Source organism: Pelophylax lessonae (genome assembly GCF_965119305.1).
Source record: "Pelophylax lessonae genome assembly, chromosome: 10".
In the NCBI taxonomy this organism is placed as follows: Eukaryota; Metazoa; Chordata; class Amphibia; order Anura; family Ranidae; genus Pelophylax; species Pelophylax lessonae.
Genome location: NC_138777.1, coordinates 80,386,799 through 80,530,977, shown reverse-complemented (window position 1 = coordinate 80,530,977; position 144,179 = coordinate 80,386,799). Strand labels below are relative to the sequence as shown.

Genomic DNA, 144,179 nt, shown 5'->3' with positions numbered 1-144,179 from the left:
AGAAGAGAATAGTACAGGGATGCCAGAAGAGAACAGTACAAGGGGCCAGGAGGGAACTGTATAGTACAGGGGGGTCAGGAGAGAATAGTACAGGGAGGCCACGAGGGAACAGTACAGGGGGATAAGAGAGAATGGTATAGTTCAGGGGGGCCAGAAGAGAACAGTACAGGAGATCAGGAGAAAATAATACAAGGGGGTCGGGAGGGAACAGTACAGGGGGGGACAGGAGGGAACAGTACATAGGGGCCAGGAGAGAACAGTGCTGTGGGGCCAGAATAGAGCAGTACATGGGGTGGGGGCAGGGGACAATAGAACAGGGAGGCAAGGAGGGAACAGTACAGGGGGCCAATAGGGAACAGAATAGGGGGGCCTGGAGAGAACAGTATAGGGGGGCCAGGAGAGAACAGTGCAGGGGGGCCAGGAAAGAATAGTACAGGGAAGCAAGGGGGAAACAGTACAGCGGGTCCAGAACAAAACTGTCTAGTACAGGGGGGCCAGGAGTTAACTGTATAGTACAGGGGGGCCAGAAGAGAACATTACAGGAGGGTCAGGAGGGAACAGTACATGGGGGGCCATGAGAAACAAGTACGGGGGATGGGGCAGGAGGGAACAGTACAGGGGGGCAGGAGAGAACAGAACAGGGGGGCCAGGAGAGAATAGTACAGGGAGGCAATGAGGGAACAGTACTGGGGGGATGCTATGAGGGAACTGTATAGTACAGGGGGTAACTATGTAACAGGGAGGCCAGGAGGGAACAGTACAGGGGGGTCAGGAGGGAACAGTAAAGGGGGGTTAAGATAAAATTGTATAGTACAGGGGGGGCAGGAGATAACAGTACAGGGGACCAGGAGAGAAATGTACAGGGAGGCCAGGAGGAACTGGTATACTAGTAGAGGGAACTGTATAGTACAGGGGGGCCAGGAGAGAAAAGTACAGGGAGGCAAGGAGGGAACACTACGGGGGGTCAAGAGGGAACTGTACATGGGGGCCAGGAGGGAACAGTATGGGGGATCAGGAGAGAACAGTACAGGGGGGCTAAGAGAGAATAGTACAGGGTGGCCAGGCGGGAACAGTAAAGGGGGGTTAGGAGGGAACTGTATAATACAGGGGGGCCAGGAGAGAATAGTACAGGGAGGCCAGGAGGGAACAGCACAGGGGGGCAGAAGAGAACAGTGCAGGGGGGCCAGGAGAGAACAGTACAGGGGTGTCAGGAGAGAACAGTACAGGGGGTCCAAGAGGGAAAAGTACAGGGGGGCAGGAGAGAACAGTAAAGGAGGGCCAGGAGAAAATAGTACATGAGGCCAGAAGGGAACAGTACAGAGGGGCCAGGAGGGAACTGTATAGTACAGGGGGCCCAGGAGGGAACTGTATAGTACAAGGGGGAGGGGGCAGGAGGCAACTTTATAGTACAGGGGGGGCAGCAGAAAAAGGTACAGGGTGGCCTGGAGAGAACAGTACAAGGGGGCCAGGAGAGAAAAGTACAGAGAGGCCGGGAGGGAACAGTACAGTGGGCCAGGAGGGAACAGTACAGGGGGGCTAAGAGAGAACTGTATAGCACAGGGGGGCCAGGAGAGAACAGTACAGGGGCCAGGAGAGAAAAGTACAGGGAGGCCAGGAGGGACCAGTACAGGGGACCAGGAGAAAACTGTATAGTAGAGGGGGACCAGGAGAGAATAGTACAGGGAGGCTAGGCGGGAACAGTACAGGGGGGTAAGGATCGAACAGTACAGGGGGGCCAAGAGAGAATAGTACAGGGAGGCCAGGAGGGAACAGTACAGGGGGCCAGGAGGGAACTGTATAGTACTGGGGGGGGGGGGCAGATGGAAACTGTATATTACAGGGGGGGCAGGAGGTAACTGTATAGTAGAAGGGGGCCATGAGGGAACAGCAGGAGAGAGAACAGTACAGGAAGCCCGGGAGAGAAATTAATAGACCTTATACATTTCTCCCCTGGGCCAACTGTACAGTTTCCTCCTGGCTTCCCTGTACTATACCTTTCTCTCCTGGCTGCGCTATACTAATATCAGATATCTGTATCAGATAGGGGCTCGGGAGAGAAAGGTATAGTACAGGGAGCCCAGGAGAGAAAAGTATAGAGGGCCATGAGGGAACTATATGGTATAGGGGGCCAGGAGGAAGCTGGAGGGTACAATGCTGGGATCTGTAGTGGTTTACGTTTACCTCATGCAGAGTAGCTCAGGGAAGCTACTCGCCCGCCCTCCTCTTCGGCCCCTCCCGAGGGTTCTTACACACACAGGCTACTGGGATGGACGGGCTAGGTGCAGGACAGTGATGTCAGTTTTCCTCTGAGCTCTGCAGATCTTTGGGGATGTGATCTGGCATTCATATATATATATATATATATATATATATATATATATATATTTATATATATATATATCATAGAACTCAAATCCTAAAAATCCACACCAGGCTCCTATCTAAGCATGCAGCCTGTATGGCAAGAAAGCCAGGAGGGGGGGAAGAGTAGAGAACCACAAGTTCTCTTCGTCCTTTATGATCTGAGCCTTCCATCCTTGTACAACTTATATATATCAAACCAAAGTGTCATGGAAGGAAACATGATACACTAAAGCTCGTGGCACAAACATTTATAATAAAATCAATGCTAAAAACATAAAAACACACTCACATGTTAATGTTCTATGACCAAGCACTGGGATATGGTAGTAACAAGTTTTGAAAACCCAAGGTCCGTCCCGCTGTCTGGAGTATGCCGTCCAGTTCTGGGTACCGGTCTTCAGAAAGGATGTGCTGGAACTGGAGAGAGTCCAGAGAAGGGCAACGAAAAAAATTAGGGGAATGGAGGACATCAGCGATGAGGAAAGACTACAAGCACTGAACTTATTCTCTTTGGAGAAGAGACGCTTGAGAGGGGATATGATATCAATGTACAAATACTGTACTGGTGATGACCCTAGCATAAGGAACAAACTTTTCAGAGAAAAGCAATACAATAAGACACGTGGCCACTCACTAAAACTACAAGAAAAATGGTTTAACCTTAAACCAGGGCTTTTTCTATGAATCTAGGAGCCAGCTAAAAAAGTTAGGAGCCATTTTTTTTTGTAGCATGTTGTCAGTGCCCCAGGGAAGGGCAAGTAATTTGTGCCCCCTAACTCTTACAGCAAAGCGGCCAGTCAATGACTCCAATGTAATGGCTTACGTCAAGGTTATAGGCTGGTCAGAAAGAATGACATTAAAAACCTGTTATAGGGGAAACTCCTTTTTATGCAAATGCATCGTGACTGCGGCATGTAAAATACCCTCATCTGCTGCCTATTGTAGCTTAAGGGTGGCTGATGTCTCTACTGCACATCTAAATAAAGCCTTTGTGACGCTTTAACCACTTTAATACAGGGCACTTCCCTCCCTTCCTGCCCAGGCCAATTTTCCCCTTTTAGCGCTGTTGCAATTTGAATGACAATTGCGCGGTCATGTAACACTGTACCTACTCCAAATTTATGTCATTTTCCCCCCACAAATAGAGCTTTCTTTTGGTGGTAGAAAGATAGGGGTGACCAGCGCTATGGAGTAAAGACCTTAAACAATAATGAAGGTGTAAGCTGCCAACAACCGAACCCACAAGGGGTTAAAGTGTGAAATAATATAAAAGGAGGTTGTAACGGCGCTACCTTAAAGTGAATAAGTGCTTATTATCTGTGCCCACTTAGAAGTGCCAATAAAAATTGTGTCATAAAATCGTTAGTTTAAAATTAAAGTGCACTAGTGATTTGTGGTGTGACCAAGTTAGCTGATTATTAACCTGGGCCCATAAGGTGCGACTCTGTAAAGTGCAGGTGCTGTGCTGCATATACTCAATGAGTGTGAAACAATGGGTTCCCAATGTGCGTTTATTTGATGATGATGATCGTTAATAATTTCAGCAAATTAAGTTAGAATTCATAAAAAGACCAGTGATAAAATTAAATGAAAACAGTGAACATAAATATATCCGTGCTGTGTGTGGCGTTTTTATTGCCACTTTTGTGAAAAATACCAAGATATGTGACAGAAAGAAATAGATAAAAAATGGGGTTGCAATTCTTTTGTACATCCACTAGATGTCGCCCCTAAGCATACGACCTGTGTATAAGGAAAATGGTCGGTTTCTTCCGGGGTCCTCCAGCGAGCCAAACTTGGCTTTTAGTACCTCAAGATGGAAGAGAAAGACCCCATGATGCAAGGTATATCTGTAGCGTGGAAAAGAGAGCAGAAAGACTCACGTTTGAGGCTGCCTAGGATCAGTGGTGACGGCCGGGAAGCTTCCGCGTTCCACGGCCCTGGCTCCTAAACCGGAAGTGACGTAAGGATGGGCGGAGTCGTAACGTCATTACGTCACTTCCGGTTTAGGAGCCAGGGCCGTGGAACGCGGAAGCTTCCCGGCCGTCACCACTGATCCTAGGCACCCGGGGGGTGCCCAGAGCTGTGTTATCCTGCCGACGTCAAATGACGTTCGGTCAGGATAACACAACCACATTCCCGCCGTCATTTTGTTATAGGGCGGGCGGGAAGTGGTTAAATAAAATACAAAAAAGGATGAAAGAAGTATCCCAGTGCACTATTCAAACACCGGCTCAGCGTGTCACAGCATGCACACAGGAATACACAGCCCAGGCAGCCCCCGTGCTCCATCCTCCACCAGAAACCAGAAAAGGCCACACAGACTGCCGGGTCCCCCTCCTCCTCACGCTCCACCAAGGTCTGACCTCCCCCTGCCGTTGGCTCTGGGGAGAGGAAGGCCAGCTTGACGGCGACGCGACACGGGCAGCAGAAGAGAGCTCGCCCAGAGAGCAGCCATTCATCCTTGGACCTTGCTCGGGCAGAGGAGAGGAGGCCGGCCTCCTCCCCTCCCATGTCACTCACAGCCAGACATCAGATTACTGCACGCCTTCAGGGAAAACACGGAGACCAGGCGGAGGGGGGAGCGAAGGATCAGCTGCCTGGCACTCTGAGCTGAGTGTCCGGGCAGTCAGTCAGGAGTTGCAGAGAGTGGGCAGGCAGCAAGTCAGGCGCCAGGATGCGGTTTCTGGTCGCCATGGTGACCTGGCGCCTGGGGTTTCAAAAAACTATTAGATGAGCACCTTAAAGACCACAACATAAAAGGTTATACAATGTACGGTTAATAGCAAACACACACACACACATTATGGGTTGAACTTGATGGACTGATGTCTTTTTCTACCTCACTAACTATGTAACTATGTAGCTGTTGCAGGTTTATGTGAAGAATGGCCTCCGTGAGTGATGACATCACGAGGGTTAAACTGCTGGGTCATTAGTTAGAATGACTCCATCAGGATCAGTAGATTCCTTGTGACATCCCATGTAACATATTTGCCAGCATTAACCCTTAATTGTATTGCACAAATAATGCTATTCAGTGCTTTTAAAGAATATGTAACCCCAACATTTCATATTCCTGAAATGTGCCTGCTGTACCATGTACTGGTATGAAAAAGTTGCCTGTTCTCTTTGTATTGCTTCCCTTATGTGAAATCCCTGGTGTTCCTGCCAGTCCCTCTGTTTCCTATTAAAAACTGACCACACTAAGCAGGAGAGCACAGCACGGCCAGTCCTCTCACTGTCCTGGGAACTCAGCCTGCTCTCCTCCAATGATCATACCTATCAGCTGAAAACAGAAGCAATGTGATCACTTATAAAAAGGGGGAAAAAATGTTTTATAATGTTTTATCTATACACAAATGTTTTGCCTTTCATTTCTTTTTTAAACTGAATGGGCTGTTTTACAAGGAGAACATTTACAATCACTTTAAGTTAAACTCTGTGCTTAATTAAAATTGATACAATCAAAATCTTCAAAACTCAACAGTGGAGAGCCACACTTAAAATTATCTTAATACAGGATAGTAATTTAAAAGTAAATTTCTCTTACGTCCTCCGACAGTCGCCGCCACTTCATATTCATCACTAATGGGGTTATTGACCTTTGCTCTGCAGGAGTAGCTAGGCAACAAAATAGTTAATATCAAAGCTTTTAGCATATCCCACCCCTAGGGGGTGGTCCCCTCAGTCAATACCTCCCTGCTTCCTGCATTCCGAACTCAGTTTCTAATGCCTAGCTTAGGAGTAGGCTGGCTGTTCCTGTGCTGGGGCTCTCAGTCTCAGCTTCTTTTCTCTTTTTTGATTTTATTTGGAGTTTTTTTCTCTTTCCTTTACTTAGCTGTTTTTCAGCATTAGTTAGCTTCTTCTGATGAAGATGATCGTGCGGAGCTGGGTCTCGGACTGGCCACCCTGGATCCCAGGGCTCAGGGCCAGGGGCTTCCCAGCCTGCCATCGAGCGTTCAGCACAGGTTACCCTGGCACATTGAACGACCCATCCCTGTTCGCTGCAGGGATGCTATCGGTGAGGTGGCTACCTCACTGGACGCCATTGCGGTTTCGCACCGCAGTTCCACTGCGTCACGGCTGCGACACTCCCTGTCCTCAGTACAGCGGTTTGGTCACTGGAGCAGGCTCCCCACGGCATCCGGACTGGTAAGTGTATCTCTATGTGGGGACCTGTCTATTGGCATACCTGCCAACTGTCCCGTTTTTCCCGGGACAATCCCGGCAAATAGGAGCCTGTCCCGGGCATTTTACAGTGTCCCTGTTAATCAGGGACAATGTAAATCACAAAAAAAAAAATTATTATTTTTTTTTTAATTTTGTGCCACACAGTGTCGCTCTCACCCCAGCTAGAAGTTGTAGTTCTGGCAGCAGGTTGTCTCTCTCTCTGTGCCCGCTCACTCTTCCCGCCTGTCGCAAATTTAACGTGTCACCGAAGGCAGGGTGTCAGCATGGTGCACTTTCCAAAATCCGCCAGCAGGGGGAGACAGAGCACCTTCCGACAAGCTGGAGGCCTCATACTCCATTAATTACTACTATCAATAATGTTTTTTTTATAGATATAATTTATACACCTGTTAATTGATACATATATATAGTTTTCTAGCTCTAGATAAATGTGTGTACATATCTGTGTATGTGTATGCATATATATATATATATATATATAGCTCAAAAAAATGAAAACAGACCTCAATCCTCAATGGGAAAAATCTCATGCTGGATATCTATACTGGTATGGACTTGGTATGTGTTAGGATGGTATGGACTGGGTAATGTGTTAGGATCTATACTGGTATGGACTGGGGAATTTGTTAGGATCTATACTGGTATGGACTGGGTAATGTGTTAGGAAGGAAAGGATGCTACATTGTTTTATGTAAATGAAAATTATCACCCTACAGAGGGCTGAATTCAAAGACAGGTGAATAAAGTGTGAAATGTGCTCAGGTGTGACCATAGAAAAAATGGAATATGTAAATCTAAATAAAGTATTAGGTGTAAATAAGTACGATAAAACCTAATTATACCAGATAGTATAATCATACTTATTTACACCTTGCACTTTATTTATATTTCCATATTACATTTTTTCTATGGTCACACCTGAGCACATTTCACACTTTAGAATTGCAGGGAATTGTGATGAGAAGTAGTGCAGCTGAATGAGAGAATTATTCCAACTCTGCTACTTTGGCCTTAAGTTTTCAATTCCCTTTTCAATTTCCTGTAATTCTCTCTTTATGAAGTAGACCCTATAATCTGATAAGTAGGCGGAGATTAATTATGCAGAGTGGGCGGAGCTTCGGGGAAGTGGGTGTGGTAATTGATAGCTGTGCTGCAAAGTGTCCCTGGAAATTTTTTTCAAATGTTGGCAACTATGTATTGGGTGTCAGTCTGGGACTGTGTGACCCTGCATGTCTGTGTGGCTGCTGAGCTCCCTGTCAGTTCCTGTGTGGAATTACTGCCTGTGTGTGGGCTGCGAGGGGGGGCTCTCCTGCTCTGCTGAGTGCATACATGAAGCAGCCTGGGTTTGGACATGCTGTGCGGCGATCGCTGTGGCGACCCGCCATTTTTTTGCGGCAGAATTGTGGTGGCCGGTCCTGTGTGGTAAGGCGCTGCGTTTTTGGCGCCAAACGCCGCCATTTTGGCAGCGATCGATCAGGCCACATGTCGGCGCCATTTTCTATTTGCCTATGAACTCCTCAGCCGAGCGGCCATGTTTGTGTAGCCTTACATAGGCTTTACAGGGGCGGTCAGTCATGCATCACTTCCTTTTGCTCTGGGACAGCGATCGGTGGCAGCAGCCTGTGTGATCTCTCCAGGTTTTTACCTTTCCATTTTCCTGTATTCCTTGCCCAGTGTTCTTATCCCTGTGGGGGTCGGTGTATTCAATGGCTGCGGTGGGCTACGCTCGCCGCGATCTTAAAGGGGCAGTACTCCTTTTTTCCTAATACTACTGGGGCATGGATTCTCAGGATTGCAAGTTTCCTCCCGCCTTGGTGGGGGGCCAAGGGGCTGCTGCTTCCCCCGAGGGGGCTGATCTGGCTACTATTGTGGCAAATTTGGCTGCTCTGGTGCAGATGCTGGTGGCTGATCGATCCACAAAACGGCCCAGGGTGTCTATTTCCTCTGATTCAGAGGGCGATGGGGCTGCTATGGCTGGAGTGCCCTTCTCAGGGTCTCACTCATCTCTAGACCTTGTGGGGTCTGAGGGGGAGGCTGAGGTAGAAGGGGTTAATAATTCTCCCCCTGGCTCGTCTGAAGAGCTTGCACTCATGGATGAGTTGGTTGCTTCTATCAAGCAAACGCTGCATTTGCAGGATGAACCATGTCCTCCTGCTTTGATGTCCTCTTATGGGACGCAAAGGAAACGCAAAACATTGCAGGTTTTTCCTTGCTCTACGGAATTTCAGCGCGTGGTGGATGAGCAATGGCGCAATTTAAAAAAGCCTTTTGCTGTGCCGAGTAGGTTCAAGCTGCGTTATCCATTTACACCCGCCACTGATGAGCGTTGGTGTGTGCCACCTCAGGTGGATCATGCAGTGGCGATTTTGAATAAATCAACTGTGATCCCTGCTGAGGATACCCCGGTGTTCCGGGACCCGACGGACAGGAGATTGGAGTCTCTGGCCCGTCGTTCTTATACGGTTGCTGGCTCTATGCTGAAGCCTATTTTTGCTTCCATTATGGCAGCCCAGGCTATTGCGGATTGGACGCAGGTGCTCAGGCGCACCCTGACTCTGCCCCACCGACAACTTTGGCTATGGTGGATCAGATTCATCAGGGTGTCATGTATTTGTGTGATGTGGACTTAGATTTGGTCCCTTTGGCTGTGCGTCTTTCAAGTGTGGCGGTATTGAACCGTCGCCTGATATGGCTGAAATGTTGGTCGGTTGACCAATCTTCTCGCAAGACTTTAGCTAACTTGCCCTACGCGGGATCTCGCCTTTTTGGCAAATCTTTGGATACTCTGATAAAAGGTATTTCTCGGGGTAAGAGCACTCTCTTGCCCCATACTCACAAGAATAAGTTTGTTCGCGGTAAGAAGAATACCTCGTTTAGACCCTCTCAGGGGTCCTTTCGTGCCTTTCGGTCGCACTATAAGGGCAAGCCCTTCAAGGGCCAAGGCTCCCAGAAGAAGCCGTGGACGGGTAAGCAGAAGTCCGGCCAGTCCGGGTCCACTGCCCATAGCAATACGGCCTGAAGGGACGCCCTCACCCAGTTCTGGGGTGGGGGGACGTTTGCTCGGTTTTCTTCAACCCTGGCTGGACCGCATTCGGGACAGGTGGGTTCAGGAAATCGTTCGATCTGGTTACAAGATCGAGTTTCTCTCTCGGCCGGCGGGCAGATTTTTCCCCTCCAACCTTCAGCTGACTCCGGAGCGCTTGCGGGATCTGCACCTGGCGATGCGGGACCTGCGGGCCCAGGGAGTGGTGGTTCCGGTGCCTCATAGGGACAGATTTCGGGGGTTCTATTCCAATCTGTTCACTGTGCCCAGAAAGGAGGGCAAGGTACGTCCGATTCTGGACTTGAAAGCTTTGAACCACTTTGTGCGGGTTCGCAAATTTCGCATGGAATCCCTGCGCTCGGTGGTGGCTGCCCTGGTTTTGGGGGAATTCATGGCCTCCATCGATTTGAAGGATGCGTACCTTCACATTCCAATTTTCGAGGGTCACCAGAGGTACCTTCGATTCGCCATTGCGGAGGATCACTACCAATTTGTGGCGTTACCCTTCGGTCTCGCTTCGGCTCCGCGGGTTTTCACCAAGGTGCTTGCGCCGGTCCTGGCTTTATTGAGAGCCCAGGGCGTCTGTCTTGGGGTATCTGGACGATATCTTGATTCGGTCTGCGACCAGTCAGGGCCTGGTGAACGACCTGTCCATCACGATGCAGACTCTGCAGGAGTTCGGTTGGACGATAAATTTCCTTAAGTCAACGTTGTGTCCGTCCGTTCGGCTTCCCTACCTGGGAATGGTACTGGACTCTGTTCAAGCGAAGGTCTTCCTGCCGGAAGACAAGCTCCGGACACTTCAGAACGAAGTCAGGTCCCTCAGGGACAATCAGTGCTCGTCCCTCCGGACGTGTATGAGGTGTCTGGGATTGATGGTCTCGGCCTTCGAGGCGATTCCCTTCGCCCAGTTTCACACACGGGATCTTCAGGCGGAGGTCCTGGCCAAGTGGGACGGGCGTCCGCAATGTCTGGATCTGCGGATTTCGTTGAGCCGCCTCACCCGAAGGGGTCTTTTGTGGTGGCTCCAGTCCCCGGCGGTTTCGGGGGGCAAGTCTTTTCATCCATTGTCGTGGATGGTGATCACCACGGATGCCAGCCTGTCGGGCTGGGGTGGTGTCCTGGGCGTTCTGTCCGCCCAGGGAACTTGGTCGGGGGAGGAATCCTCCCTTCCGATCAACATTCTGGAATTGCGAGCATTTCATCTCTGCCTTCTGCGTTGGACGGACAGGCTTCAAGGCTGTCCGGTTCGGGTGCAGACGGACAATGCCACAGCGGTGGCCTACATCAACCACCAGGGGGGCACCAGGAGTGCCCACGCGGCTCGGGAAGTGGCCGACATTCTGTCTTGGGCCGAGACGCATGTCCCGGCGATAACGGCAGTTCACATACCGGGGGTGGAGAACTGGCAGGCGGACTATCTGAGTCGCCAGACCCTGGACCAGGGGGAATGGTCCCTTCACCCGGATGTCTTCCAGATGTTGTGCGCGAAGTGGGGGTCCCCAGATGTGGACCTGTTCGCGTCTCGTCTAAACAACAAGGTGAAAAGGTTTGTAGCAAGGACGCGCGATCCTCGGGCAGACGCCTCAGACGCGTTAGTGACGTCCTGGAGTCAGTATCGTCTGATGTATGCCTTTCCACCGATTGAGCTGCTGTCCAGGTTCCTTCGCAGGTTGGCCTCGGAACCGCGCACGGTGATTCTGGTGGCACCGGACTGGCCTCGCCGGTCTTGGTACACAGACCTCGTGAATCTGGCGGTCGACGCTCCGTGGCGTCTGCCTCTTCGAGAAGATCTCCTGTCTCAAGGACCGATCTTCCATCCTGCTTTACAGTCGCTGGCTTTAACGGCCTGGCTGTTGAGAGCCAGGTCCTGAAGGATAGGGGTCTCTCCCCTGAGGTCATTCCCACTTTGATCAAGGCTAGAAAAGCCTCTTCGGGGAAGATTTGCTACCGTACTTGGAAGGCGTATTTTGCCTGGTGTGAGTCCAGGGGGTATTCCCCTCGCTCATACTCGGTGTCGAGAGTGTTGGCTTTCCTCCAAACTGGAGTGGACCAGCGTTTGGCGTTGGCCACGATTAAGGGTCAGATCTCTGCGCTGGCCGTTCTTTTTCAACGCCCTGTGGCGTCTAATTCTTTGGTTAGCACCTTTGTTCAAGGGGTGCGCCATTTGGCTCCTCCTCGGAGGAATCCTTTACCTCCATGGGATTTGAACCTTGTTCTGTCCGTGTTGCAACATGCTCCCTTTGAGAAGATCAGGGAGATCTTATTGCCTCTCTTGTCTAAGAAGGTTGCCTTTTTGGTGGCGATCACTTCGGCTCGCAAGGTATCGGAGTTGGCGGCTTTGTCCTGCAGCTCTCCCTACTTGGTGATTCACCTGAATACGGTGGTTTTGCGACCTAACCCTTCTTTTCTTCCGAAGAGGATCTCGGAATTTCACCTCAATGAGGACATTGTCTTGCCTTCACTTTGCGCTAAGCCTAAGCATCCAAGGGAGGTGGCTTTGCATTCCTTGGATGTTGTTCGGGCGATCAGGGTTTACCTGTCATCGACAAAATCCTTTCGCAAGTCGGATTCTCTTTTTGTTCTTCCAGAGGGTCCTCGGAAGGGCATGGCAGCATCGGCTGCGACCATCGCCAAATGGATCAGACAGACCATTGTGCAAGCCTATGCTTTGAAGGGGAAGGTTCCCCCTTTCCCTGTGAAGGCGCGCTCTACCAGGTCTCTGAGTACGTCTTGGGACTATAGTCATCAGGCTTCTGTGTGTAAGGCGGTGACTTGGTCGTCAGTTCACACCTTCTCAAAATTCTACAAGGTGGATGTTCAGGCATCGGCGGATGCTTCCTTTGGCCGCAAAGTTCTTAGTGCGGCAGTGCCTTAGGGCCCCTTGTTTTGGGTCCTTGGCTGTTGGGATGTCTTTGTCCCTAGGTTTCTTGTTTTCCTGGGTTGTTGCTCCTGTTGAGCATGTTTTTTTCGTGTTGCCCAGTTGGTTCTCTTACTTTGGTAAGGTTCCTTTCTCTGATGTGGGTACTGCGTTGCTTTAGGCGCGGCTGCTTTTTTTCCCACCCCTCATGTCTACACTGCTATGGGACGTCCCCATTAGTGATGAATATGAAGTGGCGGCGACTGTCGGAGGACGTAAGAGAAAACTGAATTTTTGTAAGATCTTACCTGTAAAATTCCTTTCTCTGAGTCCTCCGACAGTCGCCGCCCCCGCCCCTCTTTTGGGGTTTGTTTATGTACTCTACTGCTATGCTACTGAAACTGAGTTGGGAATGCAGGAAGCAGGGAGGTATTGACTGAGGGGACCACCCCCTAGGGGTGGGATATGCTAAAAGCTTTGATATTAACTATTTTGTTGCCTAGCTACTCCTGCGGAGCAAAGGTCAATAACCCCAATAGTGATGAATATGAAGTGGTGGTGACTGTCGGAGGACTCAGAGAAAGGAATTTTACAGGTAAGATCTTACAAAAATTCCGTTATATTGCACTTTTTTTCAAGCAATACATCTCCCACACATTAAAAAAAAAAAAAAAATTCTATTCTAAAGATTATTTTATGCTCAGGAGGATTAATCACATTGGAGTCCAATTTCAAAGGTGGAGCCCTTCTGTATGTAGCACTACTCCCATGGGAGCTGCTGGTTACGGGTTCCCCTTGGTTACCATTAGCAACAGCATAACAATTAGGCATTTCCAAGTGATTATGGCTCAGTCAGGAAACAGTCCAGTAGCTTTGGTTTTTATGTTTTATTTAGAACTTGGATGGGAGAAGGGAATGAGTGGGATACTCCAACTTTATACACTATGCACAATAGGCTGGGATGACTTGGAAATGCTGAGTAAAGCTGAGTAACTGCTTCAGTCTGTCACAAGCTGTGACACAGGACAGAATGAACTTTCTGAGGTAAACTGTATCCTGAGGTAAACTGTACTGTAATGCAGAACAACTTCAGGGCCCTTCCTGGCACCCCCTTTATTCCTACTCTTCAGGGTCAACTACACGGCACCCCCTTTCACTGATACACTCCCTGTGTGAGCTAGCTCCCTGATCCCCTGACTTCTCTGGAGTGGTCCTTTCTCCTAGGCAGACCCTTAGGCAGATCTCCTGGTACTCATGATACTGTTTTTCCCAAGATCCTCTGCAGCTCAGCTCCACTCCCGGTTCAATAGGCCAACTGCCTGAACCACCTTCCTCATACCTGCAGGAGGAGAGACCAGCCATCTGCCTCCTCCTGGGACACTGCTTCATGCCAAAGATGCCCTGCCACATGCTCTCCCAGTATTTATGGGCAATCCCAGGATGCATTGCAACAATGCACTCCCACTGGGACTGCCATAAAACAGGATGTGTCACTGGCTAGGTTTCCTCCACTTTCCAATAAGCTCCCTCATTGGACACAGTGGGGATTCTCCCTCAGACCCAGTGAATCACACCTAGAAACACATGACAGGCACAACTAACAGGTCAGGCTCTCCTGATAAGCAAAAAGAGCCACTTAATGCATTTTCCTAGCACCTACCTAGAAGGGTGTTACATCCACCCCCCACCAAATATGAGCCACGTCCCATTGGCTCTGGGGCAGCCACCCCCTACAAAAAATCCTATCAAAAACTTAGGAGTATCCCACAAACTTGGAAAAGTTGGAAAAGGGAACAGAACAAATAATTTAAGTGCAAAAATATATATATGCATCTGCTGTACAAATATATAAGTTGAGTGCATTTTAAGAAAATGCACCCCCCGCCAAACAAACTCTGTTTGGTGAGTATTCAAAAGAGGAAAAAAAAAAAAATATATATATATATATATATATATATATACATCCTGACCGACTACCTCTTAACTGGTGTAACCTGCAAAAGAAGAACAAGGCGTTAGGTACTTTACACATTTACAAATATTCTGAATGAGAAGACCCTTCCCACAGGGGCAACCTTCTCATCCTTATCCCTGGCTGCTCTGCACATCCAGTCTTGACACAACACTCGCCTCAATTCCTGTAGGTGAGTTTGTGCCCTACCACTGGCTACGTAATGCAGATTCCATGGAGAAAGTGCACGCAGCTCCTTACTGCAGTCTATCAGCACACTTCTCCGTCTGGAACAGGATGGGCCACTGGAGCCTGAGAAACCCACAGACCTGCCAAATCAGGGATAGCTTCTTCGGGGGTCTCTGGCACCAGAGCACCCCCCACCAAACTTTCAGGATGCACCGCCCACTTTCTCTGACGGTCACCCGCAAAGTTTAGCTGAAACTTGTGACAAATTTTGTAATCCAAGATCCCGGCCCGATGGCCCAAAGGATCTGAAAAAAAGAAAGTCCCTTATATATATTATTTTTGTATCCAAGACCTTGGCCCGGTGGCCCAAGGGGTATGCAGAACAGCAATGGTGGGTTAGTCCCCTTTCCTGGAGAGGGACGACCCTTCAGTCCAAGTCGTCTTGGCATAACTTTGCAGCCCCCGCCCACTTCTGTAGGGATAGAAGGGGAACAGGGGTGATGAAAAGGGGTACACGCCCCAACAACAGCGACTTAAACTGGTTTTGGTGTAAGTTCTGGATAGGCTAGCCAGTCATTTCTTTCCCTTTTTTTTTTTCTTTTAAGTCTCATTTCAGATTTAATAATCTGGATGAGGGATTCTAACAAGGTTCCCTTGATGGTCCAGAATACGGACTGACCAAGCCTGGTCTGATCCATCTGGGCGGCGGACCTCCACTCGGTCCAAATAGATAGACCGCCCAAAATTCCACTGGGTTTTCACTGATTTGAATTTTTCCCAGAGGTCTGCTCTGGTGGAGTTCCGGTGAGGCTTAGGGATAAACAGAAAGTCCCAGATGGCTTCATCACACCAAGACTCTCTTCTTGCCTCTATTTCTAACATAATCTCCCATGGAGCATAGGGGTAATCGTACCCGTATTCCATAGCAACCTTCCTCTGCAGCCACCGCTGCATCCTTGAAAATGTGGGAAGGTGGGAAGGGTCTTCCTGTTCCCTCTCCCAGCTGGAGAAAATGGGGTCTCTTCACGCCTGATGAGAGAGCTGTAGGTCTCGTTTTGATCCCGAGCCCGGGCATAGTTCGTGGGTGGGGTTAGATCTGGGGCCCTACTAGCATAGGCCTCACAGAACCCCAGACTCTGGGCCAGCTCCCCTCTAACCACAGAGTCCCTTGTTTCCTCATCAGGTGCCTTCACTGTTTCAGGACATGGCGGACTGCTTCTAGCCTCAGATCCCCAGTCCCACTCAGTCTCATCCTCCGATTTCCAATTGTTAATCCCTTCCTCAATGGATCCAAATCGGTTTTCTGTGTGGAGTGGAAGGTGGAGAGGTTGTCTGTCCCTAAAGTCAGGAGAGAGGAGCAGGTGATGTGGGTAAGTGTGCTATATACAGCCACCCTACCTAGCATGGGCCTGATTCTTCTGATCAATAATCAATACTATGACGTCATTTCTCCTAGGAAAGTATTATGAAAACTATTGGAAGAGATTATAAGAGGAGCAGGAAATCGGAATTACAGAGGATAAGTAAGGTCAGTGATTATATTTATTTGGGAGTTTATGTAATCATCAGTGGGATTCATTGGGTGAAATGGGTGTTTATACTTATAGACGCACTCGTAAGCTGCTTTTGGTGGGCTCTGGTAAGCTGAGTTTGGTAGGCACTGGTAATCTGCATTTGGTGGGCTCTGGTAGGCTGCATTTGGTGGGGACTGGTAAGATGCATTTGGTGGGCACTGGTAAGCTGCATTTGGTGGACATTGGTAAGCTGCATTTGTTGGGCACTGGTAGGCTGCATTTGGTGGGCACTGGTAAGCTGCATTTGGTGGACACTGGTAAGCTGCATTTGGTGGGCTCTGGTAGGCTGCATTTGGTGGGGACTGGTAAGATGCATTTGGTGGGCACTGGTAAGCTGCATTTGGTGGACATTGGTAAGCTGCATTTGTTGGGCACTGGTAGGCTGCATTTGGTGGGCACTGGTAAGCTGCATTTGGTGGACACTGGTAAGCTGCATTTGGTGGGCACTGGTAGGCTTGCACTTGGTGGGCACTGGTAGGCTGCACTTGGTGGGCACTGGTAGGCTGCATTTGGTGGGCACTGGTAGGCTGCATTTGGTGGGCTCTGGTAAGCTGCATTGGTGGGCTCTGGTAGGCTGCATTTGGTTGGCACTGGTAAGCTGCATTTGGTGGGCACTAGTAGGCTGCATTTAGTGGGCACTAGTAGGCTGCATTTGGTGGGCACTGGTAAGCTGCATTTGGTGGGCACTGGTAGGCTGCATTTGGTGGGCACTGGTAATCTGCGTTTGGTGGGCTCTGGTAAGCTGCATTTGGTGGGCACTGGTAGGCTGCATTTGGTGGGCTCTGGTAAGCTGCATTTGGTGGGCACTGGTAGGCTGCATTTGGTGGGCACTGGTAGGCTGCATTTGGTGGGCAATGGTAGGCTGCATTTGGTTGGCACTGGTAAGCTGCATTTGGTGGGCTCTGGTAGGCTGCATTTGGTGGGCACTGATAAGGCTGCATTTGGTGGGCACTGGTAATCTGCATTTGGTGGGCACTGGTAATCTGCATTTGGTGGGCTCTGGTAGACTGCATTTGGTGGGCACTGATGAGGCTGCATTTGATGGGCACTGATGAGGCTGCATTTGGTGGGCACTGATGAGGCTGCATTAATTCATTGATCTCTTGTATCATATCCGCAGTCTCTGACCATCTCTTGTATCAAGTCTGCAGTCTCTTACCATCTCCTGTCTGGGGGCTCTGTCTAACAGACTCTCTAACAGATGCCCTCTCTGTGTCCATTAGAGAGACCCCCCTCCAGTTCCCATTAGAGTACTCTGCTTCTCTTACTGTAATTTTTTTTATTGTTAAGAGATCGTGGGAGGGTCCCGGGGTAAGGAAGACTTCTTAGGGGAGCATCTCTGTGTTTGAGCCATTGCCATAGAAACATGTGTAAAGGGGAGGAGTAAGTAAGATAACCACGCCCATGTGGGGGCGCCAGAAAAATTTCTGCACCCAGGCGCCTGTGACCCTAGGATCGGCCCTGCCCCCTATAGGATACAGAGTGCACTCTGATACATATATATATATATATATATATATATATATATATATATATATATATACTGTATATATATATATATACTGTATATATAATCTAGCTTCAGTTTATTAGAGTCACTGAGATAAGTTAGAAATAATTTGAGGTTACATTTCTTCACTGTAAAGCAAGGAATTGTGGTCACTCTCGCATTGTATCCGAAAAGTACTGTATTGACAGATTATCAATACATTAATTTCCGAGTATAAAATAATATATATATATATATATATATATATATATATGTTGGGATTGTTCTTTTAGATCCTGAGTGCTGAATCTCATCCAGTCCTAGGTTGAGGATTCAGGATCTCTTTTATCATTGATCTCCTTGTATTGAATGTTTTATTGAAACTGTCTGTGCATTTTGCTAAACTCAAGGTAAAGATAAGTAAATCTGCTTCTTTACCACAATCTGGTAGTGTCCATTATTCAGAATGTCAGAACCGTTAGTGTCATGTGAGTTGGACAGCATTCAGGGCAACAGAAGTGAGGAGGAATGGATTTGTGTATACTTAGCCACTCCCCAGGGGGCAGGGCTACATATAAAATATATGAGTTTAACTTTTTGAATTGAATTACTGAAAAAGCCACTGGTGCTGATATATAGGAAGAAAGAGGTCTTCTTCCTTTATTCGCACCAGCTTCTCTCCAAGATTCTTCACCTTTGAGCTGGAGAATCTGGGAAGGAGATATTTCAGTATAATGACCAGTGAGATCTTCAAATCTTACTTTCATAAACTGGCCGTTTGTGACAGACCGGTCATGTACTGTGATGATAAGCGGAGAACATGTTCTCTGCATTTCATCTCAGCTACAAAAACCGGTATACACCAGAGATCACGACTTTTCTTTGTTACATAAAGGACACCTTTAGCGTTGAGAAGAATGGTCATTGTCTTCTTAAAATCCCCTCAAACTCTATACAAGGCTGGGTTCACATATATGCAAATTGGATGCATTTTTAACTGCTTCCAATTCGCATAAGATGTGAATATGAACGGCTTTCAATGCAGCCAGTTCACACATGTGCAGGGCAGCTGCGGTGCATTTTCAAAAACGGTCTTGTGTGTTTTTGGGTCTGGTTCAGGTGCAATTTCAGGTAACAATTTGCATCTGAATCACACCTGAACTTGTGAAAAGGAACTGAAACCGCACTGAAACCGCAGTCGCATATGTGTGAACTCAGCCTAATTGATAATAAATTTGTAATAAATGCTAATTCATATTTATTATTACCAATACCAGCTCCATTCTGGCTTATTTTAAACTCCTATCAATGTTTGCTACCTTTGCCCAAACTGTTTCTAAAAGATACCTCCGTTAACCTTTTTTTTAGAAACCATTGTTTAAGAACGTCTGTTTGTGAGTAAAAATCAGCTATATGGTCAAAGTTCCTCCTAATTCTCTAACCATTTGTCTTTAGGAAAATTAATTATCCATTTCTCATGATGGCAGCTAGACACTGGTATAAATCTATTTATTTCAGTCTCTTTTAAATAAATCCATGCTGCAAGTTTGCCCAGAACCTTTATATACCATTACATCTAAATAAATAAAACATTTTTTATTACATGTACCAGAGAAACCAATCTAATACACACACAAAAAAAGTCTTTTAAAGTCCCCAGGGGACCCAGTACACACACAACACTTGTACCTATTTAGATTTGAACCCTCCAACCTCAAATGCAGTCTGAAAAACTCTACACGCAGAATTTTTCTTGCAGATCCAAGTGTTCACCTCCCAGGTGTAGTGTATAAAAACACACTTGCTTGGAAATGCCCAATTGCTTAAGGCCTCTTTCACAAATGCGGACCGTTCAGATCCGCCTGTCAGTTTTTCAGGCGGATCTGAACGGATGCCCCATGCATCTCTATGGGGCAGCGGATGTCCGCTGACATCCGATCCTGTCCGTCAAATCTGGACGGATGGAAACCCTATTTTACATCCGTCTGGCGGATCGGATCGGATGGGATCAGATGAGAATGGACAGGCGGTCAGTTCTCATCCGATTCCCCCATAGAGGACAGCGGGGACCTGACAGCTCTCTCTCCGCACACAGAGCGGAGACAGAGCTGCCATCCGCCTGCTCAGCGGGGGATCAGCAGATCGATCCCCAGCTATGAAAAACGGAGTCCGCCGATGGAGCAGACAGTGTGAAAGGCACCTAATGCACACTGCTAATGCAGACTCAGCCTGGACCCCACCACCTGCTTTATAGGGCAGAGACTGCAGAAACTGTCAGCTTGTGTTGAGAATTATTTCTGATGAAGAAGAGTGCTGTCATTCACAAAAACACAAGTCGACAGCAACGACAGTCAGGTACTATACCTAAAATAAACCAGAAATACAGCCTGGTAAAAAAAATAGCACCGCATCCCAAATAGAAAGGCAAATACACAACACAGAGAAACAAAGAGTGACTGTTGAGGTGCCATGCACAACTTTAGAACATGTACACACAACCTCTTTTTAAGTTAAAATTCCAAATATTTTATTTTACACAAATTGTTTAGAATCAATCAATCCATAAAAACAATATCAGGAGATATCATGTCTCCCATTGGAAGACATGGTTGCATGGAAGCATAACAAAAATCCACAATGTGTAAAGTTTTTTGCCCTTGAACAAATACACACTGACATGGGGGGGTTGAATGAGACTGTGTAATACTACAAAAGGAGGCTAGATGGATCCATACGTTGAACACCACACAATCACCAGGCCTCAATAATGCTATTAGTAACAAGCATTTGTTGTAATTTATCTTTTCTGTTTCATTAACATGTATATATATATTTTTTTTTCCTTTCTTCTCTTGATGAGCATTCCAATATAGTATCCAATTATATATTTAGGATATGTAAACAACAAGCTGCTTTTGTACCCTTAAAAACAATAGTTAATAAAAATTCAATAGAGCCATCCTCAAATCACTAGTCTCTGCTAACAAAGCCATACATTCATATATGAATATACAGTTAAAGCTATTATATATTATTGATAAATACAGTAGACTTGTTATCTAGGACATAGGCAGTTGTAAGTAATACAGAGAAGTAGCCTCAGGTCCCGATGCATTTTGCAGCTTAAAGCTTCATCAGGAGACCCTAATACACTAGGGCTAGCTACACAAAGTTCGATTTGAACTGTTAATGGTGATGAGGAAAAGGGCAGACTTGGGTACATCCACTTGGGTACGAGAAGCCTGCCGGATTATTTTATGATTATGGCTAGAGGCTGCTAAATCCATTAGTGATAATCATTGTCTTCTCATAGTGGGAATGGCTTTTTGTGACTGTGTTTGTGGTTGCAGGAAAGAAATTTTCACCGTGTATGGCCTAGGTATAGACAAATATTAACCACTTGCCGACCAGTCACGTTGACTGTACTGCGGCAAAGTGGTTAGTTATCATCCAGCGACGTAGACCTACGTTGCTGGACTCCTCCCCTTGTGGGCGGCGTGCGCGCGCCGCCGGAGGCTCGCTCCCGCTTTATTCAGTCACAGCAGGAGTCGGGCCAGGGGAGGAGCTCTTCCCCGATCGTCGGGGAATCGAGTGTGGAGATCCGCCCGCTTGTGTAAACAAATCGGGCGGATCTCCTCTATGACAGACAGGGTCAGATTGCAGGGTTCAGCATAGCTGAACCTGCGATCTGTCCCTGTGTCGCTCAGTCAAATCCCCCCACACACGTTAGTAAGCACCAGGCATACATTAACCCCTTCCCTGCCAGTGTCATTTTTACAGTAACAGTGCATATGTATAGCACTGATTACTGTAGTAATGTCACTGGTACCCCCAAAAGTGTCAAAAATGTCAGTCCAATGTCCGATCTGTTCGCCGCAATGTCGCAGTCCCACAAAAAAAATCGCAGATTGCCGCCATTACTCATTAAAAAAAAAAACACCAAAAATGACAGAAACCTTTCCCTTAGTTAGTAAACGCAATAACTTTTGCGCAAACGAATCAAAATACGCTTTTTGCGATTTTTTTTACCAAAAATATGTAGCAGAAAACAAATTGGCCTAAAATGATAAAAAAATTTGATTTTTACATTTTTTGGGGGGGGAATTTCATATAAAAAAATGTGAAAAATATTGTTATTTTTTCAAAATTGTCGCTCTTTTTTTGTTTATAGCGCAAAAAGTAAAAATCGCACAGGTGATCAAATACCACCAAAAGAAAGCTCTGTTTGTGTGAAAAAAAGGACATAAATTTCGTTTGGGTACGGTGTAGCATGACCGCGCAATTGTCAGTTAAATTCGCACAGTGCCGAATCGCAAAAAGTGGCCTGGACGTAAGACAGCAAAATCCTCCGGTGGTAAAGTGGTTAATATACAATAACATAATAACACAAGCTGACTGCAGCAAAAGGCAGGTACTATACCTGTTTGAGACTGACTAGTGCAGTAGCCTACGTGTGCTGTCATTGGTTTGTGTTTTTGTGAATAGAGTGCTCTTCTACAGCCACAATCAATCACAACAACACAAGCTCATGGTTTTCACTCTCTTTGCCCTGTACATTGAGTGGTGAATCATAACTGAGTTTAGATTAGCAGTGTGCACTAAGCAATCAAGCATTTCTAAGCAAGAGTGTTTCCATGCACTACACTGGGAGATGAACACTTGGATGTGCAAGGACAAGGCTGTTTCAGGAGATTTTCAGAATGTACCTGAGGATGAAGGGAAGGACTCAGTGCTGGCTGTATCTCCCCCATAGGAACAGGGGAAGCTACAGTCAGCACTGAGGAACATAAAATAATTAAGTGTTCTTGCATGGCAAGACCACTTCATGTTATCTCACATATATATTCTTATTATTATAGCCAAATTTACCACCCTAACTCCTCCCACAGTTTTTACACCACATAGACAGTAATATACCAATGCGTGCGGATTGTTCCCGATTGGTGTGCTATTACTTTGTGGAACGTTTCGCCGAATGGTTCACAAAATATCGGCGTTTTTTGGCGAAATTGTCCCATAGGAATGAATGGTGGAATGTTCAAAACTAGAGTGGGAGCTGACAAAAGCTAGAGTGGGAGCTGAAAAAATCACTCCCATATTTTCATCCCACCTACACAAATCTTATATCAATACGTTCAGCTATCCCTGCTGGCACTAAAAATGTCCACGGCTAAGCCATAGTCCCGATAGTTTTCACAATTTTTTAACTGCTGCCACTCCCACACACACACACCACACACACACACACCCCACCACACCACACACACACACCACACCACACCACACACACACACACACACACACACCACACCACACCACACACACCACACCACACACACACACACACCACCACACCACACCACACACACACACACCCCACCACACCACACACCACACACACACACACACACCACCACACCACACCACACCACACACACACACACCACACCACACGCATGCACACATACACACCACACCACTCCCACCACACACCACACACACACACCACACCACACACACCACACCACACCACACACACACACACACCACACACACACCACACACACACACACACACACACCACACCACACACCACACACACACACACCACAACCCCACACACACACACCACAACCCCACACACACACACACCACATACACCACACCACCCTCCCCCCCAACACACACACACACACCACACCACACCACCACACCCCACACACTACACCCCACACACACACCCCACACCCCCACATACACACGGCAAGAACACTTCACACAATTTCACCAGAAATTGTACATTTTCTAGTTGTATTTATAATCCACAGCACACATTTTAACATGGACAACTGCTTTATTCACCAGGGTCCCTGAGGAATTTATTTTTTTATATCCTTCGCCGATACTTCTTTAGGAGTCTGCTTTTTGCTGGTGGATTTGTTTTTTAAGTAACAGTCATTTTAAGACATATAAGTACCCTATATTAAAGTAGGTCAGTATAGCAGATGCCTTGTTAAAAACTGCAAGTCAAAAGCATGGTAACAAACTGTTTTATTCATGGTATTAATTTGATTACTGTCCCTCTGTTGACATAATCTTAACAAACATCACTTCACTGGGAGGAACATGAAAACATTTCGATTGTTTCTCATTCAAAGTGATATCATCATCCTCCATCAAGGATGTATGTATATGTTTAGAATCTGGATTAGAGAAAAGAATAGGAAACAGAGATAAGAGAAGTTAATTCTGTAATCATGTACTTATTGTTGAAGCTTAGAGATTGCAGCAGGAAAAAAAAAACTGCTATATTAGTAACTCAAGCCACATTCAATCCACATTAGGGATGAGCTGAACACACCTGGGATTGGTTTACAGAGGTTCACAGAGGTTTCACTGACCATAATAGACCTTGTGACGCTGAATCCGAAACTCACTGAGGTCAATGAGAGCTGCACCTGTCAAATCAACTTTCCTAATGTTTAAGACCATAAGAGAAGGGATTGACAAAAAGTACAAATTCCAAAGAAAATAAATGTATATATATATATATATATATATATATATATAGTATCTCACAAAAGTGAGTACACCCCTCTCATTTCTGTAAGTATTTTATTCTATCTTTTCATGTGACAACACTGAAGAAATGACACTTTGCTACAATGTAAAGTAGTGAATGTACAGCTTGTATAACAGTGTAAATTTGCTGTCCCCTCAAAATAACTCAACCCACAGCCATTAATGTCTAAACCACTGGCAACAAGCTGTACACTCACTACTTTACATTTTAGCAAAGTGTCATTTCTTTAGTATTGTCACATGAAAATATATATTAAAATATTTACAAAAATGTGAGGGGTGTACTGACATATATATATATATATATATATATATATATATATATATATATATATACACACTGTATATACAGTATCTCACAAAAGTGAGTACACCCCTCACATTTTTGTAAATATTTTATATTATATTTATATCTTTTCATGTGAGAAAACTGAAGAAATGACACACAACCATTAATGTCTAAACCCGCTAGCAACAAAAGTGAGTACACCCCTAAGTGAAAATGTCCATATTGGCCCAATTAGCTATTTTCCATCCCCACTGTCATGTGACTCATTAGTGTTACAAGGTCTCAGGTGTGTCTGGGGAGCAGGTGTGTTAAATTTGGTGTTATCGCTCTTACTCTTTCATACTGGTCACTGGAAGTTCAATATGGCACCTCATGGCAAAGAACTCTGAGGATCTAAAAAAAAAAAAAGAATGGTTGCTCTACATATAAATGCCCTAGGCTATAGGAAGATTGCTAAGACCCTGAAACTGAGCTGCAGCACAGTGACCAAGACCATACAGCGGTGTAACTGTATATATATATATATATACAGTTAAAGTATATATATATATATATATATATATATATATATATATATATATATATGTGTGTGTTTTCTCAGGGAGTTGTGAATTTAATAATTCTTTAAAAATACACTGTTCTTTTAACCCTTTAACTGCCAACTCCATATGCCATACGGACCTACAGCTGGCCACGTCCATATGCTGTACTGTCCTGGCATTTCTCCTCCTGCTATAAGCTCATTATCACTTCAGTGACTATGAACTTATAGCAGAACTGTTAAGAAGGATGTAAATGTCCAAAAAGATCCCCCTTCCTGCTGCTCCAAAACAACAAATACGCTACAACCGTGTTCTATGCATGTGGCTGTGAGGCTTTTGTGGCGCTTCCCCATTGACTTAAATGCGTAGTGTTTGGTGGGTTTGCCACTCACCGATGACAGTCAGCCATTGTCATGTAGTAATAAGCATTAGTAAAATAGCAGCAGTAGTAATACAGGTATTATACATGATGTTCTGCTCCTGCCAAAAAGTTTGAGCATTCAAACCTTAAAAATTAATTCCAAGCATGGCATATGTTTACATTTACTTTATACCATAACTGTATATCATATACTGTATGACGCCATGGCCCTCCTCCCCATCTCGTCCAATCAGAGAATGGTTTGCATTCATTCAGAAAATGCAAAGCCTTCTCTGATTCCTGTGCTGAGTGGGCGACCTCCTGTGTTCACAATTCATTAGGCTTGGCCATTGAGCACAGGACCTGGAAGCAAGTGGAGATCACTAGAGGAGCAGTAACTACTTCAGTGATTTCCAGCTTAACAGGGGCATCAGTCAGGTATGGTATATACATAGTTACATTGGTCCAAGCTGGATCAAATATACCATGCCTGGAATTTTTCTTTAGCTCATCCCTGTTATCAGTGTTGGGGTAGTTACTCAAAAAATGTAACTAGTTACTAATTACTTCTGTAAATTGTAACGAGATTACTTTACTAGTTACTGCATTTGAAAAGTAACTTCACTATTACTTTACTTTCCTCTTTCTTAATTGACCGTGTAGAAGAAGATACATGACACTCTTTCTGCATAGAGTTTATTGTATAAACACAGGCTTTAGGAAACATGAGAACAAAACCTGAAAAAACAGAATAAAACATAAAGTGCAACAAAAAGTCATAAACTTCATCCCGCTCTATTCTTCGAAATGTTGATTGTTTCACACGGCTTGGGTAACGCAGGAAAGCACGTTCCAACAGCCTAGTAAAGTAGTGTAGTTACCTCCTATAGCCTAGTAAAGTAGTGTAGTTACCAATATTAGTATTGTAACTAGTTACGTTAATTCGTTACCAAAAAAAGTAATGTAGTTACTGTAATCCGTTACTTTGTAACTCGTTACCCCCAACACTGCCTGTTATGCATACTGTATAGCATAAATGATTACAGAATAAATACACACTTTCCCACACACACATCTAAGAAGTGATGATTTATCTCAATTAACCAGTTATAAATGGGGGGTTTCACATGGGGGTGGACTCTGTCAAGCTGATCTGTCTGTTCAACGGGGGATCTGTCCGCTGATCCCCGCTGAGCAGGTGGATGACATGTCCATGTCTGCTCCGCTAATGCAGAAGTGGACACGGCCACAGCTCGCTGTACTTTATGGGGCAGTCGGATGGAAACGTACTGCCTGTCCGTTTCTATCTGACTGTCATCTGATCCAATAGATGGCTAAGGAACAGATCCCCATCCATCTGTTTTTGCCGGACCGGATTGGATCTGATTCAGGTGGGTGTCGGACACGTCAGCTTACATTCAACTCCCCATAGAGAACAATGTATGGTATGATCGGGTCCGCCTAAAAAACAGGCAGGCAGACTCTATTGGTCCGCTTGTGTGAAAGAAGCCTTAGAGAGTGGAAAGCTTCCATCATTTTCCTGAAGTTGATAATCTTTCTCTTGCAATGGACCTGTGTTTCAGACAGAAAACAGAAAGAGGATTACAAAAATTTGGCTGGAGGAAAGAAGATTTTTTTTTTTTTAAGAGAAATTCAAGAATACAAAAAAATAAACAATCATATTCCAACTGCAGCTGTCCCACGCCACCTCAACACCAAGAACTAAGCGATTTAAAAACGATTTAAAGATCGCTAAGTTCTCAGTATTAAGTCTGCAGTGAGCCCATGACTGTCAGTTATTGGCTCTCTGCTCTGCCCCTCCAGTGCCCACAGGAGCGCCAAGCTGTGCAGGGTGCCGGAGCCGCTGGCTCAGTCTTCCAGCTGTGTGACATCAGCCGACAGCGGGATTCGCATCCTCTTTCAGCTGAAAACAGGTCACAAGAGTTCAGAACAAAGTGCACCCCTGTGATCCACAGGAGAGGTTAGGCCAAAATAGCTTTAGGCATACTTCCCCTTTAATGGCAAACTACGAGACTTTGTTCACACTAGAAACGCAGAACTTTTGAACCCCTACAATTCATTGGCTTTTTTATGCTATAAGAGATTTAAATTTGTAAGTGGACGATATACGTTCTGCTTTTTGTGCTTTCATCCTTGCACAGCCAACTTTTTATTGCTATCTGTGTCCCTCACTTGTGGTCTTAGGCTATTGCTACTATGGCAGTGACTAAGGGGAAATCTCGTTGACAGAGCCCAAGATAGCAGTAAAAGCAGTAAGGCCCCTTTCACACTATTGCAACGCAATTTTGCTGCGATTTCGCGGCGCGATTTTTGCCGCGATTTTGAAAGCATGGGCAAGGCTATATGCCTCAAAATGCATTAAAATCGTGGCAAAGTAGTGCAGGAACTACTTTGAAGTCGGTGCGACTTCAAAACGCACTGATATGAAAGAGGCTCATTGAAAATAATGGAAAACGACTTGTCATGCGATTTTGCGGTCCAAAATCGCGGGACAAGTCGCACTAGTGTGAATGGGGCCTAACAGGGGTTACTTTCCCACCCTATCCAAAACTAAAAAAGTTTTGCCTGGACAAGCATGTTACAGGAGTTTTTATATTTGCGTTTTTGCTTTATATATGATCATTTTTTTTTTACAAATAAACATTTACCACAGGGTACACCCATGACACTGATGTCACAGAGCACAGCAGTAGTTGATTTAATTCAGACTCCCTGTTTCTTACTGAACCCACCAACAAAGTTGTACACGGGCCTTATATGTCGGATTGAGCTCTGTATGCAATCAGACTTTTTCAAATACAGTGTCTGTAGAAACGTAAACTAGAAAAGAAAGCTCAACCATCTGGATGAAAATACAAAATATTCATATGCTTAACCATTTGCTAACTGCCGCACGACTATTTACGTCGGCAGTCAGCCCCTCACAGGCAGAGTGACGTAGACCTACGTCGCTAGCCTGTGAGGGTCTAGGGAGCGCGCGCGCGCCCCCGGAGGCGTGCTCCCACTCCTGCGCGGTCACAGACCCCCCCGCGCGTGTGACCGGCGGACCCAATGTCTGCCGGTCACTCAGCGATCGTCGGTGCCGAGGGAGAAAGTCAGGCGGCTGATGTAAACAAGCTGCCTGTCATTCTCCCCTGTGTAGAAACAGTGATCATACGGTTCTACTATGTAGGACCGTTGATCACTGTTCCTACACTTCAAGCCACAGCCAATCACAGTTAGAATCATGCCCCTAGGGACACACACCACCCCTCCCTCTCAAAAAAAGTTAACCCCTTCACTGCCAGTGTCATTTTACAGTAACAGTGCATATGTATAGCACTGATTACTGTAGAAATGTCACTGGTAACCCCAAAAGTGTCAAAAATGTCAGTCAAGGGTCCGACCTGTCCGTCCGCAGTACCGCAAAAAAAATCGCAGTTCGCCGCCATTACGCGTAAAAAAAAAAACAACAAAAATGACAAAAATCTTTCCCTTTGTTAGTAAACGCGATAACTTTTTTGCGCAAACCAATCTAAATACGTTTTTTGTGATTTTTTTTTTACCAAACATAGGTAGCATAATACAAATTGGCCAAAAATGTTAAACAATTTTGATTTTTACATATTTTTTTGGGGGAATTTCATATAAAAGAATGTGAAAATATTGCTATTTTTGCAAAATTGACGCTCTTTTTTGTTTATAGCACATGATCAAAAAATCGCACAGGTGATCAAATACCACCAAAAGAAAGCTCTGTTTGTGGGAAAAAAGGATGTCAAATTAGTTTAGGTACAGCTTCGCACGACCGCACAATTGTCCGTTAAAGTCACGCAGTGCCGAATCGCAAAGTAGGCCCTGGTCAGGAAGAGGGTAAAATCTTCCGGGGCTTAAGTGGTTAATGAATTTAATGAATTCAAAAATATGAAGTGGTGCTAAATCCTAATAGTGCAATCGTGAATAATCATATTGTAAATAACGTGGCATGAAAAAAAAAAAAAAACATGCAGTGAAAAAATTATGAGCAAATATATCTTTGACAAAAATCAATAATATGAAAGTGATATAATGAAATAAGTGCAAAATCCAGTGTTAGGTGGACATAAAAAGTCCTTGAAATGAAAAAGTCCTTTTCAATATAAACTACCTCAATACTGGGCACTTAAACCCCCTTCCTTCCCAGACCAATTTTCAACTTTTAGCGCTGTTGCATTTTGAATGACAATTGCGCGGTCATGCGACGCTGTACCTAAACCAAATTTGTGTCATTTTTTTCCCCACAAATAGAGCTTTCTTTTGGTGGTATTTGAACACCGCCAGGTTTTTTCTTTTTTGGTGCACAAATAAAAAAAGCCCGAAAAGTTTGAAAAAAAAAAAAGTTTTTTTGTTTAGGTTATAAAATTTTGTAAATGGATACGTTTTTTCCTGCACTGATGAGCACTGATGACGCCGCACTGACAGGCACTGATGAGGAGACACTGATGGGGTGGCACTGATGGGGTGGCACTGATATGCAGCACTGATGGGCACTGATAGGTAGCACTGATATGCAGCACTGATGGGCACTGATATGTGGCACTGATAGATAGCACTGATACGCAGCGCTGATGGGCACTGATAGGCAGCGCTGATGGGCACTGATAGGCAGCACTGATGGGGACTGATCAGCGGCACTGATGGGCACTGATAGGCGGCACTGATGGGCACTGATAGGTGGCACTGATGGGCGGGACTGATCGGCACTGATGAGGGGCACTGATGGGCACTGATAGGCAGCACTGGTGGGCAATAATGGGCACTGGTGGGCGGCACTGATAGATGGCAATAACGGGCACTGGTGGGCAGCACTGATAGATGGCATTGGTGGGCAGCACTGATAGGGGGGCACCACTGGCAGGCTCTCTGAGCCCTGTTTGCCATCCCTGGTGGCCATGGTGGGCATCCCTGGTGGTCATGGGTGGGCATCCCTGGTGGCTCTAGTGGCACCCCCTCCCCCCAGGGCTGCACTGGTAATCAATCATCTGATTACCAGCACAGACCCCCCCTGTGATCAGTGAGTAATCAGAAATACTCACTGATCACCCCGGCTGCAGAATCAATCCTCTGATCTTCTCCTCACTGACAGGATCTGTCAGGAGGAGAAGAGATCGAAGCCGTTACAACGGCTGTATTGACATTATATGACGGCTGTGATTGGACACAGCCGTCATGTGATCAGGAGGGCCAATCACAGGGCCCTCCTGCCGAGTCTTGTCGCTCTGTGTCCTAGGGACACAGGCACATCGAGATTGCGCCGCTGCGCGCGCCCGCGGCGGCGCGATCTCTCTCCTTCTGAAGGACGTTCCGGAACGTCCATTCAGAAGGACGAGACTCCCACCCGGCCGTATATCTACAATGGCCCGGTGGGAGGTGGTTAAACAAGAGTGTCTGTAAAGTGCAAAAAAGTGTATAAGTAACATTGATTAATGAAATCCACCACCGCTTCTTACCAGATAGCATAGATCATAAATTATAATGGTCATAAAAGCACAAAATAACCCGACATCTGAGATAGGTGGTGGCTGCTCAGCAGCAGCTCCATTTACAGCTGGTATCATAGTTGGTTAAGTAGCTGCTTACCTTTTCGTTCTTTTTGCTTGACCTAGCGTGAATTTTTTCCTGTTTTAAATAAAATAATATGCATACCAAAGAAAATCCCAAATTTTGGGCTGTCCAAATAATAGTAATAGAGGGGAAATCTTCCAATGGGGACAGTAGTTCTGGTAACCTGGGGGTTCTCAAGAAATGTCCTTATTTGCAGAGATTTTCTCTCACTTCCTGTTTGACTATTTGGCTATGGAATAGGAAGTGGGGAAAAACCTCCAAAATGGGACACAAATAGCGAAAGAAAATCTGACAGGGGTTATAACTCCCTGCTCTATCCAAAATGAAAATAAAAATGTTGTCCATACACAAATGCGCACTGTTTGCGGATGACCATTTACTTTTTGCTACCAATCCTTTAGTTTCCATCCCCAGCAAAGCTTCGGGCCTGGTGGTTAATATGACAATCCTGGGCGATGAACATCTCTATTGATCCAGCCCAACTCGCCATTTTACAATCCAACTTCTCCTTCAACTGGAACTCTGTCTCCATACCGTACCTAGGCACCAATTTAACACCCTCCATAGGCTCACTCTACTCTGCAAACTACCCCCCACTCATTAAAAAACTAAAAGCTGACCTCTCCAATTGGGGTTCCCACTCACTCTCTTGGTTGGGTAGAATCCATTCCATTAAAATTACGCTACTCCCCCGAATCCTTTATATGTTCCGCTTCCTTCCCATCCCTGTCAAGACTGCACATTTAGTAGAACTTCAGGCTGCCATCATCAAATTTATCTGGGGCCCCAAGAGACATAGATTTGCTAAAACAACGTTGTATCATTCACGGCACAACGGGGGTCTGGCTCTACCGAATCTCCGCTGGTACTATCAAGCCGCCCAACTAGCCCAATTTTCCACCATTTATAGACGGGGCTCTAAACCTGACTGGGTCCACATTGAAAGGCAAGCTACCCCCCACCACACATGATTATCTGGCCTGGTGCTCCCCCAAATCCAGACCTCCGATTCTTTCTCCTACCCTGTCGCATTCCTTTTCTCTCCATGATTCCCTGTCTAAAAATGCAAAGTTAGTATCTGCTTTGAAACCTTTAACACATCTTTTTCATAATCCAGCATTCCCTCCTGGACAGAATAGTAGAGCCTTTGGTTGGTGGCTAAGCCCTTGTCTTTCCCACATTGTGTTAGCTCCCTCAAAATGCCCTTGACAGCGAGGTATCGTCATTCACAAATTTCGCATTACCTACACTCCATCTGGCACAATAAACCTGAACCCCCTCAAATTATGCCCTATGAGCGATGGTGTTTGGAGGCCAGAGACCCCGGGGGTGGTATCTCTATTATATATGGCGCTCTCTCTGACAGTACTGACAAACCCAAGTATGCGTTGGATTGGGATAGGGACCTGGAGATGGAGTTGGATTTGGACAAATGGTGCTCCCACTTTCACCATTCCTTCAAAGGTATATTGAATGTCTCCTTGATTGAAGCAAATGTTAAACTGTTTACACAATGCTATCTAGTCCCCTCCCGTCTAGCCTGTATGTACCCGAACGCTTTCCCTCTGTGCTTCAGGAACTGCGAGCTGACTGGTGACCTTCTCCACATATGGTGGTCTTGCCCCAGGGTCCGTTCCTTCTGGACTAATATATTTTGCATTGCCCGGAAGGTCATCGACCATCCCATAACCCAATCTCCCCAGATTGCTCTGCTCAATGTCACGGTCCCTGGTATCTCTAAACACTCACAGAAACTTCTCCACTTTATCTTGTTAGGCGCTAAGCTCACTATAGCTAGGACTTGGAAGAAGCCAAAGGTCTCCGTTAGGGAAACCAAACTGAAAATTTCATGGATAATGTCCCAAGAAAAAATTTCCAGCATCCTTGCCGATACAGTAGCGCAGTTTGAGCTGATCTGGAAACCTTGGGCTAAGTATGTACAGATCACTATTTAAAAGCTTGAACCTGACTGACTTGAACGCTCCCCATTCTTGCTCTCATACTGTCCTATCTCCCTCATGGTCTTTACCCCAACCTAATAAATTGGGGTCATTATTCCCTGTTGACGCTTGCTTCATTTCCTTCCTAAACTCTATCCTTCCCCATTATTACTCCTCTCTCCCCCTATTCTCTGCTTTCACTGCAGGTACCTGTGGGGCTTCTCCTCTGGGAGCCTGGTCTAGGTCCGGATGTTTCGCCACCCTAAGGGGGCACGGTGTCTGGTCCTGGCTGCCATTAGGGTGAAGTCCTGGTCAGGCTAATCAGCTCTTATTCTTTCGCCCTCATTTTTCCTCTCTTGGAAGATGGAAGTTTATCACTCCAGGTTATCCTTCCCTATCCCCATTCTGCAGCGAGGGTTATGACATCACCTTTTTATGTGAATTTTCTAGCTATCAATTCATGGACTCGCTGATGCCATTTGGCATAATGTTTTCTTATTGCGCTTGTTATTTACCAACTATACCATTGCACTTAGAGGCCCCGTTCACACAGGGGCGATCCGACTTCGGGGGGCGACCTCCGAGGTCGCGGTGCGAGCAGCGCGCCGCGACCTCGGAGCGGCCGCTACGGACTTCATAACATTGAAGTCTATGGCGGTCGCCTCCGGGTCGCCCCAAAGAAGCTCCGGACCCTTTTTCTAAGTCGGAGCGACTTCTGTCGCTCCTATTAGAACGGGTCCACAGCTTCCCTATGGAAGGCGACCTACGGCGACCTGTGAGGCGACCAGGTCGCCTCACAGGTCGCCTTAGTGTGAACGGGGACTTACTGTTTTACTTTGTTTGTTTGTTATTGAAAAACTTTAATTAAAACCATTGAAAGTTAAAAATGTTGTCCATAGTTCTTTAACCACTTGCCGACCAGCCACCGCAAGTTGGCAGGTTCCCTCAAATCGCCGTACCTGTAGGGCGGTTTGCGGAAGCGATCCTGGGCACGTCCACTCACCAGCGGGGAAGCCGATCAATGGGGCCGGTGGCCGCAATTGCCGCCGGGCACCCGTGATCACTCCCTGTGAAGAGAGAACGGCGGTCTTCTGTTGTAAACACAGCAGGCCGTTGTTCTCTCAGCTATCAACACAGAGCTCCTGTGTTCCTTGTATTTAGGAACACAGGTCTCTGTGTTGATTTTACAAGCCCACCGCCCCCCCCCCCACAGTTGGATAACACCCCCTAGACTCATATGTAGCCCTTTGATCGCCCCTGGGTTAACCCCTTCCCTGCCAGTGTCATTAGTTGAGTAACAGTGCATATTTTTAGTACTGATTACTGGTCCCCCCCAAAAGTGTCAAAAATGTCTGTTAGGGGTGCGATCTGTCCGCCACATTGTTGCAGTCCCGCTAAAATTCACTGATCGCTGCCATTCTAGTAAAAAAAAAGAAATAAATAAAAAGACAAATCTTTCCCCTAATTTGTAGACGCGATAACTTTTGCGCAAACCAATCAAAATATGCTTATTGGGATTTTTTTACAAAAAATATGTCATAGAATACAAATTGGCCTAAAATTGATTTTATATAGCAGAAAGTGAATATTTTTTTTTTTTTCAGAATTGTCGCTATTTTTCTGTTTATAGCGCAAAAAATAAAAATCGCACAGGTGATCACATACCACCAAAAGAAAGCTCTATTTGTGGGAAAAAAAGGACATCGATTTTATTTGGGTACAGCGTCGCACGATCGCGCAATTGTGCATTAAAGTAACGCAGTGTCGAATGGCAAAAAATGGCCTGGTCATTAAGGGGGAAAATTTTCCGGTCCAGAAGTGGTTAAGATATCTGCTCTTTAATTAATTTTATTGTGAAAGGGTCATCCCCTACTTTTAGACTACATTTACACCCTTGCATATTTAATGCAGTGCAGTTTCAGGGCAGTGATGTGAATGTAACATAAGGAAAGGGACTGTCCTTTATCTTCTGCTGGTTGAAATATGGACTTAAACCAACCATAGATGGTTTGATTCCAGGCTGGTTCAGCAGGGACTAGGCATGATTTGAACCAGCCTGTTGGATCTTATATTCAATTTTTGCTTCCCTTGCCCCCCTGCCAGGACAACACAAGAGGGATTTCCTTATGAACACTGACTGTGTTGATGAGGAGATCGACTGATTTTCTTTCCTGCAACCACGGGTAAAACGCTCCATCTATGGCCAGCTTTACTTGGTAGCAAAAGCTACCACACACAAACCTCCAACTTGACGTGGTAACTAATCCATAAACTTGGCTCACAAGTCAGTAGTCCTCAAAGAAGCCTTGTCATCACATAAAAAGTTAAATAAGCAATGCTGAAGCCATGCAGTAGACAGACTTTTACAGTATCTATTCATGTCATTTTGCTGTAGAGATTTCTTAAGTGAGGATATCTTATCCAATTCTCTGCAGGATATCCCAGTTAAGTAAGAATAATCTTCCCCTTCCCTGGCTTTACACTAATTACTGCACAATTATCCGTTAGTTATAAACTCACTTGAGTACATTTTGCAGGGGACAGTGAATCACAAATTCAACACACGACCTTTATGTTTTAGTTAAATAGGCTGAAAAAAGAATTCCCATTCAGTTAAATCTTAAAGTGATTGTAAAGTTATATATATATATATATATATATATATATATATATATATATATTTTAAATAACAAACTTGTCATACTTACTTTGTGCAGTGATTTGGGGCTCCCGCTAGTGGTCCCTTCTCCTCCTTTCCCAGTGCCCCCATAGCAAGCTGCTTACTATGGGGTCACTCGTTTAGGCTTGATTCTGAGCTGGGCTGTGTGCATCTATTGACACACACAGCGCCACTCAGCCCCGCCCCTGGACCCTCATCACAGGATTTGATTGACAGCAGCAGGAGCCAATGGTTCCCTCTGCTGCCTCCATATCATGTGAGAAGAGATCAGCATTGGGATCGGGCTCAGGTAAGTACTGAGGATGGGGGGGGGGGGGAGGGTGCTGACTATTAAAGCTTCTTTACCATAATGCAGGGAATGCATTAGGGTAAAAAACCTTCAGCCTATACAACCACTTTAGGATTACCATGTCATAAGAAAAATAAAATGGAGCCACCCTTTCCAGCAGGTGGTATGTGAAATCTTCTCTCTCTTTAAATGTAAAAAAATGCAGCTGCTGACACTTGGAGGTGCATTGGATAGTATGATCACAGTGGTTCCTTCCACTAGCTATTAATTCTCATAACATCTCATGTTATAACATGTTCTGTTGTTACAAAGTGGCTGGCAAGAGGAAACATAGCGCTCCGCAGGGGTCTCACTATCCCACATACCGCAAGAGAGTGAAGATCAAAGTAACATTAAAGGTTCCTTTTTTTCCCTTTCAAATAACATATTGTACTTAGCTGTAGTGTTGAGCGAACACGGACTGTATTATTCGTGTTCGTACCGAATAATTGGATTTTTTGTACCCGAACACGGACACGGACACTTTACTGTATGTTCGGGTAAAAATCCGTGTTCGGTCGTTTTATTTCCGGGTTTTGCATGCTTTGGCGCTCTTTTCATGGCGGGCTTTCAACAGCCAATCAACAATCGTTTAACTGGTGTGCCTTAAGCCATCCCAGCCATGCCTGCAAATGTCTCAGTAGCTGTGATTGGCCGTCTGAAGCATGTGACCAAGTCTTTATAAGTTCGAGGCAGCCGCAGCGGCGTCATTATGCTGCTTAGATTCAGGGACAGAGCACACATCAACGTGCTGGCTGCTGATTAGGGAAAGATAGGCAGGAAAAAACCATTTGTGTCCGGATAGAATTGAGGGACAGGTCGGAGTGTTTAGGCAGGGCGAGTTGTAGGCATTTTAGGGATAGAGTCTGCTGAATTATATAGGGTCAGTGTCTTCTACAAACTACAATCGATATTGCTGTGTGGGGGGTGGGGTCTGCACTCAATCCTGATCTACGATCTCTTCTCAATCCTGTTAGGGACAGAGTCTGCTGAATTTTAGGGAAACTGTGTTCTACAAACTACAATCGATATTGCTGTGTGGTGTGGGATTGGAGATAGGCAGGTGTCAGTGATCCACATCCATTTTTCTGTGTGTGAGCTGCAGTGAACACAATCTTTTTGGGCTGCAGTGAACACAATCTTTTTGGGCTGCAGTGAACACAATCTTTTTGGGCTGCAGTGAACACAATCTTTTTGGGCTGCAGTGAACACAATCTTTTTGGGTTGCAGTGAACACAATCTTTTTGGGGTGCAGTGAACAAAATCTTTTTGGGGTGCAGTGAACAACATCCTTTTTGGGGTGCAGTGAACAACATCCTTTTTGGGGTGCAGTGAACACAATCTTTTTGGGGTGCAGTGAACAAAATCCTTTGTGGGGTGCAGTGAACACAATCTTTTTGGGGTGCAGTGAACACAATCTTTTTGGGGTGGAGTGAACAACATCCTTTTTGGGGTGCAGTGAACAAAATCCTTTTTGGGGTGCAGTGAACAAAATCATTTTTGGGGTGCAGTGAACACAATCTTTTTGGGGTGCAGTGAACACAATCTTTGTGGGGTGCAGTGAACACAATCTTTTTGGGGTGGAGTGAACAACATCCTTTTTGGGGTGCAGTGAACAACATCCTTTTTGGGGTGCAGTGAACACAATCTTTTTGGGGTGCAGTGAACACAATCTTTGTGGGGTACAGTGAACAGAATCTTTGTGGGGTGCAGTGAACACAATCTTTGGGGGGTACAGTGAACACAATCTTTGTGAGGTGCAGTGAACACAATCTTTTTGGGGTGCAGTGAACACAATCTTTGTGGGGTACAGTGAACAGAATCTTTGTGGGGTGCAGTGAACACAATCTTTGGGGGGTACAGTGAACACAATCTTTGTGAGGTGCAGTGAACACAATCTTTGTGGGGTGCAGTGAACACAATCATTGTGGGGTGCAGTGAACTCAATCTTTGTGGGGTACAGTGAACACAATCTCATACTGAAGGTTTGAGGGTGCTGCCTGTTCCATACTCCCCCTACTCCTAGCCTTTTAGGGGTACAAACAATAGTAATTGGGGCCTAGTGTGGTTGTGTACGTGTGATATACATACACTTTTTTGGGATCATATTTTCTATTCCGCTATTTAATCAAAAACCTTTGGGGATCAGTTAAATTGGGGGATAGTCTGTGTTGGTACGTGTGAGAGAAATCCACCTTTCCAAGTTGTTGGGGTTCATCTCATACTTCTGAAGGTTTGAGGGTGCTGCCTGTTCCATACTCCCCCTACTCCTAGCCTTTTAGGGGTACAAACAATAGTAATTGGGGCCTAGTGTGGTTGTGTACGTGTGATATACATACACTTTTTTGGGATCATATTTTCTATTCCGCTATTTAATCAAAAACCTTTGGGGATCAGTTAAATTGGGGGATAGTCTGTGTTGGTACGTGTGAGAGAGATCCACCTTTCCAAGTTGTTGGGGTTCATCTCATACTTCTGAAGGTTTGAGGGTGCTGCCTGTTCCATACTCCCCCTACTCCTAGCCTTTTAGGGGTACAAACAATAGTAATTGGGGCCTAGTGTGGTTGTGTACGTGTGATATACATACACTTTTTTGGGATCATATTTTCTATTCCGCTATTTAATCAAAAACCTTTGGGGATCAGTTAAATTGGGGGATAGTCTGTGTTGGTACGTGTGAGAGAGATCCACCTTTCCAAGTTGTTGGGGTTCATCTCATACTTCTGAAGGTTTGAGGGTGCTGCCTGTTCCATACTCCCCCTACTCCTAGCCTTTTAGGGGTACAAACAATAGTAATTGGGGCCTAGTGTGGTTGTGTACGTGTGATATACATACACTTTTTTGGGATCATATTTTCTATTCCGCTATTTAATCAAAAACCTTTGGGGATCAGTTAAATTGGGGGATAGTCTGTGTTGGTACGTGTGAGAGAGATCCACCTTTCCAAGTTGTTGGGGTTCATCTCATACTTCTGAAGGTTTGAGGGTGCTGCCTGTTCCATACTCCCCCTACTCCTAGCCTTTTAGGGGTACAAACAATAGTAATTGGGGCCTAGTGTGGTTGTGTACGTGTGATATACATACACTTTTTTGGGATCATATTTTCTATTCCGCTATTTAATCAAAAACCTTTGGGGATCAGTTAAATTGGGGGATAGTCTGTGTTGGTACGTGTGAGAGAGATCCACCTTTCCAAGTTGTTGAGGTTCATCTCATACTTCTGAAGGTTTGAGGGTGCTGCCTGTTCCATACTCCCCCTACTCCTAGCCTTTTAGGGGTACAAACAATAGTAATTGGGGCCTAGTGTGGTTGTGTACGTGTGATATACATACACTTTTTTGGGATCATATTTTCTATTCCGCTATTTAATCAAAAACCTTTGGGGATCAGTTAAATTGGGGGATAGTCTGTGTTGGTACGTGTGAGAGAGATCCACCTTTCCAAGTTGTTGGGGTTCATCTCATACTTCTGAAGGTTTGAGGGTGCTGCCTGTTCCATACTCCCCCTACTCCTAGCCTTTTAGGGGTACAAACAATAGTAATTGGGGCCTAGTGTGGTTGTGTACGTGTGATATACATACACTTTTTTGGGATCATATTTTCTATTCCGCTATTTAATCAAAAACCTTTGGGGATCAGTTAAATTGGGGGATAGTCTGTGTTGGTACGTGTGAGAGAGATCCACCTTTCCAAGTTGTTGAGGTTCATCTCATACTTCTGAAGGTTTGAGGGTGCTGCCTGTTCCATACTCCCCCTACTCCTAGCCTTTTAGGGGTACAAACAATAGTAATTGGGGCCTAGTGTGGTTGTGTACGTGTGATATACATACACTTTTTTGGGATCATATTTTCTATTCCGCTATTTAATCAAAAACCTTTGGGGATCAGTTAAATTGGGGGATAGTCTGTGTTGGTACGTGTGAGAGAGATCCACCTTTCCAAGTTGTTGGGGTTCATCTCATACTTCTGAAGGTTTGAGGGTGCTGCCTGTTCCATACTCCCCCTACTCCTAGCCTTTTAGGGGTACAAACAATAGTAATTGGGGCCTAGTGTGGTTGTGTACGTGTGATATACATACACTTTTTTGGGATCATATTTTCTATTCCGCTATTTAATCAAAAACCTTTGGGGATCAGTTAAATTGGGGGATAGTCTGTGTTGGTACGTGTGAGAGAGATCCACCTTTCCAAGTTGTTGGGGTTCATCTCATACTTCTGAAGGTTTGTGGGTGCTGCCTGTTCCATACTCCCCCTACTCCTAGCCTTTTAGGGGTACAAACAATAGTAATTGGGGCCTAGTGTGGTTGTGTACGTGTGATATACATACACTTTTTTGGGATCATATTTTCTATTCCGCTATTTAATCAAAAACCTTTGGGGATCAGTTAAATTGGGGGATAGTCTGTGTTGGTACGTGTGAGAGAGATCCACCTTTCCAAGTTGTTGGGGTTCATCTCATACTTCTGAAGGTTTGAGGGTGCTGCCTGTTCCATACTCCCCCTACTCCTAGCCTTTTAGGGGTACAAACAATAGTAATTGGGGCCTAGTGTGGTTGTGTACGTGTGATATACATACACTTTTTTGGGATCATATTTTCTATTCCGCTATTTAATCAAAAACCTTTGGGGATCAGTTAAATTGGGGGATAGTCTGTGTTGGTACGTGTGAGAGAGATCCACCTTTCCAAGTTGTTGGGGTTCATCTCATACTTCTGAAGGTTTGAGGGTGCTGCCTGTTCCATACTCCCCCTACTCCTAGCCTTTTAGGGGTACAAACAATAGTAATTGGGGCCTAGTGTGGTTGTGTACGTGTGATATACATACACTTTTTTGGGATCATATTTTCTATTCCGCTATTTAATCAAAAACCTTTGGGGATCAGTTAAATTGGGGGATAGTCTGTGTTGGTACGTGTGAGAGAGATCCACCTTTCCAAGTTGTTGGGGTTCATCTCATACTTCTGAAGGTTTGAGGGTGCTGCCTGTTCCATACTCCCCCTACTCCTAGCCTTTTAGGGGTACAAACAATAGTAATTGGGGCCTAGTGTGGTTGTGTACGTGTGATATACATACACTTTTTTGGGATCATATTTTCTATTCCGCTATTTAATCAAAAACCTTTGGGGATCAGTTAAATTGGGGGATAGTCTGTGTTGGTACGTGTGAGAGAGATCCACCTTTCCAAGTTGTTGGGGTTCATCTCATACTTCTGAAGGTTTGAGGGTGCTGCCTGTTCCATACTCCCCCTACTCCTAGCCTTTTAGGGGTACAAACAATAGTAATTGGGGCCTAGTGTGGTTGTGTACGTGTGATATACATACACTTTTTTGGGATCATATTTTCTATTCCGCTATTTAATCAAAAACCTTTGGGGATCAGTTAAATTGGGGGATAGTCTGTGTTGGTACGTGTGAGAGAGATCCACCTTTCCAAGTTGTTGGGGTTCATCTCATACTTCTGAAGGTTTGAGGGTGCTGCCTGTTCCATACTCCCCCTACTCCTAGCCTTTTAGGGGTACAAACAATAGTAATTGGGGCCTAGTGTGGTTGTGTACGTGTGATATACATACACTTTTTTGGGATCATATTTTCTATTCCGCTATTTAATCAAAAACCTTTGGGGATCAGTTAAATTGGGGGATAGTCTGTGTTGGTACGTGTGAGAGAGATCCACCTTTCCAAGTTGTTGGGGTTCATCTCATACTTCTGAAGGTTTGAGGGTGCTGCCTGTTCCATACTCCCCCTACTCCTAGCCTTTTAGGGGTACAAACAATAGTAATTGGGGCCTAGTGTGGTTGTGTACGTGTGATATACATACACTTTTTTGGGATCATATTTTCTATTCCGCTATTTAATCAAAAACCTTTGGGGATCAGTTAAATTGGGGGATAGTCTGTGTTGGTACGTGTGAGAGAGATCCACCTTTCCAAGTTGTTGGGGTTCATCTCATACTTCTGAAGGTTTGAGGGTGCTGCCTGTTCCATACTCCCCCTACTCCTAGCCTTTTAGGGGTACAAACAATAGTAATTGGGGCCTAGTGTGGTTGTGTACGTGTGATATACATACACTTTTTTGGGATCATATTTTCTATTCCGCTATTTAATCAAAAACCTTTGGGGATCAGTTAAATTGGGGGATAGTCTGTGTTGGTACGTGTGAGAGAGATCCACCTTTCCAAGTTGTTGGGGTTCATCTCATACTTCTGAAGGTTTGAGGGTGCTGCCTGTTCCATACTCCCCCTACTCCTAGCCTTTTAGGGGTACAAACAATAGTAATTGGGGCCTAGTGTGGTTGTGTACGTGTGATATACATACACTTTTTTGGGATCATATTTTCTATTCCGCTATTTAATCAAAAACCTTTGGGGATCAGTTAAATTGGGGGATAGTCTGTGTTGGTACGTGTGAGAGAGATCCACCTTTCCAAGTTGTTGAGGTTCATCTCATACTTCTGAAGGTTTGAGGGTGCTGCCTGTTCCATACTCCCCCTACTCCTAGCCTTTTAGGGGTACAAACAATAGTAATTGGGGCCTAGTGTGGTTGTGTACGTGTGATATACATACACTTTTTTGGGATCATATTTTCTATTCCGCTATTTAATCAAAAACCTTTGGGGATCAGTTAAATTGGGGGATAGTCTGTGTTGGTACGTGTGAGAGAGATCCACCTTTCCAAGTTGTTGGGGTTCATCTCATACTTCTGAAGGTTTGAGGGTGCTGCCTGTTCCATACTCCCCCTACTCCTAGCCTTTTAGGGGTACAAACAATAGTAATTGGGGCCTAGTGTGGTTGTGTACGTGTGATATACATACACTTTTTTGGGATCATATTTTCTATTCCGCTATTTAATCAAAAACCTTTGGGGATCAGTTAAATTGGGGGATAGTCTGTGTTGGTACGTGTGAGAGAGATCCACCTTTCCAAGTTGTTGGGGTTCATCTCATACTTCTGAAGGTTTGAGGGTGCTGCCTGTTCCATACTCCCCCTACTCCTAGCCTTTTAGGGGTACAAACAATAGTAATTGGGGCCTAGTGTGGTTGTGTACGTGTGATATACATACACTTTTTTGGGATCATATTTTCTATTCCGCTATTTAATCAAAAACCTTTGGGGATCAGTTAAATTGGGGGATAGTCTGTGTTGGTACGTGTGAGAGAGATCCACCTTTCCAAGTTGTTGGGGTTCATCTCATACTTCTGAAGGTTTGAGGGTGCTGCCTGTTCCATACTCCCCCTACTCCTAGCCTTTTAGGGGTACAAACAATAGTAATTGGGGCCTAGTGTGGTTGTGTACGTGTGATATACATACACTTTTTTGGGATCATATTTTCTATTCCGCTATTTAATCAAAAACCTTTGGGGATCAGTTAAATTGGGGGATAGTCTGTGTTGGTACGTGTGAGAGAGATCCACCTTTCCAAGTTGTTGGGGTTCATCTCATACTTCTGAAGGTTTGAGGGTGCTGCCTGTTCCATACTCCCCCTACTCCTAGCCTTTTAGGGGTACAAACAATAGTAATTGGGGCCTAGTGTGGTTGTGTACGTGTGATATACATACACTTTTTTGGGATCATATTTTCTATTCCGCTATTTAATCAAAAACCTTTGGGGATCAGTTAAATTGGGGGATAGTCTGTGTTGGTACGTGTGAGAGAGATCCACCTTTCCAAGTTGTTGAGGTTCATCTCATACTTCTGAAGGTTTGAGGGTGCTGCCTGTTCCATACTCCCCCTACTCCTAGCCTTTTAGGGGTACAAACAATAGTAATTGGGGCCTAGTGTGGTTGTGTACGTGTGATATACATACACTTTTTTGGGATCATATTTTCTATTCCGCTATTTAATCAAAAACCTTTGGGGATCAGTTAAATTGGGGGATAGTCTGTGTTGGTACGTGTGAGAGAGATCCACCTTTCCAAGTTGTTGGGGTTCATCTCATACTTCTGAAGGTTTGAGGGTGCTGCCTGTTCCATACTCCCCCTACTCCTAGCCTTTTAGGGGTACAAACAATAGTAATTGGGGCCTAGTGTGGTTGTGTACGTGTGATATACATACACTTTTTTGGGATCATATTTTCTATTCCGCTATTTAATCAAAAACCTTTGGGGATCAGTTAAATTGGGGGATAGTCTGTGTTGGTACGTGTGAGAGAGATCCACCTTTCCAAGTTGTTGGGGTTCATCTCATACTTCTGAAGGTTTGAGGGTGCTGCCTGTTCCATACTCCCCCTACTCCTAGCCTTTTAGGGGTACAAACAATAGTAATTGGGGCCTAGTGTGGTTGTGTACGTGTGATATACATACACTTTTTTGGGATCATATTTTCTATTCCGCTATTTAATCAAAAACCTTTGGGGATCAGTTAAATTGGGGGATAGTCTGTGTTGGTACGTGTGAGAGAGATCCACCTTTCCAAGTTGTTGGGGTTCATCTCATACTTCTGAAGGTTTGAGGGTGCTGCCTGTTCCATACTCCCCCTACTCCTAGCCTTTTAGGGGTACAAACAATAGTAATTGGGGCCTAGTGTGGTTGTGTACGTGTGATATACATACACTTTTTTGGGATCATATTTTCTATTCCGCTATTTAATCAAAAACCTTTGGGGATCAGTTAAATTGGGGGATAGTCTGTGTTGGTACGTGTGAGAGAGATCCACCTTTCCAAGTTGTTGGGGTTCATCTCATACTTCTGAAGGTTTGAGGGTGCTGCCTGTTCCATACTCCCCCTACTCCTCATCTAGCCTTTTAGGGGTACAAACAATAGTAATTGGGGCCTAGTGTGGTTGTGTACGTGTGATATACATACACTTTTTTTGGATCATATTTTCTATTCCGCTATTCAATAAAAACCTTTCTAGGGCAAGATCTTAAATTACAGAAATATGAGGAGACCGTCAAATAAGGGCCGTGGCCTGGGTCGTGGTGCTGCTGGTAGAGCTCCTGTTGCAAGGAGAGGACATGGTCGATCTGTGCCAGCTACACGCACAAGTGAAACACCTTCCTCAAGTGTGAGTAGGCGACAGAACCTGCATCAGTATTTGGTAGGGCATCAAACGCCCCTAGAAGTGATGAGGCCAGAACAAGTTGAGGCGATAGTAGATTGGTTTGCTGCTGACAGTGCCTCCAGTTCCTTCACATTGTCTCCCACCCAGTCTACTGCAGAAAGGTCAGAGTTGGCACCTGCAGCCAATGTCCAACCGTCTTTCACCTCACCCCCTTGCAAATCAGGCCAGCAGTCTGAGCCCCAAGCCATACAGCAGTCTCTTATTCTTTTTGAGGACTCTGTCAGCAGGGTTTCCCAGGGCCATCCACCTAGCCCTGCCCCAGAAGTGGAAGAGATTGAGTGCAGCGATGCCCAACCACTTATTTCTCAAGATGAGTACATGCAAGGATCATCGCAGCACGTCTCCGATGATGACGAAACGCAGGTGCCAACTGCTGCGGCGTTCAGCATTGTGGAGACCGACAAGGAGGGCAGGGGTGAAGACTGGGTGGAAGATGATGTGGAGGACGATGAGGTCCTCGACCCCACATGGAATGAACGTCATGCAGGTGAACTGAGTAGTTTGGAGGAAGAGGCGGTGGTCGCACAGAGCCACCAGCACAGCAGAAGAGGGAGCAGGGTGCAGAAGCGGAGCGGCCGTGCCCTAGACACTACGCCCGCTACTGCCCAACGCAGCAAGGGAACGAGCGCACCAAAGTCAGCTCAAAGGAGTTCTCTAGCGTGGAAGTTCTTTAGAAAATGTGCTGATGACAGGACACGAGTGGTTTGCACCCTGTGCAATCAGAGCTTGAAGCGAGGCATGAACCTTCTCAACCTGAGCACAACCTGCATGATCAGGCATCTAAGTGCAAAGCACGAGCTGCAGTGGAGTACACACCTTCAAAACCAAGAAACGTCTCTGGCTCATCCTGCTTCCTCTTCTGCTGCAGTCTCGGCCGCTCCAGCCACATCTGTAGTGATACCGGCACCTGCCACCCCGCAAACAGACGATCTGTCAGCAACACCACCACCTGGGTCACCAACAACCATCTCCACAATGTCCCGTGGAAGCGTTCAGCTTTCCATCTCCCAAACACTTGAGAGGAAGAGGAAGTACCCCCCTACCCACCCGCGATCCCTGGCCCTGAATGCCAGCATTTCAAAATTATTGGCCTTTGAAATGCTGTCATTCCGTCTGGTGGAGACGCACAGTTTTAAAAACCTTATGTCGGTGGCTGTCCCACAGTACGTCGTGCCCAGCCGCCACTACTTTTCCAGGCAAGCCATCCCTTCCCTGCACAACCAAGTGGGGGAAAAAATCAGGTGTGCACTGCGCAACGCCATCTGTGCCAAGGTCCACCTAACTACGGATACGTGGACCAGTAAGCACGGTCAGGGGCGTTATATCTCCCTAACGGCACACTGGGTAAATGCAGTGGCGGATGGGCCTGAGGCGGATAGCAATTTGGCGCATGTCCTTCCACCACCGAGGATTGCAGGGCGCTTCAGTTTGCCTCCTGTTCCTAACTCCTCCTACTCCGCTTCCTCATCCTCTACCGCCTCCTCATCCGGACAGCGTAACACCTTCACCACCAACTTCAGCACGGCCAGGGGTAAACGACAGCAGGCAGTTTTACAACTTGCCTGTTTGGGGGACAAACCACACACCGCGCAGGAGTTGTGGAGGAGCATGGAACAGCAGACAAATGAGTGGTTGCTGCCAGCGAGCCTCAAGCCCGGCCTGGTGGTGTGCGATAACGGGCGAAATCTCATAGCAGCTCTGGGCCTAGCCGGTTTGACGCACATCCCTTGCCTGGCGCATGTGCTGAATTTGGTGGTGCAGAGGTTCCTTAAAAACTACCCCGATATGTCAGAGCTGCTGCAGAAAGTGCGGGCCGTTTGTGCGCACTTTCGGCGTTCTCACCCTGCTGCTGCTCGCCTGGCAGCGCTGCAGCGTAACTTCGGCCTTCCCGCTCACCGCCTCATATGTGACGTGCCCACAAGGTGGAACTCCACCTTGCACATGCTGGAAAGACTGTGCGAGCAGCAGCAGGCCATAGTGGAGTTTCAGCTGCAGCACGCACGCGTGAGTCGCTCTGCGGAACAGCACCACTTCACCACCAACAACTGGGCCTCCATGCGAGACCTGTGTGCCTTGTTGCGCTGTTTTGAGTACTCCACCAACATGGCCAGTGGCAATGACGCCGTTCTCAGCTTAACTATCCCACTTCTATGCCTCCTTGAAAAAACAATTCGGGCGATGATGGAAGAGGATGTGGCACAGGATGAGGAGGAGGAGGAGGATGAAGAGGTAACATTTCCAAGGCTTTCAGGGCAGTCATTCGCAAGGGGCTCCGAGGGTGGGTTCCTGCACACGCAAACGCCAGGGACGCAATTGTCCAGCAGGGGCACAGTTCTGGAGGATGAGGAGGAGGAGGAGCTGGAGGAGGAGATGGAACCATGTTCACAGCAGGGTGGCACCCAGGCCAGCTCATGGCCATCACTGGTGCGTGGCTGGGGGGATACAGAGGACACGGACCATACACCTCCCACAGAGGACAGCCTTTCGTTGCCTCTGGGCAGCCTGGCACACATGAGCGATTACATGCTGCAGTGTCTCCACAACGACCGCCGAGTTGCCCACATTCTAACTTGTGCTGATTACTGGGTGGCCACGCTGCTGGATCCCCGTTACAAGGACAACGTACCGTCCTTAATTCACTCACTGGAGCGCGATCGCAAGATGCGCGAGTACAAGCGCACGCTGGTAGACATGCTGCTGGCATTCCCATCTGACAGCGGGGCCACAGTGGAAGCACAAGGCAGAGGAGGAGGAGGAGGAGGTCGCCAACGCAACCAGGGCACCGCCAGCACCTCAGAAGGCAGGGTTAGCATGGCCGAAATGTGGAAAAGCTTTGTCAGCACGCCACAACAAACAGCAGCACCAGCAGCTCAGATGGAACGTCTTAGCAGGAGGCAGCATTTTACCAACATGGTGGAGCAGTATGTGTGCACACGCCTACATGTAGTGAATGACGGGTCTGCCCCCTTCAACTTCTGGGTCTCCAAATTGGGCACATGGCCTGAGCTTGCCCTTTACGCCTTGGAGGTGCTGGCGTGCCCTGCAGCCAGTGTATTATCTGAACGGGTATTTAGCACGGCTGGGGGCGTTATAACAGACAAGCGCAGCCGCCTGTCCAGAGACAATGTGGACAAGCTCACGTTCATTAAAATGAACCAGGCATGGATCCCACGGGACTTTTCCGTACCTTATGCAGAATAGCAATGGATACCGACCTTACCCACCCATTGTTCCATTTTTGCTCTTTCTCACTCTTTTGGGGTGTACCCTCATTTAAAATTTGTGAAAAGAAGCAGTGTTGGCTACCTCGTCCTCCTCCTCAGGGCCAGATTAATGTAGGGGCTATTGGAGCTGCAGCTCCAGGCCCCTACCTTTTATATAGGCCCCGGGTTGGCCATATTCACTGTTACCGCTCTTCTGTCACTTGTAAACACAGAAGTCTGGCTTCTATGCTCGCTTCCCCAGGCAGCACCCTCAGAACCTCCCCACACAGCGTGAAGGCCGGACAAGGAGGGACAGTTGGCGATGCATGGATGTGTTTATGGGCTTCAGAGACAGCATCCCATGTTGAATTAGGCATGCATGGCTGCACCCTTCCTCCTCTGGGTGCATGGCAAGGCACGGCCCTAAGGCCCTTCAAAATCCTCAGCACCAAGCCCATGATGCTGTTAATCCGGCCCTGGTCCTCCTCCACCGCCGCTTCCACCTACACCGCCCATAGGTGTGCGCAGCCTATTGCATTAAGGTGTGCACCCCAAAGTTGAAATACACATGCATGTGTTTGCCAGCAGGGAGAGTAATGTATCGGGGCCATGTACCTGTAGGCAAGGAGAAATAGAGCAGAGCAGGTCCCAGGGAGATCTTTCCCATCTCCTCACTGGCAATGCTATGTGCCCTAGGTGATTAGGGTGTGCCCAGGCACACCCAGCACACCCTGTGCGCACGCCTATGTCACCGCCACATCCACCACCACCTCAACCTCCCTCCTACTCCATATGGGCCTCGTCCTTCAGAGATGAAGAAGAACATTGTTTTATTTTTCTGTTTTTTTTTGTTGTTTTAAGTTATTTCCCTATCCACATTTGTTTGCAGAGCACTTGCCATGCTCTTAATTACGTTTTGCTGCCATTTGCAGCACTCTAGCCCTTTCCTTTGGTGTTTTAGAGCCATTTTAGTGCCTTAAAGTTCGGGTCCCCATTGACTTCAATGGGGTTCGGTGTCCGGGAAAAGTTCGGTAAAAGTCCGGGACACGGACCCGGACTTTTTTTTAAAGTTCGGCCGAACCCGTCGAACACGGACATCTAGGTGTCCGCTCAACCCTACTTAGCTGCTCTGTGCAATGGTTTTGCACAGAGCAGTCCCGATCCTCTTCTTCTAGGAATCTGCTCTTTATGGGGGGGGGGGGAACCGTGCGGGCTCACTTCTGAGCTGCCTTGTCTGCATCTTTTAACACAGACAGGGCAGCTTGACCCTGCCCCCACTCCTTCATCACAGAATTTGATTGACAGCAGCGGGAGCCAATGGCTGCCATTGCTATCAATCTGTGCAGTGAGGAGGGACAGAGCCAGGATCGCTGCTACTCTCATGCAGAGCGCTAGATTGGGATCGGGCTAAGGTAAGTATAAGGGGGTTCACATGCAGCACAGAAGGTTTTTTACCTTAATGCTTAGGCTTGACAACCGCTTTAAACACATGACCCACAGGAAAGATCAGTATAATGTTTCCTTTTACACATGGGCTCATTTAATGTATTTATTTGTTTTTCAACTGTAGGATAACTTTAAAAACTCCATTCTCACAAAGAATTGGATTCAGAGATAGGGAGAACCATGCGGTAGGCTGACCTACGGATCTAAGGTCTAGTTTCCACCTGAGGGATTCAACCTCTTGGCTCCGGCCATAAGCAAATATGCAGCCTCTCGACGCCTGGTCCTTAGCACCGAGGGGCCACATATTTGCATGAACTGCTGTGTATACACCTGTTCTGGGAGCATGCACCCTGCGTGCTCCCAGCACGGTTACTGTCCCCTAACCGAAAGCTCCTGATCGAGTTTTTGGATCACGTGACCGCTGCGACAGTCAATCATGGTGGTCACATGATCCTAAGCCGCGCTCCACCTCCCGGCATCATAATCCTATCAAAGCGACGGGAATAGCCAATGCTAAGAGGTTTAAGTGCATTTCCACCCCAGTGAAGATTCTCATTATATTCACTGGTGCTGTGCTGTGAGAGTCACTTGTGTCACTTGAAGCTTGTTGCTCAAAACTCAAAAAAGAACATGAGCTTCTTTAAGACAGAGCCACGCATTTTGGTCCCTATAAAGCTGAATGGGAGATCCTGAATATAGAATGAAGGCCTCTTGAACTACCCTTTAGGGAAAGAGAGCCTTAAATGCTGGACGCATGGCATCACTGTGGGCTTGAACCTAACACAGGGAGGTTTTATGGCTCCATTAGGATTGGCTACAAAGACCTGAGGTGACTGGATGAAACCTGAACATAAAAGGCTACACTGGGGGATGTCCGACTGAACTGAGAAGATTCAGCTGTCACAAGAGTTACCCACCTTTCTGCCCGTTCTGATGTTTTTTTCACAGCTTTATTGGTGACCTTGTCAGCAATTGATGTATTTTTTTTTTGGGCTATGACCTCAAGTTAAGTTATGGGGTCAGTCTAATGCCTGTCTGGCACTGATGGTAAGGACAGGCCTCTTAGACTATGTGAGTTTATGTTTTATGGGTGCTTACAGTATGACTGGCATTGTTGTTTGGTACACTCAGAAAGTTGTTACATTTGGAAAGTTCAATAAAGCCCTGACCTTGCCTTATTTAAAAGTTAGTCAGCTTCCGTGTTTTTTTTGGGGGGCAAGGTATTGGTTTATTAGTTGTTCATAAATAAGCCTTTGCTTCTCAGCAGTTGTGCACGTTTCCTCGTGAAATTTCTTGCCTCTCCTTATCCTAGTAACTAGCAAAAACAAGAGCACTCAGGCCTAAAAAACACGTGTAAAAAGGCACATAGAAAAAAAAAAAAATATCCAAAATGCTTAAAGAGTAACTCCACTTTTGTTGAGAAAAAAGCATTCCCCTCTGGGTGATCTATATACATTGCAGGGAGTTTAACAAACTTAGTTGTAGATTCCTACCTTTTGTTATTCTGAAGAAATAGCTGTTTGTTTGTCTGTGTCCATGTGCGATGTGAATCTCTCAGCTGCTGCACTTGAAGGGCTCTAATGAGGACACTTGTAGGGTCTGCATACCTTTAGATGGGATTTCCCTTTGAGAATATCTCACCAAAAATGACAAATTGTAACCACTTGCCGACCGCTCACATTGAGCGTACTGCGGCAAAGTGGCTCGTTATCGTCCAGCGACGTAGACCTACATCGCTGGACTCCTCCCCTTGTGGGCGGCACGCGCACGCCGCCAGAGGCTCGCTCCCGCTGTATTCATACACAGCGGGAGTCGGGCCAGGGGAGGAGAGGCGGTGATCACCGTCGCTCTTCCCCGATCGTCGGGGATCGAGTGAGGAAATCCGCCCGCTTTGTTTACACACTGTCCGCCACAATGTCGCAGTCCCGCAAAAAAAATCGCAGATCTTCGCCAGATCGCCACCATTACTAGTTAAAAAAAAACAATAAAAATTACATAAATTTCCCGTAGTTATTAGCTTCAATAACTTTTGCGCAAACCAATCAAAATATGCTTATTGTGATTTTTTTACCAAACATATGTAGCAGAAAACAAATTGGCCTAAAATGTTACAAAATGTTGATTTTTACATTTTTTGGGGGGAATTTCATATAAAAAAATTTGAAAAATATTGTTATTTTTTCAAAATTGTCGCTCTTTTTTTGTTTATAGCGCAAAAAGTAAAAATTGCACAGGTGATCAAATACCACCAAAAGAAAGCTCTATTTGTGGGGGAAAAAAGGACATACATTTAATTTGGGTACAGCGTCGCACGACTGCGCAATTGTCGTTAAATTAACGCAGTGCCGAATCGCAAAATATGGCCTGGTCAGGAATGGGGTAAAATCATCCGGTCTTAAAGCGGTTAAAAATACGCTCATTGAGAATTTTTTTTGTCAAAGACATGTAGCTAAATACATTTTGGCCTAAATATATGACAAAAATTTAATATATTGGATATTATTTAACTGTCAAAGTAGAAAAATATTGTTATTTTTTCAGAATTGTCACTCTTTTTTTATTAATATTGCAAAAAATGAAAAGCGCAGAGCTGATCAAATACCACCAAAAGAAAGCTCTGTTTGTGGGGAAAAAAGGACGTAAATTTAGTTTGGGTATGGCGTTGCATGACCGCGCAATTTTCAGTTAAAGTTGCACAGTGCCAAGTTGCAAAAAGTGGCCTGGACGTAAAGTAGGAAAATCCTCAGGTGGTAAAGTGGTTAATAACATAACATTCAATTACAATATAACTTGTGTAGCAATTATTTATTTGCTATTTTTTTCCCACTAAAGCGGAGTAACCCTTTATCCCAAGTGTGAACCTAGCAGTTCAGTACTGCATAATTTATTACTATTGTGATATAAAAAGATATAAACTAAAGTGCCTTTGACAGTGTAAGAGAGTATATTTTTTTGTCCTTTCCTGAGCACCTGTTTCTTGTGTCAGCTCTCATATCTCATTGCTCACCCTAAAAATTCCCCCCTCAAAAAAGTCATATCAAAGGACATCAAACACACAACTCTGTCTAAAAGCATAGACTTTTTGGATGGAGTCAATAGATTTAAATGGCACTGAAGGAAGTGTGTACTACCCCAATAAACAAAATTAAAAAAAAAAAAGTTTATATGCAATAATAGTAGTCCATGACTTTCGTATCAGAAAGTGGCAGCAGCCCCAAAGTGTAAAGCAAACACTGTCAATCTGGAAGGAAGACAAGGGGGTGCCAAGTAAGTGTAGTATTAAATCACAAGCTTATTAACCTCTTCTCGATGGCAGTACACATACTGTATATGCGTCCTCTCGGCAGGTGGGCCTTAATGCCGAAAGGCCCCATATTTGCATACCAAAATGCACCCTGCGCAATCCCGACACAGTTACCAGCTAATGGAAAGCTCCTGATCTTTACTTGCGATCATAAGCTTTCCAATCATGTGACCGCTGTGACAGCCAATCACTGCAGTCACGTGATCAGATACCCCACCCCCGCCTCCCAGCATCAGAAACCTCTTTGGGAGGAGGCGCTGGCGTTGAGGGGTTTAAAAGCCAATGGGCAACTCACATGTGCAAGAGAAAGGCAGGCATGTTTGAATGTATGGATGGGGAATCAGCTTATTTTTTATTTTATTGATTGAAAAACAAATGAATCATGTATGGCTTCCCTTAGGAAAGTCAAAAAATCCTTTCTAATTAATAACTGTGTAATGATGAATATACATAACAGATAGTAGAGCCCTACAAGCCTGATCTTTGCCTAAAAAAACATAAATTATCCAGCACATTGCTTCATAAAATAAGGCTGTATGTGACGCCCCCTTTATTAACTATTCATTTCTGCTGTAAAGATTCATAATTGTGAAGTTTCCTTGGGGTTCTCCCCACCCTGCTGCTCTTTCTGCTGCACTTTTCACTGGAAGATGTACTCAGTGTATTCAGTCCACTCTCTGCATCTCTCATCACAATAAGAACTGCAAATTGAAACCATAGGCCTATTGCACACTGTACTGATGCATAGCTCCCAACTGTCCATGAATTCAAGGGACTTTCCATGATCTGGAACAAAGTCCCTCTTTCCCTCCTTCCTCCTCATTTGCCCCTCATTTTGGTCTGATCTATAATAGTTTATATAAAATGCACTACTTACCTATCAAAAAGTGTTTCCCAGTGCCAGGGCTGGCCCAAGACATTGTGCTGCCTGGGTCCAAGAATAAAATGCTGCCTTTCCTACCCCAGGGTAGTATTAAATTGACAAGCTATGGCAGTATAGGGGCAGGCTAGGGTAGTATATAGACAGGCTAGGGTAGTATATAGACAGGCTAGGGTAGTATATGGACAGACTAGGGTAGTATATAGACAGACTAGGGTAGTATATAGACAGGCTAGGGTAGCATATGGACTGGACTGGAAAAATGTCACAGAACTAACTTATATTACCTCTCTGGTGCTCTCTCTCCCATTGCTCCCACAGTCTTCAGTGCCTAGCCTCACGCATGCACCAAAGCAGAAGAAGGCAGGCCGGGATCAAGGCTGGCTGCACCCCCTCCTCCAGTTCCACCCAATAAATATGCAACCCTCACAAGCTGCACCCGAACATCAGCTGCTTGCGGAGGCAGTGGGGAAGGGATCTTTCATTGCTCTCTGTTTCCTGTGGGTATTCCCCCCCCCCCCCCAGCAGAACACAGACCCAAGCTCTTTATGTGTGCTCGGGTGTTTAACAGCCAGTGTTAGGCTGTGTGCCAGCACCCTTGCCCCTGGATACTATGAGTATGCATGTTGATGGCAGCAGAGCGGCCTTTTTACAGGGCGGCGGAGCGGCCCTGGGGCAGTTGTTACCCTGCCCCCCAGCCCATTCCACCCCTGGATGACACACAAAACTGCTGCAAAAAAAGTCTTGGGAGTCAATTTGTCACCCCTTTCAAAGTATCACCTGGTTCCAATGGACCCATGGTGGGGCTGGGTCTGACCAGTGTAAAACCTTTCATTCTATTTCCAAATTGCTGCATTTGTAAAATCCAAAAGCCAATATAAAGGAATACTCGTTGTAAAAAAAGCACTTGTGGGTTTAAACAATCATTTTTTTTGTACAATTCTACTTAAAGGGGCATGGCAGGGGGTGTGTCCTATGCTTATATATTTTTATTAATAGGTGTCCCTCATCCCCATCTCAAACATTTGGGAGGTATGATTGATGATGTATGACCATCAGACATTCCTGGCAGACAAAATGCAAGAATGGGCTATAAATCCATTGCACATATTTGCCAGTATTTCAGAGTATGCACACACAAGCAGGAAGTGTAGCATTTGTGCGTATTTTAATATGCGTATGCGAAATAATTTAGAGATTTTGAAAAGCACCAGTCATGAGCAATGGTGTACTCTAAGCCAAATACAATATGTACAGAAGTTATTGTTGAGATAATCTAAATGGATGGGGAAAAAGACTGAATAAAATATATTCATCCTGTACAATATGTTCTTCTTTTGTATCGCTTGGGTTGTATGCATATGATGCACATATGGCAGCCATGTTTTTTTTTTTTTTTGTTATGTGCTTAAAGCTTATCTATGGTCAAAATGTAAAATCATCTATTCATTTCCACATAAAATGTCAAATAATTTAGTAAATTTACTCTGTGAAGAATCTCACACATTAACTTTCTTGAGTTCCATAGCACCTATTCACTATGTCCTGTGAGTGGGTACTGCTGTCACAGAATTTACAGAGCCTCCCTTCTGAACTACAGAGTTGCTGATAGGAGGAGCATCTGGAGGTGGAGTCAGTACAGGAATCACTGCTTGCAGGCAGCAAGGTACCATGGGATATGTAGTCTGTAGAAATAAAAAATAAACAGCAGAGGGAAATCTGCAAAGCTTGCATGGAATCTAGAAAGTAGTGGAAAGAGACAGCCAGTAGACAGGCAGAACTGATAAGGTGAAAGAAGATTCTTCAAGCAAGTGTATATTTAGATTGTGAAAAAGGTAAGGGTGGGCAAAGTCAACACTTGTCAAGTGCTTGTCACAGCTGCAATTGCTTACAATACCCCCCCCCCCCCCCCCACAGCACTGGAAGATCAGAGCTGCAGGAGTATATAGGGGTAGAGTAATTAAGATTTCAAGCTAACATAGCAACCACCACATAGCAAAAAAACATTTCTAAACTTCAGCTTTAAAACCAGCCCCACTCAGCTTTCTAGCCATTTGTTCTGCAAAGTAATTCCTTCTAAAATAGTGCAACAAAGTCATGTTCGCATGCTCGCAGAACAGCCACAAACTTTGGTACCCAAAGCTATCCATGGGCATGCTTTAAAAGCTCTTACAGGTCATCAGTTTAGAGTTAACCATAAATAATAACCCTAGAATAATTGTAGCAGAATCAATGTTTTTGTATATAGGCGCCCCTGATGTGGGTGTTTCCATATACATGTGGGTGTACATATGAATTCCAAATTTTTGGGGGATGTTGGAGCTTGCCTGTACCTTTAACCTATTACACTTTTTTTTACTTAACATTGTTGCTATCACATAGGGGGCCAATAGCTCCCTTTGTGATAGCATATTTATAATGATACATTCTCTTTAATGAGACATCAGGGGCCCATTAGACCCCTGTGTCTGCCCTGTACTTCCCTCCCTGAAGCTAATGGTGCACAGATCGTTGTCATTTAGCTTCTTCTCCAGCCACAGCAGCAGGGAAATTCACAGCCAAAACTGGAATTGACGTGATACATGTCACTTCTAAGTTTTTACAAGTTAAAGAAGATCAGCATACAATGCGATTAGAGGAGAAGCGTTTTAACCTCAGGCAACGTGGGGGGTTCTTTACTGTTAGGGCTACAAGATTGTGGAATTCTCTACCACAAGAGGTGGTTTCTGCGGGTAGTATGGTGGCTTTCAAAAGACTCTTAGACTTACATCTCAAGGATCAGAACATTCAGGGGTATGTGAGATGATTACAGCCACACACACCTACACAGGTTGAACTAGATGGACTATTGTCTTTATTCAACCTCACCTACTATGTAACTATGTAACTATGTAGCATTTGGGCATGGTTTGTAAGTTGCCTGGGGAGCCACACATGCTGCCAACAGCTGCCAATACATATAAATGGCTGTACATGACCATACTCAGCTGAATACTGATTGCTATTGCATTGGCATTTACCCACGCATGCTCATACAGTACTTCTCCCAAAACATGAAAGTGTCACATCCAGGGAAAAGCGCAATATCCACATGTGCGGGTAAATGCCAGTGCAGAAGTAATCTGCATTCAGCCAAACATGAGAGCATATAGCCCTTCACTTATATTGGCGAGTGTACGCTGTATTTGCAGCTCCTGGGCACCTGAAACCCCTAGAGATTTTATGCCTGAGCATACAGGATCCAGTAAGCATTCATATGCATGAGGCCTTAATAATCTTGCTTTTGCTCCTTCTGTTCTAATAAGGTGCACTAAAGAATACATTTCAATATTTCACCTTGGCATATCAAAACAATTGTAATTTGCCAAACACTATGAATGCTTATTGCTCAGTTCAAAATTAAACATACCATATGTGCAAAGGAAAGCAGCAGGTCAAAAAGACATGCATTTTGTGCTTTTAAAGAAAAAAACTGAATATGTAGAGGTATTTATCATTGAAAATCTTTTTGGAGCAAAAGAGTATCAAATTGTGTACGCGTGCTTGTCGTGCCCACAGCAAGCTCCATAATACCCTCATGGCAGAATACACTATGGCAAATTTTATTTATTATAGGGGATTCCCGTGCAACCTGCATTAACCTGCATGTAAGTTTGCATTTGGTGTATGATTCTTCTATGATAAATACCTGCTCTGACGTTACAGGTGAACTAATTTGTTCAGTCTGAAAAATCCTATAATGGATAAGAAGTAGGAAAAGAAAAGATACACCAAAGGATCAGTGTAATCCCAACTAATAGCTGTTCAGATCTATCATGAAATTGAAGACTTGAAGTCTAGTTTTTGTGTAATTAACTGGATCAAAATTAAGACTCTATTGGTATCTCCCACTGAGAGGGTCAACAGGGCTGTCCTATATAAACAGCAAGGGTAGACAAGAGGGAACCAGAACATTTGTGTCCCCTGTCACTGAGCATCATGGGGACTATGGGTCCAGTTATTTGGATCCTTTCTACTTTGGCTTTCACTCATTCCTTAGGTACACCACCACAAGGTAAGAATTTTCACAAGCTGTTCATCTTTTGGATCCAAAGGACCAAGTCTAGGATGAAACTTCTTGCTGTACATTATGACATACTTGTTGCAAAAATTTGAAATTCATTTTTTGAATATATGTATAGTGTTATTTTTTGTTATTTTTTTTCGGATGATCTCTTATAACTTTGAAGACAGCTGCCAGAGTTATTAAAGTGACACCATCACTTTTATCCATTCAGGGCTGTGACTGTCTCCCCTAGCTTCCTATTCCCCAGCTAGGAATACTCACTGATTGTTACTCCTTTACCGCCCCTCAATTCTGCCAGCCCCCCCCCCCCCCCCCCAACTATTGCTTGAACAGAGCAGGTTTTCCTGGTATGGGGAAACCTCTCCCTTGTGACAGTCAATGGGCCTGTTCAGCCAACACTGTCATTTCCACCATCCAAAACCAGGGCTCACCTAAGGTGTGCAGGGAGTGTAGACTGGTGATTTCATATATATATATATATATATATATATATATATATATACAACAGAAAAACAGAGAAATAATAAATCTCCAGGGGATTCCTCCATTCTAAAAGAAAAGAAAATGAATAACCCAAAAAAAATGACCGTAGGTATATTAATATGTAAACGGAGCGTCTGCTCTCAGCTTTGAACACGTTTCCCTGAGGCCACTGTTCCAGTCTATGTTTTTACTGAATGGGTTGTTGTATTGTGATTATTCTCAGGTTTTTTCATCTCCTTCCTTACTGTAACAGCCGTGGTTCCTCCCTCCCTCCTCCCCCCCCTCTCTCCCCCTCCCCCCCCCTTTTTTTTCTCTCTTCTTCCTCTCCTACTCGCTTTTTCCTCACTCTTTCTTGTTTCCAACTTGCCCTTATTTCTATCTTTCTCTTTTGCTTTCTCTCCATACTATGTTTATTGTGCCGCCAATATTTATGGTTCATTTGTATTGCCTCACTGACCGGGGACTATGCTTGCGCCCGTGTGGACTTGCGGCAGATATCGTCTCTTGTCTTTTGAGGTTATGTTCTATGACTCACGGCTTCTATCACAGTTTTCTTTATACTAATACTGGTCCCGTATTTGTTTGGTTTGGTTTACTTCAGTTTCTTTGCATATTTTGGACCTTGTTCTTGTTTTTGTCATACGTATATTGTTACTACCTTATTTTTCAATAAACATTTATTAAACAAAATATTAATATGTAAACAATCCTAAATTGTAATACCCTTCTTCGAGAGGTCCCGCTGCCACAGAAAAAGGAGGGTCCCCCTGATATTATCAGGGTTCACCTTCCACTGAAACACTACAATTTTGGATTTCTAGAGTATGGCAAAAGAAAAGAGTGGGGAGGGGCTAGTAGAGGATGGGTTATCAGTGGATCGTTCCTAGCAGCAGCATTCGACAGCCCTTGAGGGTAAGGAGCAGGCGGCCTCCTACTGGGGGTACAGTAAACTCCAACAAGGACTCTAAACTGGCAGTTTTCAGTTGGCAAGGTCGGCAATGTAACTGTAGAAGAAAGTGTAATCTGTCCAGTAGAACCAAGTTTTACAAAAACTTTTCCTCTTTGTGATTTGCAGAGGCAAGGGTGTCTTCAATTGTGTCAATTTCCCCAATTTTGTGTAGCCAAACCCTTAATGGGAGAGTGATAGGCTGCTGGTGATTATATTATGCTTGGGGATGTGGGGGGTATTGGGGATGTGGGGGGTACACTGTCACTTTGATATGAAAAGGCAAATGGACAATGTCTCTTTAAAGAGAAACTATACAATGCATATTCTAAGGTATTATTGTAATATACCAGAAGGGTTCCTTAACATGTCGTTACATCTTAAATTGCCTGACATGCCATGTTTTTAGAACATACGAATTTCAATCAGAAATGGCCCTGGCTAGGATTCAAACCTGATCACTAAGCCTCTGTACTGCCCAGAAAGATAACACTCCACCTTGCGGTCCTCTGTGTCCAAAGACATAAAAAGAGAATTTTGACATATCATTTAGGTATGCAGAGTCATTTAGGTAGTCAGAACTGCTATACCTAGTTCCTTTGACTCCAACAAGGTTAGAAGGTATACGCAAACAGTCACCTTGCAGCTCCTAAAGTTAGTACAAAGATCCTACTGTACGGCTGGACTGGAGCCACTGCGAGTAGGTGCTGTACATTTGACCAGAAACATCCCAACATTGTGGGCACGTTGCGCAGGGTTTCAAACGGATATTATAGAAAGTACAGCTAACCCGTCCTCTTATGGCACATCTCTTTAATTCTACTACTGGGCTCAGCAGTCCCCACTACAGCTGATTTTGGTGGAAGGGCTGTAGCTTCCTCACTGTCTTATAACATAGGATTTGCTTAATATGTCCAACCTGGTAGCAATTTTTGGCCTACCACATATATGCTGCCACGCTGGCACCAGGAAAGTGAAAAATTGTATGCACACTTTGTAATTTTTCTTTCCTGCTGCCAATCCATGGCAGCATACTGAACCCACCCAGTTCATTACAATCATTTTGCAGGGATTGAGCTGTTGTATGGGTGTCTAAACTTTATATCTTTGTACTAGTCCTGTGGGTAGCAGCAGGTGGTGCTACTACCACATGTATGCTGCCATAGATTGGCATCAGGAAGGGAAAATTACAGGTAAGTACTATTCAGTTTATGGGTTAAGGTGGACTAAAAATATTGTATCACATTGTAAATGCATGTCCTATTGTGCTTTAAAGTCCATAGGTAGCATTATAAATCTATTGTTTTTAGTTCAGACCTTAATCATGCACTTGTCATTAGAGAGAAGTGCTATGCAGTGCTACTAAGCAAGAAGCACAATCTGCTGATGTAATGATTAAATATAAAATGATTGATTCATAATAAGGACTCCTGCCCCCATGTAAATCTGCATGCTATCCTGAGAAACAATTTTATTTAAACCCCAATGGATGACTTTATTTGTCATTGCAACAGAAATCTATTTTTTGGGGAAACTAATGGCACATACACTAATCAATGCCTCTTCCTAATCATAAGTATTCAACATAAATATACTGTATACTCTTTTACATTAAAGAATACTTCTACATAGACATTACCAGTTGGCTTATTACAGTTAAACGCCATTCTAGCTTGCAATTAGACAAATCAAAGAGTAATAAGATTGTAAAAGTTGTGTATCACAATGGAAATGATAGTTGCCCTGTATTATTTAATTAGGTCTGAGCAGTGTACTTTTTAACTGGAGCTGGTCTTTTTTCTAATTCACTTTTGGAGAGATTTCTCTTTAGTTTCTTTTCTGTCTGACATCCCTTACCTGAATTGGGTAGAAATCTCATTGGGGACAAACTACATATATCTCTTCACTCCTATTCATACCAATTGATACTCTTTCTAACAGTGATGAATACGGCACACAACAACCTTGTCTGCAGCACCTGGGGAAGTTTTCACTATAAGACCTTCGATGGAGCTATCTATCAGTTTCCAGGAACATGCAACTATATATTTGCCTCAAACTGTAAAGACGCATATGAAGACTTCAACATCCAGATACGACATTCGTCAAGCTCAGATAGGACAGTGGTGTCCCAGGTGGTGATAAAGATTGCGGGCATTGTCATTGAGATGAAAAAAGGTGTGATCGAAGTGGGAAGGAAAAGGTAAGTCTGGTTGGGAATACGTAGGTTATTGTTAAATTCAATCCAGGCTTATACAAGTTACTATAAAACCACTTTTCTTGCAGGGTCACTCTTCCATACAGCCAGTTTGGAGTACAGATTGAGTACAACAGTGCATATGTGCAAGTTTCTTCCAAGCTGGGAGTAGTGCTTTTATGGAATGAAGCTGATTCTCTTACGGTAAAAGGCTTTACTCATCTCATCTACAATTATTCTCAAAAGTTTGTGTTAGTGACGCTGAATCCTTTACCAAAGTAGCTCTCTTGTATCTTAACGGACAAAGTTTTCATCATGTTATATTAAGCAGCCCGTTTAAAATAAATGAACTGTCACCTGAACAGCTGGAAAAATAGGTCCTGCACCATCTTTTATTAAGTGCAACGCGCAGAGCATATATATCTGGGTGTTCCTTAATGGTATGCAGATACCTTGCAGTGCACTGTAGGTGTCCCTTTGAATTAACTTTGCATTGCTATGTATATCTACCATGTGTTGCAGTAACACTCATTTTATTGTAGGCCATGATGCCAGCTCTGGTGTGAAGAACCCTACATTTCCTCTATCCACCATTACAATAGCTTAAGATTTGACTTGCAAGGTCCAGTATTATGCTTTTCTTTAGAAGTAACATTTAGGCCTTATGCACACATCTGTAAAGGAACCGTACAACAGGCCACATACTTATTTTTCCACACAAACAGCTGCTGCGTACAGCCAATCATGAGATGAATTACAAGATGTGGTTGTGTGCATTTACAGTATTCTCTAGGGGTTGTTTAAAGCACCTCATGCTCTTGGACCTATGCTCTGACCACACACTATCTGTATTCAGAGCAAACGTTAGTGTGTGGGTGCTTAATGCAACCCCGGTGCATAACCGCATACAGCCGAATCTTCTAATTCAACTCGATGGGTGGCTCTACACAGCAGCAGTGGGTCCCATGAAAGTGATTACACAACTCTGCACACTGTACAGCCCATGTACACAGTGTGCATGAAGCCTGCTACAACTCTGACTATCATTAAGAGAAACCCAATTCTGAAAGCTGTGTTCAAAATAAAACAGGCATAGGGCAAAGGCCTAGTCACCGGTATTGCCTGCAGTCTCCCTGCAGCTGATCTTTCTCTATTACAGACTTACATAATATTCTGAGACTAGCAGTGAGAGGCAGCAGATCCTTAACCTCACACTGGAGATATACAGATATGAGGTTGTAGGCACAGAAGTGCCTAGGCACAGTCACATACCAGAAAGTGCACTGCTATTTTTCTGGAGGAATTCCAAACAAAAGGTACATTGTTTAGGGCATTGCTAAGGCACAGTTAACATTTGCAGATGTTCAATATATCTGAGTACATTCACAGCTGTGAATGTGCCTTACACCGATTACATGCGAGAATGCCAGTGGGGGTTCCAGGTCATTATTGTGGGAGGCAGCCCCATTGAAAGCAATGAGAGGCTTCAATTAATTGTGCCCGCTCACACTGTGTCCAGAGATGATCACTTACCAGGGTTCTCGCATGCAATCTATGCTGGGTGTATTCACAGGTGTGAACATAGCAAATCTTCACTTTTTGAGTTTAGGCCCTCTTTAATGTAATAGCATGATTAGTATTTGACTTGACTAAATAACATGTTGCCATTGCTTCTTTCATGCTGCCATTGCTTCTTTCATGCTGCCATTGCTTCTTTTGACAATGTTTTTGCTTATGGCAGGCAGTGTCACAGAGACTTTTTATTCCATTTATCTTACACTTATGTTAACTTGATTTACAGGTGACTGTCCCATCAAAATACATGAACAGCACATGTGGATTGTGTGGAAACATGAATGGGCTGACTCAGGATGAGTTTGTGGATAAAAGTATGTTCTATTTTATACTTACCAATCCTATATTATAACATATTCTTTCTTAGGCTGGCCATACATTATACAATGTACTTGTTCAATTTCCTTTAGATTTACAGTTAACTATGTAGTGAAAGGGGCCTGCATGATTGCATACAAAATGAAGGTGTTTAGGATTGACCTCATATTGTATAGTTTGGGTAAGGGTCCGTCCACACGGGCTTTCCGCCTGGCGAACTCTGTTTTGCTCAGCGGGGATCGATCCGCCAATCCCCGCTGAGCAGGCGGATAACAGGTTTGTCTCAGCTTACATTGCAGAGACAGATCTGCCAGATCCCTGCTCTCCTCTATGGGAGATCGGATGAAAATGGACTGCCTGCTCATTCTCATTCGATCCTATCCGATCCTCCAGACGGATAGAAAATAGGGTTACCATCTGTCTGGATTTCACGGACAGGATCAGATTGGATAGCAGTGGGTGTCAGCTGTTCCATAGGAGTGCATGAAGCATCCGATCAGGTCTGCCTGAAAAACTGACAGCCCGTGTGAAAGGGGCCTAAATCTAAAAGGAAATTGTACATTAAAATTGTATAACTTATGGCCAGCCTTAGTACTTTTGTTATTTACAGAAACTCACTTTCTTTCACTGAATACACTTTTTCAACAAAGCTATTTTAATTTAAATTAATTTTATAATATAGCTATCAGCACATATTGTAGAACAGGTCGCATAAGTGTGGAAGTGAATAATTATCCAATCACTGTATACTAAAGTTATATTATACTGAAGATGCTTCTCTGGGCCACATTGAGTGTAGAGAAATTTTCTGCCCCCGATTCGACTTCCTTCCTCACCAGCAAAAAAAAAAAATTGTCAGGGGGCAGTGGGCCGCATTGCCTGCGTTTCCGGGCCGCAGGTTGGACATGCCTGCTGTAGAAGATACTACTACTCCTGTGATCTCCAATAGCTTTCAGGTCCTATTTCAAACGAAGGCCCTACTGCATTCTGAATACAAAACACAGGAGGTTTCCCGCTTGGCACCAGTGCCATTCAGACAATGTTTTGCAGTCCTTCAATGAATGCAAAGAATTTTCTGATTGGATAAGGCGGAAGGTCACATCGTCTTTTTATAAGATATGCTGTACACACTATGTTGGTGAAATTATGTGTGTTTATACAGATATCCAGCTGACACCTGTGCAGTTTGGAAACCTGCAAAAGATGGATGGACCTACGGAGCTATGTGAAGACGTTCTACCATCTGCCCCTAAAAATTGTGGCAATCTGGTAAGATTTTAGAAAAACCTTTAAAAAGACAAAGAGGGGAATTTACTAAAATTCAAGCAGACAGTATCAAGAGCAGCTGAGTAATTCCAACCAATCAGCTTCTAGCATTATTTTCGAAGCTTAACTGAACAAGCTGAAGAAGCTGATTTCTGATCCAGCTGGTCACTGTGCAAAGCTACTCAAGATTCTGTCTGCTCCAGTTTTTAATTCATTTTCCCCTCCTATGTGTTTTATTGCCTTTCATATAATAATGACTTGTAGATTCTGCTGGTATTTGTGTAAAAGGCTTACAGCTGATTCTTGCACTCAAAAGGAAGATGTTGCTCTGTGAATTTTGCCCAGAGATTAGTAAATGTGGTGAGATTTAATTCCCAAATAATTTTCAATCATCTGCAAGGAAAAAAAAAAAAAAGAAAAAGCATTTTTTGTGCATATGATTGGACAATGGAAGTCTATGGAGTTTCACCTAATTTACAAAGTTAGGGGAAAACTTCCCTTGCAAAGGTAAAATAATTTTTTAGTTATAGCGTACACTTTAATTTTATAATAATCAGCATTCTACTAGCAATATAAATATGAGTTAATGTGACAATCCAATATTGGCTTTCTTGAAAAAAAATCTCCTTTCATGTTGTAAGTGTTGCCTGTCCTGCTGGCCATCTTTTTCCACAGCTTCCTGGATTCCCTGCGTGCTTTGCAACTTCTCTTCTGCTATTTACTTTCCATTCTTAAGAACTTCATATCCCATGGTACCTTGCTGCCTGCAAGCTGTGATTCCTGTGCTGACTCCATCTCTTAAAACTCTTTTCTGTAGTTCAGAAGGCAGGCTCTGTGAAATATGTGATCAAATTTAAAACAGCGCTAGCATAAAAAAACATTCATAAAGTGAGATAAAATATTGTGAAAAATTCCACAAATAGCATATAAATATATAAATATCAAGTCCTTTTATAAAAGTGATCAAATTCCAAAAAGTGCTCCAGTGCTGATAAAAACTATATAAGGTGCTCCAGGTGACAGGTAACCCCTCTCGGCTCCCCACTCACCGCAACAGCAGAAAGATATAGCTTGAAAATTCAATTGAAATATTGCACCAAGCCTTCTTCTATGGAATGCCACAAGATGACTCTGTGAAATGTGTGACACAGCAGTACCTACTCACAGGCATAGTGAATACGTGTCACAGAATTAAAAATAAATAAATGTGCAGGGATCTTCAGGTAGGTTTACAATCTATAGGATTGTTCAGATTAGTGATCGACCGATTATCCGCAAAGCCGATATATCAAGGGCCGATATGGGCTTTCCCCGATATATCGGAATCCGCTTTTTATTTACCGATATTGCCGATATTTCAGGGAAAGTGCTTGTACCGGGTGATGCCTGCAGCTAGAGGCATCACCCCGGTCCCGGTGTCCATAGCCGACGGTCGACTGTCTTGTAATGACAACCGATGCGGCTGAAAAGCCGCTCGGCTGCCATTCCAAGGAGCGGGAGGGGACATCCCCCCCCTCACGACGCCTTCCGCGGCTTGCCCGGGTCTCCCATTCCACCGGGAGACCCGTGAATCCTACCTTCACCGCCGCAGTCTGACCCGGGTCTCCATTTCTTTGAATTTGGCACCACGCGTACCCGGAAGTAATATCATGACATAACATCACTTCCGGGTACTGGTGGCACCGAATTAAAAAAACTTACAGCATTCAAAACAGCCAAACTTGGCGTTTTGAATGCTTAAGTGCAGAGGAGGGTTTGGGGTCTTTTAGACCCCCAGATCCCTCCACCACAGTACCTGTAGACATTTAAAAAAAAAAAAAAATAATGTCCGAAAATATCGGCAGATATCGGCCGATACCGATACTCGATGACCAAAATATCGGTAATGGTATCGGCAGTAAAAAAACTATATCGATCGATCACTAGTTCAGATTATTAGGAGTAGGCTAGAAATAATTGAAATAGAATGTGGAAATGAATATAAGATTTTACATTTTAACCATAGATATACTTTAACAGCCTATTTGCTTTGGTAAATTAATCCCATTGTCCTTATCAAAAGTAAATCCCAGTTTGGACAATGCATTGGGATACGGGCCACACTATTTTCTTGTCATCAAAAGTATCCCCAAAGACATTCAATCAAAATAATGATAAATGAATACACTTACACATGTTTTGGTGAAAATTATTTGGCAAAAGCACTTTATTTTGGTTTGTAAATAAACAAGCATAAATGAAATGTAAACCTTAAGCCCCCGTTCACATAGGGGCGACGCTACTTCGCACCGCGACCTCCGAGGTCGCGGTGCGAGCCGCGCGCCGCGACCTCGGAGCGGCCGCCACGGACTTCATAACATTGAAGTCTATGGCGGTCGCCTCCTGGTCGCCCCAAAGAAGCTCCGGACCCTTTTTCTAAGTCGGAGCGACTTGTGTCGCTCCTATTAGAACGGGTCCGCAGCTTCCCTATGGGAGGCGACCTACGGCGACCTGTGAGGCGACCAGGTCGCCTCACAGGTCGCCTTAGTGTGAAGGGGGGCTAAAACTTCACTAAATAACAGTAAGTGCTTAGTCATTAAAAACTTAAGCACAATCACATTCTCTACAATAATAAAGCCCCCCCCCCCACCCCTCCAGATCTGAAAGTGACATACCACAGTGCTCACGACAGAAGGGTGGGGGGTAACCTCTTTTTCTGACTGACCGACAAGCACCTGTAAAATGGGCTCAGCCCTTTATATAATGAGCCCCACGCCTTTCAGAAATTTCCACCACACCTGATTGGACACCTTTTCCAGGTATGGTGAGAGTTTAAAGGGGCAGTACAGCAAATATTAGTGTATTATGTAACTAGTTAAATAAACACAAAAGTAGCTAGAATAATCAGACGGCCGTGTGCCCGTGCAAATGTGATGAGATACTGGTCCCACTTTAAGCAATCTACTCATAACTAGTCATAATATACACCAGTATTTCCTATTCTGCTCTTTATGACAACTGAAACTTTTTTCCCAGTTTGCAACAGGTAAAATCATTAGCATGGCTCCAATGAAATGTAATTTCAAATTGTGAAAACCATATACTGTGTAAGGATAGCCAATACTGTCACAAAAAAAAATGACAGTAATATCCAAAGGCTTAGAGACTGAACGGAGAAAAAGCATCTTTATTTCATGTTGGCAGTCACACATCATTAGTGATTACTATTAGCGTAACTACTTTTTGTCATGACCTTTTACAAAGCATACGGTGCACTACAATGTTAATGTTTATGATCTCCTCCATACAGAAAGAGACCTGTGTCCGGATGATTTCCAATGCAGCCTTCGATGACTGTGACCTGCGTGTGCCTCAGGATCTGTACATCGAGGCCTGTGTGTTGGACCTCTGTAGCTGTCAGAATTCATCTAAAGCCTCATGCTTCTGTGATACCCTGTCTGAGTATTCCCGGCAGTGCACCCATGCTGGTGGGAAGCCAGGAAATTGGAGAAACGGCACCATGTGTGGTAATTACGTTTTTTCTTGGTCTTTTTGATGCTCAATGTCCTTTTCTAAGGTAGTTTTCCACCACATTGTTGAAAAAGTATTATGCAGAGTGTGCTGCACCAGCTATCAGAAAATGGTTGGCCATTAAGGCCGACCTTTAGGAGACACTTTTTATTTCATTTTGGATAGAGCAGGGAAAGATTTTATTGCTGCTTATGTCTCTGTTTGAGAGATTTCCACTCACTTCCTGTTAGAACAGGAAATGACAAAAAAATTCTTCTGTGGGGACACAAAAACACTTGTTTTTAGCAGGGGGAGGAAGGGTTAGACAATATTTATATTACTGACTGTGCCTTCCTGTCCCGATATAACATCTCCCCTTATATTGTATAGACATTATAGGCACACAGGATGTGAGGGAAAAGCTCTGATTGGGGCAGGGAAAGAGATAAAAGCATTACATTTTTTAAATACTGTTTGTGGCTTAAATTAGACTTTAAGAAGCTGGAATCTATAGTATACCTGACACTGCCACAGTAAAATTAGTCTCTTCCCTTTTAGTGTATTTTCTATCTTTACGTTGGTAAAACACATTAACTAAAACTGGAGAGTGCGAAAACAGATGCAGCTCTAGATTGAAACGAATCAGCTTCCAGGTTTTATTGCCAAAGCTTAATCAAACAAGCTGAAGTTAGAAGCTGATGGATTTCCATGCACAGCTGTACTAGATTTTGCACTCTCCAGTTTTAGTAAATCAACCTCATTGTGATTTTTTTATGTGTGTGACAGGAGTGCACATACAAGGTAATAATAATGAAGCTGACCATACACTCTGCAATTCTTCAGGTGTTCTAATAGATTCCTTAATAAAAAAGAATGTGCCACGACCAATCCAAACATTTTACAAAATGCTTTGTAGTTTCTTTTGGCGATTGCACCTTGCAGATTCCAAAGAAAAAGAGAACCATTTTTTCACTGTAAAAAACATCAGAATAAGTCAGGAACCATAGAGGCTGGTGCCACCTATATGATGGCCACGGTGATGGTCAGACTTCATAATGGCATATAAGATGTGTCCATTTATGCCAACCTATGTAGCTTTAAATACATATCAGCAAGAAGAAAGTTCAGAAGTAACCATAGAAAAAAAAGTAGTTTGATCCAAAGAGTAGTTAATATTTGGAACAAACTTCCAGCAGAGGTAGTGGGTTAGTCAACAATAAGTAACTTTAAACATGCTAAGGACAAACAGATCTATATTCAAATAAAAAAAGGTTAAAAAAGGGGGGCAAACTCAGTAGACTTTTTTTTTTTTTTTTGGTCATTCTTTTGTGTTTTAATTTGCCAATTTTGTAAAGCCAAATTGGTTATTAGAGACTAACTGTTTCTAAAATATGTCACTTTGTACTGACTTTGAGTGTTTTATTGGCAGAGAGGACCTGTCCAATGAACATGAAATATAGTGAATGCGGTTCACCCTGTGCGGATACCTGTTCCAACTCTGAGCGGACGCTTGTTTGTGAAGATCATTGCATAGATGGCTGCTTCTGTCCACCAGGTAAAATCATTTTTATTTTTTTTAACAGCACGCATTCCTTGTGTGTTTTTTGTGATTATTCTGAGGTGGGCTATTTCTACAGATATACTGTATAACAGATTAAACTACTAATTCAACATGACCCTCCAAGGTTATCTGAAACTCAGTTGTTCTCAAAGGATGACACAATGGGGAAATTTACTTACAGAGGTTGAGACTCTTTACTCAATACATTGTATCTGTGTTCTCTTTGAATCTCCAATACAGGAATTTGCTTTTTACATGAATACATAATTGAAATAATTTCAGTTTATGGAGTGAAGATTCTCAACTCCTTTAGGGCTCTTTACACTTGTGGCATTGGGGGTGGTAAAACACATGGTTTAACCACATTTTTAGCACTCCACCCCTTTATTTGCAAAGGAAGCAGACAGGTGTGTACACATGCTGTGGCTGTGATGCTTTGCTTTGGCCATGGAGAAAATGATCCCCCTGCTGCATTCTGTGGGCAGCACCGCCACCAACTATCACCCATTCAAGCAAATGGGGGCCGCATGACATCCTCCTTTTAAATATGTGCAATGCCCCTGGTTGCAGTTCTGTGGTGTGATGTTTATGGGGTTAAAACAGGCAGTGGGCAGGGAACATATCGCTTACTCGCCGCTTGTCAAACGCCTCTAAAAAGCGATCCAACTGCTAGTGCAAGCATAGCCTAAGTAAACTGGCCTTAGTAAGTCATCACAGCATTTACTCTGGTTATTGGCGCCACAAGAATAAGAGTTTATTAGAAGCATCGTCTAATCTCAATCAATCTTCTTTCAGGAACGGTGCTGGATGATGTTGATAACCGAGGTTGCATCCCACACAGTAAATGTTCCTGTACCTACAACAATAAGAAATTTGCACCTGGAGAATTTTATACCAGCAGCTGCCACAACTGGTAAGGACTAAAAAATACTTGTGAAAGTGCTCAGTAATAGGGCGTTTTCTTACCTTAAGCTGGCCACACATGGAATAAATTTCAGCAATTTCCTGCATCCAACCTCGATCCAATAAGTTGCAGTCACTGTTTGGGTATTCTGACAGCTGGGAGGACTGGCTGTCAGGATATATTAGCTTACAGAAGAGATTTGTCTATTGCTGTTTAGCTTGCATGAAGGAATGGAAAGTCAAGTGTAGTGAGAGGGACCTCTATAACTTGTGACCTAAAGCAATTATCTCAGTAGGTTAACCCGTCGAGCCAGTTCTTCTTTATCATGATTTCTTTATTATTTTTATGCACTCCTTCTATTAGTGTAAACCTGAAATCTAGGCAGTGTCATTTTTTTTTTAAATACAAGAGCCATGGATATTTTTTGTTTATTTCTTAGCGATTTGTACAGTGATCCAACACAAAACAACTCCTCCACTTTGCCTCTGTAGAGACCAGTCACTACTGATCTCTCTCCTTGAGCAGTGTGCCTGGTCTTGTCCCCGCCTCTCTTCTGTAATTTTTTTTTTTTTTCAAGGGAGTCTAAAGCTGGAGTACCTACTGTATCCCACCTACACCTCTGCTCTCTGTACAGCACCACCTTTTTGTACAAAGTTATATCTGGGTTTGCAAAGGAATAAACATTATTTAATATTAATTTATCTGACTGTATTTACATTGTCTATTGTCTATTATAGCACTTGTCATGGTGGTCAATGGAGCTGTGAGGCTTTGCCTTGTGCTGGACGCTGCTCACTTGAGGGAGGCTCACACGTCTACACCTATGATGGTGGTCACTATAACTTTCATGGAGACTGTAGCTACATCTTTACCAAGGTAACATTGTTCATCAAGCCTTTGAATTTCACACTTGTCACAGTTGTCACTTTCACACGAATCAAAACTCGAAATGCACAGTAGTAGCCATATGGTGAGTTTTCATATGCATAGTATTTACCCATTGTAGTATTTCTATAATGTTTTCCTATTAATTTTCATAAATCCTGTAAGTCAGAGATTAAATTAAAACTGTCCATAGACTGACAGTCTTTTTTTTTCAGCTTGGAAGTTGAATCTCCAGCTGTGGCTATTGTATTCCAACTGATGGCACTGACAGCTGTCAAAATACCTGAACAGAGACTGCATCTTATTGGATGCAGTCACTGTTTGTTTGACAATTTTCTGCCTGGCTCCTCTGATTTTTGAATTAAAGTATATCAGGTGGGAGGGTGCAGACAGGACCATTCATGAAGCAAATTTCAGCCAGTTTATCAGAAAAAAAAATGTATGGCTAGCTTAAAGCATTCAGTTTTACATAAACTGTGTGATAATTTGCTGTAGAACAAGCCTGGTTTCCATAAGGTTAGCCAGTTGGTAAGAAGCTCTAGATCTCAAAATACACTGGGGCTAATATAGATAAAAGTCATCTGTATTCCGGCAGATGGATAGATGGGTCGTAATAAACATTTTTGTTGAAGAGATGAAAATGATATATTGTCACTAAAATTTTAATTTTTTTTCCTTATGCAAAACAAACACTGGTCAGTAATGTTTAGAATGACACTATTTCCATACTACAGTCCAAAAAGTTTGTTCTTCCTTGCAGGACTGTGTCACAAACATGTTCACTGTGCTGACCGAGCTGAGGAAATGTGGAGTGACCAACACCGAAACTTGTCTGAGAAGTATCACCCTGTCTTTGGTTAAAGGACAGACAGTAAGTAGTGCTCATTGCACGAGTACAATTTACCTCTCTTTCTAGGCACTGACTAAATATATTCTTGTAGTGTTTATATAGTGAATGTCACTTTATTTGTGTTGCTTGTTTTGTTTACTTGTGTTGCCCTAGCCATTAGTTTGACCACTTTCCTATATTGACGTCACCTCTGTAACCTGTAGGTTCTGACAGTGAAGTCGTCAGGAACTGTGCTTCTGAATGGGATCTACGCACGTGCACCATTAGTCACAGGTAAAGAATCATGTCTAAAATCTACTGCACATTGAAAGGTGGTCACACGCTGACTAATAAAATGACAATTTTTGAGCCTGGCAATGAGATTTTCCAATCTCTTTCTGATCCCGTATCTGTATGGGGAAGAGCCGATGTAAAAAAATTAAATGATCTGCCCCAAGTGCATATCTTATTTAGTCTGCAGGTAGCTTATTACTTCACCTTTTCTGCCCCATGCCCTCTTCTTGGATTGATCGAACATCCTGCGTCTAGGCTTATGCCAGTGCCATTACCTTCGGTGGCCATTGTTTACAATTAGGATTGGAATTACCTTTTTGCTTTCTGTCTGCCACCTGCTCTGATCTCCTGCTTGATCCTCAACCATGCCTCTTATTCTGACCTTTGGCCCATTCTGAACTTCATGTGTGTCTAAACCCAAAACCAAAAATGTAATACATTGCAACTTACTAGTCTTTGGTGTGGTGACTGTATTTGTTTTCCTAATTTATCAACCTTCTTTTGCTTATTGTCACCTGGTAAACCTGCAAATAACATATTTCCTGTTCCTGGGTGGCTAAGTTACTCCTCCACTCTATCTATGGAGGGAGCTATGGTTGTCACCCAGACTGCTTTCCTGATTTGGACTACAAACATGTTTGTAGCTCTTCACCTCCACATTACATTACATGGGTAGCAGGGCAATTGGTAGTTTACAGAAGATCGCTAGGAAGAAAAATATTCTTCTGTGCAGTTCACAGGAAATGACAAGGGCACTGCATTTATGGTAAGATCATCTGGTACATTTTTAATACTTGCCAAAAATGTTCTTAGTATGAAATAAAAAAAGAAAGCAAATTCATCCACCACATCTAAGGACTGATAAGCTGCAATATATTAAATTTTTGTTCTCGGGTTTTGTTATCCTTTCAGCTTCATCTAAGGCTCCTTTCACACGGGCGTTCAGTTTTTTATGCCCGATCAGTTTCTTTTTTTTTGAAACGGACACGGATGACACTTGTGTCATCCGGTCCGTATGTCCGTTTTTCATCCCATCCGCTTGCGGATGAAAAACGGACATAATGTATCTCTATGTAAATACGGATGTCAGCGGATGACACCACTGACATCCGTTTTCGCATCCGTTCCGTTTTTTGAACGGAAGAAAAAATAGGGTTCTCTTCCGTTCAAAAAAACGGAACTGACAAAAAACGGATGTCAGCGGATGATCATCCGCTGACATCCGTATTTACATAGAGATACATTATGTCCGTTTTTCATCCGCAAACGGATGGGATGAAAAACGGACATACGGAACGCCTGTGTGAAAGGACCCTAACAGTTTGGTACTCTGCTTTTGTCCCACTTGAACTATTAGATGTCTCCAGCCAAGCAATCCTGAGGGTAGCACTCTAATAGTTATTGGAAGGATACATTTCTTTTGAATAGCAGCTGGTAAAGTTCAGTCATGGTAAGGGCCCATCCCTCAGTTTGACCATTCTGCTGTCTGCTAGGAACACAGAAGATCCACCTCACATGTGATATAAAATGAATGCATGTGTGGTACTGATGTGGCCCTGGTGCAAGTATCTTCCTGTCTGCCATTTATAGGTAGTTATCTGCCCATTTATGCACAGTCTAATTTGCAACTATTGTCAGGAATGTACAGGGCCCATTTAAAGGGTGTGGGGAGAATATAACAATTCTAGAAGCAGACAAACACATACATTAGCAGGTGGATAAACTGGTTTTCAAATCCAGGAGTTAGAGGAGATAAAATAAAACATGTATACTGTAGAGTGCAGCATTATAATCAAATGCTGCTAATCTACTGTGCCCTAACTAACCATTTAAAGTGGTTTTAAACCTCAGTCATGAAATATGAACAAAGCATATCCCTCTATAGTGTGTACTTGTATCAGTGAGAGCACTAAGTGTCAGTCACTTTATCTGCTGCTTCGTTCCTCTGCTATCAGCATGAATCACTTCTGACAAGTTTTCCTGAAACCAAGAGGAGAAAAATGGTGACGGGAGGGACCTCCAGGTGATTGACGGCCTCAGCTCTATTCCTGTGTGCTTTGTGCAGCGGTGTGACCCTTCTCTCCAATCAGCTCTCCAAGCTCTCCTCACTGAGCTCTGTAGAGTTTAACTTTAGCTCTCTGCCCCCTTTTTTTTGAACTCTCAGACAAGCATTACATTTCAGAACTTTGATTGGGTGTAGAAAAGAAAGCCATGCAGATATACAGGTACAACTTATGTAGGAGGATTGGTTTCATCTCTGTGTATCACCTGAGGCCAGTCACTTCACAGGGTATATGTAAGGGTTTACAATCACTTTAATGAAAGACCACAATAGATCTAAGTAGACTTGGGTGTGCGCTGCAATGTTAAAGGAGAAGTATGGCCAAAGCTTTTTTGGCCATACTTCTCATTTGGATTACAGGAGTGCAGTTCGCTCTGCACTCATGTGATCTGTTTTCAGCTGACAGCGGGCTGAAGTCAGCTGTCGGTTGACATCACAGAGCCAGCCCAGGCTCTGAAAAAGTTCTGACCACATGGTTGGTATCCACCCAGAAGCCTGGATCCAATTAGCACGGAAGCAAAGAGCAGAGAGCCACTGACTGACAGTCACGGCTCTCTGCTCAGAGCAGAGTGGGGAGAACTGAGCGATCAGCAGTGATTTATCGCTCAATTCCCACTACAGAGGAAGCAGTGGACTAATGCAGCATCCGATTGATGCTGCATCCACCTAGGTGAGTATAAATGTTTGTTTTTTTTTTTTTTTTTAACCCTGAACTGCTCTTTTAATGCATATAACCTGGAATCATGGCATCTCTAAGCAGCAATGAAAAAAGGTCCAACAATGTGGGCTAAAAAAAATAGCAAAGGCAAAAATATCAACCTATGACAGTTCCAAAACCTGCAATCCTCTGGTCATGTAGTCAGCACAGGCCCACTTAGGGCACAATAGCTTAGTGGTTAGCACTTCTGCTTTGCAGCACACGAGTTCCTCGTCCAGATCTCTCTGCGCTTGTGTAGGGTACTCTGGTTTTCTTCCAAATTCCAAAGACATGCTGCTCAATTGAATCTAGAGTTTAAAATGGCCCTAATGTGTATGTATGCACATGTGATAGGGACCTTAGACTGCAAGTTCCTTGAGGGTAGGGTCTGCTTTGCATGTATAATGTTTAAGTGCTATGTGAATTGTTGGTTCTATATAAATAAATGTACAGGGTTAATCAAGCATAAATACGTGTGATGAAAAAAATTGAAGTGTGTGGCAGAGTCACAGCTTCTGCCTAAGACCCCGTTCACACTGGGGCGACGCTACTTGCCGGGGCGACCTCACAGGTCGCGGTGCGCAGCTCGCACCGCGACTTCGGAGCGGCCGGCACAGACTTCATATCATTGAAGTCAATGCAGGTCGCTCCGGGTCGCCCCAAAGAAGCTCCGGACCCTTTTTCTAAGTCGGAGCGACTTGTGTCGCTCCTATTAGAACGGGTCCACAGCTTCTCTATGGCAGGCGACCTACGGCGACCTGTCAGGCGATCAGGTCGTCGGACAGGTCGCCCCAGTGTGAACGGGGTCTGAGAAGTGTAAGTTGAATATATACATACTATATTTCTTCTTGGATTTCCTTTGTTTGTTGATTACCAGTTTGTTCCATTCTTTACATTTGTGTTTTTCAGATCATTTTGCTGTGTTGCAGCCATCTTCTTTTTATCTGGTCATTCAGACCTTCAATGGGATCCAAATTCAGGTTCAGCTTGTTCCAATCATGCAGGTCTCAGTGAGCCTGGATGCTGAGTTCCAGGGAAATGCATGCGGTAAAAGTTTATCCATATTATTTTATTTGGGGCTTTAGTCTTTAATGATCTTGGAAGTATATTAAATGTGATGAGGGGTAAAGAAGGCTTGACTTACGGGTGACCCTTTGGGACACTTATTCATTTTAACTTAATGTTGTTATTTTCAATGTTTTTAGGTCTCTGTGGTGACTTCAATAAGGTCCGGACAGATGATTTTAAATCTCTGAGCGGAGCACTTGAGGGGACAGCAGCTGCCTTTGCCAACACCTGGAAGAGCCAGGCAGACTGCAATGATGTGAAGGACAGTTATGAAAACCCATGTGCTCTCAGTGTAGACAATGGTATGTGAGGAATCTTTTATTAAACATAATATGAGATTATCTTTTAGCAAATATTTTTTAATATGCTAATACTGTATATTTTAATATTTCGGGATGGTGGGGTATTACTGTAGGGTTAACAAAGAAAGAACTTCATTGTAGTGACCATAGTCCAGTGAGCAGGTTGAAGGTATAGAGAAAACATAGTAAATTGCAGAACTGCTCAATCTGAACAGTGGTGACATGCACTTTTGATTATATAACTGGTAATCGTCTTTATAGTGTGTCTAGGTATGTCTAGGTATGTGAGACATACAAGTAGGAGAAATCCTGCTCTTATAAGTTGTTGTACACATATGTTTATTAAGTATGGGTAATAGTTTGTCTGGAGTTCCTCTATAGCTGAACAGAGTTGTAATTGCTTATGAACGAATATTTAAATGTTTTATCCTTGGCTTTACAGTATATACTCACATTCCCTTTACTCCCTTCCTGCTCTGTCCAGCCACCACAAGTAAATAGATGAAGCCCTGTATAAGCTCAGAGCTTACACAGGGCTGAGGATTTTCCCCACATCCATATGACGTGCTGGGCTAATCACCAAGCACCAAATGTTGTCATGTGAGAACTTTTCCATATCCAGACATATTGGGGGAACTTAACTGAATTTGTGGCTTTGTTGTGCATAAACAAAGCACAGGAGCACTTTGATAAATAAAATGACATGATACAATTTTCTTACAATTTTCTGTACAATTTTCTTTCTTTTTTTTTTTTTTTTAGGTTCATTTGTCACATTTGTTTTTTTAGCCTTGACAAAGCAAATTGAGATTTTTCTGCGGAAGTAAATGGGATACATAATTCAGGAGAAATATGAACTAGAAAAATAAATATTTAAACTAAGATTAGGCAGTTGAAGGGAGATGTCAGTGAATTTAGAAGGGATTTAGAGGAATTGTAATTTTATCTGCCTTTCTTCAAAATACATTTTATGTTAGGTTTTGTATGTGTTATGACCTAGTTTGTTCCTTCTTCCTCATATCAGCACCTCCAGGATTCACATCTGGGTAAGCCATACAGCTTTAACAGTTACCAAAAGTAACTTTGATGTGAGATCACCACACAGGGACAGCAGAGCGGAAACCGCTTCACTGTCAATGGTCACAGGCCCAACTGTTCACTTCAACTAGTGTGTGGATTGCTTGAGATAGCAGTGATATGTTTCCAGAACTCCAATGTAGGAAGGGACAGTTTTGTCTGTGGCAATATATTGCCAACAGAAGGAATATTGATGAGGAAAAGGGGAGAAGCCATTTTATTTATCAAACATTTATTTATTATTATGAAACATGGATTTATGATTAAGCAGATATATTGGATTTATATGTTGTGAGAAGTCATATTGTATAGCAGCTGTTGTATTCAAAAGCCATTTACAGCTCCAGCTGTTAAGATTGCTATCTCGAACCTTGAAGACCTGTTTAGCTAACAAGCTTTGGAAGTGACACGTCTATGTTAAATTACCATCTGCATATCAAAGAATGTCACCAAAGACTCAAATGTGACTTTAAATAAACTAGATAGCTAGGTTCCACCCACTTTAGAATGTATAACTTGTATTAAGGGCCCAAGCCAATTATAGCAATGTTTATCAAATCAACAGAATGTACTGAATTGCTCTCCAAACATGTACCTACATGTTTGTCTAAATAAATATAATTTTCAATATGGCTTCAACAGTCAAAATGTTACTGAAACCCATAAGTTTTAGGGTTTCACTTACAACTTTAAAGTAAAATTTTGAACATCATGTAGATTTTCAACAAAACAAATCTGTGTAAACAGTTGCTTAGTTATTCAATGACATCTAACCCCTTATTTACTAATCTTTAGAGAGGTTTGCCAAGTATTGGTGCTCTCAGTTGTCGGACAGCAAGGGAACCTTTGCTCCATGCCATGCGGTTGTGCATCCAGCTGTGTATGAGAAGGTGAGTGACCTGTGTTAAAGAAAAAGTACATTTGTTAGATAGTCCACATGGCAGAGTAGACCACATACTGTAAGTCCATAGACAGTATCTATGCTGGTAAATAAGTTATTATGCCATTTTAGTTTACCTGCTTTAACAGAGCCTTATTTTTATAATTTCCTAAATGTAAATAATATATAACATTCAAATTCAATATAATAGCAAAATCAATATTTGTTATAAGATTTACCAATTATTGTGCTCAATCACACAGGAATAATAAGCTATTTGTAAATGTAAATGTTTTACATACACTTTCAGTAGACCCTCCTATTTTAGGCCTGCTTACTAAGACATGTTGTATATTTATGTTTTGTTCCAACAGAACTGTATGTATGACAGCTGTAACTATGAAAAGAGTGAAGATCGTGTTTGTGCAGCCTTATCTGCCTATGCACGGGCATGTGCTGCTGAGGGAGTGACTGTGGTTGGGTGGAGAGGCGACCTCTGCGGTATGTATGATGGTTTTTATATGGTGGATATTATCCAAGACATTCACATTATACTTTGAGAAAAAACATTTTGACAATAATTACCTTTAAATAAAAATGTAAAGTAAAGTTCTGTGTATTTGAGAAATTTGTCTTCTACTGTACACAGGGTTTGGTATCACAATTTTATTTTTTATATCAGCTCTATTGCATGATGTATAAATATTATACAAAGGTTTACAAAGATCTGCAAAATGTTTGAAATGTAGAAATAATGCAGCTAAGGTTTACTTATTACATCAGTGATCCCACCCCTTTGACAAATCATCATTAAAGTGTGAAAAAAGCAAACCTGTAGCCTGTAGGGAAAAAAATGTAAATCATATAGGTATCCCTGGCTTCTGCACATGGTACCTAGGTGAGAGTTATGACGAGATCCTGGGAACGATGTTTTGCGCTGTTTTGGTGCATCTTCTTGTGAGATTTGGAATTCTTATTGCTCTCAGGGTCTCACTGGAAGGGTCATTATGTCACCTTCTCCAGTGCAGAAACTAGGGGTAATGTAAGTTTATTTTCTAACTTTATACCCACTGTTTTTTTTCTCTTACTATTTATTGTAGCATTTTGAAATGGTAGTGGGGACCCTAATGAAATAAGTAAACTTTGCCTTTTAGTGTAAGGTTAGCGTAAAACATTTTTGTAAACATGTTGATTTCTTTAGTAAAATGGCTTTATGAAAGTCAAACTTTTAAATTAGATACTTACAGAGGTGCAAGCTTTCTTTTGATATTTAATTAAATATTATCTTTGTTTTACCCACAATGTGATAATCCTTATAACTGAAAAAACGTTTTCATGACTAACAGAATTTTCTTTATTTCCAATTTTAGAAAAATACACAAAGGACTGCCCCAAAAACAGCACTTACCAGTACTCTATTACTACTTGCCAGAAAAGCTGTCGCTCTCTTAGTGAGCCTGACCCCAGCTGTAGTTTCCATTTCACTCCTCTGGATGGCTGTGCTTGTCCAAATGGAACATTTCTTGATGACAATGGAGCCTGTGTGCAAGCTGGGAACTGCCCTTGTTACTACAGTGGTTCAATGGTGCCCCCTGGAGAAGTCATTTATGACAATGGTGCCATGTGGTAAGCTATAAAAAAAAAAGGGTGATCATGGGTTTCGATAAAAGCTAATATAGAGTTTAGGACATTACTGCAATTTAGTTTTATTGAGCTGTATAGTATTATTTACCTTTCCCATTACGTTTTTTTTAGCCAGGATATTCCAAAATCCATATCTGTTGTAGGTATAAATGGCCCACTTCTTCTACCACATTAAGGTTCTAGTGCAACAAAAGGTTTTCATGTCCCAGATTTCCTAATGTTAACCCTTGTATATCAATTCATGAGCCTGGGTAAATTTAAGCAGCTTACTGTGACTCTAATGAATACTTGAACTGCAGATTTTGAACATTTATAGGAATGCTGGCTCAACAATATTTTATACGGTGCTGAGACTGAACTTGGATTGGTGCAGATCCTAACTCTTGCTCTGGAAAATGTCAGTGTATCTACTGCCATGGCCTCTGCCTAATATCAACAGAAAAGGATCCTTTAAATGGTGTTTTTTGGTGGTCTTCTTACTCCTTCTTTGTTGCCTTTGGCAAGCATAGGACTTTATTTTGCACAAGGCTGCAACCATTTAGTCGTTAAAGCAAACCTATGCTTTGCCCATGAAGGGAAAGGTAACAGGTTCACTTAAATTGCACTCTTCCTAGCTACACTTATTTACCTTCCTTTTGCTATCCCATTGCCCTATTCGGACACTGAATACAAAGAGAGGAAGCCCTGTGAACACAGAGCTAAAGATCCTCCCCCTACCCACATATGACAAAGCCAGGTGCTTAAGCGGCTAATCACCAAGTTTCTTTGCAAAACAGAGAGTAAGTCACATGCTCCCCCATACCAGATGTATTTCTTCTTTCTCCCGGTGTCTAAATGGGGAGGGAAGGAAAGAAGAGTATGTGCAGCAGGGAAAGGTGACAGTTAAGCGAACCTTTTGCTTTGTACTTCATGGGAATTTGAGAATTGACACCCCTACTGTAAATGTGATGCAATATATAGAACAGCCACAAGATAGCACCATTCACAATTGTTAATGTCTCTCGGTAGACTCCTACAGTATCCATACTATATGTCTGTTCTTGGCTACAGGGCCTTTATTATTTTATTGAACATATAGTAAATGTCAAATAATCAACTTTGAAGACTAGAAAAGTCTTTATTTTTCTAAAAGTTATAAAATGTTAGAAGTGTTTCAAACTTTTAGTAGCAGTGTATAGTTTGAGCTTTAAGCTAAAAACAAAATATGCTGACAAGCACAGGTTAACATAAATTTATTTTTTTCTTCATTCCAGCACGTGTAAGAGTGGGAGCCTACGCTGTGTTGGGAAGACACTCAGTATTGCAAGTAAGGAAATATTTAAAATGAGACATGATAATATACAATCACTGTTAATTTTAAAGCTATCGGAGTCACTAAGGAGTTTAGTGACCATATAAATGCACAGGACCAAAGGCCCCACTGAATACTAAAGTGTTTTCAGCATCCTTAATTGTTAAAAGGGGTATGTTATTCCTTATAATAGACTAAAAGTTCCTGCTACAGAGGCTTAGAGATATTTTGAGATGTACAAACTTTTGTTAGGCAAAAATAAGTTTGGACAAATTCAAAGTACAAAGCAAATTGGTCGCCCAGTTTGACTGGGGGACCACTTATCAGCTCTCTCAACAAGTTGATTTATAGTAACATCGTATGTCATATTTAACTGTATGTACCAATAAACATGTCATTTGTTTCCTGCCAGACTTGTCACGTCTCTCACTCAAAGTCCCAACCTCCCCCACTTTTTATCCATTGAACCGGGATGGAGACGCACGGCACTCCCACCGTGCGCCTCATTTAAAGTCCCAAACCTCCCCCCTTATATATAACCTATAGTAAGTACCATAGACAATTAATGGAGGTATTGTAAAATAATGACAGCGATGAGGAAAATGACATAAAGCTTTCAGCATATGACTAATACTGGTCCTGTTCACACTAAACTCTGCCTTGTGGAGGGTGCAGGTACGAGACATCCTAATGTCACTTGGGATATAACAGTGGGATAAAAAAAAAAAAAATTATGGATTTGTTACTGATGACTATGACTACTATCCATTTGAAACTCCTTGGCCCATAATTCAACACCACAATAAAATTTCTACAGGCTTATAAGTGCCACAAAGTAATCTGTGCAAAAAAAGAAAGTCTCATTATATGTTTTCTTTAAAGTTGCCTAAGAGTCTGCTCTCAGCAAGCATAGGGGTCATCAGGCAGAAAATGTGGATGCAGTCGTATTAATTAATGTCTTGTGTCATTCTTTTTTGTGGTAAAAATGAAAGATCAGAAAGGGAGATGGTGATTCCCTGTTTCTCTACCACCTAAGGTTAGATGTTTTTCTCTCCTTACAGCAGGGTCATTGTTAAGCTGGCCATACGCACATGACTCAATGGAAGAAATGTAACAGATTCCTTCATCCAGGCTAAAGAGAGCATTTAGAGTAATCTTCCCTGCCAGCTATTGTATTCTGACAGTTGGCTTCAGCGGCTGTCAGTATATCCCAACAGTGCCTGCATCTGATTGGATACAGGCTTTGTTCAGCCAACAATTTTCAATTGAACAGTTGGCTTTTGTCAAGCCGGGTGGTGGTAGTAGGGGCATCCACAGCCCAAATTTCGCCTGATTCAGCATGAATCAACTGATATTCTAGCCATGTATGGCAGCCTTCAGTTGCATGTATTGTAGAGTTCTTTTACACCAGACATGTTGGACAAAGTTTGTGGCATGTGTATTTTTTACAAATTTCCAACTCAGAAAAAGAGGATTGCAGGGACATTTCCTGCTAGTACTGCACTTTAATGGCATGACATGAGACAAAACCATTCTGATAAAAAATATATTTAAATTTCCAACACAATTTTATTAGAATGAACTCTGACAGTTGTTGTCATGGATCTAATAATAAGCCATAAATCTTTCCCTGCAAACGAATCAGAGTAAGTACTTCCCTACAAAATGCCTGCACCTCTAAACCTTCTGTAAAGTCTGTTCAGAAACAGGATTCAGAAGTGTTATCCCCTGGTCCCACGCTGAGTCAGGGGGAACCATTAGATGTGGCAGGGGAACAGTAAATCAGTACCCCTAAAAATGTAGGTTTCTGAACAGACTTCACCAAAAGATTTGTCTTGGGCGGAGTTGCAACCGGCAGTGCCAACCATTAAGGATGTAGTTATTTACTGCTAGTTGTGGAATCAGCATGGAATCTCACATTGTGTTTTTCTTTAGAGTGCCCAAACAACATGGTGTATTTTGACTGTGCCAATGCGACACAAGGAGCAAAGGGAGCAGAGTGTCAAAAGACATGTCAGACCCTGGACATGGAGTGTGTAAGTCTCTATATACACAGCTGTCATTAGTAATATTTCACAAATATATGATACATACTGTATATTATACTTATCTCACACATTAGGATTTTCCCTTGACATTTTTGTTTTCACTTTGGGTGGATCATTTGGAATTTGTGGAAAAATTTAGCAGCAGAATATTAGGATGGTAGTGGTGGAGGGTATGTGGAAAAAAACAGTGAGCAGTTACAAGACTCTCTGCAGCTTAGGCAACACACAATCAGCATCTGCCATTTGAAAAGCTTGTAAATCATGCATTTTACATCCAGCATGTGTTCAACATACACAGAACATATGCTATGCTGCCACCAATAGCTAATTGTGCGGGTCACTTTTTTATACAGAACATTTTCTTGTTTTACTGGTCCATACCCAGCTGACTGAAGTTTATATAAGAGGCCATATTTCTGCTGACGATGGGGAAAAAAGTGTTGGTAATAACTGTAGAGGGAAACTCTGCCTATTTGCACGTGGCCTATAGGCACAAGGCTACTGTGCCTAATGGCAAATCTGGTTTGTTTGAGAGCCCATGTACCAAACATACAATAAACAAATGCTCTAAAGCATCCTATAAACAGATTACTACAGTTGCCAGGCACAGCCATTGTTCTCTAGAGCCAACTCCATTTTCATATCTACAAAATTCTAATGATGATTTAGAAGTGAATACAATTTATGCTAATTACTATTTTTAAAAAAAATGTAACATGAAGAGGACAAAGAGTAATTCACAGATTAATCACTACATCTCCAACAGTGTTACATTACAGTCATTTAACATATACAAATTTGACGCCTGTAACTACAAAAAAAATATTTACACGTAACCAAACTGAAGTTTTTTTTCTTTTTTTCATAATTCAGTTAAGTATTCAGTGTGCCTCTGGCTGTGTCTGTCCAGAAGGGCTTGTGCTCAATAGCAATGGCAATTGTGTGCCCGAGGAAAAGTGTCCATGTATATACAATGGTGAGGTTTACCGCAGCGGGGAGAGCATTATGCAAGATTGTAATACCTGGTAAGTTATTTTACTGCACAAAGTAAGACAGTCATCCATTAATTTGATGATTCATAATATTACAGGCTGTCTCGATGTTTCCTAATAATTGGCAAGTTATAGATACAGTTTGGCTCTACCTACTTCTTTATTGATCTCTGTACAGGAAAGGTGACAGGAGGTAGATTAGGAAGCACTTTCCATTGCATATATTGAGACAGTAGCCCTAAAATGTCAGAACATTTAAACAGCTATATAGCTCTGTTTAAATAATACAAATAAATAAATAAAATGTATAGGGTCAGTCCACTTAAACCTGATAGTAAAGTTTTGCACTGACACAGGGAAAATAAGTAGCCCACTGTCTTCTCATATCTCCTAAAATCACTAGTGGAGAATTATTGAGTTCCCAGCTCCACCGATCTGTTGCGGGTTATATGGTGTGGGTCTCACTCTCTTGGTTTAGTTCTTTAGTTTCTATACATTTATAAAGATTGAAGAAGAAGGAAAGGAGAATTGTAGAAGGGGGGAAACTGAAGGAAAAGCCTCAATCTCCAGCAAGGAAATATTGCCATTACAAGAAGAAGCTAAAACGAACTCACTTGCGGAACCACTGGGTAATAGGTAATAGGTGGTATCACATTCCAGAGAGAACTAATGTACAATAACACCTCTTATATAAAAACTAACAGCACTTTAAGGATGCTACTATTCAAATGAATGGTGGCGTCTTTAAAGTTCTGTTAGTTTACACTATAAGAAGCTATTGGTTGGTGGCACTCACCACTCAACTTCATGCTAAATAAAATGCATAATTAGGTTTTAATAATGATCAGCCACTAAACACCTAGAGAGAGGTACCCTCATCAAAGGTAGCTAAAAGCCACATATGACTCTGAAGCCACTATTTAGGGGCCCTTTTCACTAAATTGTACTCAATTATTGAAAATTATGATAGAAAAGTAAATTTGAACCCAAAATTATTTCAGTTTAATTTCTGCTAACTCCTTTATGTTTCAGTACTTGCAAGGACCGGAAATGGGAATGTACCGAGAAAGAGTGTCACAAGACCTGTGTAATATATGGAGAAGGGCATTATAGGACATTTGATGGCAAACGTTTCAATTTTAATGGTGTTTGCGAGTATACTTTGACACAGGTACTTAAAAGTCTATCATATGTAAAGATATTATGCTTACCATAATAAGGGATTTTCCCACTAAGTAGTTAGAACTCTGCACAGAATTAAAGGTCAACAATGTTCATGCATCTTTTTTATTGAATATACACCTGGTAGACATATATGCTGTGCATGTGTGGAAACATGTAATGGTCTGTAAAGGCCAGGCTCAGGAAATGTTGAAAAAAATTACGTATCTTCTACTAAAGAAGGTCCTCACATCCCCAGATTTCTCCAGCTCACAAAATCATTTTGTATGGCCTTAACAATAATTTAGTAATAATAATTCACATTTTACAAGTACTCCTGGAAAATCAAGGGAGATAGTGACTATGACGTGACTGTAATCCTGTGAAAAAGTTCACTATAGACCATTTATATGTATATATACTGTATTTGTTACTTACTAAGCATCCTGAAATGTTGATTTTTAGAAGAACTGTGCTTTCTGTAAATTTGTAGGACTACTGTGCATCCAACCCTGGAAATGGTTCGTTTCGAATTATCTCTGAAAACATCCAGTGTGGAACAACTGGGACTACCTGTTCCAAGGCCATTAAAGTGTTTTTGGGGGTGAGTACTGTGTGTTTAGAACTTCACACCTATGCTACATCTCTAGTACATTTCATGTATTTCTGTCTAACCCAGCAAATTTATACACCATGATTTTCTGTTCAAGCATATCTAAATCCAGGAACAAAAAAGTAAAATATTATAGCTCACCTTAGATGTGTTGGCCACTGTATTTTTTTTTTTAGATTAAATACCCTTTCTGCAAGTACAGAAAAATACCTGTTGATCCTGCTAGAAGCAAAGTATCCTTATAACTTTCAGTTCACCGAAACCGAAATCTAAATCAATGTTACCAGTTTTCTCATCTATCTTCTGTGAACTATAAAATCCCTCCTCTCTATGTAATGGAAATGCGAAGAGAGGACAGTGTTTGTAGCTCAGCTTAGGATGACAACACTGCACTTCCGTAGATAAAATATGCTTTAGTTTTGTGTAGCTTAACTACATGAAGCTAAAAAAGGAAGAAAGCATTTTCTTACTAAGACTGGTAAAGTGGCACAGTGCACTCAAAAGGTTATCACTTTGTTTTTTTAACTCAGCATACATTAATTATTTTATTTAGTTGCATATTAATTATTAGATTGCTGCTTTATAGTCGTTTACTTGTACTTTACAGAACTTTGAGTTGAAATTGAGTGAAGGATCCTTTGAAGTAGTGCAAAGAGACACTGGTGGTGATGTTCCCTACCAGATAAGGAAGATGGGAATTTACCTGGTGATTGAGGCTAAGAATGGTTTGATCCTCATGTGGGACAAGAAGACAAGCATCCTGATCAAATTAAGCCCAGAGTTCAAGGTAAAGAAGTTGTCATCCTTCAGAGACCGAATGGGGAGATTTACTGAAACTGGAGCACTCAGAATCTGCTGCAGTTGGGCATGGAAGCCAGTTGGCTTCTAACTTCAGCTTGTTCAAATAAGTTTTGACAATAAAACATGGAAGCTGATTGAAAAAAAAAAAAAAAAAAAAAAAAAAAGCTCCAGCTTTAGTAAATGCCCCTTAATGTTGACCACCAGTTTCTTCTCTAGGCAATAAACGGTGTGTTCAACAAACTTTTTTTTTGCAACCATCTGTTAAGCACTGAGGTTGTTAGCATTATAGAATTGTGATGAATTTAGAATGTGAGGGTATAATATTTGTATTACTCCTGCTTAACATTATAATACACTATCCTTACCGAATGCATTACACTTTTTTTTTTTTTTTAAAACAAACAAGCTCTTTATTGAAATTTGAAGAGGTATAATACAAGGAGCAACAAAATAAACACCAGCACATGATAGCATGATAGTAGAGGACAAATAAACCCACACCAAGAAAAATGGTGACTGCATTACACTTTTGATCAACCACAGTTTTCAACTAGGGACTTTGACATTACAAAGCCAAATTGATGCATTTTCAAAGCACACCTAACTCAGAAAATATCTAGTTTAAGAAATTATTAACATTGGATTTGGTTTTATATCATCTTGCTGTATACCTTATGGATGGTTTATTTAAGTCCAACTCACAAAAAAACTTTTCACTTCGTTTTGATAAAGTGGCTTGGAGGCTCCATCAGGTTTTATTGCTGTTAGTGTCCTTGAAGGGGATATTTCCATTCACTTTCTGTAGAGACAAGAATGAATTGAAAAATCTCCTCAAAGGGGACACAGAAAACAAAAACATATTTTTTTCTTGAAGAGTGAGGAAGAATTAGAACTTCTAACAATCTATCTTTTTTTTGCTGTCTATGTGTGTGTGTGCGGGGGGCGGTATAGAGGTAGAGGAAATGAGGAGAAATCTTCCAAAGGGTATCACTGACCCTACCTGAAAGAAATTTTAAAAAGAAAGAATCTTTTCTTTTTCATTTTTTTTAGGAGGTAGAGAAGGATCAAAACTGTCTCTGCAGAGGAAATAATCCTTAAAAATAATAGACTGTAATAAATAGCTTACACGGGGTCTAGCCTTTTGCTAAACTTCTAAAAAAAGTTTTTTTTTTCTCTGCTGTTTTTGTCCCTGTTGGAAATTTCCCTTTACTTTCTGTACTGGTGACACCCTATCACCAGATTAGGAAACTAAGGGATATCTCTCCAACAGGGCCATTGACAGCAGAAAAACTGACAGATGTTCTAACCCTTCCCCAGTTTATCAAAAAAGGAAGCTTTGTCTAGATGTACACTTTAACTCTATCCCACTCTGTCCAAAATTTAAAGGGCTGGAGTTAGATTTTAGATTTTCTTTTTACTTTTCTGTCCTTTATTAATTCCCAGATGAAGAGATTTAGTAATTTGGACCACGTGGAAATTATATCATGGTTTCCCATTGTAATACCTCACATATACTTTGATACCAGGCATCTTCAGTTATGTGAAGATAAGCCTTCTGTTTTGTTGATAGCAGGGCTATGTCCAGATAGAAATACAGGCATACCCCGCTTTAAGTACACTCACTTTACATACACTCGCGAGTAAGGACACAGCTTGTTCAGCTTGGCATGACACTACTCCCGGTTTTTAACATTGGCGTCTATAGGAAATCTTGGTCAGCTTGACATGGCACTGCTCCCAAATCATAAGTGACAGGGATACCAAACTTAGGGAGCACCGAGAGGGGACCCAGGATTACAACATATCCTTTTTGTGGCTGGCCAGCTTGCCTAGGTAATCTACCATGTCATAGTCCTGGATCCCCTTAACATGCTCCCCAAGCTTGGTGTCCTTATCACATGGTTTGGGAGCAATGACATGTCAAGCTGACCAAGATTTCCTATGGAGCTAGTGTATTTACATGCATTGAGAAATGAAAAAAAGGTATTGCTTCACTTTAAGTACATTTTCGTTTTACATACATGCTCTGATCCCATTGTGTACTTAAAAGTGGGGTATGCCTGTACTCCTCTTTCCCTAATATAGGAAAGGATGGTGGCTCACACTTTCTTAAAGTTGAACTACCGGCATAAAATTTTTTATTTAAGCATGTTCTTCAATAGCTACAAAGAATACAGATACAGATACTTTTGTGCCTTAAATGCCTTTAAAGGCCCAGATAAAACCATGTAAAATTAGATGTTATATCTCCTGTGCTGTACATAGTCTGTGAAGAGAGTAGAGCTGTGGGAGGGGCTGGGCAGGTCCACCCACTATAGGCTGACAGCTGAAAACTACAGGAAGGGGCAGATACAAGACCAATTACCCTGCACAAGGGGAGAAGGCAGCAGTGACTGGTCTTTATTTCAGGAAGCTTTTGCACAAAGGAAAAGTTTTACTGCACAAATCTGAAAGACCTTCATAAAGGAAACCAATATTTAAATAAGAGTACACACACCTCTTGTATTTAAACAATATTTCCTTATCCTGGAGTCCACTTTTAAAACAGCCTGACACCATCATAAAATGTAGAAAAGTCCTTGCAATAAAACTGTATACAGTTTCCGCTGTTATTTATAGAACTTTAACATAAATATATGAAGCAGCCGAAAAATGAATGTCTAGAATTTTTACTACCTATGCTGTGTTTTATAGCTTCTGATGTGTGTTAATGTATTATATTAACCATTAAAATTATTTTTTTTCTATTAGGGAAATGTTTGTGGCCTCTGTGGTAATTATGATGGTAGTGTTTCCAATGATTTCACCACAAGAACACAATCAGTTGTGGTCAATGTAGAAGAATTTGGAAACAGCTGGAAAGCTTCACCAACTTGTCCTGACGCTCAGCTTCTAAAGGATCCATGCATTGCCAATCCATACCGCCAGTCTTGGTCTCAGAAGCACTGCAGCATTATTATGGACCCAACATTCTCGAAGTGCCATTCTAAAGTGGGTTCCTATGTTTTGTTTAACAGATGTGTTAACATCGTGTTCTAATAATTTATGTGATAATAATCTCACCCAAACATTATTTGTTAGTTTGAACATTTTATTACTGTTTGATTTCAAAGGAGATGGGGGGAGTGGGGGCAAATGTCAAAGCATTGGTGACACAGCTTAGCTGTCCATAATCTTAGCTGTTCTCTTGCAGAATGCTTCCTGCTGAGGTAATGTTAATCTGTGTTCCATACTGACAGATAGCAGTCGATACTGCACACAGCTGCTAGCTATAAAACCAAGCTGTCACTGACAGCTTTGGTCCTTGCTAATGATCAGGAACCAATCAGAAAGGTTCCCTGTAGTGTGATCACAATGACAGCTATGACATGGCTGGAGCGTCTATTCAGAAAACAACTTGCAGCCTGTAGATGCCTGAAAGAGGGCAATGCGCCTCACCTTAATACTTTAATTATCAAATCGAATTACATATTAAAAGAAATATATATATATATATATATATATATATATATATATATATATATATATATATATATATATATATATATATATATATTTACAGTGAATCCAGGAAAGTATTCACAGCGTTTTACTTTTTCCGTTATTTTCCATTTTGTTATGTTACAGCCTTATTCCAAAATGGATTAAATGTATTATTTTCCTCAAAATTCTACAAACAATACCCCATAATGACAATGTGAAAGAACTTTGTTTGAAATCTTTGCAAATTTATTAAAAATAAAGAACAAAAACAATCACATGTACATAGGTATTCACAGCCTTTGCCCAATACTTTGTTGAAGCACCTTTAGCACCAATTACAGCCTCAAGTCTTTTTGAGTATGATGCTACAAGCTTGGCACACCTATTTTTTGGCAGTTTCTCCCATTCTTCTTTGCAAGACCTCTCAAGCTCCATCAGGTTGGATGGGGAGCATCGGTGCCCAGCTATTTTCAGATCTCTCTAGAGATATTCAATCGGGTTCATGTCTGGGCTCTGGCTGGACCACTCAAGGACATTCACAGAGTTGTCCTGTAGCTACTCCTTTGTTATCTTGACTGTGTGTTTAGGGTCGTTGTCCTGTTGGAAGATGGACCTTTGCCCCAATTTGAGGTCCAAAGCGCTCTGGAGCAGGTTTTCGACAAGGATGTCTCTGTACATTGCTGCATTCATCGTTCCCTCAATCCTGACTAGTCTCCCAGTTCCTGCCGCTGACAAACATCCCCACAGCATGATGCTGCCACCGCAATGCTTCACTGTAGGGATGGTATTGGCCAGGTGATGAGCGGTGCCTGGTTTCTTCCAAACATGATGTTTGCTATTCAGGCCAAAAGGTTCAATCTTTGTTTCATCAGACCAGAGAATTTTGTTTTGCATGGTCTAAGAGTCCTTCAGGTGCCTTTCGGCAAACTGAGGAATGGCTTCCGTCTGGCCACTCTACCATACAGGCCTGATTGATGGAGTGCTGCAGAGATGGTTGTTCTTCTGGAAGGTTCTCCTCTCTCCACAGAGAAACACTGGAGCTCTGTCAGAGTGACCATCGGGTTCTTGGTCACCTCCCTGACTAAGGCCCTTCTCCTCCGAACACTTGGTTTGGCCGGGCAACCCACTTTAGAAAGAGTCCTGGTGGTTACAAACTTCTCCCATTTATGTGTGATGGAGGCCATTGTTCTCCTTGGGACCTTCAATGCTGCAGAAATTTTTCTGTACCCTTCCCCAGATCTGTGCCTCCATACAATCCTGTCTCTGAGGTCTACAGACAATTCCTTGGACTTCACGGGTTGATTGTAGCTCTGGAAAGCCCTATTAACTGTGTGTGCCTTTCTAAATCATGTCCAATCAACTGAGTTTACCACAGGGGGACTCCAATCAAGTTGTAGATACATCTCAAAGAGGATCAGTGGAACCAGGATCAAAGGCTGTGAATACTTATGTACATGAGATTTTTATATTTTTTTATTTTTAATAAATTCGCAAAGATTTCAAACAAACTTCTTTCACTGTCTTACTATAGGGTATTGTTTGTAGAATGTTGAGAAAAATAATGAATGTAATCCATTTTGGAATAAGGCTGTAACATAACAAAATGGGTAAAAAGTTAAGCGCCGGGAATACTTTCTGGATTCACTGTGTATATATATATATATATATATATATAGTGCAAAATCTGGTGCAGCTGTGTATGGTAGCTGATTGGATTCCATGCAGAGCTGCACCAGATTTTGTGCACTCTCAACGATTAGTAAATAACCCCCATTATCAAACTAATAGATGCATATTGGGACTGCTTAATTTGGCCTGGGCATCTAAGCTTTAATGACTCCTGGGCTCAAAAGAGTTAGAGGTCCTGACAGGGAGCTGACAAAAGATCCAACCCAACAGTATCAACCCAAAATGAATATTTCAATTGAACCTGCTATATTACATTACATTACTAGCTATTTGAAATAACTGAAGTGTTTTGACTTCTCCCAAAAAATAGAGCAGTATTAAATTAAAGCGCTATTGAGGATGATGAGTCTAACTATGATCTACCTTTAGGTTGACCCTACTCCATACCTTGAGGCCTGTGTTAGTGACACATGTGGGTGTGACACAGGAGGAGACTGTGAGTGCTACTGTACAGCTGTTGCAGCTTATGCCAGAGCTTGTAATGATGCCGGAATCTGTGTTTCATGGAGAACCCCAGAAATATGCCGTAAGTTAACTAAGACTTTTTTCTTGTAATCATTAAGAAAACTCTCATGTTACACTGCAAGCTGGTTCCAAGTCATTGACAGAGAATATTTTAAAGCCAGCAATGACTAAGGATTAGCAATTGCAGCTCCTGTATTTTTCTCATGGCAGGTTTCCTTTAAATTCCACTCTTTCAACCAGGAGATTTGGTCATTTGTTTCTGCATTAAAACACACAAAATGGCACAGACATTTGAAAATGACACATTTTATAAAAAAAAAATGATAACAATTACATTTATTATTAAGAACTGTTCTGTTATTTAAATAACATACTGAATGTATTTAAGGATCATGATTAGGGATGATCGAACGGTTCGGGTCGACCATTGGTTCGACCCGAACATTGACTGTTAGAAATTCGGCCGAATTTCAAACTTTTTGCTGAAAAAGTTCGGAACTCGGCAACCAGAACCGACCAAAATGCAATGGGACAGGAACTGGGCTTTAAAAGACCATGATTGGACCAGAACCATCAGTAAAAGCCAATTGAGGGGGCAGGAGGATGCTAGGAATGTGATTGGAGTGACTAGGGGGTCCAAAGGTCAATCAGTAGTGAATACGCCCCCCAGTATAAAAGATAGCCCCGCCAAATCTCTAGCACTTTAATACAGGGCTGTGGAAGAGAGTGGAAGCAGTTCTGTTACTCCTGCTTCAAAGTGTCATTTAGCAATTATTAGTGTGAGGAAAGGGATATCTAGTGTAGTTAGGGTACTATTTTCCACTATAGTTAGATTTAATAATCTAGTTTCTGTAGGGAAAGTGTTAAGTGTCAGGGGGACCGTAGTGTAGTGTAGGGTTAACTGACTCTGACTGCTATGGCAGGGTGACCAAACCCTTCCATGTCAGGCTGGCCACCATAGAAAAAAGATTGTTTCTATTAGAATTGCAGTAGAGCAGGATAGTGGCTTCGCTACTTTCACACCTGGCCATTTTTGTTGCAGGCGTTTATTGGGCTTTTTTGTGGACGTCTTTGGAGGCAGGCATGACTTCTGAACTTCTGTGTAGGGGTATATATACACACACACATGTATGTATATATACACATATATAGGTGTGAAAGTAGCAGTACCCTATGCCTGCGCTAATGAAATAATTTGCAGGCATAGGACTTCGCTCCTATCACACCTATATGTGTGTATGTGTATAAATACATATAAGTGTGTGTGTATATATACCCCTATACAGAACTTCAGATGTTATGCCTGCTTCCAAAGACGGCCAAAAAATGCCCCAAAAAAAACGCCTGCAACAACACACCTGGGTGTTTTTGTTGCAGACGTTTTTTTGGGCATTTTTTGGGCGTCTTTGGCGGCAGGCATGACATCTGAACCTCTGTGTAGGGGTATATATACACACACATATATGTATTTATACACATACACACATATAGGTGTGATAGGAGCGGAGACATATGCCTCTTAATTATTTCATTAGCGCAAGCATAGTGTTCTGCTACTTTCACACCTATATATGTGTATGTGTATATATACATACATGTGTATGTGTATATATACCCCTACACAGAAGTTCAGCTGTCATGCCTGCCTCCAAACACGTCCACAAAAAAGCCCTATAAACGCCTGCAACAAAAACGGCCGGGTGTGAAAATAGCGGAGCCACTATCCTGCTCTAATGCAATTCTAATAAAAACAAACGTTTACATTTTTTTTTCTGGTTCTGGACATGCTACAGAGCTGAAACTTCACATGTACACTTTTTAGACCCCCCCGGACACTAAATCCAAAGAAATCTCATTTTTTTTTTCAATAATTTTTTCAATAATTGGCTCTCTATCAAAAATGACAATTTTTAAGAACTTTTTTTTGTGTGATAAATAGTCGCTGGGGCATGACCCAGAACCCTAGGCACTTTTTAGGGGCATTTATTGGGTTTTAGGGCTTCAAAATGGTGTTTTTTGATTACCGAAGTTCGGGTCCCATTGATTTCAATGGGGTTCTGAAATCCGGGCCGAACTTTCAGGAAGTTCGGGTGTTCTGGTCGAACCGAACTTTTCAAAAGTTCGATCATCCCTAATCATGATATAGGCTTGAAACATTTCTATATTTTATATGTAGCAGGTTTTCCAGGCCTGTGGCCTGATGTGGGTCTGCCATCGGTACCGGTTACCTCTCCAGCCCATGTGAGCTGCGACCCTGGGTGTGAGAACTGAGACATCGACAACTCCGGCATCTTTGTTTGTTGTTTTATTTGATTTAAAGGGGATGGGAGAAGGGATTTGAGTGGGATACTCCTTTAGGCTTTAACTGGATACACATGGGACTTTCTTCAGAAAAATGTCTGTTAACGCTGTCCTGACGCCAGCCGACGTTAGCCAAAGCTCACTGACTCTCAGAACACACTGTAACTGAATAGAAGTGCTGAATCCTCGACTTGGGATCCAGAAGATCCAGAACTGAATATTGTAGAATTACTGACACTGCTGCACTGCAAAGTCACTGAATGCTCTCTCAGGCCGAGCACTGGCTTGAGGTAGTATTGTGTACATTCCTGTATGACTGCAACTCTCAACTGAGCACACTGTACAATTCAGGGCCCAAACTGCAGGCGCCCCCTTTAACCTTGAACTCTTCAGGGTCCACTGACTATGTACCCTCTCTGTCACTTCGGGGGCCTCAACCTCGGTACCCCCTTTACCGCTAGCTGGCACTGGATCCCCGAACCTCTTCCGGAGTGGTCCCCTCTAACTTCAGGCAGACCCCCAGGGGCAATCCTCAGTACTCACGACCTGTGTAGGCTTTCCTGGGACTTGACCCCTCTGACTCTCCGCAGGTTTTCGGCACACTGGATCCACTCAACTTAGCTCAGCACTCTCTGGATCTTCAGGCAACACCCCAAGATCCTCTTCCTCAGACAGGAGGACAGACAGCCGTTCTCTCCCTCCTGGGACTCTGCTCCCGCCAAAGACATTGTGTCATGCACCACCCCCAAACGTATACCCACGCCCAGAATCCTTTGCAGCATAATCTGCCTTCTGGGGTAGTTACAAGCCTGGATGTGTCCACTGATTGGGTTTCCTCCACTGCCCTATGATAAGTTTCTCACAGGAGCCAGTGGATAAACTCCCCCTTCAGTAGGCACACCTGGAAACCATAACACCCTGACTAAATAAATCACGGTCCTGCTGTTAGGCAGACAAGGCCCACTATACATTTGCCTAGCACCTACCTGTAGGGTGCTACATATACATCAAACTGAAATTTCTCATTTAAAGATTAACTCAAAGCAGATAAAAAACACCAATAAATGTAGCAGTGATCTTATGTAAAAAAAAAAAAAAAAAAAACATTTTTAATGTGTTTTTACTTACAACTAACATATGACTCTGAATATATCGCTGTCTATCCACACCCCGACTGGGAAGGGGGGGGGGTGAAACTAGGAACCAATAAATTCTGCTGTATATGCACATGTGTTGACTGGGAATATATTAACATGATGAATGTAAGGTGGGAGAACACATTACATCCATGGAACCAAGGAAGACCTCTAGGGTCTTTTGAATCAGACATGATATGGTACTTACATGTATTAGCTACGGTTGCATGTGCATATCAGTTGCTTGTGGATGCCATCTAATGGTCCTTGAAAGTGTATATTAGAGTTTGGAGCTGGATGGATTTGTTACAAGGTAATGGTCCTTGCCTTGAGCCTTCAGTGACCTAAAAAGAAAAAGTAGTGCATTATTAAGTTGGAGCAACAGAAGATAGCTTGAACAAGAGCATTCCACCCTTCCAATCATTGTTATGGTCCCAGGTTATGTGGTTTAGTCCCTTCTATTAAAGGGGGCAGTGTGATTTTATCTGTTTTATGGTCAATTTGAGCTGTAATGGCTGAGCTGAACTTAGTGGTTAAATGCAAAGTTCTTATGTATTACAAGTATTGGTTTAGATTTAATTATGGTTTATAGAATATTAAAATTATTTAATTATTTGTTTATCATCAAAACCAATTAAAGGCCCGGCCACAATTTTTCAGCTTCTTATGTTGTATTGTATCTTATTAGTTAATTTGGGGTTCTGCCTATGGTCATATGAGCAGAGTATGTGTTTGGGCTGCAAGCAGAGAGTTGACACCACTGTATTCCTCAAAGCTGAGTATATATGCATAGTTTTTTTTTTCATTCAACCGACACAAGCAAGGTGAATGGAGGAATTTCCCCCACTGTGCTATTGTACTTTGACAGCGGGAACTCCTCAAGTGTCAGAATACACTGATCAGCTCTGCAGCCAATTGGCTACAACGCTGATCAAATTAAGTTTTCCAACAGTCCCGTTGGACAGAAGTGGATCTACCGATTGACCTCTGTTGAAAAGGGAGGGCCACACACAGATCAAAATTCAGCCGGTCCCTCCTGAACTGGCCAAATCTCCAATACGTGTGTACCCCAACTTTAAGGGAAAACACTGTGTCGGTCTCCTGGTAGAGATGTATTCTGTAGATCACAAAAGTGGATTGGACAGAAGTCTTTTGGCAGGTAAGATGGTTAATATTTATCTTTTTGTTCCTTTCTCTAGCTATGTTCTGTGATTACTATAACCCTGAAGGAGAGTGTGAGTGGCACTATAAACCTTGTGGAGCGCCTTGCTTGAAGACCTGTAGGAACCCCAGTGGCCAGTGTATGAACAATCTGCCAGGATTAGAGGGTTAGTGAAATTGATTAAAATACTTGCTGTACTACATAATTAAAAGTGTTTTGCAGTCTATGAAGCTTCTTTACCACTCTGAATATACGCTTTTTAAAAGCATGTTTGAGTGACTGTCCTTCTCTTTACACTGCATTTCTTTTTCTATTAGTAGAATCAGAAACTCTCTTTCTCTCTAGCTAGGTAGTTGACAATAGGGAGCTGTCACATCCCATTTCTTGAATCATATTAGTTTTCCTATTTGCTGTAAATGTTTATGGATTTAAAGATTTTTATTTTTTTTATTTTTATACATTCTATGCCAGGATGTTATCCGAAATGTCCCAAAGCACGACCCTTCTTTGATGAGGAAATCATGAAGTGTGTAGCTCAACCAGACTGTGGCTGCTATGATGATGAAGGTGAACGTTACAATATTGGGGATATGGTACCCTCCTACAAGAACTGTGAAAGCTGGTAACTGTCTTTCTTATTTTTATTAAGTTTATTATTATTTGATTTTGAAGTGGTAATCCTTCTAAACTCACATTTATTTTTCAGCATTTGCACAAAGAAAGGTCGTCGCTGTCAAATGGATCTCAGAGGTAGGTACTATTTTTCATCTCTTTATCTGTTCTATATTTAAATACCCTTGGCCCTCTATTGAGGAACTATGTGCCATGCTCCCCTTTGAAAGAAACCTTTTTATTTTGTTATTTTGTCACCAAATAGGTAAAAGCACCGAAAATCAAGTATTTTAAATTCTCTAGCAGTCTCCTCCCTACTTGCATAACTTAGCCCTCTACTCTTCTGGGAATATCTAATTACTCTCTGTGCTGGCCAAGCTCTCCAGCCCCTCCCTTTTATGTAGCAGATGGGGGAGGAGTTACAATATTGTAAATTGTCACTTTAGTGACAGCTCTGACACTTCTGATGCTGCTAACATTATATCCAATAAAGAGGTATCCAGCAACAGTCTTGGGTCTTTAGGATGCCTGCACAAGGCAGACTTTTTAGGTAAATAACATGCAATAAATACACATATAATCCTATTGAACGATTGTTGTTGAAATCGATAGTCTGGAACCTGGGTCCCTTCACATAAAGTTTGATTCCACTAAGCAGAAAAATCAGTGTTGAGTTGGTGCAGGGTTTGTTTAGTGTGCTCATAGAGAAAAAAAAATCACATTAAAACAAGCCAGTGCTTTGTCTATTCAGGGAGCAGCAAAAAAATTACTTTAATCCCCCCAGTCCCAGCAGCACATGCTCACATTTCCCTCTCACTCATGCTGCACTCTCATGCTGCGTTCAGATCCAGGAGTTGAAGGAAATATACAGAAAGCACTATACAAAAAATGAACCATCCTGCCTCATACGGAATTCTTACCATTTTCTCATAGTGTGTACCCAGCATAACACTGCCCTGCCTTGCGTTGGCCACAGCGCAGTGTTTTTGTGGTTAGCTGCTTTTTGCCATTGACTTCTATTATGTTTTGGTGCATTTTCTAAAAGCACATTAAAAGTCCAGCACGCTTTCAGAAAATGCATCAAACTCATGGGAAAAAATTGAATTCTATGGCAGAGCGCAGCTAACCTGCATCAAAACCGCAGGTACACTGCGAGGTGCCCTCACTATGGCCAAAGTGCAGTTGGGCATTGTGAAGCTGCCCTTAGTAGCATATGATATAATAGGAAGATGGTAATAAACAACCTCAAATCTCCTAAAATCTACCTAAAGCCAGGTACATATGGGCCGAATGTCTGGACATCAGCCGGTTCAAAAGAAATTGGCCGACATTCAGAAAACCAATGGAAAACAAGCAGCTGACTGACTCCAGATCAGCACTTTTAGCCAAAGGCAGGGATCGCTGATCAGGGTGTTCTGGCGGGGGGCTGTCCCCCTGTCAGAACACAATAGTTGAGCGGGGAAGATCACTGCACTAATGTCGGATCATTAGTACTTCAAATTGTCCTGATTGGCCATTGCAAAGTCATTGAGCTCTTCCCTGATCTTTGACCACATGTATATAGTCAAAAAGTCATCAATGATGGTAAGTCTTGCTGATTTTGAGCAATTATTTGTTCCTATGTATGGATACCATAGGTGTGACTGTGTAATACTTGATGCTTATGTTTTGTAATCATTCTCTTTAACTCACAGCATGCTACTGTTACTATGGTAATATGAAGTTCAATTATGGTGACATCATCTACAATACCACTGATGGAATTGGGGGATGCATAACAGCTACATGTTCATCAAATGGAACCATTGATAGAAGTGTCTATCCATGTTCAACAACGACCAAACCTGCCACTACCTTTCATTTTGATACCACTACGAAGCATGCAGAAAACATGTCCACTCCAGGTAGGATTTAATCTCAGAGGAAAACTTAGAAATTCCATCTACAAAATGTTTACAACAACTGCTGATTTTTCTAGTACAGTGTATAAAATAAAAATGGGGAGCACTTTCTATAAGAGATAAAGACAGTTTTCTTACATACTTACTACATCTGGTTAGTATTTTTGTACACACTGCAACTGAACTGAACAGATGTAAAAGACACACATTAATGTAGTTCTGTAATCATTAATATTACCTTTAATGCATATAATATATGTACAAGCAAGTGTAAAGGTTTTACTTGGCATCTGCTTCTGCCTCTGTCCCTTTACAGCAGTGCTCAGACTACAAGAAAGAGAAGCAGCATAAGGATCCAGTCTGTTGCACTGCATGGCTCATGTGCCAGCAAGGAGTATAATGATAGTAGGAGAAACAGAAATGCAAATTCATTGGCAGGTAATACAGCTACCTTATAAGTATCCATCTGTGTATATAGATGGTTGCATTGAGTTCAGCTGTAACCTAGTGATTATCTTCAAATCTTTATTTTATAGAGGGGTATAAAAAACACACTAAGATTTGCACAACTGCTGCAGTTGTCAGCCTGTCATTAAAATTGTGACTGTGGCTGTACAGAACACTTATGCCTTCAAGGAGCATAAACAAGGCCCTTCTGCATGCTGTACAGTACTCTGCACCCATGTGAGTGAGTCCATACTGAAACTAAGAGAGAATTATTAATAGATCAAATTTAGAAATTTAGATAATTTTTTTTCTTTTAGTAACAATGTTAACTAATGAATTTACTTTTGCAGCCACAAAATTGAATATATCTTGATGAGTAATTCGTAATTATCTTTCTCCTTACAGTACAAGCGTCACCAACCTCTGTGTCTTGCCTTGAAGAAGTATGTAAATGGTCAACGTGGTATGACATCACTTGTCCAACTTATGGTGAAAATGAAGGAGACTTTGAAACCTTTGAGAATATAAGAAAAAAGGGCTATACTATATGTAAAATACCATCCCAGGTAGAATGTCGAGCACAAAAGTTTCCAAAGATCCCTATTGCTGATTTGGGTCAGATCGTTTCATGCAATACATCTGTGGGTCTTGTGTGTAACAATCGAGATCAGTTCTCCCAGCTCTGCTTTAATTATGAGATCCGAGTCCTATGCTGTAGCTATGTGCCTTGCGGAGAATCAACCAATCCTTCTTCTTCTGATACTATAGCTCCTTCACCATTCATGACATTAACATCCAAATTTACAGCGGCCTCAACTATCCAACCAGAAAGCACTGTTAGCAAAGCACAGAGTCACTCAACTCAAGGTTTTTCATCAATAAAAGCAACATCTATGTCTACTATTGAAATGTCAGGACTAACAAGTAAACCATACCAATACATAACTAAATCCCATGAAACAATTTTTACCACTCCCTGCAAAAAAAAGCAATGCTCTTGGACACCTTGGTATGATGTATATTTCCCCAGTATTGGTAAATCTGATGGAGACTTTGAGACCCTGGAGAATATCAAAGCTGCTGGCAACATTATATGTCAAAAACCGGAAGATATTGAGTGTAGAGCTGAAAAATTTCCAAATAAAAACATTACAGATGTGGGCCAGGTAGTTACCTGTGACATCACTCATGGTCTCATTTGCAATAACAAAGATCAGAATTCGAACTTTCCACTTTGCTACAATTATAGGGTAAGGATCCTTTGTTGCTCCATGGAGGATTGTGAATTATCTACTACTTATGTCCACTCCACAATCAAGGATCACACAACTGAACATTTGAAAGAAACCAGTGTTGTAATTTCAACAACTGCCTACACATCTACTGAAAACACCATCATATCCACTACAGTAAAAGCAACAAGCAATCCATCAACACCTCAAACAGACCATACTACAACAAGAAGAGAAATTACAACTTCAGAAATAAACTGTATACCTGCATGCCAGTGGACACAGTGGTTTGATGTTAGCTTTCCTAATTTGGAAAAAAATGGAGACTTTGAAACTTACGAAGAAATAAAGAAGTCAGGGTTTCAAATCTGTAAAGAGCCTTCGAAAATTGAGTGCAGATCTACAGATCTCCCAGAAATTCCACTGGAAGAATTACAGCAGAATGTGCAATGCAATGTTAGCTATGGCCTTGTATGCCAAAATGAAGATCAAACTGGACCATTTCCATATTGTTACAACTACGAAATTCGTGTCTTATGCTGTTCTAGCTGTGCATCTACAACGGCTTTACCTGCATTAACAGATCGTCAGACATCTGAATCTTTTGAAACATCTAAAAAACCAGCTTCGTCACAGACAACTACAAATAATGGAAAATTATCAACTTTTGAAGAGGTTCGTACATATGCACCTCTATCAACCAAAACAACTAAAGTTATAACAGCACCACTGGAAATGGAAACCACAAAACCCACACTGAGCACAATGAAAGTATTATCTACTACTAGTAAGGCAGCAGATTCTATGACTACTGAGCCTTCTAAAATGACAACTACAGTTAAATCACATAAAACAGTTTCCACAATTAAACCCACTACCAAATATGGTGAGATAACAAGTAAAGCTACATCTTCTAAGGTAACCACTGCATCTCACATAAGTACAGCATCCCAGAAAACAACCACAGAATCTGAAGTTACATCTCAAAAGTACACAACAGAATCTGAACATGAAGAATTCACCTCTCATGGACCAGTTTCAATTAAAACCACGAAAATGTCTACAGAATATGGAAAAGTTACATCTGCTCACCAGTCTACATCAAGTAAGCCTACAACAACAAAAGCGTCATCTCAAAAAGTAAGCACTGCATTCCACAAATCAACCACAGAATCTGAAAATGAAAAATCCACTTCTCGTGGACCAGTTTCTATTAAAACCACTAAAATGTTTACAGAATCTGAAAAAGTTACATCTGCCCACAAGTTAACATCTGTGAAGCCTTTAACAACAAAGGCAACATCTGCAAAAGTGAGCACTTCACCCCATAAATACACAACAGAGTCTGAACATGAAGATTCCACCTCTCAAAGACCAGTTTCCTTGAAAACCACTAAAATGTCTACAGAATCTGGAAAAGTTACTTCTGCCCATAAGTCTACATTAAGTAGGCCTGTAACAACAAAGGCAACATCTCAAAAGTACACCACAGAATCTGAACATGAAGATTCCACCTCTCATAGACCAGTTTCTTTGAAAACCACTAAAATGTTTACAGAATCTGGAAAAGTTACATCTGCCCACACGTCTACATCAAGTAAGCCTACAACAACAACAGGAACATCTCAAAAAGTAAGCACTGCATTCCACAAATCAACCGCTGAATCTGAACATGAAGAAACCACCTCTCATGGACCAGTTTCTATTAAAAGCACTAAAATGGCTACAGAATCTGGAAAAGTTACATCTGCCCACAAGTCTACATCAAGTAAGCCTATAACAACAAAAGCAACATCTCAAAAAGTAACCACTGCATTCCACCGGTCAACTACAGAATCTGAACATGAAAAATCCACCTCCCACAGACCAATTTCTATTAAAACCACTAAGATGTCTACAGAATATGGGGAAGTGACATCTGCCCACAAGTCTACATCTGTCAAGCCTATCACAACCAAGGCAACGTCTCATAAAGTAAGCACTGCATCCCATGAATCAACTACAGAATCTGGACATGGAAAATCCACTTCTCATGGACCAATTTCTATGAAAACCACTAAATTATCTACAGAATCTGGTGAAGTAACATCTGCCCACAGGTCTACATCAAGTAAGCCTATAACAAACACAGCTACATCTCATAAAGTAAGCACTGCATCTCCCAAATCAACTACGGAATCTGAAGTTAAAGAATCCACCTCCCAGGGATCAATTTCTGTTAAAACCACTAAAATGTCTACAGATTCAGGGGAATTTACATCTGCCCACAGTTCTACATCAAGTAAGCCTATTACAACCAAAGCTACATCTCATAAAGTAAGCACTGCATCCCACACATCATCTACAGAATTTGAACATGAAAAATCCACTTCCCATGGACCAATTTCTTTAAAAACCACTAAAACATCTACAGAATCTGGTGAAGTGACACCTGCCCACAAGTCTACATCAAGTAAGCCTATTACAACCAAAGCTACCTCTCATAAAGTAAGCTCTGCAACTCCCAAGTCTACTACAGAATCTGAAGTTAAAAAATCTACCTCCCATGGCTCAATTTCTGTTAAGACCACTAAACGGTCTACAGATTCAGGGGAAGTTACATCTGCCCACAAGTCTACATCAAGTAAGCCTATTACAACCAAAGCTACATCTCATAAAGAAAGCACTGCATCCCACACATCATCTACAGAATCTGAACATGAAAAATCCACTTCCCATGGACCAATTTCTTTAAAAACCACTAAAACATCTACAGAATCTGGTGAAGTGACATCTGCCCACAAGTCTACATCAAGTAAGCCTATAACAACAAGGACTACATCTCATAAGGTAAGCGCTGCATCCCCCAAATCAACGACAGAATCTGAAGTAAAACAATCCACCTCCCATAGACCGATTTCTTTGAAAACCACTAAAACATCTACAAAATCTGGTGAAGAGACATCTGCCCATAGGTCTACATCAAGTAGGCCCATAACAACCACAGCTACATCTCATAAAGTAAGCACTGCATCCCACAGATCAACTACAGAATCTGAACAAAAAAAATCCACCTCTCAAACACCAATTTCTATTAAAACCACTAGAATGTCTACAGATTCCGGGGAAGTGACATCAGCTCACAAGTCTACATCAAGTAAACCTATAACAACCAAAGCTACATCTCATAAAGTAAGCACTGCATCCCCCAAATCTACTACAGAATCTGAAGTTAAAAAATCCACCTCTCAGGGATCAATTTCTGTTAAAACCACTAAAATGTCTACAGATTCAGCGGAAGTTACATCTGCTCACAAGTCTACATCAAGTAAGCCTATAACAACAAAGACTACATCTCATAAAGTAAGCTCCACATCACACAGATTAACTACAGAATCTGAACAAAAAAAATCCACCTCTCAAAGACCAATTTCTATTAAGACCACTGGAATGTCAACAGAATCTGGGGAAGTGACATCTGCTCACAAGTCTACATCAAGTAAGCCTATTACAACCAAAGCTACATCTCATAAAGTAAGCTCTGCATCCCCCAAGTCCACTACAGAATCTGAAGTTAAAAAATCTACCTCGTCTGGATCAATTTCTGGTAAAACCACTAAAATGTCTACAGATTCAGAGAAAGTTACATCTGCCCACAAGTCTACATCAAGTAAGCCAATAACAACAAAGACTACATCTCATAAAGTAAGCACTGCATCCCCCAAATCAACAACAGAATCTGAAATTAAAAAATCTACCCCTCAGGGATCAATTTCTGTTAAAACCACTAAAATGTCTACAGATTCAGGGAAAGTTACATCTGCCCACAAGTCTACATCAAGTAAGCCAATAACAACAAAGACTACATCTCATAAAGTAAGCTCTGCATCTCCCAAATCAACAACAGGATCTGAAGTTAAAAAATCCACCTCTCAGGGATCAATTTCTGTTAAAACCACTAGAATGTCTACAGAATCTGGGGAAGTGACAGCTGCCCACAAGTCTACATCAAGTAAGCCTATTACAACCAAAGCTACATCTCATAAAATAAGCACTGCATCTCCCAAGTCCACTACAGAAACTGAAGTTAAAAAATCCACCTCTCAGGGATCAATTTCTGTTAAAACCACTAGAATGTCTACAGAATCTGGGGAAGTGACAGCTGCCCACAAGTCTACATCAAGTAAGCCTATAACGACCATGACTACATCTCATAAAGTAAGCACTGCATCCCCCAAATCAACAACAGAATCTGAAGTTAAAAAATCCACCTCTCAGGGATCAATTTCTGTTAAAACCACTAGAATGTCTACAGAATCTGGGGAAGTGACAGCTGCCCACAAGTCTACATCAATTAAGCCTATTACAACCAAAGCTACATCTCATAAAGTAAGCTCTGCATCCCCCAAGTCCACTACAGAATCTGAAGTTAAAAAATCCACCTCCTCTGGATCAATTTCTGTTAAAACCACTACAATGTCTACAGATTCCGGGATAGTAACATCAGCCCACAAGTCTACATCAAGTAATCCTATAACAACAAAGACTACATCTCATAAAGTAAGCACTGCATCCCCCAAATCAACAACAGAATCTGAAGTTAAGAAAACCACCTCTCAGGGATTCAAATCAACAACAGGATCTGAAGTTAAAAAATCCACCTCTCAGGGATCAATTTCTGTTAAAACCACTAGAATGTCTACAGAATCTGGGGAAGTGACAGCTGCCCACAAGTCTACATCAAGTAGGCCTATTATAACCAAAGCCACATCTCATAAAGTAAGCTCTGCTTCCCCCAAGTCCACTACAGAAACTGAAGTTAAAAAATCCACCTCTCAAGGATCAATTTCTGTTAAAACCACTAGAATGTCTACAGAATCTGGGGAAGTGACAACTGCCCACAAGTCTACATCAAGTAAGCCTATAACGACAAAGACTACATCTCATAAAGTAAGCACTGCATCCCCCAAATCAACAACAGAATCTGAAGTTAAGAAATCCACCTCTCAGGGATTCATTTCTGTTAAAACGACTAGAATGTCTACAGAATCTGGGGAAGTGACATCTGCCCACAAGTCTACATCAAGTAAGCCTATAACAACAAAGACTACATCTCATAAAGAAAGCACTGCATCCCCCAAATCAACAACAGAATCTGAAGTTAAAAAATCTACCTCTCAAAGACCAATTTCTATTAAGACCACTGGAATGTCTACAGAATCTGGGGAAGTGACATCTGCTCACAAGTCTACATCAAGTAAGCCTATTACAACCAAAGCTACATCTCATAAAGTAAGCTCTGCATCCCCCAAGTCCACTACAGAATCTGAAGTTAAAAAATCTACCTCGTCTGGATCAATTTCTGGTAAAACCACTAAAATGTCAACAGATTCAGAGAAAGTTACATCTGCCCACAAGTCTACATCAAGTAAGCCAATAACAACAAAGACTACATCTCATAAAGTAAGCACTGCATCCCCCAAATCAACAACAGAATCTGAAGTTAAAAAATCCACCTCTCAGGGATCAATTTCTGTTAAAACCACTAGAATGTCTACAGAATCTGGGGAAGTGACAGCTGCCCACAAGTCTACATCAAGTAGGCCTATTACAACCAAAGCCACATCTCATAAAGTAAGCTCTGCTTCCCCCAAGTCCACTACAGAAACTGAAGTTAAAAAATCCACCTCTCAAGGATCAATTTCTGTTAAAACCACTAGAATGTCTACAGAATCTGGGGAAGTGACAACTGCCCACAAGTCTACATCAAGTAAGCCTATAACGACAAAGACTACATCTCATAAAGTAAGCACTGCATCCCCCAAATCAACAACAGAATCTGAAGTTAAGAAATCCACCTCTCAGGGATTCATTTCTGTTAAAACGACTAGAATGTCTACAGAATCTGGGGAAGTGACATCTGCCCACAAGTCTACATCAAGTAAGCCTATAACAACAAAGACTACATCTCATAAAGAAAGCACTGCATCCCCCAAATCAACAACAGAATCTGAAGTTAAAAAATCTACCTCTCAAAGACCAATTTCTATTAAGACCACTGGAATGTCTACAGAATCTGGGAAAGTAACATCTGCCGACAAGTCTACATCAAGTAAGCCTATAACAACCATGACTACATCTCATAAAGTAAGCACTGCATCCCACAGATCAACTACAGAATCTGAACAAAAAAAATCCACCTCTCAAAGACCAATTTCTATTAAAACCACTAGAATGTCTACAGATTCCGGGGAAGTGACATCAGCTCACAAGTCTACATCAAGTAAACCTATAACAACCAAAGCTACATCTCATAAAGTAAGCACTGCATCCCCCAAATCCACTACAGAATCTGAAGTTAAAAAATCCACCTCTCAGGGATTAATTTCTGTTAAAACCACTAAAATGTCTACAGATTCAGCGGGAGTTACATCTGCTCACAAGTCTACATCAAGTAAGCCTATAACAACAAAGACTACATCTCATAAAGTAAGCTCCACATCACACAGATCAACTACAGAATCTGAAGTTAAAAAATCCACCTCTCAAAGACCAATTTCTATTAAGACCACTGGAATGTCTACAGAATCTGGGGAAGTGACATCTGCTCACAAGTCTACATCAAGTAAGCCTATTACAACCAAAGCTACATCTCATAAAGTAAGCTCTGCATCCCCCAAGTCCACTACAGAATCTGAAGTTAAAAAATCTACCTCGTCTGGATCAATTTCTGGTAAAACCACTAAAATGTCAACAGATTCAGAGAAAGTTACATCTGCCCACAAGTCTACATCAAGTAAGCCAATAACAACAAAGACTACATCTCATAAAGTAAGCACTGCATCCCCCAAATCAACAACAGAATCTGAAGTTAAAAAATCCACCTCTCAGGGATCAATTTCTGTTAAAACCACTAGAATGTCTACAGAATCTGGGGAAGTGACAGCTGCCCACAAGTCTACATCAAGTAGGCCTATTACAACCAAAGCCACATCTCATAAAGTAAGCTCTGCTTCCCCCAAGTCCACTACAGAAACTGAAGTTAAAAAATCCACCTCTCAAGGATCAATTTCTGTTAAAACCACTAGAATGTCTACAGAATCTGGGGAAGTGACAACTGCCCACAAGTCTACATCAAGTAAGCCTATAACGACAAAGACTACATCTCATAAAGTAAGCACTGCATCCCCCAAATCAACAACAGAATCTGAAGTTAAGAAATCCACCTCTCAGGGATTCATTTCTGTTAAAACGACTAGAATGTCTACAGAATCTGGGGAAGTGACATCTGCCCACAAGTCTACATCAAGTAAGCCTATAACAACAAAGACTACATCTCATAAAGAAAGCACTGCATCCCCCAAATCAACAACAGAATCTGAAGTTAAAAAATCTACCTCTCAAAGACCAATTTCTATTAAGACCACTGGAATGTCTACAGAATCTGGGAAAGTAACATCTGCCGACAAGTCTACATCAAGTAAGCCTATAACAACCATGACTACATCTCATAAAGTAAGCACTGCATCCCACAGATCAACTACAGAATCTGAACAAAAAAAATCCACCTCTCAAAGACCAATTTCTATTAAAACCACTAGAATGTCTACAGATTCCGGGGAAGTGACATCAGCTCACAAGTCTACATCAAGTAAACCTATAACAACCAAAGCTACATCTCATAAAGTAAGCACTGCATCCCCCAAATCCACTACAGAATCTGAAGTTAAAAAATCCACCTCTCAGGGATTAATTTCTGTTAAAACCACTAAAATGTCTACAGATTCAGCGGGAGTTACATCTGCTCACAAGTCTACATCAAGTAAGCCTATAACAACAAAGACTACATCTCATAAAGTAAGCTCCACATCACACAGATCAACTACAGAATCTGAAGTTAAAAAATCCACCTCTCAAAGACCAATTTCTATTAAGACCACTGGAATGTCTACAGAATCTGGGGAAGTGACATCTGCTCACAAGTCTACATCAAGTAAGCCTATTACAACCAAAGCTACATCTCATAAAGTAAGCTCTGCATCCCCCAAGTCCACTACAGAATCTGAAGTTAAAAAATCTACCTCGTCTGGATCAATTTCTGGTAAAACCACTAAAATGTCTACAGATTCAGAGAAAGTTACATCTGCCCACAAGTCTACATCAAGTAAGCCAATAACAACAAAGACTACATCTCATAAAGTAAGCACTGCATCCCCCAAATCAACAACAGAATCTGAGGTTAAAAAATCCACCTCTCAGGGATCAATTTCTGTTAAAACCACTAGAATGTCTACAGAATCTGGGGAAGTGACAGCTGCCCACAAGTCTACATCAAGTAGGCCTATTACAACCAAAGCCACATCTCATAAAGTAAGCTCTGCTTCCCCCAAGTCCACTACAGAAACTGAAGTTAAAAAATCCACCTCTCAAGGATCAATTTCTGTTAAAACCACTAGAATGTCTACAGAATCTGGGGAAGTGACAACTGCCCACAAGTCTACATCAAGTAAGCCTATAACGACAAAGACTACATCTCATAAAGTAAGCACTGCATCCCCCAAATCAACAACAGAATCTGAAGTTAAAAAATCCACCTCTCAGGGATCAATTTCTGTTAAAACCACTAGAATGTCTACAGAATCTGGGGAAGTGACAGCTGCCCACAAGTCTACATCAAGTAAGCCTATTACAACCAAAGCTACATCTCATAAAGTAAGCACTGCATCCCCCAAGTCCACTACAGAATCTGAAGTTAAAAAATCCACCTCTCAGGGATCAATTTCTGTTAAAACCACTAGAATGTCTACAGATTCCGGGAAAGTAACATCTGCCCACAAGTCTACATCAAGTAAACCTATAACAACCAAGACTACATCTCATAAAGAAAGCACTGCATCTCCCAAATCAACAACAGAATCTGAAGTTAAAAAATCTACCTCTCAGGGATCAATTTCTGTTAAAACTACTAGAATGTCTACAGATTCAGGGAAAGTTACATCTGCCCACAAGTCTACATCAAGTAAGCCTATAACAACAAAGACTACATCTCATAAAGTAAGCACTGCATTCCCCAAATCAACAACTGAATCTGAAGTTAATAAATCCACCTCTCAGGGATCAATTTCTTTAAAAACCACTAAAACATCTACAGAATCTGGTGAAGTGACATCTGCCCATAGGTCTACATCAAGTAAGCCTATAACAACTGAAGCTACATCTCTTAGGGTAAGCTCTGCATCCCCCAAGTCCACTACAGAATCTGAAGTTAAAAAATCCACCTCGTCTGGATCAATTTCTGGTAAAACCACTAAAATGTCTACAGATTCAGGGAAAGTTACATCTGCCCACAAGTCTACATCAAGTAAGCCCATAACAACAAAGACTACATCTCATAAAGTAAGCACTGCATTTCCCAAATCAACAACAGGATCTGAAGTTAAAAAATCTACCTCTCAGGGATCAATTTCTGTTAAAACCACTAGAATGTCTACAGAATCTGGGGAAGTTACATCTGCCCACAAGTCTACATCAAGTAAGCCTATTACAACCAAAGCAACATCTCATAAAGTAAGCTCTGCATCCCCCAAGTCCACTACAGAATCTGAAGTCAAAAAATCCACCACGCCTGGATCAATTTCTGTTAAAACCACTAAAATGTCTACAGATTCAGGGAAAGTTACATCTGCTCACAAGTCTACATCAAGTAAGCCTGTAACAACCAAAGCTACATCTCATAAAGTAAGCTCTGCATCCCCCAAATCCACAACAGAATCTGAACATGAAAAACCCACCTCCCGTACACCAATTTCCATTAAAACCACTGAGAGTACAACAGCGACCACCAGGAAAGATTTCAGTTCTCAACAACCTAAGTCAACTAAACAATCAACTTCATCTACATTTGGAAGTCATAGCACTAAAAGCACTATTACCAAGACATCACGACCAGTTACAACAGGCATGGAATCATTTTCTACCACAAGGTGTATGTGCAATTTTAACGGAACTATAGTTTCTCCTGGTGAGTATGTTTTTACTCTTTGTACAAAAATTCTAATTTAAATGCCACTATTCCAATTCTACATGTTTTCAAAAAGATGAAGATATGACAGAAATAATGTATGGACTAGAACAAAAAGTCTAAGTTTTACTCAGATCACTTTTACAACAGAGATTGGGGCAGAGGAACCAGAAGCGGTTAAAAATGATTGTGAACATTAGACATATACTGTGAGATAAAGCTGAAGTGGTAGAGTACAATATACAATGTATACAGGCTTTACATACAGATAAATAATGTTAATAACATAGCAGTTAGTGTTAAAAAAATTGCGAAATGAAAATGAAGTTATAAGGTAATAAGAGGTTAATGAGATACTACTTAGCAGTTCTTTTTCACGCAGTGTACATATGGCTTGCTCTTTCACTGTTGTGAGAATTCATTGATTTCAACGGGGAACTTCTTGCTCAAAAAGCAAGCGACTTGCAAGGAGGGGGGGAGATGACTCATTTTTCACCAGATGCATTAGTAATTGTTCTCCCACCCTTCTATGCATGAAGGGAACAATGTAAAAATCCTTCTCTGTGCAGCAGCCATCCCAGCCCCCCCCCCCCCAATACTTACCTGAGCCAATGGCTCTCGCTGCTGTCAACAACAGCCAGTGTGAGTCAAGGAGAAGTGAGAGTGGACGGGGCTGAGCCACAGCTCTGTGTGTGAATGGAAAAAAAGAGGCATGGCTCGGGAACAAGCCTTCTTGGGTGCCCCCTTTGCAAGCTACTTGCTTGGGGGGCACTCAGCAGGAGGGAGGGGCCAGAAGCCAGGGACCTAAATAGGAGGGTCAGGCTGTTCTGTGCAAATCCGCTGCACAGAGCAGGTGAGTATAACATATTTGTTATTTAATAAAAAAAGGAAACCCTTTAATTTCACTTTAAGACTAGGTTATTATGCCTAGTTAAACACAAATTAGTTTAAAAAAGTGCTTATACTGCCTACTGACTGATTGGCTCATCTATGCAGTGTAGAAAACATTTTTTGGCATTATTAAAGAAAGCTTACAATGTAGTTTTCCTGAAAATATTCTTAGCATTGAATATGTGATGCATTGCCTGCCTTGCTACCAGCTAACCTTCTTTCAAATACATGTTCTTTTATTTATTTCACAGACCACCTTATGGTATTGCTAAGTGTTAAAATGAAGATAATGGTGTAATGTTTACCTTATGCATGCTGCCGTGTTGTAAATTTAGAATTACTAGGTTGGCTGACACCAAGCATTGTTCAGCCTATTCTTGTAAACCCAGGCTGTTATGGACAGACACTCTGTATTCCTCTGGGATACAGTGCATCTTCACACAGTTCACCAGTCCCCAGTAGCAAAGACATTTTACATTTTTGTTCATTGCATGCTGGAAAATGTAGTCTTAGGACAGTGCACCCATATTAAAATGTTTCAACGTGAGAGTGCTGCCAAAGCCTGTCTACAGCGTGCCGCAAAGAGTAGGTAGAAGAGGCAGTGGTCATCATATGACCACAAGTTTTAGGGATGCATTAAAGTCGTTGTAAACTCTCACATATTCCCAGTGAAGTGAATGGCCTCAGGTGATAGAGGTAAAATAAATCCTTCTACATACATTGTACCTGTTTATCTACAGCTGTCTTTCTCCTATATCCATTCAAAGTGCAGAATATACAGAAGAACTCTCAGCTCTGATAAGCAGGGGGTGGAGAGCTGAAGATACATCAGTGAGGAGAGCTCTATAAGCGAATTGGAGGGAAGGGACACACCCCCCTTCACACAGGAACAGAGCTGAGGCTGTCAATCACAGGCTGTGCCCTCCCCTGTCACATTTTTCTCTTGGTGTCAGGAAAACTTTGCAGAAGTGACTCATGCTGATAGTAGAGGAACAGGCAGTGGACAGAAATGACACTTAGTGCTCTGCATTGAGACAAGGACACACTTCAGAGGGATATGCTTTGTTCATATTTCATGTGTAAGGTTTACAACCACTTTAAGGTAAGTATAAAAAAATACCTATGTATAAATGGAGAGGTCAGCAGGGAGTGGAGAAATATACAGTATACTAGTTTGCAGCCTTAGGTTGGGTTTGAAGGCAAATCTAACCCCAACAACAAAAATGTAATACATTGCAGCTTAGCTGGCATTATATGTTGTAGCTACATTTGTCTTTGTTTTTCAAGCAGTGCAGAAAAATGCTTGCAGGTCCTGATAGAAATTCAGTATCTTTGCAATTTCCAGTGTACTGAACCTAAACAATGCTTTCAACCTTCACAGCTATCTTTTGTGAATTAAATAACCCCTTCCCTTTCTCCCTATGTAATGTGGATGGGAAAATTGGGATATATTTGTAGTCTGTTTCTTCAAGGTGATACCTTTTATTTGTTGCTTATATTGCATTGTAGCTTTCCTGACCTTTAGGTAATAGTTCTTATTATTACTTATTTGTTTTCAGGCAATGTTCTATATAACACAACAGACAATGAAGGCTGGTGCTTCTACGCACGATGCAATGAGAAGTGTAAGGTAGAGAGATACAGTGAACCATGTTCTACTGTGCCTACTGTGTCAAGCAGCACCAAAACTGCTAAAACAGTGACAGTTAGAACTGCCACTACTATCACCTCAAAGACAAGAAGCACAACAAAAACACCTGCAACAAGCACTAAGACTGCACAGACGAAGACTTCAGCATCAAGCGCCAGTTCAGCGAGCACCCCAACTCCTGGCTGTAATGCAGTTATGCCTCCAAGAAAGGTAAGGTTATACCTAGTTTTCATCTGTAACATCACTTACATGCATATGGAATTGAATTGCAAATTATTATTTATGTAAACCAAAAATAATAAAATAGAGTTCTGCCAGTCCAATAGCCCTAATGGCTCTGCACCTGCTTCAAGTAGGCATATGTAAGTTCTGTATAAAAAATGTTATATATTAATTACTACTGGCAATGTGTGACTGGTCACACACAGAAGACTTGTGATGGTCAGTGCATAGGGGAAGAAATCACACATCAATACTTGCACTCAAATCCCATTTTTGGACTGCTGGGTTGCTACTGCCAGAGCAGGTTACATTAGTCAAGGTAAACTTGGTGATTATATAGAAAATTAATTCTAGCAATATTGGTTGGAACTCATTTTGTGATGATGAGCTGGATTGTGTGCTGGGTCATTTTTGTATTTCTCAGTATACTGCAATGCCCTTCTCCTTTTCTATACTAGATATAAATGGATCTGAGCAACTGCCAATTTTAAGAGAAACATAGTCTTCTCAGATGTTCAAAACAGTTTTTCTCTGTGGAATACATTCAGCCTTTAAGGATAACTTTCAACAAGCAGGGTTTATATAGCAGGTTTAGAGCAAAAGCCCATCTTCAGGATAAACAGAGTATCCCACCAAAGAAAAGTGTTATAACTAGTAGCAGGCTCTACTGTTATACCAAGTCAGTTTGGTGGTACTAGTCCAAGAAGAGTTTTCCTCTGTTCAGTTTTCCATTATTAAAGCACTGACACCCAGCACATCCTGCAATTATACAAGGGTTCTTGTAGCTCTTGCTTTCAATTAAAGTGCCATTTGTTGTAGCATGGGCAATGTTACCTATTTCTCTCTGCATCCTTTTGAGCATTGGATAAGTAATATGGCATTCCCTTGCAAGTCAACACTGAATACAACAACCCTTATAATAGCTTTCCTTCTGTCTTAACTTAACAGTAAAGAACTTCTCCCTAATCCTACTGTAACAACAGCAATCATTTTAGTGGAAATACCACAGCCTCATAGATATCCTTCTTGAGATTAAAGTGATATTAAAGGTTTGGTTTTAAACACAAAAAGAAAATAACAAACGTCATACTTACCTGTTTTGTGCAATGGTTTTGCACAGAGCAGCCCGAGCCTCTTCTTTTCAGGTCCCTGTGCTCCTGGCTCCTCCCCCTTGACCAGTGCCCCCAATAGCAAGCTGCTTCCTTTGTGGGCACTTGTGCAGCTTGCTCCTAAACCCTGCTTTATGCCTCCATAAGATGCATAGAGCTGAGGCTCGGCCCCGCCCCCTGTTCTCTCCTCATCGGCTCACTGGCTGTTATTGACAGCAGTGGGAGCCAATGGCTCCCGCTGCTGTCTCAGCTAATGAGGAGAGGGAGTCCCAGGACACATCGTTGGATCAAGAGAGAACTAAGGTGAGTATTGGGGGGGGGGGGGTTGGGGGGGAGCAGCACACAAAAGGTTTTTTACCTTCATGCATATGCATGAAGGTAAAAAACTTTCAGCCTTTACAACCATCTTAAGATGAAATTCCTACAAAAGAACAAAATGGTGAAGGTGTCAATTGGAATTCTTTTTTTTCTCCACAGGTGAATGAAACCTGGATGATAGATCAATGTACCCATGCTACCTGTATTGGTCAAAACAACATTGTCGTAAACAAAAAAGAGTGTGCACCAGTTAATCAGGTGGTCTGTGCCAACCGTTTAAAACCCAGGAAAGCATTTGACGAGAGTGGCTGCTGCTATCAGAACGAGTGTGATTGTGAGTCCTACAGAGTAGAATTATTTTGCTGCATGTAATGATATAATCAATTTGCTGTAGCATTTGCTAAGTTCTCCTTTTTTATGCCCTTAGGTGTCTGTGGTGGTTGGGGAACATCCCATTATGTCACCTTTGATGGTACCTACTATGCTTTTAACGGCCAATGCACATATATCCTTGTTCAGCAAATCACTCCAGTCTTTGACCACTTCCGGGTTTACATCGATAATTTCGCCTGTGACCCTGATGACCCATCTTGTGTTAAGTCCCTTCGTATTATGTACAATAATGACACGATTGTCCTGACCTCTCAATCCTTAATCAACCGAATAACAAACAAGGTAATCAATTCCACCTTCTAAATAGTTTTGTAGTTTCATAAATTGTAAACCTATCATGGTCATTTGCTGGACATTAAAGTGTATGTCTTGGCAAAAATAATACATATGCAGTATATCACTCCAATACATACACACAGAAAAATACCTTGTGATGTGCCAAAAATGCACTCAGTTCCTACGTTCTTGTTGTGGTCTGACAGTGCATGCCATTTTTGTAGACTCAGGGTATTAGCTCTGCACAAGTGTCTTTTGTTAACCTGCTGAATCTCTTCCCACTGCCCTCATCTGCACAACATTGGAACTAATTGATCCGTAGTGAAGATAGGAACTGGTAGGGCTGATTAGGCTCCTTGAGATAACAATGAAAGTGTGCACAGGACACAGGACACAGGACAACTCTGAATTTCTAACAAGATCAACAGGTATTTTTTGCACAGATATAACAAAACATGGTTTATTTCAAAGACTAAGGCTGGCCATAGCTGGTTTAATGGAAACCGGCTGAGATTCAAGCTGTCTATAGGCAGGCTGAATGTACCAAGTTAATCTATCGATCAACTTGGGTAGAACCAGCCTGTCAGATTTTACTTGCGAATATCATTAGCGGCTGCTATAGCCACTAGAAATAATCACTGTCTTCTGATGGGGACAGCTTCCCCGTGGTTGCAGGAAAGAAAGTTGCACAGTCTATGCCCTGCCTAAATGGTAGCAAATAAGAAAAGTTTATTGTTAGAGTCAACATACACTTTGCATTTCAACCGGTGTATGTTGACTTTAGGTTTTGTTACTTAATACCCCATATCTTTTCCCTTTTTACCTAACATTTTTGCATATATGTTACAGATTTACATCAACAATGAAAGAGTATACCCTGCAATCAGAAAAAATGGTATGACTATTACATCCTCTGGCATTTTTATGGTAGTGGAGATACCGGAAATTGGAGCATACATCTCCTTCAATGTTCTTAGTTTCACTGTCAGGTTGCCAATCAACAAATTCTCGGGCAATACTGAAGGTCATTGTGGTAAGTCTGAAAAATTTTGAATTTGTTCTGTTTGTGCTGCATTACATAATTGGTCACACTAATAAATTCACGTAATTTCAATAGGAAAGTGTTCTAACAGTCAAGCAGATGATTGCATTTTGCCTAACGGACAGCAGGCTTCATCATGTACTGAGATGGCAGGACATTGGGGAGCACCAAACCAGGACTCGTTGTCATGCAGTTCCATCACTACCAGAGCCCCCACTGTTAGTAGCCAGCCAACATTATCTTATTCTCCTCTTCAATCCACATACTTCTCCACTCACTCGTCCAGTGTACCTCAAACTCTACCAACTATAGTTCCATCAACACAAGTGTCTCTACTTCCATCAACATTTTCCACTGTGGTCCAGACAACAGAGGAACCCTGCAACACCCCTGAAGTCTGTAAGGTTATTCTGAGCAGGTTAGTTGTTTTATTTACTTCTGGAATAATAGTCATGTAAAGATTTGGGTGAAATTTTAAATATGAAAGAACCGTGCAATCAATGAGGACACATTATAACAGTGAAGGTAAAGCCACATAAGTTGTTGTAGTTGACATTGAAGATTGTGCCTCACTGCTTTACACTAAAGCCATTAACTTTTGGAATTTTCAATAGTGTCTTTAAGGAATGCCATAAAGTTGTACCACCAGAGCCATTCTATCAAGCTTGTGTTAGTGATGGCTGTACCAAAACAGAAGGCGAGGTTTTGTGCGCCAGTTTACAAAGCTATGCTAGGCTTTGTGGAATTGAAGGTGTCTGCATTGACTGGAGAGACAGCACTAATGGTGTATGCCGTAAGTATAAATTCAGTCATAAGAACCAGTTATGCTTTGCTTTTAAATTGCTACTTTCTTACATATTACACAGATAAAGATAACGTTTTTATCTTTGTACAGCCAAGAACTGTTCCTCGCACCTCGTTTATAAACCATGTGGGCCTGCTGTAGAACCCACCTGTAACTCTAAGTAAGTGTATTTTTTGTTACTTTTTTATCTTAGCTGAGAGTTAGTTTTTTTCCCTCTAACATTTGTTTCCACTTTTAGGTACAATAAAGAATTCTATAACAAGACCACAGATTTCTTGGAAGGGTGCTACTGTCCTGAGGGCACTACAAAATTCAACACCGTATCAGACAAATGTGTAACCACCTGCGGTATGTAGTATTCCTTCTAGTTAAAGTATGCAGTATCTAATTTACTGTTCTGCATAGTCCTAATATACTCTCTGTTCATGCAGGATGTACTGGACCAGATGGAATGCCCAGAGAGGTAAGGCATATATGAGTTATATAATCGGAAACAAATATGTGGCAGATAAGACTGTGAACAATGTAGTATTTATTGACGTTTTTCTTTTACTTGCAGCTGGGAGAATCATGGGAAAGCAACTGTCAGACCTGTTTCTGTGATAATGCAACAATGAGTGTGCAGTGTGCAGCAAAATCCTGTCCAATGCCTACTCCTGAATCTTGTACTGAAGAAGGATCTATGCCAGTTTCTGTACTCGACCCATCTAACCCCTGCTGTCATATCACAGAATGCCGTAAGTATCGTGGTGGTTGTAAATTCAAAGCATATGTAGCAAGGTTTCCAGGCCTGTGGCCTGATGTGGGTCTGCCATGGGCACTGCCATGGGAAACGTACCAATGACAAAATGAAAGAATAAGAATAAAAATGTGGTTTCCCTACATAGGTTTAACACAAGCTCAATACTATGGCTGCTGTGAGCCCCCTTTTTTAACAGAAGGGTTGGGTTACCCATTTTCTTTTTTTTATTATTATTGACTTTGATAACTCAGCTGGCCAGGTAAAAGGCTATAAACTGCATTATAGATTGCTCCCTATTTCTGGTTGCAAACCTTTTAGCTGAAAGTTCATGATTTGAAAACCCAAACTTCATTCTACTCTCCCTAGAAAAAACTGATATCAGTTTGCACTTTGAAAATGAATAAGCCAGGCCTTGCTTTAAAGTGTTTCTATGGTAGGAAGTTTAGAAAATATGGACTCAATTGATAAAGTGAAATAGCAGATCCCCATCTCAGAATGCCTTTGTCTATGAATACTCTTGCTGTTTCTACATTACAATGTATAGAGTGAATGACCAGTTGTTCTTCTGCCTGCTGACAGGTTGCGACATCAGTCTGTGTTCCAATGTAAAAACAATTTGTGAGCCTGGCTATGAAGCTGTGCCGCAGACAAATGCAGGAGGTTGCTGTCCAGTCTACGAATGTGGTAAGTGATTGTCTCCTTTCTCTAACACAAGTATTGAGTTCCCAGTATTATGAAAAAAGTCTGTTTAATCTTTATTATATACTCAGACATTCCCCTACTCTAGAGCATTCCCTGGCATAAATTTTTCCCTCCACCATGTTCCTGTAAGGTGAAACAGTTCTCAATTTTTTCCTGTGACATCATCGCCAGGCTTGTAAAATTCCTAAAGGGGCTGCCTCTGGGAGCTCAGTTTTATTTAGTCATGGTCCTAAAACTAAATCTACACTCAGTAAGGTTGATCTACTAAAGGCAAATAGACTGTTGCAAGAGAAGTCGCACTTTGCATGGGAATCTTCGCCGGAGCTTAGTGAATGAAATTATTCTCTGGTGACTTCCATAAAAGCAAACATGGTGTGATATATATTTATTTTTTCCTTGCATATGAGTGGATATTCTTTACAAAGTGACATTTCAGCACATTCACTAAGATCTTGGAAAATTCTCATGCAAAGCAAAATTTTGCTTGCAAAGTGAACAACCTATTTACCTTAAGCTAATCAACCCCCTTTTTTAACTCCCAGTGAGCAGACAGGCTCTTTGGAGTCCAGGCAAGAGCATTATTTTATTGGATAAGAAGACAATGGGGTTGATTTACTAAAGGCAACGAGACTGTGCACTTTGCATAGTGCAGTTGCACTCTGCAAGTGCAGTTGCTCCAGAACTTAATAAATGAGCAGAAACTCTGCTGACTTCCATCATCCAATCACGTGCAAGAAAAATTCAGTTTTGTTTTTCCGCTACATGTGATTGGGCATCCTTTGCAAAGTGAAGCTTTACCTCATTCACTAAGCTCTGGAGCAACTACACTTGTAGAGTGCAACTGCACTTTGTAAAGTGCACATTCTATTTGCATTTAGTAAAATAACCCCAATGTATGTAAAGAGAGTGACAGGGGGTGGGGATAGGTGGAGCTCTGTAGTTCAGCAGGCAGGAATGACAACACTGGATAGGAATTTAAGAGCACACTGGAATTCTGGCAGATCCACAGTTATTTTTTTCTTCTTGCTGCATTTTAGGGGATAAAGCATAGGTGTACCTGTATTGGATAGATGTATTGTTCCCTGACATATACATTATATTGCTTTTGATTTTTTTCTCCTCAGTTCCAAAAGAAGTGTGTGTTCATAATGGAACAGAGTACCAGGTAATTAAAACCTGTAGCTCATCTCCTCTGTATCAGCCTTTGTTGCTTATATAGCTTTCTTTATATGTACTTTGATCAAATCTTTTTACTTTATTATTTTTTGTCCTGTATTAGCCAGGTGGAATTGTTCCATCTTCCAACCCCTGTGAAAAGTGCATGTGTGATGGCACAATGAGTACGACTTCAGGAATGCACAATATAACCTGCACTCCAGTTTTGTGTAGCATCAAATGCGCAGAAGTAAGTCTCAGAAATGTAACATACTCAAGATCCTCTCTGGAAGTTAAATTTTAAGTGACAATCCCTTTGTTGTATCCCCTAGGGCTTTACTTACCAAGACGTCCCTGGACAATGTTGTGGAACCTGTGTACAGACTCAGTGTATCATGGATCTTCCTGATAACTCCACCTATCTGCTTAATGTAAGCACTTTAGATTTTAGGCTATGTAAAACTTTTTTAGATCTACTGAGATTCTTTTTGCCTACACACCTGTTTGCGTTTTTCTTAGCCTGGAGAAACCTGGTCACATCCTGGAGATAACTGCACTGAGTATAGATGTGTGAAAAAGAAAGGCAAATTATTGAGTATGTCTTCCAAAATATCATGTCCAAAGATCGACCTGGATGACTGTGTACCGGTAAGCATTGACACATTACCATGCAGACTATTTACTTAGCAAAGTGAGGCTGTGTTCACTTTAGTTATCCAATCGTGTGCAACCAAAATCATTTTTTATTCCCTTTGCACCTGAGTGAACACAGCTTCATCTTACTTACTAAGTGATCATTCATTGTGTTAAGAGAACAACCTCCACTCCTTAAGTAAATCAATCCCATTAACATGAAGTAAACCTTCAGATAATTATCATTCAGTTTGACACATATTTATGAATGATTCAATGATCAATGAATCAATCAATTCAATGATTCAATTATCAATGATTCAATTACTATTCGCAAAAGTAATTTTTAATGACCAGCAAATTTATTCTCTATTAAATGTTTAACATAACTGTTAAATATCTATCAAATTGCCTATGTTTTTGGCAGAACAACCTTTTATCCAGTCACCATATAGTTCTTTATATATTTTGCAATTGAGTTCTGTAAATTTAAAGATTATTTATTACATACAATAAATCATTTTGATTCATTCAATTCTCACCATCTACTCATATATATATAATTTTGTTAAATATATGGCAAATGTTCAATCTGTTATTAAGTTACATAAAATCTCAGTAAATATTTATTGGAACTATTATGTTAAAAATCAACACTATTTCGTTTTAATATAACTTATATTATATAAGTGATTTCTAAATGCTATACAATTTTCTCCCTTCTTGATGTCTAAAGCTGGTCATACACAGCTATAACTTTGGATTATTCAACCAGAAATTCCTGCTGAATCATCCTATGGGTGGCCCTGTCGACACCTCCAAGCTTGACAAACTTTGATATAAAAAGTGTAGGAGCCAGGTGGAAAATTGCAGGAAAGAAAATTGCTTGATTCCCCCATCAACACAGTCAGTGTTGACGAGTGAATATGCGCCACGGAACTATTGTGTTCTCCCGACAGGGGGAGGGGGGCATGCGGGTAACCGCCACTGCCGGGAGAACACAGTAAATATTGCTAGTAGCTATAGCTGTTGGCAATAATCGCGTGTAAGGATCTGACATGCTGTTTGTACCAAAGTTGATTAATGGATCAACTTGGGTACAATCAGCCTGCCCATAGATGGTTCGAAACTTTGCTTGTCCCTGCTGAATCAGCCAAGATTTGACCATCTATGGATGGCTTTAGTGAGGATGGAGAGATCTATCTGTATATGACTAGCCTAACAATAAACACAGTAATTATCCACAAGCTCCAATACTACTAATATATCTCTCTTTTCAGGGAACAATAGGGAAAGACAGCAAAGGATGTTGCTTAACTTGTAAGTATTTTATCTGGCTCTATTCAATAATAAAGTGTTTAAAGAGATATATTTTATTAATGCTTTACATAATGCTATAAGCACATTTATAAACAGATACCACACAAATCATAAAAAAAATTGGTGTTTTGTTTTTTTTGTTTGTTTTTTTTTTTTTTTGAACATGAAGAATCTCATTTGAAATTATTAGAATGGGGTGGTTATCAACAAATAATTTATTTTTAGTATATCAACTATTTCTTTAGAATGCAAAAGCCTAGTAAACACAAGCCAAATATTGGGCGTCATCGGCCGGTTTAATAAAAACCATCCAACGTTCAGCCCGTGTGTAGGGCAGCCAGTCCAACAGAAGCCGGCTGTTTGCTGGAAAACTAGCAGCCGACCAGCTCCCGATTAGTGCTCTCAGGCAATGGCTGAGAGTGATGATCGGAGCATTCTGGTGGGGTGGGGGGGGGGGACAGTCTCCCTGTCAGAACATAATAGAACAGCAGGGGAGATTGCTGTACTAACAGAGAAATGTTAGTACAGGGGCTCTGACCGGAGCTGTCAGGAAAAACAAACACAGAAAGGATTGTCATAACAATAAATAGACATTTACATTCAGATTTCGCTGATATTTCATCCAGGTGTCCAAGAAACAACCAAGTGTCAGAAGGAAAAGACTGAGGAGATCATCCTTCAGAATGGCTGCAAGTCTCTGAGCCCTGTAAATATGTCTTATTGCAAGGGGAGGTGTGAAAGCTACTCCAGGTATGTTGATGGCTAATGAAAAGTAAGATACTGTGTGTAGCACACTGCATAGTTAAAATATAACCAAAGGCAAAACCTTTCATAATGTGGAGAGGGATTAGAACGCCTGTCATTTTTTTATTGCTGTCTGCGCCCCTGTTAGAGAGATTCCCCTCCCTATTTGTCCTGTTTACCATTTTCATTGAGAGTGAAAGTAAAAGAAAATCCCAAATTTTGTGTTGTTCCTGGAACAGGAAGAGTGGGGATATCTTCCAATTTGTACACTAGCTCTACTGACCCAGGTGACAACCAGGGATTCCCTCACTTTAGAGGAATTTTCTCTCACTTTCTGTTTTGGCTATGGGACAGAAAGTGAAGGGCAATCTCCCCAATGGGACACAGATGTCAACAGAATCACGCATAAATCAAGTTGTCTTTCATTTCGAAATGTGCCATATTTTCTGTGCATTTGGAACCCTGTGCAGCTGCAATATTTGGCAGCAAACTGAGACAGGTAATCAAAGTTTTTGAAACAGAATTATCACTTGAGATGGCGCAGATTTTCACACAAGTAGTCAGGGGCAGGTTTAATTGTATTGCAATGTTACTATAGAGCAACAAATGAAGAAATTATTAATTATGTTTTTTAATTATAATGAAACCACCTCAAAATGTGTCTCACTGCTACTGTTTAGCAATCACTTGCTGTGCAACGGAATTGGTATAATGTCGAAGGTCTGCCTAATCATATGACTATTGTGATTGGCTCCTGACCATTATTATAAATAGAGAGCTGACTTTAACAGTTCAGTCTCTTAGCCGGGAGCATGTAGTGAGCACCCAGTTGTGCCAGGAGAGCACAGCGAGTACTCAGTTAATTCTCATTTGGTTTAACGGCTGGTCAACACTTGCTTGATCGCATTTTTTGCATATACAGTCAGGTCCATAAATATTGGGACATCGACACAATTCTAATCTTTTTGGCTCTATAATGGATTTGAAATGAAACAAACAAGATGCAGACTTTCAGCTTTAATTTGAGGGTATTTACATCCAAATCAGGTGAAAGATGTAGGAATTACAACAGTTTGTATATGTGCCTTCCACTTTTTAAGGGACCAAAAGTAATGGGACAATTGGCTGCTCAGCTGTTCCATGGCCAGGCATGTGTTATTCCCTCATTATCCCATTTACAAGGAGCAGATAAAAGATCCAGAGTTCATTTCAAGTGTGCTATTTGCATTTGGAATCTTTTGCTATCAACTCTCAATATGAGATCCAAAGAGCTGTCACTATCAGTGAAGCAAGCCATCATTAGGCTGAAAAAACAAAACAAACCCATTAGAGAGATAGCAAAAACATTAGGTGTGGCCAAATCAACTGTTTGGAACATCCTTAAAATGAAAGAACACAAAAGTGAGCTCAGCAACCCCAAAAGACCCAGAAGACCACGGAAAACAACTGTGTTGGATGACCGAAGAATTCTTTCCCTGGTGAAGAAAACACCCTACACAACAGTTGGTCAGATCAAGAACACTCTCCAGGAGGTAGGTGTATGTGTGTCAAAGTCAACAATCAAGAGAAGACTTCACCAAAATGAATACAGAGGGTTCACCACAAGATGTAATCCATTGGTGAGCCTCAAAAACAGGAAGGCCAGATTAGAGTTTGCCAAACAACATCTAAAAAAGCCTTCACAGTTCTGGAACAACATCTTATGGGCAGATGAGACCAAGATCAACTTGTACCAGAGTGATGGGAAGAGAAGAGTATGGAGAAGGAAAGGAACTGCTCATGATCCAAAGCATACCACCTCATCAGTGAAGCATGGTGGTGGTAGTGTCATGGCGTGGGAACGTATGGCTGCCAATAGAACTGGTTCTCTTGTATTTATTGATGATGTGACTGCTGACAAAAGCAGCAGGATGAAATCTGAAGTGTTTCGTGCAATATTCAAGCAAAAAATTGGGGGAGCAAACCCTGAAGATGTATATCTAAAGCCGGTGCAGCTATGGACCAAGCGACATGTATAAAAAGAATAGCGCACACATGCAAAAGAAATGACTATCAAATATGGAGACAATCCATAAATAAAAATGGGGATTTAGTCCCACCATATGGCCATATCGTGCTCAAGCCCACCACTGCGTCAAAGTACCCCATTATCAGTGGGTCCTACACTATCCATAAAAAAGGGGTGAATCCAGCCTCTCTAACCCTTGGAGACAACACTCCTTGCTGGGAGAGATGTGCTAATGCACTACAAGGGACTCCTCCTATATCTACTTGATAGTGCACAGCACAGAAAGCTGACATTCTGGGTCTGTCTTGTTTGGATGGACAATAGAAATAATTTTACTCATCCTTTTGCTACGCTGCAAAGACAAAACAAATGAAAAAGAAACTCATATAGAAATTATTATACCAGCTAGTCAGCTAACATTTTAGAGATATAAGGAGGTTTTTTATGGATAGTGTAGGACCCACTGATAATGGGGTACTTTGACGCAGTGGTGGGCTTGAGCACGATATGGCCATATGGTGGGACTAAATCCCCATTTTTATTTATGGATTGTCTCCATATTTGATAGTCATTTCTTTTGCATGTGTGCGCCATTCTTTTTTAATATACATTTCGTGCAATATTATCTGCTCATATTCTGCCAAATGCTTCAGAACTTATTGGACGGCGCTTCACATTGCAGATGGACAATGACTCGAAGCATACTGCGAAAGCAACCAAAGAGTTTTTTAAGGGAAAGAAGTGGAATGTTATGCAATGGCCAAGTCAATAACCTGACCTGAATCCGATTGAGCATGCATTTCACTTGCTGAAGACAAAACTGAAGGGAAAATGCCCCAAGAACAAGCAGGAACTGAAGACAGTAGAGGCCTGGCAGAGCATCACCAGGGATGAAACCCAGCGTCTAGTGATGTCTATGCGTTCCAGACTTCAGGCTGTAATTGACTGCAAAGGATTTGCAACCAAGTATTAAAAAGTGAAAGTTTGATTTATGATTGTTTATCTGTCCCATTACTTTTGGTCCCTTAAAAAGGAGAGGCACATATACAAACTGTTGTAATTCCTACACCGTTCACCTTATTTTGATGTAAATACCCTCAAATTAAAGCTGCACGTTTGCAGTTAAAGCACATCTTGTTTGTTTCATTTCAAATCCATTGTGGTGGTGTATAGAGCCAAAAAGATTAGAATTGTGTAGATGTCCCAATATTTATGGACCTGACTGTATGTACTGAAAACCATGAAAATCAATGAATGCTAAATACATATTTTGTTTAATTCCAGGTACTCAGCAAAATCCAAATCTATGGAGCGCAAATGCAGTTGCTGTCGGGAGACAGAAACAGAAATAGTAACCATTGAATTAAGCTGTCCAAATGGTAAGATAATGAATTACAGCTTTGTTGATATCAAGAAGTGTTCCTGTGCTGTTTGCAGTAGAGAAGAAGGCGATGGTGAAGCTCCTTATGTGACAAACTCAAAACCTCAAACCACTGTTAAAGTAAAGAAGGCTACAAAATTGACCAAGGACAGCAAAGATCAAGAAACAGAGAACAAAGAATCGGGATCAGAGTCTATTGAAAACAAAGAGCCTGACATTAGCTCAGAGTAGACAAATAAGCCTGAGCCAATATCACAGATCATAGGGAAAGCAATAACCACTGCGAAACGATCCACAAACAAGAGCAAATCAGCATCACAACCTGACAAGACTGCACAGCCAGGTGGGAAACGGGTAACAAAGCCAATCCCCCAGAGCACAAAAAAGGTCTAAATGCATAAAACCAATTAACAGAAATGCTGAAGAAAAGCAGCATGCCAGGAATTGTAAAATAAGCAATATGTATAAAATGAATCTTTTATTTGTGGAATTAATACTTTATCACTTAATCATAAACAAGCAAAAAATACAAAAATGTTTCCTAATTTAAATGCTGGAAATCCCTTTAAAGTGTGTTTAAACTCAGGCACAAAAATCTAAGATATTGGGGCTTACCAATCCTTAGATGTGGTGGCTTCATTTATTTATTTCCCTTTATGTTTACCTGCTGTTACTGCAAAGAACCATGGGTGCCTACACTCCTCCAATGCAAATGTGAAGGTAGCTATTGTTGTCCTCTAGGTTGGACATCAAACATGTCTGTCATAGTTCATCTCCATTATATGGTGGATGAGGAAATTAGTAGTGTTTATCAAAAAAATAGGATTCTTTGCGTTTTAAGTACTTGCTGAAAAAACTCTTAGCGTAAAAAGGGAAATGCATCAACCACATCTAAGGACTGATAAGCTGCAATATATTATATTTTTGATCTTGGGTTTAGTTATCCTTTAATTATATAACCAATGTGTTTAAAACCTTATGACTAAACCTATTTTACCTAAATTATGGCATGTTGGGTAAAATTTCTTTGTGAACAATAAAGCTGTACTCAAAAATGTCATCATTTTTATTTATAATGTTGATTAATAAACTTATTTTGAGCAAGGTACCCTATTGTTTGTTTTTTTCTTAATGTCAGGTGTGATTTGTACTTATGATATGTCTATTCTATACATCTTTACCTTAGGAATGGCGTCTTATAACAGTACTGTATAAGCATTGATCAGCAATTTATTTTTTATTTGAGTTTCATGAGTTAGAAATCTTTTCGATATATGATAACTAATCATAAATATATATTGAGATTAGATCACATTTTTCATTTTAAAGCTGAACTCCGGCATAGGCAAATATCGCCTATATACAAGAGGCATGTACATTTATTTTAATCCAAAAGAGTTTTTATTAGTAATGAAATGGTATATAGACATACACCTATGTCATACACATTGAGTTAAAGCAGGGGTAGGCAATCTTAGAGTAGAAATCTACCTGAAGAATATGGGAGAAATCAAAGATCATCAGGCACAATGCACTATTTTTGGGAGCTAACCTTGCAATGCCATTAAAAAGTAAGGCAGTTTTGAAGAAAACTTGGGGCCAATTCACTCCGGGATCACATGGTAATGCAGTACACACTCCTTTGCATTTCCCATGTTTTCCCCCTTGTGGTGCATTTTGACAGCCCCTTCATTTGAATGGGCTGCAAATCACACTGTAATGCAAAAAAAGCAATGCATGCATTACTTTTAAAAGCTTGCTGCAGCAAACAGCATGGTACTATAAAATCATGTGATATAGTGCCCAAAAATGCACTGCTTTGTGATCAGCATTTGGGGTGCTGTTGCCAATACACTGGCACCTGCATGCAGATTGCAAAGGCAGTATGCTTACCCGCAGTATGGGAAACGCGCATGGAATGCATGTTTCCTGCACCGCATTCTGGTGTGAATCGGCCCTTAGAAAAATATAATAATACAAATGTAAATGATAAAATATGAACTTATCCAGGTCAGGAGTAACTAAATGTAAACCGTGGTAATCAGCGCTGCTATATAAATATCTATTCAGATATAAATGTATTCAGATACAATTAAGCATATAACAGGTGAGTATAGCAATATTATACGTGCACAGCAATAAATACTGTGAATATCCAAAGTCCTTGTGCTCTTAAATGAGTGAATAAAAATAAATACATAAATAAATGAATGTCCTTTCTTGTGCAAATAGCAAAATAAATACAAGTGTTGCTGTGCTCCGCTTCTCAGGACAAAGTGCTTGTGCTTCCCCTTTTGGTGCCCTACTTACAAAAATCAAATGAAAGTGGAGCAGAAGGGTGTAATCAGATCTCTCTGTTATGGCCAATGATCCTTGTGGAGCCAGACTTGTGCGGTAATATAGGTTGGAAAATATCCTTACATGTGGATGTGGATGTTCTTTGAAGACCCTCATCAAAACAAAAGGTCATCCATAGTGAAGTACATCCCAAACATCTTTTATTGATTAAAGAAAACTACTTACAAACAATGATAACAAAGACAGCGGTGCACGGCTAGGTGGTTACTGCTCTTGCAGCGTGCGTTCCACCGGCCGTTAAGGCCTAAAAGGTCTGTTAAGCGGCACACATCTGGCATCCCTGTCTTGGATGGGTCTCCTACCTTTGGATACATGCTCACTAGAAAAGGCTCCATCTGACTCATAGGGTCATCATTTCTGGTGAGTAGGAGAACAAGAGGGTAGTTTGGGATGTCACAGTGTGGAGCACATTCTTGTGGGATCAACACAGAGTTTAGGCACGCTGGCACCTTTATAAGATTGATTTATAAAGCACGTAGCACTTTGAAACAAGACTGTATCAATTATCAAAGTTTGTGACTTTATTCTTTTGCACGTAGCACTGTTCACTTTATAATTATGTGATTATTGGTTTGTATTCTTAGTCACTTGGCACTTTATATATTATTGTGGATACATATTTATTCATGTTTTTTTGCACTTTTACACGTCCTTATTTATTTTTGAAATTTGACTGCGATTTATAATTTTAAAAGTTTTTCTTTATGGTCAGCAGCAGCTGATTCAAAATAATAATTTTTATGGTGCTTTGTTAATCCGAGCGCTAGTCATTATTTAATTTCACAAGGAGTATATATCGCAGCATTCACAGCTCAAGAGTATATAGCCCAGCCTTACAGAATAGTAGCATATAGCCCAGCATTACAGATCAGTAGTATATAGCCCAGCATTACAGATTAGTAGTATATAGCCCAGCATTACAGATCAGAAGTGTAGCGGCCGCCCCAACGGAAAGAGGGGTTGGTTCCTCTTCCCCATAGTGGGAGGAATGCTGTAGAGTAGAGGAGAGTGATTTAGCGATCCAAGCAGAAGAGCGAGAGAGCTGGTATAGCCTTCTCCCACAAACATGAGATGAGACTCTATGTTGAGGGTAAGCAGGAACTGTTTATTGAACCCACCCATGCACATGACTAGAGGATTAAAGATGATTTTTCTCCATTCTGCTCTGACCATCACTCTCCTCCTCCATTATAAATAACCACATGGGGGCGTGACCGGAAGTGGACGGAGCAGGACGCAGGGGGATAGAGCTCCGTACTTACAAGCTCTAAAATACCCTCATCCCTGCTATTTTACCCAATATTACAGGCAAAAACCATCTTCCCCAGCTTGGCATAGGACGAGGTATCGGCCGATACCCTTGCTGTCACCCAAACATCCGCGGATCGGTGCGGCGGGCATCGCAGCCTACTACAGTCCCCGGCGCCATTGCGGCCTAGCGTAAATCCTCAAAAATCCAGCCACCGATCCCCAGCCCGAGCCCTGCGGACCATCTAGGTTGCTCTGTGGATATATAGGTATCGGCTGATGCCTATATTTTGAAGACCTGTGGCGCTGAAGTATAGCCTACACAGGAAAGACAGGAGAGGAGATCATCCAGCCTTAACCATCAATCAGCAGCCATCCGACTCCTGCCGGCATCTGATCAAGAGAATCCTACTGCCCAGATTACTACTTACTCTCCCTGAAGCTGCCTGCCTGCTGTTGGATCCAAAAAGAAAGGCAATCAAGCCTGAGGCCTGGTCGGCACTAAAGCCATGATCTTTCCAGGAGAGGTGATCCATCCATCTCAGGGGAGTGGGTAAGCACTATTTCACATACTTGATAAGCCATCCTCCATATGAACAAACCCAGTGCATCCTCTCTTATACTCCAGCTACAAAACCTCACATACAGTGGATACCTGGCACTCTAAGCCACCTTGTAAGTGCTAGATTCCTACAAGATTTCTAGTGGTTAAGATTGGAACTGCATCAGACTCAATACCTTGTCTTTTCTTAACTATTTTATTATCCACTGAGAATGACCGCATAATTTAGTGCCTGACCACACAGCACCTCTTTGCCCTCTCACGGACTTCATTTACATTTACATCATCAAACATGGGAAGATCAGACCGAAACAATTCTGCGACACGCTCACGATCCCCTAGAGATCCAGAGTCTGCAACAGAAACACATATTCCCGACATGTTTGCAACACGCCCCAGAGACTCACCTGTTACAACACCACGAACCTCAGGTGCTAGCAGGGAAGCCAGAAAAAGCCCTCCTAGGGGTCTAGAGAAACATAACTCAGAATCTCATACTAAAATAACTTCCACTCCTGTTTCTCTTGATGAGCTGAAAGTGGTAGCAGCTGACATTAAGGCCTCATTTAACGCAGCAATTATGGACTTACGTAGAGATATGCAGAACATAACCACCAGATTAGAGGATGTGGAAGAAACATCAGACAGACACGAAGCTGATATCACGGACGCACAAAGAGCCCTTACTTCGCAAGCATCCCAAATCAGAGATATGAACAGACACATTGAGGACTTGAAGAACAGAGGAAGAAGACACAACATAAGAATAAGAGGTCTACCAGAATCAATTGAACCCCCAAATCTCAACCAAACAGTTCTAGCAATTTTCAACGATCTATTGGAGAGGCCACTAGACGACATCATCGAGATGGAAAGGTTACATCGGGCAATTAGGCCCAAAGGTAGAGATACCGACCCACCGAGAGATGTGATAGGTTGCCTAGTCAATTTCCAACTCAAGGAAGAGATTCTGAACAAAGCGAGACTGAGAGGAAGAATTTTATTCCAAGGAACTGAGATTAAATTGTTTCAAGACCTGTCTCAGATAACATTACAAAAAAGTCACTGCGCCCCATCTTGGACACTCTTAGAGAAAGGGACATTCCATATAAATGGAAATTTCCGTTCTGCCTCTCAGCAGGCCCCAGAGGTCGCTCAGCCCAAATAAGATTCCCAGAAGATATTGTCCCCATTTGCGACACCCTAAATATTCCACGAATGCCTATTCCTGACTGGAACTTTTTTTCAGACCAACCAAGAATAAGAAGAGAAGAACGCATGGAAATTCCAGATGACAGGTCTCCTAACTCATCAAGAAGGAGGAGGCTCTCTCCATCAAAATCACCATCACGTTCTTACCAACGTAACCCAGGAGGGATTAGCCTCCCTTCATCTCCTGTTCATAGCAAGCCCAGAAGAGACTAACATCCGAATCCAAATTGTCTTTTGAGAAGTGAGACCACCGAGCTCAATTTTCCTTGCAAGAATCTCCTTTTTTCATTTGTTCCTTTATACTTGCAATTTACAGTTGGCTTTCCCTTGAATGTCAGCTTATGGCAATAGTTAGGCCTTATACCTACATCTTAGTCTATTTAACCTACTGTGACGGCCTGCAGGGTAATGCTGACACTGAGATAGCAATTTAATCAATGGCTTACCGCCCATTCATCTCAGTACCACGTCAGAGAGCTGGTACAACCAAAAGGGAAAAGAAAAAAAAAAAAGAGCTTGATCAATCTGATGATTGTATATATGCGGGTATCTATGTATGCATGTACGTGAATGCACGGGTATGTATACTTTTGGGTTCTTTTCCCTTGGGTAGTCTTTTGTCGCTTATTAACCTCCCTGGCGGTATGATTATGTCAGGAATTACATACCAAAAGCGGTACAATTTTTTTCATGGAAATTTGGCGTTATGTATTATAGGCCTACAATTCTTAGTAATTACTGACTTAAACCTGACCAAAACAAGAGTCTAGTAGACATCCCAGATGTGATAAATTTGAAACACAAACGCATGAATTATAATCGAATCAATAATATAATTTTATTATTTAATACATAATATATATAATAAAATTATATTATTGATTAGATTATAATTCATGCATTATATATATATATATATATATATATATATATATATATATATATATATATGTGTGTGTGTGTATATATATATATATATATATATATATACACATATATATATATATATATGTGTGTGTGTGCATATATATATATATATATATATATATATATACATATATACACATATATACATATAGATATATATATATATATATATATATATATATATATATATATAGAATATAAAATGTGTTATGTGTTTGTGTTTTGTGCAACGTTTTTTTCTTTTTTTTGAATTTCCCTCCCTAGTTCCGCTCCCATGCAGCATTGCTGCTGCAGGGAACGGAACTAGGAAGTCATCACACCGACGGAGGACGGAGGAGCGGCGGGACTTTTGGTTGGCGGTCGCAGCAATGAGAGATCATCGCTGGATCGCCAGGAGAAGGTAAGAGACACCGCTGCGCTCTCTGCACATCTACCCCGAGCGTGACTCGGGGATACCGATCCTGCACTAAAAAATCCACCTCGAGTCACGCTCAGGATTACCGCCAGGGGAGTTAACATAAAATGGAATATACAGTAAGGAAATGGTACCTTAGGGATCACTGTGTCGGTTCTTTCAGATAGTTTGTAATTTCAATGCACAGCTTTCCATTGGTAACGATTGTTAAATGTTTCTGTTTTAAATATTAATAGATTTAAGTTTAGTACATTTTATTTCTTATATCTACAGTTAACAGTCTTTCTGTAGTTATTCTATAATGACACTAGATGGCGCCATAAGAATACTAAATCTCAGTTGTCTATGGGATTCATGGCTGTTATAAGGTATGAACTTCTATAACTAATCTTTCTCTAGATTCCACAATCACTCAGATTAACATGGTCGTTTCCTGCACTTTCAAAGTCTTGGGTTTACATAATTTAAGACTTGGAGGCGTATGGATAAGATTATTATCATATTGAGTCAATTTCCAGTTACCAATTTCACTAATTTGTTATATGTTCGCATCATTTCACTAAATAATTTCACAGGCAATCTCTGTTTAGTGATATCCTTATCTCATGTTCTCCAAGGTACACTATATCTACCGTGAGACCAATGCGATTATTAATTTTGTTCCTCAATTTAGAGGTGCTGTGTGTATAACGCACACTTATTCTAGTTACGTTACTAACAAAACTGATATTGCTCCGCCCAGTATTCGTTCTCGTCCTAACATAGTTTGGTAGGAAGCATAGTCCTCCTCCAGACTACTTACACCAACGAGTAAAGTGCCTAGCAGGACTAGTTGCACAGTTGGACTTTTCCCCCCCCCACCTACCCTTCCACAAAACCTCATCTTCCCTAGCCTACAAACACCTCGAGCAAGCACATCTTCAGATATACTCCCCCAACCTCTTACCCATTTCTATCATAGAGACAAGCAGGGTGACCTTATTACTATAATAGATTACCGCCCCCCCCCCCCCCCCCCATCAGTTGATACAATGAATCCACCGCAAAATACTTCAGCAAATTCTTGGCTTTTAACAGAGCACGGTCACAAGAAAGCTATGATAAAGTTGCTCTCCATTAATGCAAAAAGGTCTGAATGTACCAGAGAAGAGATCTCAACTTCTACAATACACAAAAAAATTGAAATCCGACATTGTGTTTCTTCAGGAAACCCATTTCAGATCAGATTTGATTCCTAAATTTATCTCTAAAGATTATCCCACCATGTTTCACTCAACCAACTCCCTGGCTAAAACCAAAGGAGTGTCCATTCTATTATCTAAAAATTTGCCTTTACTAATTACGGACTCTATTCTGGATCCGGAGGGCAGATATGTTTTGATCAAAGGTCACATATGGAATAAACCTATTACAATAGCAAATATATATTGCCCTAACAAAGGATAGGTCTCGTTCTTCAATGATATATCTGCCACCTTAGCATCCTTCCAGGAAGGTATTGTTATTCTTGGAGGCGATTTTAACGTCCCACTAAATCCTCTAGAAGACACATCAACCGGAACCTCCTCCATCACTTACACAGCATTACGAAAAATTAAGAGGCATCTTCAAGATCTCACACTCCACGATACATGGAGACTTACACACCCCACAACGAAAGACTACACTTTTTTTTCAGCCCCCCACAACCGTTATTCTAGAATAGATTTCTTTTTCCTTTCTCAAAAAGACATCGCATACATTACTGATTCCTCAATTGAAGCTATGTTTTTATCAGATCACCACCCGATTACACTCACTTTAACTCTTCCCACATTCATACCTTTCTCGAAAACGTGGCGCATAGACCCGACGATTTTGGCAGATACCTCGAATAATATAGAATTGTCTTCGCATATCACAGAATTCTTTAACCTAAATGACACCCCGAATTCCTCGCCTTAGCATAATGGGAAGCTCATAAGTGCTCCACGAGAGGAGTCTTACTCAAGATGGCATCAATTAAAAAGAGAAGATTGCAAAAAGACATGACAACCATCTTGAATAAGATTAAATCCCTTGAAAACACTCATAAACGCTCCAAAGCACAGAACATCCTCCTTGAGTTGGAAGAGACGAGTCTAAAACTAAGAGAATTAATGAACAAAAAATTCAAAAAACGATTTACCCTTTCTCACAAACTTTTCTACGAATTTGGTAACAAAAATAGTAAATACTTAGCCAAGGCCCTAGCATAAAAAAAAGGCTAATACCACTGTTCATTCGCTAACGTCATCAAATGATGACATTGCGAATGAATTTGCAGAATATTACGCTAAACTTTATAATCTGAACTCACCCCCAAAATCTCCCCATACAGAAAAAATGAAAGCCCGGAAAATTACCCAATTCCTCCAAGACCATAACCTCCCTCTTCTAACTCAGTCTCAAGCCACAGCCATTGATGGCCCCCTTACTAGTGATGAATTTACAAAGGCTTTAAAGAGTATGAAACTAGGTAAAAGCCCGGGTCCTGATGGTTTCGCACTTGTATATTATAAAACTTTTCCACATCTATTACTTAAACCTTTTTTGAAAGCCTTCAATTTCCTCCCAAATGCAACTCAAACAAGCCCATCCCTACTCGAAGCACATATCTCTGTCATTCCAAAGCCAGGGAAAGACCCATCCCTCCCACAGAACTATCGTCCGATTTCACTTCTTAACGTTGATGTTAAAATCTTTGCAAAAATCCTTGCTAACAGGTTACTACCCTTTATTTCCGACAAATTATCTTCTAATCAATTAGGATTTGTTCCTGGAAGAGAAGCCAGGGATAACACTCTTAAGGCGATCAATATACATCACTATTTAACTAAAAACAAAATACCTGGATTTTTTTCTCTCTCTTGATGCTGAGAAGGCCTTTGACAGGTTAGATTGGATTTACCTCAAAATGGTGCTGACGTCATTGGGCCTAGGCGAAAATATGATTAAATTCATAATGGCTCTTTATCTCAACCCATCAGCTAAAGTGAGAGTTAATGGCCTCCTGTCAAGGGCCTTCCAGATCACGAATGGAACTCGTCAAGGATGTCCGTTATCCCCAATTCTTTTTACACTGACTCTGGAGCCCCTTCTCCGGGCTATTCGCTCCGATGTCGATATTCAGGGAATTGAAATCGGGCAGCGCACGTACAAAATTGCTGCATTTGCGGATGATGTGCTCTTGTTTTTAAAAAATCCACACATAACTGCCACAACTTCTCAAAACACTCAACGTATACAATCAGATCTCGATCTAAAAATTAACTTTTCTAAATCACAGGCTCTGAATGTTTCTCTACTCACTAGCCAGATCAACCTCTGTAAAGCAAACTTCCCCTTTCAATGGACATCAGATTCTATCACGTACCTAGGCATACAGCTTCCTTCTAAGCTTAACCAGATAGTTGATTTAAATTTTACTCCACTTCTCAAAAAAATAGAACAAGATTTAAAGGACTGGCACAAAGCAGGTCTCCTGGTTTGGAAGAGCAGCAATATTTAAAATGAATGTGCTACCCAGATTACTTTATTTATTCCAGACAATTCCTGTCCATATCCCCTTACAGATATTCAGAAGAATTCGAACTCTCTGTAGACACTTCATCTGGGCTCGTAAATCCCCCAGAATTAAATTTGAGCAAATCACAAAACCCAAACTGCAGGGAGGAATCGGATTACCAGATATGTATAAATATTATCAAGCATGTCATTTACAAAGAGTGGTCGAATGGCAAACACACACTGAATCCAAAGATTGGGTAATATTGGAGAATAACTTCTCCAATGTCCCCATCTCAGTTCTACCTTGGCTTACACCCAAAGATATCCCACCAGATGCTTCAAATCATCCATTAATTGGAGCTACTCTCAAGTGTTTTCAACATACGTGCTCTAGAAGTAAAATTTCCTCAAACCCGGGTCTAATGTCACCCATACTAAACAATCCAGACTTTCTACCAGGACTTAAAGACCAACGCCTTTACCAAGCTATAAAAACTAAATCCTTAAGAATCTCACACTTTATTGACGGAGGTAGTGCTCTATCTTATGAAACTCTGAAAACTCTTCCACAGACTGAACATATCTCATTTTGGGATTATGCTCAAATTCATCATTTCATCACTTCTTTCATCAGAGATGACAAGAATCTGCTAGAATTAACACCATTCGAGAAGCTCTGTCTTGATGCTAACCCTGAAACGCACCTGATCTCAAAAATATATGCATTGCTCTGGGGTAATATCAAGACTGATGACGGGCTATTCTGCTCTAAATGGGATTCAGATTTGAACACGAACCTAACCTCTAGTCAATGGAAAACGATATTTCAAATAGTGCATAAAGGGTCTATTAATGTGACCATGCAGGAAAATAACTATAAGCTAATAGCACGCTGGTATCGCACACCTCACTTCTTTTATAAAGCTAATCTCATTGAAAATGACAATTGCTGGAGATGCCATCAATCGGGAGGGGACCTGCTACACATATGGTGGTCTTGCCCACCTATTAATGATTTCTGGTCCAACGTTCACAAGATATTGGTTCAGATAACCAATATTCCGGTTGATTTCTCACCAATCACATTCCTACTTCACTTACACCAACAATACAATCCGCCATCATCTAAATCATTGACAACAATCTTAATTAATGCTGCGAGATTATGTATTCCAAGACACTAGGGTACTACTTCCACTCCCTCCATTAGAGATTGGCTTACACAACTTGATAAATTAGCTGAGATGGAAGAGCTTATTGCAATTTCCCATGACACACCTGTTAAATTTGCTAAGATCTGGCAGCCTTGGCAAACATTTAAAAACTCAGGAACGTACGCTCAAATTATGACCCAACCCTAACAGAGTCAAAACCTTTCACCTTTGATAAAGGCATATTCCCTCATACAATCACTCGGGGTAAATCTTCTCACGTAAGGTAAACATGTGATCCTTGCTTGTCTCTACTCCCCCCCCCCTTCCTCTTCCTTACCCTTTCTTCACCCACTCCTCTCCCCATCCCCATCCAGGGTTACATGCTGGCGTGTTCCCCTAAAAATTCCTTTATATAGATCTCCACATTTAGCCATTTCCGAGATACATGACTGATTCTCTTCTTATATAGAAATTATAGTCACAACACACATTTAATCCTATATAAGGAAAGCATTCCTATCGGAGCTCATATTTTCCTTTACTAAATGCATTCTAATATTAGTGATTTATATTCATCTGAACCTCTTTCATGCCATTGTGTCTACAATTCTATATACTATTGTTTTGTCATTATTTTAGTTATTATTGGATCACCAAGAATGTTGATCGGAATGATCTAACTGTTGTACCCTTTTCTAATGTGTTCTTTGTTCAATAAAGCTTTTTGGAACAAAAAAAAAAAAAAACACATGACCACAGGTTGGAGTTAAATGGCCATTGCAGCCTTTTATTAACAAAAAACTGTATACATAACAGGTAAATAACACGTTAAACCCAGCTTTTTACTGGAGCCTCAAGGTCCCGGTAGGCATCAAAGAAGTAGGTACCTGCATCCGACTTAATTAGGCCTTCACCCGCCACAGCACCGGCTCTGAGAAATCCAGTCGCAGATACCAACACACCAACTACTGGGAGCTGTACCTCAGACGGGTCCCTACCAAGTATAAGCTTGTACCATCAGGGAACCGTACCCTTTAGACGGGTCCCTACCAAGTATAAGTTTGCACCATCTGGGAGCCGTGTGATAGTAATAGCCTTATTAACCTCCCTGGCGGTATGATTATGTCAGGAATTCTGTACCAAAAGCGGTACAATTTTTTTCATGGAAATTTGGCATTATGTATTATAGGCCTACAATTCTTAGTAATTACTGACTTAAACCTGACCAAAACAAGACCAAAACAAGACTCTAGTAGACATCCCAGATGTGATAAATTTGAAACACAAACGCATGAATTATAATCTAATCAATAAAATAATTTTGAAAAGAAAGGGGTAGGGGATGGCGCTGTCTGGTATTCAAAGAGGGTGTTACTTGTATAACAAATATACAACCAGTGTGCGAATCCTTAATGAGGTAGCATCAGCATCAAAGTGACAAATGCATGTGTTTCTCCGTGTAGGTGACGGGTGCTGTATACATAGAAAATTAATGTCAATGATGAATATATATGTACTATGTGAAATATTGCACAAAAGTGATATAATAAATAAGTAATCACAAACATATATAAGTGCAGCCGTGCATAACGTATTATACCTATATAAAGTGACATGTGCTAAAGTAAATGCTATCTTGGATGATCCAGTAAGTATATATAAAACTTAATAAAAAATTGATACACATAAATATATTAAGTGCAACCGTGCTTGAAGTGGCTCAGATAGTCCCCAATAATTAAAGTGACCAGTGCAAATTGATGCTCAGTGATAAAAAAATACAATAAGTGACGTAACTGAAGTGTACCAAAATGGTGGGGGAATGAATAATTTAAATGGTGACTGTAAAGTGACAAATGCTAAAAACACCCAAATAATGTGTCCAATAACCAAAAATATAATAATTAATGAGTCTCTTTGAAGCGAAACAGTGATGGGTGATAGGTGCTCGTCCTAAAGGACGTGTTGACAAATTTCTTCATGTGTCCTGTACACACTAATGGATAACCCCGTGGTGGGTGGTGAGGTGCACCGTGACCCCTATAATAGGTAGCGCACTCACCAGAGATACCCACCCCACACAGGGGTACAAGGTGGGTATGTAAGATTGGTAGATCCTCTCTCCTTCTCCAGGTCCTGGGGGGGACGCCTGGAAAGGTCCCTGGTGGTCCGAGAGTTGAAGGGTACCGGCTATGTACTGTAGGGTCTGGTGGGGTTTTAGGGGTATCCACTCCGGGGGTCCGCGGTGTATATAGAGCAAGGGATCAAACGATAGACAGGCACATAGTGTAAAACTGTAGGTACAGTGCTTTATATGAATAGGCAGGGTAAAAAGTACTCACAAACATAGGTGATATACAGGCAGGGAATCTAAGCGTCCGGAGCGCTGTGCGATCCAAGCCTCGATGTGGGAACCGGAAGTGATGCAACACACCGTACCGGTTTCGTATTGTATACGTCCTCAGCAGCGTCGGGTCACTTCCGCTATACACTACCATAAATACACACATGGCACTTCCGGCAGCGACTGATTGGCTGAACGTCTTGTGAGCGGGGGGGGTCGGCCGGGGGCTACAGTAAAATGGAGATTTGGCTTGTATATTCTGTAATATGCCGGTATTTCCAGGCGATAAAATATTACAATATTTGGCCGTCTCGCTCCGCCCACTGATATGATTTCATGGTGCTAGTATAATACTCATTTCAAAAGTCAATTTTTTGTACGCTGAATCCTGTAGGCTCTGGATTGTGCCTTATGAGTCCCATGTGTGCATTTGTAAGGAGAGGAAACATACAATATAGGTCAAAAACATTATATCTGACTTAAGTGTGATATTGGTATACACATAAAAACATTATATTTGGATAAAAAACTATAGAGTAAAATTAGTAATATTAGTTGTGTGAGGGACATCTAGTGGTGTTATATAGGAACTACATGTTTGGAAGGAAAATGTATATTAAGTGAGAGAGGTGATATATAATGGACAAGGAATATGTTAAAATCTACCGATATCATGAAACTGATGTATTTGAATAATCTCATGGGTGTAAAAAGATATAAAAACTATGATGTAAAAAGTATAAAATGTTGGTGATCACCGCAGATAGAATTCTAAGTGGAAAGAAATATATGTTTTTTTAAAAAGACTAAAAATTGGATATAAAGCAGTTAAGATCAATGTCTAGGTTTAAACCCCTGGGTTGTAGTGTGTTGAGCCTGTATATCCAGGAAGTTTCATTCTGGGAGATTTTTATCTTTTTATTTCCCCCTCTCCAGTGTCCAGATATTGAATCTATGCCGCAAAAAGTAAGGCCACTTGGGTCTTTGTTGTGTGCCTCCAAGAAGTGTCTGGATAGGCTGTGTTTGGGAAAGCCTTTTTTGATATTTTTTATATGTTCACGTAAAAAATATCAAAAAAAAAAGACCCAAGTGACCCGACGCTGTTGAGGACGTATCCAATACGAAACCGGTGCGGCGTGTCGCATCACTTCCGGTTCCCACATCGAGGCTTGGATCGCACAGCGCTCCGGACGCTTAGATTCCCTGCCTGTATATCACCTGTTATATATATATATATATATATATATATATATATATATATATATATTATATTATATAATAAAATTATATTATTGATTAGATTATAATCCATGCGTTATATTATATATATATATATATATATATATACATATACATACATACATATATGTATATATATATATATATATATATATATATATATATATATATACACACACTAATATATATATATATATATATATATATATATATATATAATATAAATGTTATGTGTGTGTTTGTGTTTTGTGTAACGTTCAAAGTTTGAATACCCCTCCCTAGTTCCGCTCCCATGCAGCATTGCTGCTGCAGGGAACGGAACTAGGAAGTCATCACACCGACGGAGGACGGACGAGCGGCGGGGATCTCAGATGGCAGGCGATCACAGCAATGGGAGATCATCGCTGGATCGCCAGGAGAAGGTAAGACACCGCTGCGCGCTCTGCACATCTACCCCGAGCGTGACTCAGGGATACCGATAACAGCAGAGAAAATCCACCCCGAGTCACGCTCGGGGATACCGCTAGGCAGGTTAATGAGACTAGCTACAGCGCTTGCTGAATGGTGTATGAGTGCAATAATATCCTGATTGGACCGATAAATGATCATAAATATATAATTACAGTACAGTTTCTCAATAAACAATGATGGAGAATAAAAAGTGCATGTGGTATGTAAACAATATAACATATAAATATAAATCAAGTCCAAATGGGTGACTGTAGTGACCAAACAGTTGGTCTGCAGAGAGTGCATGCAGCCCGATTCCTGACCGCCTGACAGTCGCCTTTAACCTGTTTTATGCCGCCATTTGCTTTTAACCCAGTATTGGGGAATAAACATTTATAATTTTACTACACCATCTGGAGCATTCCTTTTTCCCACATATTTTTGGCCCATACCCCGGCGTGAGGTGTTAGGAAAGGAAGAAACATTTACCATCCCACCATCCTACTGGAGAATCAATTGGGAACCCATCCAGGCCCGGGGGGCCAATAAAGTGTGAGTGGTCTTAATGCCATAAGGCATATAGGACCCACTGGATCTGGTAAGTTATTTAATTTACCCACACCACGGTGGAAAGACCGATGTCACAAGGAATATTGGATAACCACTTTTGAGCACCTGCACTTTGAATCTACTGGATAAGCACACTTGCACAAGGACTTTTTATTATCTGAACTGTTTGGTCACTACAGTCACCCATTTGGACTTGATTTATATTTATATTTTATATTGTTTACATACCACGTGCACTTTTTATTCTCCATCATTGTTTATTGAGCAATTGTACTGTTATTTATATTTATGATCATTTATCGGTCCAATCAGGATATTATTGCACTCATACACTTTGGTAAGCTTAAGAGTTTGATTACTTTTGAGCAAGTATTCCACATTGCACTATATATTTTATACCACTAGGGGCACATTCAGCAAGCGCTGTAGCTAGTCTCATTAATAAGGCTATTACTATCATTCATTCCATTACTCTATAGCTGCTGCTACTCCATTCACTTTAATACTATATTATTTTATTTATTTATTTATTATACCAAATTTATAATATTTATTGTTTATACACACTCCCTGGCACGGGGAATATACCTTGGTATATTATTCTACATCTGGGAGCCATACCTCAGACGGGTCCCTACCAAGTATAAGTTTGCACCATACTAACTTACCAGGACCTTTTACCCCGCTTGCTGCCATGACAAAGAACCACCCCCAAAAGAAGAAAGCCCCTGTTAAAACAAAAACCAAAAACAAGGGCGGTGGACCGCAAAACCAAAAGTCAGAAAAAACAAGAAAATACAAGAAAATGGGAGGGAGGGTGGGAAATATTCTCCAATGCAGCTTTCCTCCGATTGAAGACTTCCTGAGGCCCCTAGCTTGACGGCTCCCTGTAGCTCCACCCCTTCCTGGCCAAAACACCAATTAAAAGTCCCACCACTTATATTTTCTATCGTACTGGGCTGAAAACCCCTCCTTGTCCCAAACCCCTTAAACCCCTGTCATGCCGGCCCTCCATCCATGTCTCTTCTC

At 41.9% G+C, this 144,179-nt stretch overlaps 1 protein-coding gene across 1 annotated transcript; it reads left to right on the top strand.

Annotated features, from left to right (window-relative positions):
- Window positions 1–57,852: 57,852 nt before the first annotated feature.
- On the top strand, window positions 57,853–127,374 carry LOC309565953 (mucin-5B-like; the record flags this gene model as incomplete). Its single annotated transcript, XM_082270982.1, has 49 exons — window positions 57,853–57,928; window positions 61,311–61,572; window positions 61,656–61,770; window positions 63,368–63,455; window positions 64,622–64,728; window positions 68,015–68,231; window positions 69,644–69,769; window positions 70,571–70,688; window positions 71,417–71,555; window positions 72,325–72,435; window positions 72,618–72,687; window positions 76,356–76,493; window positions 76,652–76,816; window positions 78,689–78,783; window positions 79,148–79,274; window positions 80,144–80,399; window positions 81,671–81,723; window positions 83,644–83,744; window positions 84,630–84,781; window positions 85,781–85,919; window positions 86,403–86,513; window positions 87,130–87,309; window positions 90,075–90,314; window positions 92,865–93,021; window positions 97,597–97,725; window positions 98,031–98,181; window positions 98,266–98,309; window positions 99,866–100,075; window positions 100,925–103,861; window positions 104,099–104,545; window positions 105,362–105,913; window positions 111,053–111,751; window positions 114,202–114,503; window positions 116,102–116,276; window positions 116,370–116,617; window positions 117,461–117,644; window positions 117,729–118,071; window positions 118,268–118,446; window positions 118,549–118,618; window positions 118,697–118,806; window positions 118,890–118,921; window positions 119,018–119,195; window positions 119,780–119,884; window positions 121,027–121,067; window positions 121,182–121,307; window positions 121,390–121,488; window positions 121,577–121,705; window positions 123,615–123,760; window positions 127,047–127,374. 49 exons carry the CDS (start codon window positions 57,853–57,855, stop codon window positions 127,372–127,374), a joined length of 11,307 nt encoding a protein of 3,768 aa, XP_082127108.1.
- Between the last annotated feature and the right edge of the window lie 16,805 nt (window positions 127,375–144,179).